This window comes from Pezoporus flaviventris, unplaced genomic scaffold, assembly GCF_033815535.1.
Source record: "Pezoporus flaviventris isolate CSIRO_AGI_PZ_B2104156 unplaced genomic scaffold, CSIRO_AGI_Pfla_v1 ptg000023l, whole genome shotgun sequence".
NCBI classification, from domain to species: Eukaryota; Metazoa; Chordata; class Aves; order Psittaciformes; family Psittacidae; genus Pezoporus; species Pezoporus flaviventris.
In genome coordinates, this window is record NW_026892571.1 from 14050393 (window position 1) to 14183126 (window position 132734).

At 46.6% G+C, this 132734-nt stretch overlaps 4 protein-coding genes across 7 annotated transcripts; 3 read left to right on the forward strand and 1 right to left on the reverse strand.

Moving 5' to 3' along the window:
• Nucleotides 1-8259: 8259 nt before the first annotated feature.
• Nucleotides 8260-45011, forward strand: GLRA1 (glycine receptor alpha 1). Of its 2 annotated transcripts, none has more exons than XM_061457240.1 (9): nt 8260-8526; nt 23833-23963; nt 27679-27746; nt 36259-36482; nt 38892-38974; nt 39609-39746; nt 40266-40480; nt 41148-41294; nt 44548-45011. In XM_061457240.1, exons 1-9 carry the CDS (start codon nt 8471-8473, stop codon nt 44860-44862), a joined length of 1377 nt encoding a protein of 458 aa, XP_061313224.1. In that variant the 5' UTR covers nt 8260-8470; the 3' UTR covers nt 44863-45011. The 2 variants fall into 2 exon arrangements, with proteins under 2 accessions (XP_061313224.1, XP_061313225.1); XM_061457241.1 differs by having other exon boundaries at nt 44572-45009.
• Nucleotides 45012-59011: 14000 nt separating this feature from the next.
• G3BP1 (G3BP stress granule assembly factor 1) lies at nt 59012-78168 on the reverse strand. Of its 2 annotated transcripts, none has more exons than XM_061456864.1 (12): nt 78015-78168; nt 66561-66674; nt 66190-66271; nt 65666-65839; nt 64937-65027; nt 64365-64458; nt 63803-64007; nt 62957-63058; nt 62287-62398; nt 61756-61881; nt 61539-61648; nt 59012-60574 (listed from the first exon to the last, which is right to left on the reverse strand). In XM_061456864.1, exons 2-12 carry the CDS (start codon nt 66653-66655, stop codon nt 60368-60370), a joined length of 1398 nt encoding a protein of 465 aa, XP_061312848.1. In that variant the 5' UTR covers nt 66656-66674; nt 78015-78168; the 3' UTR covers nt 59012-60367. The 2 variants fall into 2 exon arrangements, with proteins under 2 accessions (XP_061312848.1, XP_061312847.1); XM_061456863.1 differs by having other exon boundaries at nt 61539-61669.
• Nucleotides 78169-80746: 2578 nt separating this feature from the next.
• ATOX1 (antioxidant 1 copper chaperone) lies at nt 80747-85710 on the forward strand. Of its 2 annotated transcripts, none has more exons than XM_061456866.1 (4): nt 80747-80874; nt 82002-82077; nt 83325-83482; nt 85487-85710. In XM_061456866.1, the coding sequence occupies exons 1-3, from the start codon at nt 80869-80871 to the stop codon at nt 83453-83455; spliced, it is 213 nt and encodes a 70-aa protein (XP_061312850.1). In that variant the 5' UTR covers nt 80747-80868; the 3' UTR covers nt 83456-83482; nt 85487-85710. The 2 variants fall into 2 exon arrangements, with proteins under 2 accessions (XP_061312850.1, XP_061312849.1); XM_061456865.1 differs by lacking the exon at nt 80747-80874 and adding an exon at nt 81433-81551.
• Nucleotides 85711-101258: 15548 nt separating this feature from the next.
• Nucleotides 101259-111019, forward strand: SPARC (secreted protein acidic and cysteine rich). The gene is made up of 10 exons (XM_061456867.1): nt 101259-101403; nt 107269-107338; nt 107505-107555; nt 107715-107799; nt 108191-108312; nt 108548-108668; nt 108834-108967; nt 109118-109266; nt 109933-110081; nt 110260-111019. Exons 2-10 carry the CDS (start codon nt 107282-107284, stop codon nt 110286-110288), a joined length of 897 nt encoding a protein of 298 aa, XP_061312851.1. The 5' UTR covers nt 101259-101403; nt 107269-107281; the 3' UTR covers nt 110289-111019.
• The last annotated feature ends 21715 nt before the right edge of the window (nt 111020-132734 follow it).

The following is a 132734-nucleotide window of genomic DNA, read 5'->3' on the forward strand; positions in this document are numbered from 1 at the left end:
CAAAAGAACAAGAAGTGCTGGTCCCTGTCAAAAAATCCCATTTACCACCAAATTCTTTGGCCACCTACAAATTCGGTAACCTACAAACTCCCCACACACATCACTTGTGCTGTTCCAAAGACAGCTGGAAGACAGCAGAGATTCTCCTTCCTAAAAGCACAAGCCCCAGGGAAGATTCTGGCCAGTTGATGTCATTGAGGGCTTGAACAGAAAGTAAAACAATTTTGAACCTGTCAAGCCAAGTGAAAAGAAGCATGCACATTATCTGGTTTATTAAAACACTCCATAAGTAAGTGACTATTTATGGGGCCGTGATGGTAAATGGATAACTGAATGTAGACACACACATCACTACCAAGAAAATCTGCACAATGAAAATTCACTATGAGAGCTTAAACTAAAACCCAGTATTATGATGAGATTTTAAATTTATGAGATAAGATGCATGCTTACAGTGAACAAGCTATTGATAACCAAGATGAATTTATTTAATGTACAGCAACTCTCATATAAAATCTGAATTAAATGCAGAACTACCTGTAGACACATAGCATATATTTAAAATATAATATTGCAAAGAAGCTTTTTCAGCAAAGAGAACTGAATCAGTCCTTTGAGCTTTCCCTTCTCCTGCTAGGACAAGGAAAGCGCAGCTGTATTGATTTCTAACACTCAGCATTGCCACGTGAGCTGTTTTATTGGGCCAACAAAATGCTTAACTGACAAGGTCTCAGAAGTCTCAGGTTTTATAGAGGAGCATAGACACACCCTCTATAGAGAGCTGATGTAATGTTAACTTGAATTTACCAGGCAATACATCATATACCCAGTGCCAGGAACAGAGCCTATACTTCAGACTGCCTGAAGTCTATTGGTAACACCCTTTTTCATTGTTTATTACTTTGTCCACTTTCTTCTGCTACAGAAATTTCTATACTGGATTTCTCTTTGGATTTACACCAAAATAGTGCAGATTTTTTGAGGAAAATATGTTGTTTTACCAATGCTAAAAAGACCACTAATCTGTTCCCAAGAATTCTGAGTGAAGATTTACATTCAGTTGGGCTAGGAGATGTGCCTCTTGCACTTCCCAATGAGATCTGCCCAACTTATGGGCCAAGTTATGAGCCCTTGGGAAGTCTTAGTTCCTACAAACTCAAAGTAGTTTGCACAAATTCCTACTCAGCTGGAATTAAGCAGCTGTTAGGGCACAGTCTTAGGACGGAGTCACACTCGGATGTAGACATTCCTGCAGTTTTTTAGTTCTTACATCCAAGACATTTGAGGCTTTCTGGAATGCCGAGACTTGTGAGAGATTCTTCTAGGATTCCCTGAATTTGCCAGGAATGTCAGTAAATGAGCTCTGGCACTTTGACAGAATTCTTCCACTTCAAATAACATAAGTTGCACAAAGAGTGCAATATGAGAAATATTGCCAATGCTTTGCTCATACAGAAGTCTGGTGATTGTACCTCAGTTCTGTTTCTCCCTAATATTTACACTTCCACATGCAAGCAGAAATGTTTGCATTTCTGGTTTTCACATCTGCCACATTCAGACAATGAGCCAAAGGAGAATACAACATCACCAGCTTCTTTGGTTCCCACTGAAAAATGCTCATTGATTTGATTTACTGCCTTTTGTTTCCAGACGACAGCTTCATAGATTTGGTAATCAAGCAGCAAATGCAAAGTGAGGCCACGTCTGGTCATAGGCATGGAGATTTAATGAGAGGATTGCAATTCCCCATGTCTCAGCCAAGCTGTTTCTCACTCTCAGTGTTCCATGTCTTCCCTGAAACCTAACAAAGCCTTTTCTCTCTTCACAGCCTACATAAATCACTTTTGTCCAATTCAATTGCCTTGGTAGAGAACTATTTTCATGGGGAGGGAAAGCTATATAAAAGAAAAATGTTGGCATGGTACAACATCATGAATGGGCTGCAATTTATTTTCTGACTTGTCCAAAGGAAATGCATGATAATACTTCATTTTTTCCCATAAAGATCTGTATTGATGTTTGGGGGGAGTGATATCAGAACTAACATTTTTACCCCAAAAATCCATGTTGCATACATCCTGGGTTTTACACTTCCATTCCTTTTAATAAATACAGGTCACTGATGCTTACAGGAACTTGCAAAGGCTTTGCAACTTTCATCCTTTGCAAGCAAGCAGCAGGCAAAGGCAGCAACAGAACAACACTGCAAAACTTGCAAACACTGATATTTTAGTGCTTTTCCATTAGCTGAACTATAGAGAGACCCTTCAGATGTCTGATGTACAAATATGTCCATTGCCAAAGCTTAAAAAATAAAAAAGAGTAAGAAGTTGCACCTTGTTTCTTTGGCTCTAGAAGATAAATTGCTACTTGGTCATATGAATTAACTGGGGCATGTAAAAGGATGTTTCAGTATCTAAACACACACTGAGAAGCCACTTCAGCATCACTGGCTGTTGTCTCCTGACTTGCTTTCTGAGCCTGCTGTTTGCAATCAAAGTTTTCCTCTAAAGGGTTCCACCTCATGGTGTCTCTCACATACAACCCTATTGAATTCACAAGACAAATGAAGCAATGAAAGTATGCAATATATTTTTTTCCTCTTTTTCTTATGGTTTTTGGTTTGTTGGTTTTTTTGTGGTTTTTTTTTATTAGTCCATGACAACAGGAATGAAGAGGGTGATGTGAACAGCTCTAGGTCTGCCCTGTATGCTTCTGCTTCTCTGCAAGCATGTCACAAAACCTGGTGCTTGCTCACCTCAAAACAAATTGATGGCTTCTTTCATTTATAAGCAAGGTAGAGTAGAAAAGTTCCATTTCCCACAGCACTTGAGGGCTGCTAAGGCAGGAGCAATAGGCTTTGCAAAAAAAAAAAAAAGCTGAAATAGTATCTCAACTGCACAATGTTCAGCACCTGACAAGTTCTGGCAAGGCTGACTGTAAAAGCAACTTTATCCTATTTTATATTCACACAATAATGCAACAAAAAAAGTTTCAATGGCCAAGATCTTTGAAAGAAACAGTACTTCTGGGTTCTCTGGGATTGCCTCATAATTACTCTGTACAGGTCAGAAAATAATTAACTTATGACCTGCAAATCAAGCTTTTAATGAAAGTTTTTTTAGGGCTATAAGGTCCATGCAGCTTACTTTCTTTTATACGTAAATTATAATGAGGACAAGCCTAGGATATGTAGCAAGGCTATTCACAGCTCAAGTCAGGTGTCATTATATGACATACGTAACATGGAAATTAGTTAATGCTATGGGGAAAATGACCATTTGCTCTTCTTTATTTCCTCTTCAAGGATTACTGCCTTAACCCGATTAATGCACCTGACATGAGAGGCAAACAAACATTCAGGGTTCAGGAAGACCCTAATGCTGCACTCAGCAAGTACTTCACTTGGCCTTCTGCATACATATAGTCACAGTCTGTCATGAAGTCATCCTAGCACAGGGCTTCACACCACTCCCAAAGAGTCTACGATCATAGGTTGGGTACCACTAGACTCATGGGTACTGTATTTCCATCAACAAGAAATCAATGCATCCCCTAGTGTACTTGTCAAGAAATATATTGTCCAGGAGCATGAAAGCCAATGACAATCTAAGTAACTGTTCTTTTTGCAGAAAAAGACATAGGGCAGGAATCTTCACGTTTAACACATTCAGCTTACAGTGTATATATGCCCTTACATGAAGGAAAAGCTTATGTGCACTATTAGAAACAGGGCAGCAAATTTCTAGGCACCACATAGGCACTTCAAACGAGTACCTGTACAGAAAGAGTAGGTTGTGGAAACCTCAGCAGTCCTGTACAGGACACTTCCACTCGACTATTTCACACATTTCTGAGAACACAAATATTGTATATAGCAACAACACCTTGGGTGGATAGATGTGGGTGTGCATGGCTGAAGAAACCCTCCCTGGCTCAAAGTATACCTCAGAGTTTTGCACCTCAGCATTTCTCATCCTGGGTGCAGCTCTTCAGAAAGGGTCCTTATGAAACCTGGAGATAATCTTATAAGGATATACCATGCATGATGGAGCACTTCATAACCAAGAAGTTCCAGCATATTGGCCAAGTTTAGCTTTGGTCCTTTTTCTAAGACGAACTCCATTTCTATGGTTAGACCTAGCATTATTTAAACAACTGGGGCTAAGGACTGTCTACAGTGATATTGGTCTGAATTTCAGCCAAAAATATCCATCACCTACACCACAAATCCCTCAGCTCCTTTCCTAGCAGCCTTCTAACCTTAGTCTCCAAGTTCCGCTGCATTTCCTATGAAAAAGCTCCAGTGCTTGTTTTCCATGGATCCACTGTATATCAAAACAGAATTTAAAATTTTCAGAGTACAATTTTAAACGTATATATGGAAATATGGATACAATGAACCTTCACATTAGTTCCAGTGATTTCTCTTTCATCTCTATATATTTCCAGTAAAAAAAAAAGTCTTCACTAAACACTTCAGTTTACAAAACATTGCAGGAATATTTTATGGTGTTATTTTACCAGCAGTTATTAAATAAGAGTATCCCAGGTTATCAAGTCTCTAAGAAAATTGCATTCAGTTGAACAATCTTGTGCAAAAATTGCTTGCTACATATGGAAATTATCTAAATAGGAATTTGCTTTATAGAATCTTTCTTAAAAATTCCCTGAACTTAACTTTAAATTAAAATTTGGTTTTCATTTGTCCAGTGTCAAAAAACAAGTAGCGCTACTGGAGCAATTTAAACCTCTGTCCTGGGAAGCACAATCCACATTCTTGAGGCACTGTTTCCTCATTAGCCGTTCTCCAAAAAATGGACTGACAATAATGGATTTAGTATTCCTAAAATAAACTGAGTGCACTTTCCTGCTATGCTAGCCACTTCTTCACTGAAAATCCTGTAGTTTATCTGGGGAAGGACGGCAGTGTGTGTGTGTGGCCAGCTTGAAAAAGCCTACCCCCATGTATGAATTTATTATCAGAATTTTAATTTTAAAGAGGCAACAAAAGAAACTAAAAGTCACTTTACTTGCTATAAAATATGGAGACGAAAAACAGAACAAGAATGAAATCGACTTGCAGCTGTAAATGAGGCTTTAGGTTAATTCTCAGCATAAGGGGCATGTTCATAGATGACACAGAAGCTTCCAAGACCACTTCATCTACAGTGAGTTTTACAAGACTCATCCAGTTTGAAGCAAACTAATGAAGCAACAAGGTTTATACACAGCAGGTAATTCTAATTTTAAGAGCCTCATCTGACATAATAAGTTATCTTCAACACCGTCATTTGTACAAATGCACCAGAGAAAGATAAATCACCTTTCAAAACAATTTGTACTCAGCTTGAAAAATAAGAGACCTGCAATTGAACCCACCCCACCTCTCCACAATAAATAAATAAATAACCAAAGCTTAAAAAACAAGCAGAGAGTAAAACCCAATATATGAACAAGCCATGACAGAACCAGACAGAGGAGACCTGCTACCAATACCTGATGTCAAGAGTTACATTGTAATAACAGCAATAGAACTGACTTCCAGGCATCATTAGATCTCCAGACCTGATTTCTGGGTTATTTGCCTTTAGCTTCGTAGAGAGGAAAATAAAGCTAAAAATCAGGTAACATACAGAACCAAAACTGGTAACTTCACCACAGATATCCCTAGATAGGTTTCAGTGGGACTGGTTGGATGTTTCTTGAGTCACCTGGGTTAAATCAGAGGATGGGAACTCCAAGAATCTGGATTCACCCCAACCAAGGTCCGACACATGCAAGTAACACATACAGGGCACCGTACCAAGGCAAGCAACAACAACTTCCTTAGCTCCAGGAAGAGATATAAGTGATATTTTCTAGGGGCAAATATCTGCTTCCTCGAACTAATGGGCAGACACCCTGCTCTTCTAATCCAAGGAAGTTATGAGAACATAAATTGTGACAAAATGAAACAAGTCCAGATTCCTTTGGTATAAAGTAGATTAAACTTATAGCCAGTAGAGAAATCACACGAGACAGTCATTATCTTACACAGCCCATTTCTAAAGAAACCAGAAGGCTGACTAGCCTCCAGCTTTCACCTGCAGATGCCAAGAGATGATTTTGCCTCCTACTCTTTGTCCTACTCCCCAGTAAAATAACAGGGAAACATAATTTCTCTCCTGCTGTGCCCGTCCTGTTAACGCTCCCAGTGTGGAGCTCCTTCTCTGCTCTGTCAGCACACTGGGGGTTGGAGAAGTACAGTGACAGGCTCATCATCCATGTGGGGATAACTATCAGGAGAGAAAGTACAGTGAGGAGCCAGCAAGGAACAGGCAGGAAACACTGTGTGAAATCACATCCCCAGGAATCTCCACGAATTGAAATCAGAGCCTGTTATTAATCTGGCTAGACACTGAGACACAGTAGCTGGAGTAAATCAGATTAAACTCCTTCTGTATCAATGGCTAGAAGCCAAGCAGGTCTGTCTTCCTTTTCTTTTTTATTGAATGATAACCCAAAGGATATTTCTGTCATCTTAGCTACGTAAATATCCTGCTTTAAAACAAATAAAAACAGGCAATGAAAAACATGAGGTGAATTTTAGTATGGCAGGAAGGTCCTCTGAGATGCAACCCAAAGTGAGAAGAAAAACTTAGTTATTTCCGGGGGGGGGACTATGGTATTAGTGGAGCAAGCAGTCCATTTCACCTCCACCCACCCAACAACATGGGGTGGGACAAGTGTTTGAACAGATTAAAAACAGCTAAAAAGGTGTTAAAAGCAAATATTTCTTTGCCATGGGGAGTTTTGCAAAGCACAGGACAAGTAAACAGAACGGAACTTAAACGCAAAAACCCCATTACACCAGAACAAGAAGAAAGAAATCCTAGATTGTTTAGGAGTTTTAATTTCAGTTCTCAGAAGTTGAGGAGAAGCCGAGCAGAGTAATACGCTGATGAAGTGACTAAAGAGCCCATTCCTCCCCTCCTTCCCGCGGACCACCACACTCAGCACCCTGCGAGCACAGCTGGAGCTGAGATAAGAAACTGCTAAACGTTCCTTACCTTCCCTGACCTTGATGGCTCTGGTATTTGCCAAACTTCTGTGCAAAACCAAATGCAAAAGGGAACAAAAATAATCAAATAAAACAAAGAAAAGAAAAAAAAAACAAAAACAAAAAATCACCACACAAACACAAAACAAACAAAAAAAGCCAACAACCCAGAGATGTTCCTTAAAAGCCAACAGCAACAAATAGCAACTGCCAACCAAGCAGATCTTCCACGAGATGGAGACTTAAGGCAGGCTACGCTTGCCCTGTCAAGGGAGACAATTTCAGAGACTTCTTAAAAAGACAGCAAATCGTGTAGGAAAAAAAATGAAATAAACCAAAACGTGTCAGCGCTTTAAAGGTTAACAGCTGCTGCCGAACAGCATGCGTTTATCCAACCGCGTCCTAGAGTAGTTTTTTCAGCCCTGAGACCAATGAGCACAGCTAAGAGGAGGGCCTCGGGATGGTGGAGAGATCGAGCTCCCCCCTCCCCTCTGCCTTCCCCCTTCTCCACCTCCTCCTCCTTCCCCCCCCCAATTTTTTTTTTTTTTTTAGTTTAGTAAATTAATGCAGCAAGAAACTCCCAAGATCTGGCGAGTCCTGGCAAGGGAGAGAGGGCAGAGGGGAAATGAGATGCATTAGGAGGACACTGAGCCACTTTCTTTCTGAGCACAATGGGAGTGCTTCCCAAGAAACTTCCCCTTCGCTCCCCTCCGCTCTAGCCCTGAGCAATGGGACACCTACCCTACAGCAGCAATAACTTATCCGGGAGGAAAATAGCCCAGGAAGCAGGAATCAACAGAAGCCAAACGGCGGGCAGGAAAGCGCCACAACCGGGACTGCAGCACGGCTCCACACTGAAAAATTCCTGTGGATGTAATTAGGAAGACACCCCGGCTAGCAGCGGAGATTAAAGCCTTGGGTTGTTAAGGGTTGTCGTCCACCCACCCCTTCCCATTTTACCCCCCGCCACCCTGATGGCAAACCTACACCCCCTGCATCACTCCCTCTCGCCAGCCTGATGTCCGGAGCCAGATCCCGCTGAAGGGAGAATTCAGTGCGGGAAGCTTGGTCCTCCGGCCCCGAGCACCACTGCAGTGGCGGTGGCGGGGGCACCGCCGGAGCTGCGGGACGAGCCGAGGCAGCGCTGGAGCCGAGCAGCCGGGCTCGGAGCGCGGCGTACCGCCGCTGTCCAGGGTCCTGACCGAAGCCGCCCGGCAGACGCTGTCCAGGGTCCTGATCTCAGCTGCCCTCCCCTGATACTGCCCAAGGTGCTGAGCAGAGCCCTTGGCCTTCCCCTGCCCAGCCTGCCTCGGGAGGGGTGGCTCGCTTCCCCTACCAATTCTCCCAAGTGCCGGGTTACTTTATTGGCCAACCCCACCGGCCCACCCCTCACGGAGTACAAAACAAACCACAGCGAGAGCTGGAAAAATGTGCAACGTCAACGCGCTCGGAGTCTACGTGTGGGAGACTATCGTTTTCTTCAGGTAAGGCTCGGCTTCACGGGAGAAGTGTGAGCGCACCGGGCGCTGCCGGGCTGGACTGCCGTGTCCACCCCGAGCTCGGGGCACAGACCCTAGGTAGAGCCTCAGGCTTAGGACAGGGCTTTCTGCCTATCTTGAGGGTCCTTTTCGCCTCCCCGAGGCTGTCTATCACACAGCTCCGGGGTCGGGACTTTCCGCGGCTTTGGGGGTTACTCTGTTTAATTAGCACCGCAATCTCTCTAACCGCAGTGCTGAAAACACCGACCCCGGCTGGTTGCAAAGTGACAGCTAGTGGCGGCTGGGAATGCTGCACTTGAATTTGCCCGGGTAAATATTCCCACCTCGCCCCCTGCCCATCCTCAGGTTGCAGGTTAAGGTGAGTTCCGTGGGATTCTTTCACGGCTTAGGTATGTTCACTTGAGAAATCGTGGGACTCCTTTTCAAAGAGGGCTCACCCTATCTCTTCAGTTTGCTGTGCTGAAAGTCACATTAAGCAAGGAAATTATTTCTTCCCAACTTTTTTCCTTTCATGCTGTTTTCAACATCTTTTCCTTACAGACTCTAAATGAAAGCCAAAGGGGATGTGGGAAGCTTTTTGCAATTATATCCATCAATCAATCACCTAGCTGTACATTGATTCCGCTTTACATATGTTCAGTTTCCCATTAAGTCTAAGGTAGAAGCAGAGCAGGTTTATTCTTAAAGAATGTTTCTGGTCCATTTCTCCCTGAACTGCTATTATTAAATGGACAAAAAAAAACCAAAACCACCCACTATTGGAAGTTAGAAGCTCTTCTGTCTTTGCATGAATAATGGAGCCTGTTGTAGCAAGTGTTAGATGCCAGATACATGCAATTGGAAAAAGCCTTCTTTCATGACCTGAACTTGCTCAGTCTTTGACTTATTTCAGTGGCATGGCTCTTATTTCTGCATTTCTGTATTTATATCAAAGTCTCATATTTTAATGAAAAAGAGCAAACATTATTTACACCAGCATCACTGCTACAATGCTTACTGTTTTATGAAACATAGCAGCATACCTGCTGATACTGATCAGACTTTTCTATCTAGCAGTCTCTTTCCTTTTGAACACCAAAGTCTTTTCAGGCATAAAAATTAAGATACCCCTACTTTTTTCATAATTCTGCAGAAAAATCAAAGATAGCAAGATTGTGACATGAATTCAAAGCATTTAGATGTTTATCTGTTAGGTAAACCAGAAAGAAGTTCTAGAAATTGCTAAAGTCACCAGTATCTGAAAAACAATGCACAACACCCAATAGTTCAGAGCCATCCTTTCCCATTTTAGTCAGCCACAACTGTACAGCAGCACTGCACAATACAGTGGGGTGGACTATTAGGAAGCATACGTATGTGCATTAAACTCTCTAAAGAATGTTGAAGCAGAGAGATTAAGAAACAAGATTAAACAAACAAATGCTCTGGAATGTTGTCCATAAATAAGCTAAAAGGCAAAAGGAAAATAATGAAAATAAGGGGCATTTCCAGGCTTGAGTTTCCTATGGCCCTAGTACTAAAGCATCTGTCTGGCTTTCCTCTGAACTGCCTTAACAAGGGAAATTGATTGACACTTATCTTGCTGATCCCGTTCTATGATGCACGCTTATGCACCACAACACATGTGAGCACTTGCAGATTCTCAGCACATCAGTTTAAATCCTGGGCATTCAAAATCTTGGTAAACCAGTCACTTCAGGTTCTAATTTTGATATTTATACTGTTACAAATTGTATACCTATACATACATGGGCTATATACAATTATGTTATATTGAATATAAAAGCTATTTCTGGAAGAATAATTTTCCTCAAATTAAGAAAATTTGAAAATGCTTGAATTCAGTTGTAGGGAGAAGTTGAAACCAAATTGTTTTCTATTTTGCAATTATTTTCCAAACAAAGAAAAAAAGAAGAAAACAACCAAAAAACCCAAAGCAATAATTCCTGTTCAGAACTGACTAAGCAATGTTTTTCTTTTTACTCCCACTTTGTGTTGTGTGTTCAGTTTATAACAGGCCAAAAAAAATCTACCAGCCTTTCTGGTCCAGGAATAGCTTTGCTATTTCAGTTTCAGTAAGAAGTTTATTCATTAACAGTCATTCATAAATTTAGTGTGCCAATTCCTCCTGCACTCAATCATATAACACTTAAAAAATAAATAAATAAAAGTCACACAATCTGATAATCCAATAACCCACAATAAAAGCCTGCATTGCTTTAAATTATGGTGTGTATCACACTATTGTCAGCCTGTCAAAAATATTATGGAAAGAGAATCCATTACATTTTAGCACATACATCACAAAAATAAAGGGAAACCCAAAGTCCCAACAGAAAATTAGATACAGCTAATATAGGAAATGACTAGATCTGTTGCTTTAAAAAAAATGTCCTTCACCAGGTTTTTATAAAAAAAGACCTTATGGGAAAGAATAATGGTTGGTCAGTGAATGCAAATATTATGGCATTATCAATATATTTGTTTGTTACAGTTGGTGTGTTTTAGAAGGCATTTGCACCAAGAGGCTCATTCTGACATACCTTTACTTATGGAAGAGCATTTCCCATTTTGCTACCTGCTTTCTCAGACTGCAGTCACTTAGCTGTGATGAAGACATTTACTAAGACCCTGTATAGAGGCAGGATGGAAACTGGGTTTGGGTGGGAGATGAAGCATCTTCTGACAGGCTGCTTGACCAGCCTTTGCTGGCACATATCTATGCAAGGCAAAATGCTTTCTTCAGAATAAAAATAGCTTGTACATTGTTTACACAGGGACTTCCAGATGTCCTGCTTCTATCTGTGGAGACATACAAACATTTTCCCAAAGTCTAACTACATACACTGCATGTTCATACCCTGTTTCAGCTGAGAATTCCTTCATGCAGGAACAAAAGCTATCCCTACCCTGTGATGATCTTGCCTGGGTTTTCTGTTGTACCATCACATTTTAACAGCTGTAGTGGTCCAGAAACACCACTGCATAAGCCTGGGGGTAGGAATACACCTTGTACAAGTTAGGAGATAAAAGATAGCCAAGAACTGGAATCTCACCCAAGTAAAGCATGTCTTGTGAGGCTTTGAATTTGCTTGGGTCTGATTCTTGTCCTAATTGCACTCCTATATATCAGGAATCAGCAGCATGACCTTCACCAAATCAAGATCAGAGTTGGCCCCTCCTGAACAGCAATCTGTCAGCCAGGAGTAGTGATTCAAGGCTACTGCTCCAAGTGACTCAGAAGCTAGAAGTTGCTGCCAGCCTCAGACCTCATTGGAATGCTCAGACTGGCATTTTCATATTCCCTCCTGTCAGTAAGAGGGCTACTTAATTCCCGTTTTTAAAACGGTAAGATGCCATTGTTTATATGCCACCTTAACTTTTAGGAAAAAGTGTCTGTCTTTCCATAAAAAGATTTGACAAGCAGGTGATGGGAAAGCTGCTGATTTCAGGCCCTTGCAAATAAAGTGCATGTTATCTCTAAACTTTCTGCTACGGTCTGCAGTGTTAGACAACATTAGAGGTACCTGTGAACAAAGCACTAATAAGAGACATTCAGAGCCAAAAGCTAAGCAAAGTAGCAGATATTCTCCACAGTTAAAGAATATTTTCCTTACAGGAACTAAAAGCTACTGCAAGTTGTGCCTTTTGACCTGTTGGGCCTCTGCTGAGTCTGTCAGCTCCTCCACAAAATAGCAAAGGCTTGGACTAGCTAGCTGTAAGGACACTCTTCAGCTTCTTTGGTCTGCAACCTGTAACAGCCCTATTAGAGACCCTGGTAAAAGGGTTTCATATTCAAGGCTTGATAACATGATGAAGTAGACAATTCTAACTAAAAATCATCATTAAATCATTCCACAAAGAAAAATTAATTTTGTCACATCCCAGTAGAAGCACAAAATGTTTGGGATTCTGCCTTCTGCAGGGACTTTGGTACACACTTCCATCCTTCCATAAACAACTCATTTGCATGTAAGGCAATTAAAATAAAGCAATCTAAAATATGCAAGACATTTTCTAACACAGTCTAATCTTAACCCTCCTTTCTAAACCACTGCCTGCCTCCAGACCTGTAACTTGGATAGATCCAAACAAAAGAAAGGCTCCACAGATGTTTAGGCAAAAAGCATTTCCCCACGTTACCCTGAGTCCAAGGAGCAGGAAACCCATAGATAATCACCTTGTTTAAAAACATCACAAATAACGATGCCATTTCTCATATGCACTAACAAAATACCCTTTGTCTCCAAGGCAGTGTTGCTGTGCAGATTTTAGGTAATACAGACTGTTTTTCTACCTTGATTCCCACTGAATAGTAGCTTATACTGCAGCAAGTCCCACTGGCAGAACACATATTTACTGTTCAAATACCTGAAGGAAGCCGCTTCTGGAAAGAGAACAATACGTAGAGGGAATAGTAGGGTCCCATCCTTAGCTGTAAGCTCATATGAATTATTACGTAATCATATGAATTGTCTGCAGAGGCTTCCTTCAAGAACAAGAACTTAAGCAGGAAAACTCCCCCCCCCCCCCCCCCCCCATTCCTCTTCTCCCATGAAAGAGGTGTTGGACACCCTGATGTATGAAGCAAGTCAGTAGCAAAGGGCCCATTGACTCTGTTTTAAGTGCCTCAGATTAAATAGCGCAATCTAAAGTCTAAGAAGTTTATTCTGCTACTGACTAAGAGATTGAAGTCAAAAAGGAAAGCACTGGTAAGCAACAGTACACTGCAGTTTCCCTGGTCTTGGGCAAACACTTTCCCTCGGCGGCTTATGAAATTCATCTTACCAAATCCTCGTGAGCTGACCTGGGTAGAAAAGGATCCCAACACCTGAATTCAGATGTTAATCAATGCCCCAAATTAGATGACTTTATTATCTCAGCACCAACCAGTGATCATTCATTTGTGATAGAAAACCAGCAGAGAAGTCTGTTCTCATTTCGTCCTAGCATGCAGGTTAAAAGGGCTCTCCAAATTTCAGTGCTGAGAACAAGATGTTACATCACCTAATGATTATAATTGCTATTTAGGTACTGATGAAAGACAAGGGTTTGAAAAAAATAAATAATCATACCTAAAAAAGGACAACATCCAAATCAAACCCACAACATTTAAATATGTCAAATCACCTAAAATCTATTCACTGTTTCACTTGCTTGTTTTCTATAACCTGCCACATTTCCAGGAATCCTAAAGTGACTACAAGTATAAAGACGACAGACAGGCTGATAATGTGTTTTGACTTCTATCTGTTTTATTTGCCTGTATCAGCTCTCACTGTTGAGGCACATTAAATGAGGGTTTCACTATTTCCAGTAAATTACCCTTTCACTATCATTACCTTGCATACTTTCTATTGACCTTTATCTGTCAGCAAAAGCAGAATGATTTCTATCATTATGAAGGATGGTTACACCTGTGCACCTCACACCCTTCAGTAAAAATGGGTCATCATATTCTTTCACATGCTTCCAGTATCATTCCAGCACACCCTCGCCACTATAACTGGATTCAATTTGTTGATTGAAAGTCATTCCAAGCACTTGTGATCATTTCAGTTTGGAGAAAAATAAGAATTGGGATAAATGAAGCAAAAAGGAAGGAGAGAGAGAAGCAGGAATTGCTGCCGCTGCTTCAATGCAAGACACTGGAAAGGTTGTTAGCAGCCATGACCAGACAACTCAACACCAGACTGTCTGACTGCTGACTTCTAGACCTACTTGCACAGCCCAGAAAAGAGCAACTTTTACATTGCACTCAGCATAAAATATTGCTCTTTCAGCAGGTCAGGTCCCCTTATACAGGGAAGAAAAAAACCAAACCCAACACCTCTTCTGTTTCTCACCCTTGCCTCAAATTGTCCAAAAAAAATTTATGTTTGCATTTATAAAGTCAGACAACAGAAACCATTTCCCTCAAAGGGAGGTGGTTTGCATTGCTATTTCTTAGCAAAGATGAACAGTTTGTTCACAATTATGTTTCTCCCTTGATCTCTTGGGAAACTGCTGATACAGTCTAGCTGATCTGGTCCTGGTGGTCTGCATGCTTTGATCTCACTGGTGTTATAGATCAGATACACACCTCCAGGCTACTCCTAAATCTCTGATACTTCAAGATACTGATGCACAGAAACTCAACCAAAATATAGCTTTTGTTCCGTCAGTAAGGCCAAAGCCCAGAGAGGGCCTGCAGAGAGCAGAAATAGACGGAGACAGATGCACCCATCCTTTACACGCGCTGAGCGGTCCCCATTATAAGGACAATTATTTAATCCATATAATGCACCACAGTAAGCTGCTGGTGTGGGGGCTGCACCACATCTGCCTGGTACATAGACACAGTTGGCATCCTGTAAATACCTCTCTGCTGGATCTAAGTGTCAGCCGAGAAAAACAGGAGAAATCTTAATTTACTAAACCCCATGAAATTTGGATTTTGAGAGGGAGGAGGAAAGAAAAGAACACACTATTGCACCTGCTTTCCTTTTGATTTCTCCTTCTTCAGCTTTCCACTGTGGCTCATAGCCTGCCAAGTTAAAAAATAGAAAGCAAAAAAAGGGATAGAACACCCAAATGCCTCAGCAGACAGCCAGGGAACTCTCTTGTTTTTATCAGTGCTTCATTACAGGGTGGGTGAGGAAGGAAAACACTACCAAAAGGTTGCCAAGGCAAGGAGTGTCGCATGCATGGAATGGCAGGGCTTGCAGTGCCATCAATCATCTCACACACTGCCTTCAGCTGAAAGCTGCCGAGAGCAGCTCCCCTCACAAGCCTGCCCTGCAAGAGATGCCTGTCTCTGCAGCCACCCACCCAGCATGCGGATCCTGCCCCCCAGCCCCAGCAGGGCTGGAGCAAACATACAAGTCAATAACAAAATCAAAACCAACAGCAACAGAAGTGGGATCGACGGTGGGTAGGACCATTATCGCATGCGCCTGGTTCAGCAGCAAGATGGAGCTGAGCCAGGAATCATGCAGAAAATACAACAGAAATCGTGACTTCTCTCTTTTACTCCATTTTCTTTGTATTTTTCCCGTATTTTAGATGATGCAAGTAAGAAGATGCTTTGTACAAAGCTCCAAGCAAAAATCCCTCTTCCCCATTCTAATGGTGCAGTTACAAAGCCTGAAAAGCATGAGGGTCAGCTGTTATCAGCACCCTTTAAAAGTATCCTTAACTCCAAATGTTCTTGTTGGTGCCAAAAAAAAAACCCTATGCAAGATGGGCCAAGGCCCCCATTCCATCAGGACCTGTGCACCGCATGTATTAGCACAGCTGGGATTTAGGGATTCAATGCTCTGAATCCCCAGGTGAGGCAGCCTATTCTTGTCTTGTAAAAACCACAAAGGCTGTGGACAAAAAGTGACTTTTTCATGAGGTATCTTTACAGTATTATCCCTTTCTTCACCCTCAGTGTTTTCACCCTCAGGAAGCACTTCCTGAGCAGGGCAATAGTTCCTGGCATATCCACACATACAGAAATTTCCCCTCACCAGAGCTCCCAAGATCTGATTTACAGACCAAAATGCGTGCATCCCACCTCTAATGCCACCCCATGTACCTGAGAATGGCAAGCATTCTCCAGCTTCCAGCCCCATCCATCGCACCCTGACATGGAGCTATGGGCTTAGAAATCATCTCCCAGCAGCATGGCTGACAAAGAACAAGCTTCATCAAACAACCTTCTCTAACGCATCAACATGGGCCCTGCAGCACTGACAGGGCTGAGGAAATAGGGGTTTTGTCAGGGAGCTGAAGAAATTAAAGTCAGAGGGCAGCTGGGGTGGGACAGAGAAGTCATCCTGGCCAGGGGAGAGAGAGTTTAGCCATTTCATTGTAGTTCACAAATGAACTGATAACACCCAGAATCAGACAGCACAGAGGGAGCATACATCTCCAGCAGGGTATTTGTCTTGAAATGATAACTAATTCCATCAAAAAGTATCATTTTACACAGCACAAAATACACACAAGGAACCTCAGTTTTACTGTGGGACACACAATTTTGTAGGCAGATTGTGCGCGCATTAACTCAGGATGCCTTTCAAAGGATCTGCAGCAAAAAGTTCCATAAAATAAACCCCACAGCCACACTGCACTGCATGTTCTAGCTGTCAGAAAAGAATTCTATCCATACAACCTCTGATTTATCAAGAAAGAAAGAAGCAGTTACAATATTCATAGCCAATCTTAACAAGCAACATAAATCCTTAAACTAAAAACTAATTTTTAAAGAGCTGCTGCAGCAAGTTATTTAAGCTGATGAAAACACGACTGATAGTGCAACTGCAGAGCTATAGATAGAAGAGGATCCACGATCTCTCAGAGCTCTGACACTTGTCTGGTCTGTGATCTAAAAACCTCCTGACGTCAATTGAGGTTCCCAACGCAGCTCTCCGTCCAAGCACTAAATCAAGAACACATCAGTGAAGAGAATATTACTCCCTTGAATAAGAAACCTCATCAACAAAGAGATTTCCCCCTCCCTTTGTTTACTGCATTCAGTAAGGCTGTTTATACACAACTTTAAATATCTGATTAGACCCCTTGACTTTAAAGGGAATATTCAGCATGTGTGACACTAGACACACGCCTTTGTCTTTGTAGGGATTTTTCTCCTTTGTTTTTTCCAATGAAAAATGCATTTATAACTTTTTTCTTTTTAAACCCTTCAGTATATGCACATGTAAGAGTCAACACTGGTGTTTGCTGGGTTTATTTCAAAGTGATTAAAACCTGAACATTGACTTTTGTTTCTCTACTGTGTAAGTTGTTTTCAAACCTGTCTCAGTGGCTGAGGATCATACCTCTCCAGAAAGTCACAACTTGTGCTCCAAGAGCTGTAGATGCTTCTGGAAGAGGGATTAGTTGGGAATGATGCTAGAGAATGCCTGCAGCTCAAAAAGGGGTTTAAGACACACTCCTTTGTAAGCATGCAATAAGCAAGAGTGACCATGCACCATAAGAGAGTTTTAAACAACAGTCCTTGTAAAAGCAGAATCTTGCAAGAAACTGAGCACTATTCCCATGCAATCTGTTGGTCTCCCTGTGCTCTTCCCATCTCAGCTATCCAAAATGGGCAGATTTCTCCCCCCCATCCCCAGCTGTCTAGTCATTTATTATTTTCTTATTGCTCTGTTCAGGCAGCGTCAGCAATTGTTCCAAGTGCTGGTGTCTTTCCATAGAGTTAATCAGTGTAATTGGGATGTTTTATAGTTCTGGACAGGGTGTTTTGCCATATGGCATAGGATCCATGGGCTGCAGGAACGTGACAGTGGAACAGACACCAGAATACTGCAGTCTGAAGCAGAAGTTTTTTCCCCCTCACTCCAGTGAGGTTGCTGAAGCTTTCTCTGGATGGGAATAACCACAGAGGGTTAATTCCCCAAGGCTCATGGAAAAGCACCTCTCGGCTCCTCTCCTCTTGTACAGCCACAGGGACAAGCAGTAGCATGTTTGTGCAGGATCTCAGAGTGTTTCAGGATCCTTTGGGTTAAAACATTAACTGATTACATTCTGCCACTACTGCAATGCAGTTACTTCTGGTGCAAAAGCTAGAATTGGTTTAAGCAGCTCACAGCAACAGAGCACAACCAGCCAGGACAGAGACAGCAACGTTAACAAGCCTACTTTTCCTTTCCCATCCCTCTGCTCCCGCCATGAATAGAGATAAATCACAGCTTATTGCCCATTTCTTTATCAGAGCAAGATCGCTTTCTCGCAGGTTCTCAGAGTCCATATTTCACCAGCTTCACTGTAACTGATTATTTTCCTATCCTATCCCAACACCCAGCTCTGCTCCATGCACCTTGCTGCATAAGATCTCAGATGAATTAAGAAAACAACCAAATCCAAGTGTCCTCCCCACCTTTGAGAATCTGTTCTGCAAATCCACCCCTGTAGCACACCCCATAACCACACTGCAGGGACAGTAATTACCAGCAGTTGAGCATGACCACATGGATTGCAATCAGTTCTGTGCAACCAGCACATCTTAAACATTCAGAGCTCTTACTCTGCACCATGACAGGCCAAAAATTAAGTATCAGAGCTCTCTTCTCCCCATACACTTCCACTCTTTATGCTGTCCACCTCTACCACTGTAGGACAGGAATTCAGATGTGACAGAAAAACATACAGACAATGAGTTTCATCCTTTTTAATTGAACTGTGTATCAATATTGATTGTGCTATTAATTTTGATAGTAAATCTAATCATTTAAAAAAGGCCGCATGCAGTCTGTGCCAAGCCTTCCCAGGCTGGAGTCTGACAGCATTTCCCTCCAGATAACACGATGTGCAGTCAGAAATAACAGCCTGCACACAGAGTTTAGAGCTGCCCCTTTCCCTTGGAGCATCTCTCATCTGTCCCTCCTCCCTCTTTCTGCCTGCCGAGGACAAGATGGAGACAGGCAGTATCAGCAGCAGCTAAATCCAGAGCGGGCTCTGCTGAGCTCCATTCCCTGCTCAGGGGGTTCCATGCCCAAGAGGCACCATCTCAGCAACCAGGGAGATGATCAGGAAGAGTGGAGAGTTATCATGGTTAACACTCATCAGTCGTGGACAACACTGCCTTTCTACACCCAGCCATCAGATGTACTCTTTGTGACTACACCAAAACCTCTCGGTTTTAGTGACTCCAGCAGGCTCCAAGTTGATTAATTCTCTTGTGTCCCCAGGATCTCATGCTGCTCTAGCCTGGCTTTGAGGGTAATGAGAGAAACAGTTATGCCAGTTCCCTCAGCCTACCTCAAAGGCCTGATGGTTAACCCTCTCTCCTGGGATACCTGCTCACAGAAAACATCACACTTGAAGAATGCAACTCCCAACACATTCCTACCAAGCTTTTTGCTTGAATTGTGTTTCAAAAATAAATAAACCACTCCAGAAACCTTTGCTGAGCAGCACTGAACGAGGGTAAAGCAATCAGGTATCTATTTCCCAACATACAAAGAACCTAAGCACAGGAATAACTCAGTGCTGTTCTCAAGGCACTGATGCTGCATCAGTTTACCTTCACAGGGACCTGAGCCTTCCACACTTTGCAGAGAAACATTTCCTCTGCAAACACTTGTTTTCCAACAGTTTGTGCTTCTGCTGCCAGACATTATTTTTCACCCTCAGAATTAATGATTAACAATTTAAATTATTTGACAGGGGAATAGAGGCCCTGTGCTAATTAAATTGCTTCATCATTCCCCTTTGAAAAGGAAGAGGAATTAGTATGTCTCAGTATCAGCATTCCACCAGAACAGGGCAGTTTGTGATGTTTGGCTTAAGTAAATGGACAACCATGGGCACAGCAAAAAAAAAGGCATGAAAATGTTGCACAGGAGCCATACAAATAGGGGAAGGAGGCACAAACAGCCAACTGGAGAGCTGGGAACCAAGCAAACCGACATGTCCACACTGCAGAAGAGCTACTTTCTAAACCAAATAACTTGTAATAAGAATAACAAGTCTGTTTAGCTGAGGCAAAAATAAACAGTGCCTCTATAGGGTGGGAGAAACCAGTAATAAATGACCTGCAAAGCTTGACTTCTCCATTTTAAGGAAAGCAGTTCCGAGTACCTGGGGTGTTCATCTCCACTAGCTTTCACATTCACATGCCTGTTAGTGGGCTGGAGCTCCTAGAGGCTCAGTGGTGCCTGCCTTTGTGCCAGCATTAATACCACAGAAGATTATGATAGTTCATCGACCCTTTGAAGAGATCCTTCCCATTGTTGTTGCTGTGATGATTGCCTGATAGCACTTTCTCTGCCAGATCCACTAGGAATTACACCAGCATAAATAAGATAAGCCGCTGTATGGCTGTTATTAAAATGCACCAAGAGGCTCTTGGCTCAGACAACACTCTTGCACCAATGCAAACTACATCCTCAGTGGTTTTGTTACATGTTTTGCATCCTTTTGCTTATTCAGAGAACAAATTTTCTCTCTGAAAAGCACAACAACTCACCCTAAAGTTCCAATTCTCTCCTACTGCAAATAATTTCCCTTGTCTCTGCTGGGCCAGGAGATGAACACTTCTATGGGAAGTTCAAAGGTGCTTCTGTAAGAGCTAAGGGATGTAGAAAATCCCAGAAAGCTCCCAAGGCAGCACATTCAGGTTTGTCTTAACCTGCTGTAAGAGAGCAGTAGCTGATAGCTTTTTTGGGTGCTGCCTGACCTAAGCTGCTGTAGCAAAGCTCAGTTGTCACAGCCAGAGTGAACATTTCAGGGCTGTGCTAGATGTAATCCGTTCCCTCCAAAGCATAGTGGTGGACAGCCTCCCTGCAGCATTTCCTACTCTTACTTCTGAGCTAGAGAGTAGGTACCTCTGCCTGCTGCTGGAAAGGCTTTACTATGCCCTCATCCCCTGCTTTATTGCCTTTTCTTGTTAAATCTAGGGGGGAACTAAACTGCTAGTTTAAGGAAAACATTTACTAGCTAAATAGAAACTGGAAGAAATTCTGAACTCATCATTCCTAGGTCACAGTAAAAACACACAGCAGCCAGAGCTTCCAAAACATGCACCAGGAGAGAGGAAACCACAGTCGCAGCATATTCCTAAAGGTGCTCACAGAAACTGTTCAAGGGATGGGTGTGAATATGCAGAAAGCAGTGGGGCTGCGAGAGAGTGGTCCTCTCCCAGATGCTTATAGGATCCATTTATCCAAATATGTACTTTCACATAGGAACTGAGACCATGAAATTCATTCACTTACAGCTTCAATGCAGAAACAATCAGAAAATGGCACCCAAGAAACATCAGACTCATTGGGACTGGAGGGAGCCTATTCAGCACAGCCTTTAACACTGAATTTACAGGAAGGATGAGCACCAATTTTTACTTTTAAAATGAATGCCAGGGAAATTGCAGTTTCTAATTATCTTGTTGCACTTAATGCTCATTAGATTTGTACTGCCTCCTCCCCCCCCCCCAACTTTTCCACTTCCATATACTTCCTCCAGTCTACAGTTAATAAGAAATCAGTGTATTGCACTATCTGGCATCTTGCTGCTGAAGTGGCAGGAGTCTGGTTACCAAGTCATTTGCTGCTTAATTGAAAACTTTTCTCTCAACTCATTGCCATGCAGATACTCTATTGGAATGCAGCAGTCAAGCCTAGTATTGATTGTCCTCCCACTCCCAGCATTCTTCTTCTGAGTTTGCAAATCAATTGCACCCTGTTGTTTTCCTTCTAAGAGGAAAAGAAACCCCAAACAAATACATCACCCATTCCACAGCCCCATTTGCCCCTGAAAAACAGTGGTTTGGCTTTGCACAGTTTCTTAAAGAGGAGATGGGGACAAGAAAAGAAATGGCACACTGCTACAGTAAAAGCTACATTCACACCATGTCAGATCACCTCCAAGCACGAGTGTGCACCAGCCAGGTCCTGTGTGGGAGTGGATTGTGAACATATAAAAGGTGAATGAAACCTTAGTTTTGTGCTGTCACTGGAAGTGATCTGGAATTTGTCTCCCTATCGCAGAAATTAAACCATTTTAAACAGTTAAGAGTCTAGTAATCAAAGAACCTCAATTCAGTTGCAGCTTGCAAAAGAAGCCAGACTGCAGTTGTGAGTCTGCAGGATTGAAAACCAAGGCTTGGCAAGCCATCGTTGCTAATGCTAGAGAAGAGAGTCAATGCAATACAGGTTACTACAGACTCATGATTTTCAAATTACGGTTCCCAAGTGCATTTGAATCCCGCCCGTTTCTAAAGTCCTGAGGAACTTGGTGCATTAAAATGCTCTTGTCAAGGCCTTGTATAGACAATATTTGTCTCAGCTCAAGCTTGCACTGTATGAACAGGTTTTTGAGGGCAAGGCCACATCAAGGCCAGGCACAGTAAGCACCCCCAAATTCTTCCTGTAGACCTTGTGTCAGTACTTAGCACTAATCTTCTGAAAGACAGCAGGTTTGACTACTGCAGTCTCTTAAGATAAGAGATGCAGACGTTCAAGATGACATCCTCGTGCTGCGAGAGGACTCTGTGGTGTCATCATTTGTGAGAACATGCATAGCTAAATATCTTGTGCCTGTTGCAAACATGCTTAGGCCCCTCAGCTGCACTGCCACAGTGGTTTCTCACGATTTCCACACAGCCTTTGTACTTTAAAAGGATTCAGTGGGTTTGCAGAAGTGTGAATCAATGAGCATCACTTCCTCCTGAGCAGCTTTCTCTGGCTAACGCATTTGCATTGCAACAAGGCTTGTAGACTTTAACCATGAGCAGGCACCTGAACCCACAAGTAGAGACAGCTCTTGCCCTAAGCACATTGCATGTCACTTATAGGTATATTAATTTTGCTAATCTAGGCAATTTTACACTATACTTTCAGCCTGGGAGCTGATCTGTGTTTGAGTAGCAGCCATATAACCATAACGAAAGAGCTGAATAGTGTCTATTCCCGTCTTGAAAATCAAATCTTTCTGCAAAGTTGAGAATGAGCACCTAGCACCGGAGGCCACTTATTCCTGCATGGATGGCAACAACAGAGACTTCCTAAGCCCAAATCATCACCCTGTAGATCTTGTGGAATCCCACAGAGTCCAAAGGCACATTGCCAGCCTCAGATTTTCATCTTCTGCAGATAAATTGGTAATTTCACTCTTTCTGCCACAGAGGCCATACAGGTCCCCAGAACATTTTATTTCCTTTCATCCTCAACCCAACATGAATTACGTTTCAGGGTCACACTCCAGACACCTCCTAGTCCATAGACCATGTTGCTGTATTAAGCTCAGACCCCTGCATTGCAGGTACTAACAGCAAACGCTGGAATGGCCAGCAAGAGGGAAGCAAAAACACATCTATCCCCTACAGACCCACAGGCTCTGCAGGAGCTATACAGACACATGACACTCATTTAAGCCTTGAATTCCAGATTGCTCCAATCCAACCTGCCTTTGGGAAAATTGGGCTGTCAGGATACCAGATATGCTCCTTGCTATTTGCCACGTAATTAAGCAGAACTTGCTGCCCAAGGCTAATCTCAGAGTGTATTTTACCTGTGGAGCTCAGATTTGTAATTTAGTGATGTGCCAAGGAGCTATACCTGAACTTGCAAAAGGATTTTCTCCACTCATCCTCTCTCTGCTACTCGGGTGGCAGCTGGGATTCTGCATTCAGAGGTGTTTGGTCTGGTCAAACAAATTAGCAGAGACCAGCTTCATTAGGAGTTCACATGGGTGCCCATCTTGCCTCACAGCAGGAATGAGATGAAGGGTTCTGTTTCTGGACCCCAAACCCTCCCCAGTATGGGATGTACACTAAAAATCTCTTTCTTTCTACTCACACAGCCTGGCAGCCTCTAAAGAAGCTGAAGCAGCAGCACGATCTGCCCCCAAACCCATGTCTCCTTCCGATTTCTTGGATAAGTTGATGGGGCGAACTTCAGGATATGATGCCAGGATCAGGCCAAATTTTAAAGGTATGCATAAAAACCTGCTTTGTGGCTTTGTTTCAACTTAGGACTGAAAACAGCATGCAATCTTCATGAATGCCTCCTTAGCTGTATATGGAATATGAACAATCTTAATTCATGTGAAATATATATGTTAATGAGGGATTTGGCACATGGATATCCTAGATGTCTGGTAAGGCACTTGACTTCTACTCAGAATGGAAACAACCTTGTAACAGCTTTACATGCAGGAAAATCTCCAATACAGAGATCAGGGATCCTGCCAAACCAAGCAGTGACTGGCAGGGAGCTGAACACCTCAGGTAAGAGGGAAGTTGAAGCTTTTCTCCTACAGTCACTGCTCACAGCACCTTCTAATAGTGGGCAATGCTCCCCACTTAGACTCACTGAAGCCAAAGGGAGTCCCTCAAGATGCCAGGGCAGCTCTGACCCACCACGATCCCCATAGTAAAAGGGCTATAAGTTAGCACCCACAGCTCCATTTCACACCTGAATTGCCCAGTTCACCCTACACTCACTGGCAGCCAAGCAGCATAGGAACAGACCCTAGGAGAGGCAACAGAGCCTCTTTTTACTCCCCAAAACACCTCTTCTAACAGGGTTGGGTTTAGGGACTTTTTTTGGTGGGTTTTTCCACCTGGTCTAGAGGAAGGTGTCCCTGCCCATAGGAGGGGGCTTGGAACGGCATGATCTTCAGGGTCTCTTTACAACCCACACCATTCCCTGGGGTTTTGTTGTTTTCTTTATCTGAGCTCATTTTTCCAGAACTATTCCCTTGAATCACACCCAGGTATAAAGTGGGACCTGCCCCCTCTCAGCCACTGTCCAGCCCTCTCCAATGCTCATTTCATTCACTTCTTTCCTACTACCAATTCCTTCTCCCCTGAGAGTCACAGGCAGTGCTAACACAGGACTCTTAGGACCTATTAATCCCAATAACACCTGCTACACAGCTGCAAACAACAAGCTCTATACTGGGATTTTAAACCCAAATACAGGTCTTATGTCTTAGAAATCGGCAAGGCAACAGAACACTGTTGGTTTTAACCAAAACCACAAAGAGTTAAAAAAACCTACCCTGTAAACCTGCCTACCACTAAATTATGCACACACAGAAGAAACCAAACTTTAATATTTAATGCAATGTATACATTATCTTCCTGCTGAAGCAGCTGTATTGCTTTATTTGAGATAATTTAATTTCAGTTTTATTTCAATGAACCACACCTTCCCCACAGGGCAGTTTTGCTGGCTTAGCTTCCCACACATAAATCAGGCTCCAGTTTATATAGGAGGCATAGGAGGTGTTTTACAGAGCTTGGGGTTGTAGCTTTCAAAGCGCATCATTTCAATTAACTGCAGTAACTCATAAGGGCATTTTAATGGCTTAGTTCTAAATGAAAATACCAAAAATCCACATCAGATTGATTTCTGGGGAGGAGAAGTTTAACATAAAGAGTGCAGTTTTTCCTTAAATGCTGCAAGGTCTGGCCTAGCTGTGGCTTCACATTCTGAGAACAAGGAAGAAGCATTTGGGGTTTGCTTTAGGTTGGAGGAGGAAGCCAGCAACTCTGACAGGGAGAGGGCTGAATCCAGTAGGGGTGGACAGTGGACCTCGTACCCAGGCTGTACTCAACCCCACTGCTGGTAAACTACATTGCTTCACAGCTGCACCCCACTGCAGAGCTGGCATGCTTCAGTGGTAAGCAGGGAAGTTTGTAGAACTTCACACAACAACCAAACCCTGCAGAATCCTCATTGTGTCCCCTTGGACACAGTGGGAAGGGTGCAGGGTCTCAACAAGAGGTGGCCCAAAGAGAGCCTTCTTCAGGGTGCACTGGGCCAGCCCTATCCCACGCTCAGCTTCACATCAGCACAAGATCGGGGCAAGACAGTCAAAATCCTCCATGCATGTCTGCCATGAGCACATGCAGTCATCCAGGAGCTCAGCTCAGTATTCTGGATAAACCTTTCAGAGAAGACAAGTTGGTGAAGGGAGTGATAGAAAAGGCATCATTTTATATCTGATATTTTAGCCCATACCTACATTTAAGTCTGAAGGAAGAGCTGCACAGATTGAACAGAGCTGCTGCTGAGCTGGCAAATGGCTAGCTGGGAGCTGGTTAGACAGAAGCCTGCTTGGGTTGCCTGGGACTCACACCAAGAAAATCCCAGCCATAGAGAGTATCACTGTTACATGGCTGCAATCCTACTCCTGCAGAGGACAGGCACAAAGTTTCAGAAGAGGCTAAAACAGGAGAAAAGGAAAGGGAAATGAAGAGGAACAAGCAAAGCTCCAAACGTTACTTAGTAATCAGGAAATTCCATTAATTTCCACACAGGAGGAAGTTTGCATTGATTAGAGGCACAAGCCTCTCGTTAAAGCCATTCCTACCCCTCAGTATTTTATGTTGCAGCAACCGCCAGACTGCAGATGTGGCCTTACACCTGTCAAGCATCACTCTCCCAGCCAGGCTGAGCCATCAGGCTGTTTGAAATGCCGACACCATCCCTGTTTCCAGAAAGGATGGGGGAATAATCTAAATATCCACACTTGCTGCTTCCATAGATGTTATCTTCCCAGAAGCATCTGTCACAGAGATGATATAACTCCCCCAGCATTAAAGGGGGACCTTGATTCCTGGGGGAGTCTCCTCTGCTCTCTGCTGGGCTGCCTTCCCCCACCACACACTGCACAGCACAGAGACCCCTTTTGCTTCTCCCCTCTAAGGCTCTAGAAATCTTCTCATTATATGTGGGCAAGACACTGGTTTACCAGGCACCTGACACAGCTCTGCTTCCAGAATGTTCTCCAGCTTCCTGTGCTGAGCTGCAGCTCTTGGCATCATCCTCAGTGCAAATGCAACATTTTCAGCTCAGATTCACCAGGCAATGTTGCGATCCACTTCCAGTCATAACAGTACCTGTGGCCACCAGTATCACATGAGCAGACCAACCCCCATGCCCTCAACCACAGTCTTTTAATTCCTTAATCTCCACTCCCCTCCTTTGGTAGCCCCTTAACTTTCCCCAGTACAAGGAGGCTAAGCAAAGCTTCTGTCTGAAAGAAAATAAAGCCCAGGAGAAGCATGGCCTAAAGCCTGGGAGTTCCTTCTCCCAAAACAAGACAGCCAAAGAACTTCCATTGGCAGAGCCCTGAAGCCTCCTATCCAGATGTGAGACTTAGCAGACAGCACTATTACTATATGGGGTACTTATGCCTTTACCCAGCCTGACCCCTACAACACAGGCTTCTGTACTGACTCTGAAGGGAGCTTATAGCCCTAGTTCAGGATCATTTAGATGATTTATATGAGTATTTTAAAAGTATAGAACTCTAAACAAGAGGGTCTGACGATAGCCTCTCATCTCCTTTCTGGGTTACATTGCTATCGTGTTCAAGGTGAGCTTGCCACGCATACAGCAATGCCAAGATAGCTAGAAAGCTGTCTTGGCTGGCTGTGATCTATTCCTTTTCATCAAAACAAGTCACAGAACAGATATATAAACACAGTCCCAAACAAGGGAACAGAGGTGAAACAAAAGAATTGTTTGATGTCAAATTGGCATCAGAACCAAGTAAGCTGGGTCATCCAGATCCCATTCTTGTATCTCACCCCTCAGTCACCCTGTTCCCACAATAGGTTTTAACACTACAGAGTGGAAATATTTTGTCTTCTAAGCACACAGTAAACTGTTCCAATCTGTATTTGTCATGCAGGCCCACCAGTGAATGTCAGCTGCAACATTTTCATCAACAGCTTTGGTTCAATTGCAGAAACAACTATGGTAAGTACAAATCACAGCACAGCTGCTCAGCTACTGGCTCAGCCTCATTGCACTCCCAGCTAATGCAGCATCACCCTCTTCTTTAGTGTGACCAGAGGAAAACATTGTCTCAGGGTTTCCAAGTTTATCTAAGCTTAGAATAAATTAATGGTCAACACAAAAGACTCTCATTGCATGTAGCTGAGGATCACAGTCTGTACCTGCATCCCTACAAAAACACCATATAGGCAAAGTAAAAGGGTCAGAAAAGGAAACAAAGAGTCTTTTCTGAAGGTCTGCTTAAGGCTCCAAGCTCAGACATTTGCAGACACTTTTTGTTGAAATACCCATAAATCCACAAGTATGAATCAACCCTGCGTGAAGGGAAATCAGCTGAGCTCACATTCAGTCTGCACCAGATTCCCAGAGACCACAAGAATTACTGGGTTACTTTCTTGAAGAAAGTCTTCTGTAGACAGTGATTTTTTTAAATAAAATATAAAGCCCCCCAATATTTGCAAGTTAAGGCTCACTTCAGACAAAAATCAGCGAACACGGCTAAAGGCTGTGTCTAATTGGCAAGACCTTAGGAGCAGAGGACCACTAGAACAGGAGATAATTACTCCATCTGTAAACTATTAAAGATTGGTTGTGACATAACCGGTGAATAGCAAAGGAAAATCTCTGGAGGTACAGCGCCTTACCTCTGTGCTAATGAAAGTTAATCCAGAAAGATGGTGTTCAATTACTCTTTGGCAATTCTTTTTCTAGAAAGATGTTGAATTAAGAAGGCAAGACTCCAGGTGTTTTGTGCTTTCAGGCAGGATGTTATAGGCTTTACATATAGATCACACCCCTAGGCCTGAACAAGTTATTCGTCATGCATGCCACTGTCAGAGGAGTAAACAGATACATAGCTGGGGTTGTAAGTCTTTTATGACACAAAATCCTTTGTCTGGAAATTGTTTGGGGTTGGGGATAGCTCTGTTAGAATAGTAGAAAAAAATCTGTTACTCTGTTCAAGCACAAAGAAACACATTTTCACAGTTGGATTGCAGCGCTCATAGAGGAGAAGTATATTCATTTGTATATAAAGCAAAAAAGAACAAACTAGAAACAAAATACACATCCATTCCTAATGTACTGTTTTATTGGATGTTACGTTTGGCATTACGGACAGTAAATACTCTGTTCCTGTACAAAGATGATTCAGAGTGCAGGGGAGAGAGGCAGGCCACGAGGGATCCCTGGGTAACATAGAGAGCACACTACATGTTTTTTAATATATCTGTTCTACATTGCAAGAAAGATGCATTGGAGCACTCATACAAAGGCACCATAGGAACCCTGTAAACAAGATGCTTCTTAAAATCAGCATAGAGTAGCACGAGAAAGATATGCAGTTCACCTCTAAGACATGCTGCAGGGACTTGCTATCCTCACCAGATGCCACTCATTTCATAGTCTATCTTCCATAGAAAGAATTCCCATGGGAACCCAAAAAACACCCTGTGGGCACATTGCTTTGTCTAGAAATACCCAAGCCAGCTCTGACAAGCTAGTCCAGATGTCAGGCTGACGCAGCATTGCACACAACCTAATATAATGCGCTTCTTTGGGGACAGCAATTCTGCTTGTAAACACCGACAAAAGCACGAGCAACACAAGTATTGAAACATCTAAAAACGAGATCTCAGCAAGTTAAAGCAGTCTCTGGGATTTGCTAACCTGGGATTTGCTCTGTGGAAAAGCCAGTCCCTCCCCAGTGTTTGAGGATGCATCAGGTCAAACAGGCAGCATCAGCTCCCACCAGATTCTGGGAAGGGCAGAAGGTCCTGCCATGAAGGGAGACAGACCTGACTGCTTTGAATTCAAACAAGTGATCAACTATCTGGGGGGAGTGAAGGAAGGGGGGCAGCTGGGGAGGGGGGAGGAAGCAATTCAACATTTTACCATTAAGAAAGCAGTACTCTGTGATTGACCCCTGAGACTGCTTGTAACATTCCACAGCTGCTTCACTGGCCAGAAGAGCAAGAACAACATTATGGTTTAAGCCTCAACCATTAGGCATCCTAAGCTTGGTCAGGTTCAGGTTCTGAGTACTACATCATCTTATACTTGGTTATTATTGCACTGATCCCTGCGAGAGAAGAATCTTAGGGTTTTAAGGACATCACACACACAATTAGAGAAGGCTTTAATATGTCTCTCTAGTGAGGCTGTTAGTTCCACAGAAAATACCACTTACCATTTATGTTCACACTGCCTGAATCTCACAAATCAGTGTAAATCATGCAGAGGGTTAGAGAAACTGGAGGTGAATGCTCACTTACAGCTTGAAGCATCACGAAAGGTAGAGGAAGAGACTACAGGAAAATAGAGCAAAGAGGCATTTAATGGAGCCACTTGGGCCTACAAATCTCAGAAGGGAGAATAATGAGGGCTGAGAGGAGGCATAGACATCCCAGAGTGGGGAGAAAGCTGACGTGTGCTTCATAAATGTTCAAAATGGACAAGGCAAAAAAATTGAGATCTAGAACTGCTGCAAGGATAAACAAAGTCATCCACCAAACTGAATTCCCCCAAGCAGAGCTGACTTAAAGCAAGGGAAATAAACTCCTTTAAGCATCCTGCAGAACCGGAGACCCAACATAAAAGCCTCTAGTAGTGCACATAATTGATTGGACATTTATGTTAGATTGCAGCTCATAGCTTTATCCATCAGCCTCACTTGCAATCAGCTCTAAGGACAAGAGAAGCTACAAATGGGAACACATCCTCATGAACCCAGTGTATCCTTCAAGGGGAAGGATACTACCAAACAAGTGCAGACAGCCTCCTTCCATCCTAAAGTATTACTGCAATAGTGCAAACAACAGCAAGAAATTCCAGAGGACAAACACAAGATGCATCCATCCTACCTGCTTATTTTTAGGAACACCAAGCAACCCCCAGTCATAAGTTGTTAAATTCCTTTTTGCTCTTCAAAAGCATAAACACCTTCCCCACCAAGTCTATCAGAGTATGAAACCTACAGCAAAACCACAAACGCTATTCAACATGAAACAGAAGTCATGCTCCTAGGGAAGAGGGTTTTGGTTTAAACTAAAACTGCACCAGCTTTGGTTTGTCTTCGTATCATGACACAACTAATAGCATTACTTGAGCATTTTATCTAACAGATTTCCTCCTATAACAGCAAGTTTGAAATTAATCAATGTCCTCAAACTCTCTTCTAATGGAAGCTCCAGTTTCATGGCACACTCACTAGCTTAGGCAGTTATATGGAAGCATTTGTATAGAGAAGGCGTATAGAGGAGTTTTTTTATACCATCACCTAGACTTGCTAAGAGCTGAATTCAGTGATCAACATGGCTCCTCCTATAATCTCATGTTTTAAAAAGGACCTACACACAGCAAATGAGAGTGTAAAAGGAAGAACACCACAAAACAGTCAGCACAGGCTCCCCTAGACACAGTGCACACGTGCAAATTTATTTTTGCTGCTTTCATGCCATAGTTACCCCATCCGAAAGGAGCAAACCAAATGTGACCTTCCAGCCAGCCGCAGCACAGCTACAATTGGTCTCGCAGCGTCTCCTAAGGACAGGAGGAGCTGGAGGCTACAACTGTCCAAATGTTAAATATTTTTTTCAGAGACATCTGCATGTGATATTTACAATGAGATAAACCACCCTGCAAAACAGACTGAGCAGCTCGCTCCAGCCTCACAAGCCACAGTGCAGCAAATAGCAAGTATGACCGATTGAGCATATGGGTCACACATTTAACACTGGACCCACACACCCCAAGACACGAAGATGCACAATCAGTGCAGAAAGCCTGCTACAAAGGCTAGGATTTGAGCTCAGTTTTCTGCAGTCAGTCATTCTTAAAACCAACCATCAGTCTCACAGAGATGATGAGCACATAACAATTCATGCAACACAAAACGAAAAGGTTTTTCACAACATCGCACATTCTGCTACAATTTCAATATTAGACTTGCAGTCTTTTTACTACCTATGCTCTTGTAGCTTAGTTTTGCAGTGAATGGAGAAGGAAAAAAACACAACAATAAAACCATAATTCAAATACACACAAAAAGCTGAAGACCAAGACCTCAATAGTGGATTCCTGAACTTCAAATTCAGGATGCTGGCTACAACCCATCTCCCAGCAGCCCCATCCTTGGCCCAAAGACATATACTTTCACCCTCCTTTTATAGGGAAACCTGAAAACATCCCCCTTTTGGGTTCCCAGCACAAAACTCCACATCTACTAAACATCAGGATACTACTCCCACCCCTCAACACATACATGCCTACATGCCTGCATACCTGCCTGCCTTCCTCAAGCACCAGTCTTCTTCTTCCTCCTCACCAGCAACACCTTCAACACAACTGCTATTCATGACACCTTCTCCCCTACCCAGCTGTAGCTTTAACATCAGGCTGCAAATTGGTTTCTTGGCTACAGCTGTGACAGGGTAACAAGGTCCCTTATTAACCCTTCCAAGTTAATATGCTCCTGGTGTGTGGGGGCTTTGTTTGTGGGGTTTTTGCAGCGGAAAGGGTTGGTGGGTGCTTGCTGTTTCTTTCCCCAGTCATTCTCTTGCAGCGCTCTTTTGCAAGGCAAGTAGCCTTAACAGTTTTGCTGTTCCCTTTCTAGAGAATTAACTCAATGCTAATAAAGCCCCTTGTGCTCTGCTGTCCAGGTGGGTAACAGAATCCCCACCTGAAGGAGCTCAGTCTTTACCCTGGTATTTTCCATCAGCAAGATGTAGATGAATCAAAGTGCAGCCTCTCACCAAAACTGTTCAGAGCAGAATGTGATCTGACAGAACCCCTGAGTCAGGAGCTGGGACCTATTCCTGACAGCCTCCATCCCTTCCTCACAGCGCTACCCCCAGCCTACTGCTGCTCTCACCAGCTCACACCTCATCAGCTGCCAAGACTGTGGTGTCTTGGGAAGGGAAGGTCTCAAATGATCTTCCATTTCCTCAGCTCCTTTGCGAGGTCACTAAGCAGAATTACATCTCGGCATTATCAAACTGAACTACTTTGATCACCTCAGTCACTTTCTTCCTACCCTCTGTCATTTCACCCTGGGGAGTGAAATGCCTTTGTGCCAAATTGCAAAGCTCCTGAATGCCTTCACAACACAGAGCTGCTGTTCTTCATTCCCAAGCCAGCCAGAGGAACAGGCTGCACAAGATAATCAATGCCTGGATGTGATAGGCACACAAATGAGGAACGCAAGTAATAAGGATATAGAGAAAGAGATTTTTTTTTTGCTGAGTTTGCAGCCCCAGTAAAGCCTTTTTTTTTTTATCTAGAAAGTTCACATCAGAAATTGGTCCATTTTATCCATCATTTAGGAATAACTGTTGATTTCTTGGTGAGGCCAATTAAGATCTCATACAATAGCATCCAGAAGAAATGCCATATATCTCCAGGTAGCCAACAAATGAGTGTTTGTTTGGCTCATCACTTTTCAGCTTGACTGCAATGCCTAGGCACACAGCTTTCAACACTCAGGATCCTTTAGCTGGTAACAAAATACTGTGACCCTTATCTTAGGCAATGGCACAGCCACAGACATACCCCCATGCCTTCTGCTGGCTCCTCGGGCAGTGCCATATCCACTTTGCTGTCACGTGCTTGTATTTACAATTATGTTCAAATAAGCCTGGACACAAAAAACCTGAAAGGCTGTTCAGCAACTTCAATCTTGCAGTGCAATGCAGCTGTTTGTCATAAAGGAAAAGGCATCTGGGAGAAAACAACCATTGTCAGTGACCAGGCTAGGACTGTGGAATAAACTCACTGAGAAGGAAGCTCTTCATAAGCACACATTCACATAGGTGAAATATTAATGTTGTAAAATGGCAAACCAGAGTATTGCATTCAGTCCATGTATTCTCTTTCTTTGTCCTTGCCTTTTTGTATATCACAACATAAATGCTCAGTTGTCTGTATTCCAAAGCAAAACATACCCACTGCAAACACTTGTCTGTAAAGGAAGAGCACAAAGAGTAGCATGCACCAGTTACTCACCACACTGCTGAGCATCTCCTGGTCCAGGGTAGTGCAATGTCTCACACCGTACATTCATGACATGCCCCTGGACATGAGTACAGGACGCTTGGTCTCTGGAGATGAGTTAGGAGGAGCCTTCTCACACCCATCTCCTGTGAGAAGTTAATTTTCATTTGTCCCACAAGCATGTGATTAAGATCCCTCATCATGGTGACAAAGACTATGGCAGTCGTTCTGTCTGTGGCCTCTTATGCCTGCTGTGGTAGCAACGTAAACCACACTACACCTCCCTTCTACCCTTTCCTTTCAGCAAGGTTTGGAGCTGAAGCAGTGTATTTACTCCAGCAACAAAGCTTATCTGCATCAACACAAGCTATTGCAGAGAGACTGGCTCCTTTTTCCCCTGCTTCCAACACTCAGGCTGAGAACACTTTTGGGCAGCTACCACTGAAGTTTCTTCCAAACATGAGTTTAATTTGTGTTGTACATGACATAAGTCCCCATCTGGAGCTGACCTGCTAGCATCTAGCTGAATAAACATAACAACCTTTTGCTTTCTACCTGTTAGGTCAGTAACACTGATTTCCCTTGACTGCAGTGGTGACAGGTCTTAACACAGAGAAAAGGGAGACTTGAAAGTGTACAGGTTGTTCATGGAGCTGCTGTGTGCCATGGGAGCTGGAAATTCAGGGTTGCTTTCCTTTTTCAGATGTGTGGGACTTGCCAGTCCTGCGCTAAGGCACTGGTTCCTGTCCACAGCTATTCACATTTTCTCAAGACACATTATGCAGGGTCAGCAGAGATGAATAAGTCAGAGAAATGCACTTATGAAGATGACATTTAGAATATAAGCAGAAGGAGAGAGTGTTGCAACTCTTTTTCATTTTCAGAGGTTTGCTCCTTTTAGCATCAAGTTGTTGGTCCATTTGTTGTTGTCACAGTCATTAATGTCATTAGCAGCTTCTGTGCTCCAAGGGTGCAGATGGCACTAAGTGGCCTGAAACACATTCTAGACCATGGGCTTGGCTATGGACTGCCCCATCCAAAACACGTGTCAAGACACAATCCTCTCCCAGCCTTCCAGTGGACTCCACAAGAGTCAGATCCTCTTGGATAAAAGGCTGCAGGTTCATAGTCAAAAGAGTGCCTGAGGCAGCAACATCAGAAAGACTCTCCTCTACATGCACCTTTTCAAGCCCAGAGCTTTGTGTTCTCCAGATGGAAAGAACAGACCTGATGGCAGAATCAGGCATATCCTCTGAGAAGTGCCAAATAATCTCACTGAAAGAAAGTTCCTGGTGCCTACAGCAAGTATTAGATACCAGCAGGCATGTGAAACACCCTCCATTAACTGTCTCTTAATAAAAGTCTTCAAAGTACATTACTATTAGAAAGACATCAAAGAAATTCTTCATCATGATAGCAACTATTAGTTTGGGCCAGGGCAGTGAAATTGGTTTATTATATGCTGCTCTTCAGACACAGTCTGCCTCTATACTTGGTAAATGTCAATTAATTTATTGACACGGAGCCTTTATCCCTCTCCTGATAGCTGGCACGTCCTCTTCCCATTTAATTCTGTTGGTTCACTTTCTTATGTGGAAGTCAGCAGAAAAGGGGCATGCAGCTCACCCTGGGAAGCTATTGGTCAGACAGGGAGAAAAGAATCTACCTTTAATTATCCAGGAGAGTGTCTGAGCTGGACCTCAGCAGCCAGCCTTGGCTTGGGGAGCTCTGAGGAGCTGTAAGACACATGGTTATGAGGCAGATATCATTTTGCAAAGTGCTAGGGGACCAGCTTCAATTAAAGATGGCCATCCTATAAAATCTGTAGCATTTATGGCAGCCTGACATTAGAGAGGGAATCCAGAACACTCGCTTAGGATTAGGAGAGCAGACTTCATGCACATCCCTCTCAAGTTCACGTACGCTCACCAAGGCTAGCTGCTCCCATCAGTTTGTATGAGTTACCCTTATATTAGTGGTCGCACAGGGAATATCCCTTCCATGGACTGCCTGTCTCACTGTGCCTTTTCTTTTCACAAGTCTAGAGGAAACACAGATAGACACAATAGACTCAATATGGGATGGTTCAACACTGAAAGGAAGTTGCCTTTGGTCTCCTTTTCCCCTTAATCCTCTGCAACAGTTTTCTTGCTGACACCAACAACCTCTGCAACTGAGCATCACTTCTTCAGCCCCAGGGTTCAGACTAGAGGTCTTGACACTTCACACACAGCTGACAATTACTGTGACAGGGGGATGCAAGGGTAGGCAGCTGCTCCTGCTATGAGATAGCTGTAAGCTACAAAGCTAAAAACAGCAGCTCCTTGAGAAATGGTGCCCAAAATGCTTGCCACAGCTTGAGAACATAGGCCTAAACACGGTTTGGTTTTGACAATGATTTTAGTACATGCTCCTCAGCTCTTAGCACTTCCAGCTTCCTCTGAGCACTAATAGCGTTTCTCTGCTCCCTGCTTACACTGCACAGGATTACAGGGTGAACATCTTCCTGCGACAGCAATGGAATGACCCACGGCTGGCTTACAATGAATACCCTGATGACTCCCTGGACCTGGACCCCTCTATGCTGGACTCCATCTGGAAACCCGACTTGTTCTTTGCCAATGAGAAAGGGGCCCATTTCCATGAGATTACCACAGACAACAAGCTTCTGAGGATTTCCAGAAATGGCAACGTCCTCTACAGCATCAGGTGAGGTGACTCCATGAGAAGAGCTCCACCAAGGTAGGGGAGGACAGAGCTAAACTCTCACTGTTCAAGCCTGAAATGAGAACATGGACCTTGAGCATGGCACTGGGTAAAAAAAAAATGAGGTCTTTTAAAAATAGGAAATCATACAATTAGCAGTACCATAGCAACACGGTGGGAAGGGGCCCTCTGGAGGTCTCCCATCTAACCTCATGCTGATGATTGACAACAGACCAGGTAAGCTGCAGCTTTCCCTGGCCAAATTGGAAGTACTTCACTTCCAACCCCATCCACTCTTTATTTTAAACCAGTGAAATGAAGTTCAACCTTCATGAGCCTAAAGATGGAAAGTTTAAGTCTATGTCGAAGATTCTCTTCACCTCATGTATAACATAAATTTGAGGTACACACACCCCCTCTCACACTGCAGCTCCCAGCAGCATCCATGGGGAATCGAAAACAGCATGGAGCTGTAAAAATGGAAAATAGACAGCTTAATGCTGCAATGCAGACAGCCTCCATCAAACATCAAGGTGGTTCCAGCACAAAGACCACCTCCCTGATGGCCAAAGCAGTAAGACATTGCCAGGCACATTGGCTGAATGTGGAAACCTCACATTTCTTCATTTCTAACATCAGGCAGGCAGTAAAACTGCCACCACCAGCTTGGCAATGAGCATGGCACAGGGTCCTGTTACAGGTGGGTTTGCAGGAGCACAGAGGGAGAATACTGGGTCACCCCAATGCTGGGAATCCTCTGCAAAACAGGGCAATAACTCAGCAGGGCACATGGAGCAATGTGACTGATCCTCCTTTTCAAGGCAAAAACTCGAAAACCCTTTGGTTCTTGTTTTAAAAAAAAAGAGCTTTCCCATCTCCCTCATCTCCAGATGAATATATAGGCTTCTTTTTAAGGACGTTTCCCTGTGAAAACCAAAAAGAAAGAGGGCATTCTTGGTGGAAGAGCACAATGTAAATGCAAAGTTTCTAAAAGGAAAAGCAGTCTTTCCCTTTTAAAAAATGTTTCCATCTCCAGTGCTCTGCAATTTTCTAACTCGCTTTTTGCTACTACTATTTGCAAGGCTCAGCATGTTCAGAACTGGGTTCACCCAAAATCATCCTTGAGGGTTTCACTCTTTGACCCCTTCTCAGCACACACTTGTCCAACATGTGCTCAGCACCTGAAGACCTTGTCATAGCCACAGTCACCCATTTCACATTTACAGTAAATTCTTCTCAAGGGGCTTGTCTGAAGATGTAATGGAAGGCTTCTCTCACTGATTGATCAGAGGTGGAGTCCCCTGCCAGAGATGTGATGAGACAAACAAAGTGGGCAAAGGCTGGTGGTGACTCTTCTACGCTAAGGTGTTTGTTTAAATACAGTGCAGTTGCTTAATGCAGTTGCTTAAAGAGGAAACTGGTTGGAGCAGATTGATTCTTTCTGCTGTCACATCTTCTGTCCCAACACGCCTCTAAACTCAAGCAGAGAATTGCTTCCAACATTAGGATTCAAGTTAAAGTACCTTTCCCTCCTGCTAAGTTTCTTGTAAGCCTGATGATAGAAAAATCGAGTTCCTGTTCCCCCCAGCTGATTCCCCTATTTCCACATCAAGGCAAAGAGCTGAAAAATCTCAACACTTCAAAGAACAGCATTTTCAGTATTATAAAACCAAATAGTCTAGCTATCAGAATCGAATCATTTAATATCAGGTTGTTGAACCAAACAAACACTTTGAGTACAGATTATGATACAGGGCAGCACAGCAATATACCACAGAAAATGCAGCCTGCACCTAGTGAAAATGGAGCTTGAGAGAAAAAAATTGGGGTTGCAAGACGCACAGCAGGAATTCAGGAAGATACAGAGGTTATTCAGGAAGACACAGAGGTTCTTTTGACTTACCACAGGGCATTTTCCCTGCAGAAAAGCCTTTCCCACTGAAGTCTCCCTTTTCCCCCAGAACAATGTGTGATTTTGAGCAAAATTCTCTGTCTTTTCTGACAGAGAAATGTTCTGTTCAAAGATTTTGAAACAGTCCCAGTCCCCAGAAACACACCTGGAGTGTCCAGGGAATGGGTTTAGGCTTGATGCTAATCCAGACAGTTGTGAACCTAAGGCAAGGAATGAAGACCAAAGCAGCAAACTGGTGTGGGAACTCTTTGTTCTGCACAACATTACAATGAAATGCCATCTGCAGCAGGCAACTGCTGGCACTTATATCACAGAGCCAAATGCTCAGCATTTCTGATGCTTTCCAACAGCACATGTGAAAACACAGGCAGGGAAGAGGTGAATGATCAGTCATTCCTGAAGCACACCAGTGTGTCTTGGGCAAAGTACCTGTTTGTAGCACTGGGTGTTTGAGAAGGTTCACCCCCTCATCAGTACCACAAACTGTCTTCTCTCCTCAGGATCACGTTGACTCTGGCCTGCCCCATGGACCTGAAGAACTTCCCCATGGACGTACAGACGTGCATCATGCAGTTAGAAAGCTGTGAGTGCTGAGCACATCTCCATCCCTGCCCTCTCCCTCCCCAGCTGCAACCCATTCCCAGTTCAGCCTTCACTGGAGGTTTGCTCAAGAACCACTTGCTCAGGATTTTCCATTCATTCAGCACATGTGACATTTCCTAAGGAAGCCAAACCTTAAAAGATCCCACATGAGGCACCCTGGCTTGCTGGTATTTACATTAGCCTTTCACTTTGGAGGAAAAAGGGGAAAGTGCTTTCAGCTGCAAATAGGTTTTTTTCTCTCTGGGTGAACATTTGCCCCTTGTACCTGTTGCTTATCCCAAAGGAGGGAAAGATGATGAGCAATTTCTTTCAGAGAATGAGGTCAAGTTGGAAAAAACAGCAAACAGTTCAAAAAGCCAAATCCAAGAAAAAATGTGATTTATTGCAGATGTTTCATTGCACACCATCTCAGCTCCAGTGCAAGTCATTACCCTGGCTTTTATCACATTCACAAGCAGTTTTCCCTCAACCCAAATGCTATTCATTACAGCATTGCCAAAGAAGGCCAGGGTAGGTCCCTGCCTCCAAGCATAGATCTCCTGTACAAGTCTGACCCTTTCCAGATCAGTGTTTAGTATGTGTTTCACATGGTATTTGTCTCCTCCTCTCAATAGTTGGCTACACAATGAATGATCTCATATTTGAGTGGCAAGAAAAAGGAGCCGTGCAAGTTGCTGATGGGCTGACATTGCCTCAGTTTATCCTCAAAGAAGAAAAAGACTTGAGATACTGCACAAAACACTACAACACAGGTCAGTGGTGGTTACCTTTAGCTGCTGGGCTCATCAGAATGGAACTTGGGGCTGAGTTTACCAGAGTCTCTTGCTATGTGTGATGGCACTCTTGTGATACAAGCCTTGTCCTACACAGCTACATGCATATAAATACACATAGATACATTGCCAGTGTGTATATATATATGTATATAGCAAATAAGATAACAGACACAAGTGTGTGGAACTCTCTTGTCCTCAGGAACATCTGCATCAGTTCAAGGGTGTTTGGCCTGGACCTTCTCTCCCAGCACCTTCTTTTGTCTTTGACGTAAGGGAGCAAATGAAACTGAAGTGACAAAGGACATACTGCCAAGAACTATTTGCTATGATGATGTTGTACATTGACAGTCCAGAACTGGGCAACAGCTCTTAATTTCCTCCTTTAACAAGATTCCAGTTCTAGGCAATGCAAGGAAAGTCCCCAGACAATAGTGGAAAACAGGAGGCTCACTGTGCTTTATCAGTAATATTCCATGTATCTCCCATCCTTCCCAGGCAAGTTCACCTGTATAGAAGCTCGTTTCCACCTGGAGCGGCAGATGGGCTATTACTTGATCCAGATGTACATTCCCAGCCTCCTTATTGTCATTCTGTCCTGGATTTCCTTCTGGATCAATATGGATGCTGCACCTGCTCGTGTTGGCCTGGGGATCACCACAGTGCTCACTATGACCACGCAGAGCTCTGGTTCTCGAGCATCACTGCCCAAGGTAGGGAACACATTTATCTTTGCAGAAGGGTAAAATGTCCATTACATGGGGACAGCACACAAATAAGCACACAGATCCTCCTGCTCAACCCAGGAGACATTTAGCTGCCATTGGACTATTCCAGTTTAAGGGCAAGCAGAACAAATTCCAGTCTCCTCCTGCAATTTTAGCAATGTTTCTCTGTCTAGCAATGAAACAGCCCTTAAGATCCAGCATTCACCCCAAGATCCATCACAGCTCTCAGTAGCCAAGAGATCTGTACCTTGCAAACCCCTGCAACAGCCACACATGGATATGCACTCTGCATTCTTGCTTTTTACTCACTTGACCATCACACTTTTAAAACAGAATTGAATTTCCCTGTTATGAAGCACTTCTAGTATGATCAGATTGGATTACTATTTTCCTTACAAATAAAACATCACCATGAAGACCAGGATAAATTAAAAACTAAGGAATTACTTAAGATCCCAGGAACAGTTTCAACGGCTTGACAATACGTTCATGGTAAATGAGCTAAAATTTGGTATAGAAGAGCAGCTGCCAGCCATATCATGTCTTGATCAACTCCCTCCAAAGCCCTTGGGAGTAACAAGTAAGATGGCAAGCAAAAAAGTCATTTTGGTGAAGAAGCCACCCCACCTCAGTCTCTCTCTCTGGCTCCTAGGTATCCTATGTGAAGGCCATAGACATCTGGATGGCTGTGTGCTTGCTGTTTGTGTTCTCTGCACTGCTAGAGTATGCTGCCGTCAACTTCGTGTCTCGGCAGCACAAAGAGCTGCTCAGGTTCAGAAGGAAGAGGAGGCATCATAAGGTAATACATAAAGCATGAAGGACACTGCTGAAATCTGTCCCAGCAGAACATCACTACATGGTCAATTGAACCCAGCCTCTAGCTCCCAGGAGAGTCCTTAGTATATGCTCAGGTGCTAAAGAGGGTCACACATCAGAAAGCAAGGCTACCTCAACGAATTGTGTCTCTTCTAACAGTCTGCTGACCCCAGCAGCTGGTTTTTGTTAGCCAGCCAGGTGGCCTAAGCCAAAAGGGTTGTTCTCAACTGAACACTTTTCACACAGCAATGTACTGGTCTGAGCTCCCTTTAAAAGACTCAGGGAGGGCTGGGGGGAGGTGGGCAGGGAGGTGTGAAGTATGCTTATCAGAGAGAGAGAGAGAACAGCATTCCCCAACAAGAGCCTGCATTAGCCTGGAGGTAAGTGACACCTCTTTTGTTTCTGTCATCTCTGTGTTCAAAATCATCTGCTTCTCAGACTGACTGCAAATTCCTTTCAGAAGGAAAAAGCATTAATCTCAGGCTTAGCCTTGCTCCATTCTTACTCTCCATGACTGATGCCAATCCAAGCATGCATGCCTCACATAGACGCACATCTCCTGCAGCCTGGACTCTACTAGCTTTAGGCTGGGGTACCACAGCAAAGATTTCACCTCACAGGATGCACTAGAAAGGAACATAAAGGTGACTGTGATGACAAGACCAAAGACACTTAAAAATTGTCCTTAATTAACTACTAGAATCAGGTAGGTGGTATCACATTTTCTGCACCACGCTGATGGGCTGCCCTCAAGCTGGCATGAAAAAAAACAGTAAAATTGATAAGGGAAAAAATGATGGAAATTTTTGCTGATGAGAATCTCAAGAGAGCCCCTGGGAGACTGCCAGGGTCTGCCTCAAATTTTCCTCATGGGTATTTGTCTACCCTCTATTGCAAAGAGTCCTCTATGATCCATCCCATTCCAAGACCTCCCCATTCCATGGCTTCACAGTCCCAGCCATTAAAAGTCTTTCCCAGGCTCTAACTTGTTCCACAGCAGTTCACGGTGTGTGTTTGGAAAGCAAGTCAAGGAGCAGGAGTCCCCGTTTCTTTATAGACTTGCCTCTCTCTGCTTCAGTTATCCGATCTGCAAAGCAGGAGATAACTGTTCACTTGCATCCAACCCAGTCAGGACCAGGGATGAAAAGTGTTAGACAAACGCAAGGGAAAAGAAGCAACACATGAGACCATCAGCATCCTGCCATCTCAAAACCAGCTGAGGCAGTTTTGGTTCTGAAGATGCAGCCTGCTTATTAGAGAGAAAGTAAAACCACCCGACAGAGGTGCCTCGAAGTGCTTTTATCTCTTAATCTAGACTCAGACATCCTGTCTCTGGAGCTATGCTGTTGTCTGCAGATCAGTCTGTTGATACAACAGTAAGAAGAGAAAAAACACTAATACACAGATGAGTTTAAAAGGTCTTTGCCAGAGATGCTCTGTCAAACCCAAGGCTGCTATTACAATCCCCACTCAATCTCACAGCAATATAATTGAAACGAAGCATAAACAAAAGCACTTGCAAGAGCAAAAGAAACAAGATTTGCAGACTTATCAGAAAACTGGGAGCTGGCTGCAAATATGCAAATGGATTAGTGCAGCTGCCAAAGAACCTAATTGCTCTGTCCCGATGTCCTCACTTGTCTGGGTATCTGCCTAGTTTAGGCATGATGTGCCAGGCTGAAAACAAGTGAGAAGTTGCAGTGCTCTGTGCTGATGGAGGCAGCTGGGGAGAGGACCAGCTCATGCCCACATTTATTAGGTCTGTCCAAATCAAATCCTACTAGCCATTCTTCACAGCTCAGTGTGCTCGACAATGCGCCATGGTCTGGCATTAATACAAGTGAAACCAGACAAATGTGTTTCTTAGTTTCCTCAGACTCAGATGTAAGCTGCTAGCTTATTGTCATCATTAAGAGTCTTTTTTCCTCTCTAAAAACTAAAAATCAAATCAATGAATGTTTGTTGTCAGGTTTCAATTGACCCTTTCCATTTCTGAGCCACCTCTTGCCTCCTTCCATCTGGAAGGACACAACCAGAGCAGGGAAGAATTATCCAAATGCCTGCAAAATCGTCTCAGCCAGGACTCAGAAACATGTAAGCCAGTTGGCAGATCACACAACTCACCACATTGCCACCCTCTCCCAAAAACTACAGGAAAAAGAAGGCTTGATTTTATTTGGGCTGTTTTGCTTTGCTCAGATATGCCAGCGTGCTCTCCCTTCTGCTCCTGCCCCCAGCACAGTGCCTCCATTCCATGCAGCTACCTGCTTGATATAGGGGCCATCCAGAAAAGACCCTGCAAAGGAGGGCAAAAGGGGCAGCAGGCACGTTGGGCAGGCAGGTTACGAGGAAAGGGGCCAGTAGGTCAGTGTTGACTGCCTTCTCGGCAGTTCATTAGTGCCACTGGTCTAACAATTAGCCTTGGTGATGTGTAGCCAGGAGCTTTGGGTTGCTGACCCTGCCTATGCAACTCATTGGTTGTGTTACTTTGGCCAGACTCTGTTTTCCCTGTGATTACATCCCCGTGTTCAATAAAACAGGGCTAAAATCATTCTGAGAAGCTCACAAGGCCTCCACCAAAACAGCAATATCATTTGCCATCAGACTGGAAACTAAATTAATTTTTCGCTAAAACTGGAATTAGCATAAGCAGCCACATCTTACCGTTGACTTGCTGAAGGGCACTTTGGGTCCTTACCTAAAAGATGGCTTGTGGGGAGGTATCGTGGTGCTTGAGGTGTCCCATGGCTGCAAGCAGAGGGCTGGTGGCACACTGCCTGCAGAGGTCTTTTCCTGGACAGGTCTCGGCGCCTGCACAATCCATGTAACTCTGTAGGAAGCCTCATGCTGCAGCTTCAACTATGTGAGTTACATGGAGCCCACTCCTTCTGGGCAAGCTGGTACAGCACAGGCAAAGCAAAGAAGGTGTTGACAGGAGCAGGGGTGGGGGGGAAAGGCAGAAGCAAAACAGGGGATGCAACTGGAAAAATAAAAGCAGTACCATAAACCCTTCAAGTATGTCAAAGACTGGGGTGGAAGTCAGTCCTGTTCTTCATGGGGTGCCTGAATCCCCTGATTTGCATCTGTGCATAACACAGCTGGCGCCCCTCTATAAGGCTGATCTCCCAAGAGCTGAGGTCGGGGCATGAGGGAGGCATCTTTCCCTTGCAGAGCAGGAAGTTGTCAGTGGAGAGCCTTATAGCGAGGGTGCACTGTCTATATCTCATTTTAAGTAGAGTCCCATGCTGAATCTGTTTCAGGAGGACGAAGCTGGCGAAGGCAGGTTCAACTTCACTGCCTACGGCATGGGACCAGCTTGCCTACAAGCCAAGGATGGCATCTCCGTCAAGGGTGCCAACAACAACAACACAGCCAACCCCGTTCCCCCGCCGTCCCGCTCCCCCGAGGAGATGCGGAAGCTCTTCATTCAGCGAGCCAAGAAGATTGACAAGATCTCCCGCATCGCCTTCCCCATGGCATTCCTCATCTTCAACATTTTCTACTGGATCATCTACAAGATCGTCCGCAGAGAGGATGTGCACAACCAGTGAGGGAAGGGGAGCAGCTGGGAGGGAGCGAGCAATCCTCTATATATGTGCAATAGCAATGCAGCAATGCATGAATTTAAGAATGCGGCAATATCTACTAAAACAAAAGGGGGGAGGGAGGCTGGGAGGGACTTTTAATCATGTGAACTGAGGATAACAGGCACAGGGAGGAGAAAAAAAACCAGCTCTTGGGAGTGCAGGGTGGGGGTTACTTTTGCAGCATAGGAAGGTTTGGATTGCTCCCGCTGCAATCCAAGCAGTGTAATATATTAATATATATTCATGCTTAATTATAATGCAAAGAAAAAACAATCCAAAAAAAGAGAAACAAAAAAAAAAATCCTTTTTTTAGCCTATTAACAGCTTAGATCCTCAAGTCACTGGAATGATTCATGATTCCATGTGCAGAAATGACTGCAACTATGCTTTATCTGACTTTTGCTATAGAAAGGCCATACCAGTCAAGCACGTGGGGAAAGAAAGCCCTAATGAAAGGAAAAAAAAACAGGAAAATCATTCTGTGCTTCTCTAGGTTTTGCACTTTGAAAACTGGAAACTTAAGAAAGAGGCTGTGGGTTGTTGTTTATTTTATATATTTACTTTTTTAGTCACGGGTTTGCCGATCAAACACTTTGTGACTTTTGGATAGAGGAAAGCAAATACATCACCTCTCTCATCCCCATAAGAGACCATCCAATGGGAAACCCGAGAAGGACATCAGGGCCTTCATCAGAAATTGCAGGTAGCTTCTGTCCTTTTAAATGACCTGGCAGGATTTGAGTCCCAGGAAGCAGAAATGCTATTCAGAACATAAGAAATGATGACTAGAAATGATGAAGGATTTTGAAAACAGCTCTTTCTTTCTTTATGTTTTTCCACCCCCCTTTCTGCCATGTTTGCTTACAACTGGGGGTGGAAATGATTGTATTTAAAATGTAAAGAAAACAGGCATATTCATGCCTTGTTGCAACAGGGCCGGGCAAGTGGCAATAGTGTCAGTAAAGGGGGGGGGGGAAGGTGTGTATAGAGAGAGCAGTTCTTATTTTCAGACATTTCATAGCAGTAATATTAATAGCAAAGCTGGGCCAATGGACCCAAAACTCTATTTTTGTATCTATTTTGGTGCTGCATTTAGCTTTAACACAGATAGGAAGATAGAGCAGCTGCTTTGCCCTCTCTGCTACCCAGCAGAGCCCTGGGGGGTGGCTGGCACAGTTTGGTGGGGATAGGGAATTAGGGGAGGGAGATGGGAATGGGTGAGCAAAGGGGTTGGTTACCCTTTGACCAAGTGATAGCACAGGTTGGTGTCAGATTTTGGGGTGGGGAGACACCCCAAATGCCTCCAGGGTATTATTTGGAAGCCTGGCTTGGGGCTGGCATGGGTGAGTCAAGGGCTCAATGTCCCACTTGCCTCTCCAGCACCCAGGGCGGTTCAGTCGTGTTTGCACTTTAGCAAGGGAGGTAAAAGACAGCATGAAGGAAGAGACAATCAGTCTGCACTGAAGCACTTGGGGTCAGGTCTGGATTAGGCACTAGAAGGCGGAGAGACAAGTGGTACCCAAGGGGTGCTTCCACTTTCCCATCTCCTGCTCAGCACCAGGCCACAGCTGACCTAGGCTGTAGCTTTGATGCTTGCATTGGGAACAGACAGGCTCCTGCATCCTCCACGACAGCTGGAACAGCTCAAAGTACAGGTCCAGTCTGGGCCAGGCCAGCAGGGTCCAAGCCTGGGACAGGAGGTGGGAGTTTGTGCTCAGCTACAGGTGTCCCAAGCAGCGCAGCAAAAGGCAGCTATGGGAGAGGGTAGGAGAGCACAGGGACCTGTGAGGTCTCTTAGCACAGGGTTAGTGCCAAGAGGAAAAAGCCCAGGGCTTTCCTGGGCTGGGTAGAGGGACACCCATCTCCACAGCTGCCAATTCAGCACCTTTCACCAGCACTAAATACACTTTATTTAAAGAAAAATATAATGTAAAGAAAGTAACCAAGGATAAGAAAAAAAGTTAAAAAAAAAAGGAATGAAACAGAAAAAAGTGGTGGGCATGGTGTGGACTAGGGCAAATGGCAGTATTTCCTAATGCTTTGGCAAAGGCCACCTAGTTTTGAGTCCCATTGCGCTGCTGAGACAGGGGAAGGTCATGCGATACCAGCGTGAACCAGTACATCAGCCCCTTCCCTCTCCTCAAGCAGCAGAAAACCTGAGGGCTGCTTCTTCCCCTGGCGGACAGCGCTTCCCCAAGCAGGGAGACCTCAAGCTGAGGAGCAGAGGTGTCATCTGCTGCTAGGACAACTTCCTGAGCCTTGGCTGTGGCCCAGGGCTGCTGCTGGCTCTGGTTTTGCTTGCTGAATTATTGAACTCTCCCTGTGCGCGGCAGCCGGTCGTGCCAACCGCGCGTTGTGCAACTGCTCTCAACGGCGCGTCCTTGTCTGAGATGAAATTCCCCTCCCTGCCCAGCAGCAGGGATGGGCTTGGCAGCCCATGCTCACGCAAGGCTGGCATTTGGGAGAAAGGTCCGGCTTCAATGCCCAGACATTGGAGTCAGGCGATGTGGTTGTGGTCCACACGACTTTTCGGTCTCCCAGGCCACTTGGGATAGCTCATGGGGCACAGCCAGCTGCAGGGCTGTGGGTTTGCTTCCTAACGGGAGCTGCTTTAAGGATTTGACTGTGAGTCCTTAATCCCATGCAGCATCCTCCCCCCAAGTACTTTTTGACCCTACATCCCAAGGGCAAGACCAGAGCAAGGAGAATACATTCCCAGTTCACTTAATTCTGCTCCACCTTAGAGAAGGGCGTTGAAACTAAAGAAGAAGCCTATGTTCATCCTAGATCTACTGCTTGGAGATGTAGATAAACTCATAGTTACTGCTTTACTAGAGCTCCAGCGTCACTTCTTGGCAGGGAGTAAGGCCAGAGGAAGTCAAATTTGGGACTAGAAAACATCAGAAAGATGCTTGTGGTTCTACTAGTGGAGCCCATGGGAGGTTAGGGACTGAAGTAAGAATCCTTACCACTTACCATCCTTCCTTTGCATCCACTCCAACCCTGCCCACGTTTGATGCTCACCATAGGCTGTGTTACTTTCTCTTCATTAAGCAGCCAGTTTCCATTCTGGCCGTTTTCCAGCCCCAGGGCTGCCCGCATGGTGACAGCGAGCAGCACACACATCCCAACATGAAACGTGCTGGGGTCTTGGCAAGGGTCTGGTGGTGCTGAGACTGCTGTCCCACAGATGTCCTGCCAGACAGTTCCACCACATAGGCAAGAGCTTAGACTCTCCTAGGAGCCCCTGGCAAGTCTGTGCTGTTTTCAAACATTTTTCTCCATCTGTACTAGGCTGTGTTTAGTCTCTGTATTGCAACAGAGCTTGCTTTGATAACCTATCTCATCTTCAAAGCAGGCTGCTTTAACAGTGCCAGCAATTATATTTATTAGTAAGAACATAAGGGATTTAATATTGCAGGATAGCTTCCAGGCATATTGTGATGGAATTTAATGCGGTAATTGTTAGCTTTTGTTAAGAGCAAGACTCAGAAGCAAAACTTCTGATCAAGAGACAGCAGTTGGTCTGGCAGCAAGGAGAGAAAATAGGGTCCTAATTCACTTAGATTATTTGGAAAAACAGAGCTTTATCACACATAGCATTATTTCCACGTGTTGCTGGAAATGTATCACTTCATGAGCAGGAATTATTTTTCCTTATATATAAATGAAAAAAAAAAGTAGGATAAACTTACTATTTTTGGGGTAGATGAATGTTTCCCACTAATTCTTGATTAAAGTGGCTTTCCATCTGGGATCCCAGTAGCATGGAAATCCAAGAGAGATCCTGAGGAGGGTCCAGGAGAGACCAGGATGCGCATGGTCTGCTACAGACTGCAAGGCTGAGCCTTGACCCTGGCCGAGCACCAGCTTACCTTTAAATACACTAAAGACAGGGTCATTGGCTTCACAGGCCTGGTAGGGCTCTTGTTCCTGTCCTAGAGGATGGGGACTGGGGAGCTCTGTTTCTTAAAGCATTAAACAATTCCAGACACTGAATATTCTCTTGTCCTGCAAACAGGTTTGGTCGTTGTTTTCCCCAGATTTTTCTAGAAGGTTTTTTTTCTTCTGTCTCTTCTGAAGATCTTAATTTTTAAGGCAAATTCAAGACAATTTAAATCACACTATTGGTTGTCCTTTATCTCGACTGTAATTTGATGACCTTGTTTGGTTTCCTAATACTGGTGGAAAAAAGGTTAGAAGTACTTAAAATATATATTTTTAAAAAAGAAAGGAACATATGAAAGGAGCAAAGACTTATAAATGGTGCCATATTTTTCCACAGATTTTATACAATCGTATTTTTGTACTGTACTGCCATTCCTTAATAGAACATAGTTCTTATCCCTGTGCCAAAGACTTTCAATACTCCGTTCCTTACTACAAAACCTTGCTACAGGCAGCAATGAATAAAGTAATATGGATCTCTTCTCCTTCAAAACCCAACCCTACCAGTGCAGCTGGAGGTCTGCCTGTCCACGGACACCACGCATCTCCTGTCTGGGTACCTGTGAGCAGCACGTCCTGCCCTGCTGGAGCATCCCACAGGTTCAGCTCAGCAAAAGAAGTATCTGACCCCTTCCCTGTTAGGAAGCACCTGATGCTCTCCTGTCTTGTTCCCACTAAGGGGTATCTTGTGCTGCTCCTGCTTCAATAGATTTCCATCAGAAAATCGAAATACTTGATCATTCTTCAGGGTGCTAGGATGAGCACCAAAGCAGAAGCTAATATTCATTAATTTTAGCATCTTCAAAATTACTCAAGGTCCTTTTAGGTCTTCTCATCCATTTATCTGTTCCTTAATTATTTCTTAATGGCAGTTGTTTATCTCTTACTCAAATGAATTTGCACAAGTCTCTTCCCTCATTCAAGTACACTGCATTTTTCTGCATTTGTCTCCTTTCACCATCTGAACTTTCATTTCTATGGGGCTAACGGCCTCTGCTCTGCCATCTTTGAAGGGGCTGGTAGAGACAAGCGTCTTGGGAAACACAGGGCAAAATACATAAAGGGCAGAGTAACAGAGCTCCCAGGGAAGCACTTTCATGGCAAAGCATGCATGAAGAAAACTGGGGAATGCAAGGGTGGACACGAGTTTTGTTGCCTGTGTGCAAAAGCAAGGCAGCATAAGTCAGAAAGAAGGCAGATGTTTTGGCTGTTGTCCTTATAGGGCTCCACATTTTCCAGTAATCCAGGTATATAACAGTTGGTTATTGGAAATCAGGTTCTTATATTCCCAATCTCCTTCTAGCATGGTGTGCAGTAGAGGGCCCCAGAAGAAATAATCTGTTGTGAAGTAGGAAACATGTAAGGGGTTGTTGTTGCATGTTTTGCACAGGGCATGTGCTCAGAGTTACTCCACCTACAGCTGATGGGGAGGTCTTGCACTAGGTGAGTCATTCTCCTCCGAGAACTACTGCATGAGCAGCCGTGGGGTGATGTCCTCAGGCGATCCCACACTGTGGGAGCATGGAAGCGTACGGCCCAGACTAGTAACACTGGAGTTAGCTTGGGAATAGGAAGCACAGGCTGAGCTGAGGAACCACTGAACGCCCATGCACAGGAGGAGCAAACCAAACAAACCTTCTCATTGGAGCTTTCCAGGTTCATCCCTAGCTTCACTCACCCTATTGTGTTGTCCCAGCATCATGCTTCTAGCAAAGGACCAAAGCTCCTGGTACTGTAACATAGTAAAAGATACAAACGCCATGGCAATATATAAAGAGAGGGATGACTTCAGCACCTAGCAGAGGAAGTCAGAGGTTAAATTACCAAATGAGGATCCTGGCAGAGAAGGAAAAGCAATAGGAAAGGTTTGCTAGCATGCCACATCACTGTCTTCCCCTGGCATCCAGGGCAGACTGTGCTAACAGGTATGGTGCAAGAGTCAAGGCTGGCAGCAGGAATTAAGAGATTTTATCAAGTAATTGTGACCATTAAGTCTGGCAAACTTAAGTTACAGTCCCCATGCACTTTACTGTCAAGCTTCTGAGTGGAAATGGTAAGGGAATCAGGTTTGTGACATTCCTGCTCCTAGGTCTATCACAGACAGCATGCTAAAGGCCATCCTGGGATAAGGCAGGCTCGCAGCAGTGCTGGAGATGGGTTAGCCAGGGGCTGATCCAGGCCACGTACAGGGATAGTATATGGACTGGGAAAAGATTCAGCGGAAGGGGATGTTGCCACTTAAGGGGAAGGCAGGGACAGCTTCATGTCGGCTTAATCCTATCTGCACCGAAAGCATCACTGCTGGGGCATGCAGGCTGTGCTTGGTGATGCCACTGCTCCTAACAACAGTAAGAAGCCAACAACAAAAAGCACAAGGGAGAGGGACCTCAGCAGCTCCCCAACACTAGTTCTCAGCAAGAAGAGAGAATACAAAACCCTAGTACTTGCTCCCAGCCTGAGGTTCAAGTGTGCTGGCACTTCCAGTACAGTCATCCATCTTTGCCTGAGCATAGGGTAATACCACCATAAATAAGCCATCAGCCTGGCTTGAAATTAGCTTTTATTTATAGGTTTGCCACTTGAATTGATAAGTAGCTTAAGCCAAACAAGGACACCCTATGTCACCTACCCAGGGAATACATGGCTGAGCCTGGCAGGGGTACAAGGTATCATCATTAACTATGTGCACTGACTTAGAGCTACAAGTGTGTCATTGCTATGCAGGTGAGTCAAGCTTGGCACAAGCAGGGACAGGTAGAGCTGGTCTGGAGCTGTCAGGTCTGAGGAGCACAGAGCTCTCAAGTAGCTTTCAGTGCATGAATCAAGCTTCAGGCTGCAGCCAGCTGGCACACCACAGAATTTGGGCACTAAATTACAGTGCCAAGTTCAAGCCTGAATCAACCTTATAGGGAAGACACACTCAGTCACAATCATAGTGGAGGCTTGATAGTGGTGTTGCTTAAATCAGCATTGTCATAGCCCTGTGCAGATCAACAGGTCCTTACTTCCAACTGTAGCAGGATTGGGGCTTAGGCTTCAGTGTTTCTTGCTTGCCACCTAATCCCCAAACACTGACATTTATTGAACTAAAACTATGCAATATTGAAGAGATTGTGCCAGGGAGGGGACTCAGTCACCTCCCCTGGATGTCCACTTGCACATTTCTAAAGGTGTCCCTCGTCACAGTTCTTGTGATGGGGTAAAGAACCAACACACAAGCCCCTGAGGAGCAGAGTGGACCAAGACTAATGTAAGGTACAAGACAGTGTAGTACTTACTTCTCACTGTAGCAAGTGCAGTGACACTTTAATGTGTTCAATGTGCACACAAGCAGCACTAAAACTGCAATCCCAGCCCATGTGGTCCTCCTTGGAGTTAAGGTTTTAAACACTGCTGCTTGTTCTTTGAGGGAGAGAAGTCACAAAGCTTGACTTGCCCCATGGAGGAAAAGATACAGTACAGCATGGGCAGTGTCACCTCTAACAAAGCTCAAGAAACCAGAAAATAAAGGAAGCGGAGAAGCAGCAGCACTGCAACATCAGAATAGTGCTGGAACGCATCTCACTGATCAGCTGCATCCGCTAAGTTGAGGGACACCCGTACATCCTTCAGAGGCATAAATATAATGAACAGCCTTTACTTGCCATAATTCCCACTTTATAATCAGGATAACAACACCACCAAAAGAAAACCCAACCAGAAAACTAACCACTATTAGTTATTCTGTTGTTATATCCTCTCATAATTGCATTAAGTAACCATGGCCAGTGCTAGGGGTCACAGCGGCAGAGCTCAGCTCTACAAGAAACACTCAGCTAGAGGCTGACACAATAAACTCTTAGCAGAAGGGAGCACAGGTTCCTTTACCTTATGCTTGCCTAGGCTGGGAAAATGCTTAACAAGGGTTTGAAACACTCTGCCCTGACCTTACCTACCACAGAACTTGTACTGTTTCCTTTCTGTCTCTCTCTTCCCAGACGTATTTATGTTTCTGTCCAAAACACTTGTATTCTTTCACTTAGATCAAAAACAAGAAGGGAGAATCAGCATGGGCCAAGCTGACAAATGCCTAAGTTAACCTGCTCAAAGGGAAGAACTGTAAAAGCAGCACCTCGTGCAAAGGTTCAGTGCTCGAGCACTGAGCAGGGTTACTAAAGTGGACAGGGCAGCTGAAAGACACATGCATCTCAAAGGTATGGTTGATACATCCCTCCTTAAATCAGGTCAAGACAGCAGGTTAATCTGGGGGATCTGTCAGCTGCAGGAGTATCCAAAATGGAGTATTTGTGAAATAAACACTAAGGTCCAAACAGTGATGTTATGCGAGAATGAGAGACAGGTTTGTGATCCAGCTTCTACTTGCTGGGAAGAGTGACTTCTTGTGCTTGAACTCTGCCTTTGAGCTCCATCTTGCTGCTCACTGCAACATCAGAGCATCTCACCATACAATCAGCACTGAACTCCCTGCAATGACTGATGCAGCAGGCCAGCAGACAAGCAGACTCCAGAGGCATGGGAGATGACAGACAGACGTTAAGGCACAAAGGCCAAGTGACTCACCACATTCATGTGGAACTGAGTATCTTGAAAACAAAAAATTGCATCACCTGGAGCATCTCAAGCCTCCTGCGAAATGGAATTCATACACAAAAAGATAAGTTTTGTGTGGTTCCAGACCCTGGCCATGCCATACTGACATCACAGATCATGGCCAGAGCTCACCTCTTCTTTCAGACTTAACCAAGCTGCAGTAAAGAGATGACTGTTTCAGAAGAGCTGAAATAGATGGCAACTGTGCTAAAAGCCATTCATGCACGCATAGAGCAGAACTTCAGTGAATTAAGAGATCTAGAGAGATGTAAAGATGAAGCAACACATTAAAGACTTCACCTGAAAATGGCCTGACAGGCAAAGGTCACCACATTTCATTGCAGTTTCCCATCCCTGCAGCATTGGTGAACACCACTCTGGAAGCAGCCTTTGAATCCTGAAGAGGCAGAAGCCTGTCCGAGCAGCTGTTTGTAACCACCAAACAACAAGATCAAACAACAGCCATAAGCAGGCTAACATCATTGTGGACTGCGACATTGTATGGACTGCATTGTCTGCTCACATGCTACCATGGTGTACAGCTTATCATGCTTATTAAAACTGAGATGAGGAGTAATGAAAAACTTCCATTTAAATGGCATAAAAAAAGGAGGGGAGGATCCAGGAATTTCTCCCTTCCAATAAACGCACACCCATTTACATTGTTTTGTAAATGAATTTATCTTTAGAAGAAAAATAAAGATACTTAAGCTATTTCTCCTCAGGACAGCCACTGCATATTTGGTTTTACTTTGGAGGGGAGATAAAACACATACACACACACACACACACACCAGGAGTATTTACTAGTTGAAAACATACAAAACAAATAGAAGTGGGAATAGTTCAGCACCTAGAGAGTGTTTTCCTTATGTCCTTGATAAGCATTGTCTCCGTTTCCCTCACTGGTCAAACTCCCCAAAATCTGGTCTCTAGGAAGAATACCTCCCCAAAAACTTTGAAAAAAGCCTATTAAGTAGTGTCTTTGTTTTATCCTATTTTCTGTCTCTCCCATCTGTAAGCCACTTGTATGAAGAAAATCTTTGTCTTCAAAGCTCTACTTAAAGCTCATTTGTTCCAAAATACAACAGCGCCTTGATGCTGTTTGTGTCAGGGACAGCCAAGGATTCTCACAAACGAGCTGGGCTGGGGTTAGCAGACACAGTATGAGATGTTACAGGCTGCCCCATCCCTCTATCAGCAGTCACTGTTTCCCCAGAGAGGGCAATACCTGGCACCCTACACTCTATAGGGTAGCTCAGGGTAAAAACACAGTGTTTGCCAACAGATAGATCCTCCTGCAGAGGATTATACCCTCTTGACATACCCATCCGGAGCCCATTATCATTATTCTTCTGTAAATACTAAATCCAGATTTAAATTGCTTTTGCATATTGTGTGCTCGTTAAAAACGTGTCAGGATACAGATACCTCTCAAGCTTGTTCATGATCAGGACAGGATAGGCAACAAAGAGCATTTTCCTTCTTCAATCTTATTGACACCTCAGAAGGAAGCAGCAGCATTCAAACTGCCCCAGGCTGAACAACTCTCTTGAGCATAGGAAAAAGCTGCTGTTAAGGGGACAAAACTCACCTCCCTTTAGCTTCAAATTAGCTTCTTTAAAATAGGCACTGAAGTAGTTTGTATTCAGCTGGTTTAGTTTTCTGCCTTACAGACGGGTGCCAAAATATCAGCATCTCACAGAACATAATTGGAAAAGTATTCACAGAACAAGAATTAATCACTGGACTTAAGAATGGAGTGGGCATCTCAAGTGCTCTCAGAGTACCTCTACTGGTTCATTAACACAGGTCTGAAAAAATAACAGGAAAAGTCAATGTTTATTAATTTTCATACTTCTTTCCTCTAAAGAACAGAAGAGAGACTAGAGAAAGGACATGAAGTGTACCCATGCTTAAACCTTCACATGTAAAACCCTTCAAAGAGAATAAACTAGCTTAATCAGGAAGTGTTCATGTATATTCTCACTACTCCCCTTCAGAAGGGATCTCCCTGTCTTTTCTATATGGATTTGTAATATATACATATACAAAGTCGGTATGGCCTTACACTCCATTGAAGGATATTTTGCTACATTGGTTAGAGTGCAAAGCAACTGCTTCCTTAAAAGCAGTGTTTTTACATCAGGATGAAACAAACCTGTAACTTACACATTTTGCATGACCACAAAACCAGTGGCAGATTATTTTTGTCTTGTAAACAATTTTAAAGGAAAAGTTTATTTCAGCAGTTTGAAGATGGAATGTAAATTTTCTGCTGTTATATGTATATAAAATCTATTTACTGAATCATACATTCATGCTGATTCCAATAAAATAAACGATTTTTCTGAAGTTCTCTTCATGGGTTTTCAGTGCCAGAGGTTCCACACTCAGCCCACACTGCTCGGGCATTTGTGCTAACATAGCGTTTCCAGGAAATAAGGCAAAGGATCACTTTTCCTGTTAAGCCTTTTATTCTGAAGAATAATCCCTCCCATCTGTGACCTCCTGAGTTCCACCCCACATAGCAATTCCTACAGCAGCAGCAAATGTATCAAGACTCCTGACCCGCTCCCTAGTGTTTCAGACTCCTGCAAGGTTAACACATTTAGCTAACACACTGTTAGCCATCCTCCCCAGGATTCAAGATCAAGTCCAGGCAGCAGAATCAAGTTCCTCCCCACCCTAGAAGGACACATCACATCTCCAGTCTCTATGAAACACGTCTTAAGTTGCTCTGGCCTTTCACACAGCAATGACAGGTACTTGAACAGAAAGCTCTGTTTGTGTTGTCTTTCCAATACCCTGGATTTTAAAGTCAGACACACATGAACAGCAACACTTTCAAAAGAGCCAAAATATGCCTTAAATTCTCATGCAAACTGGAAGAGGTTGCAGCAAGGAGCTTAGCTGCTTGGGTGTAGGGTACAAAAGGTATTTCATGTACCATTTTTCAAGCTATGACATGGCCTTATTTATACATAGCCTTAAAATTCTTTGGTAGATGAACTGACCTTCAGACACCCACAATGACATTTCAGAATGTTAAAGGACAGCCACTCATGCTGAATCTCAAAGATGGACACAATAAAGTGGTTTTGCTTCCACAGTCAGGTGCTTTGTCAAGTTTAAAATATCATCAGTGGAACAGCAGATCCCACTTGGCTTGGGAAGTGGCATTTTGTAACAGAAAACAGAAGGGCAACATGCCTCCCTCCACATCTATTCCGAGAACACACCCATTACTCTAAAATCTGCTGTCCTTGAGGAACGGAGTTTGAAAACATTCTACTCAATTGTGATAAGCTATTAACAGCCCCCATTGTCCCACCTTCTATACAACATGCAAGAGATTATCAAGATCTTAGAGTTTTTCAAGTTACCAGCTGCTGTAAGAATGGTACTGGTGGGAGATGAAATAACCACCAAGATAAAGACTTCCTGCTAAAGCACACACAGCAGCTGCAGAGATCACCTCAGGTCTTCATACCTGCACCCAGAACCATCCTTTCCACCAAAGCAAACAGACTCACACATCTAAAGGGCATCGTTTCCATGTGGCACTGCTGAAGAATGTTTCTCATTCAGATTCAAGTCAGAGTTCACTGTTACAACAGAGGCTGTTTCCTACTCCAGGATTAAATCCTCTCTGCAAAGCGATTTCCAATAGCATGGCCACCAGCAGCATACTGTATATGGCTGGTGGGCAGCCAGGAACACCTAGAGCTTCAGCTCTGAGCAAATTAAGAAAGGAGAACCTGTAAAGAGCACTCTGAAGAGCAAGAACGTGATCCCTTGCCTGAATCCTCAGCTGCACAACAAATACCTGCAGTCCTGATCACACAATCATCTCAGTTCAGCTTTAAACAGGAGCACCCTGCAAGTCTGCTGGTACCAAAGAGCACTCCAGGAGTTTCCCCCTGCACAATAAACTAAGCCTAGTTAATTGTGCAGTGCCTTTAACCACAGAAAAGGCAGCCTGGCTTCTAGTTCTGGTTCAGTTGGTATGAAATACTGTTGAAAGTGAAATAGTGCAAGAGAAGTAGGACTATTAAGATCAGCCAGATCACTCACCATATATTAACCCTCCCTGTGCTCCCAAAAGGGCAGATTATTAAGGCATAAGGGTCACTAAGGTTGTTCCCTACATTGCCCAGGTGGATTTTGTGGGTTTTGATGATGGGTCTGACCAACCTTTCTCCACTTCCTACTACCTGCAGAGCACTGGGACATCAAAAGCACTTCAGCAAACACCAACTCAGTCTTGACTGAAGTGGAGGTGCTAGCAGGGAGACCACACTAAGTCTCAGTCATTTGAAACTTTCCTGTAGTAATTCTTTCTAGAAAGTGTTATGACTACCTTGGTTATCAGAGGTTGGGCATCCTGTAATTATTTAACTCATTGCAGCCAGCTGAGACAAATCAAATCATGACTTCCTTACAGTCATCTTTCACCATTAATGCATGCAAAGCATTGAAGACCTCAGACAAGAGATACTGAGGTTTTAGCACAGCAATGAGGAAAACAAAGGGCTCAAGGCTGAAACAAAAAAGGCAACGTGACATTTTACAGTCTACTTGGTTATTAACTAGTCACAGAACAACCAAAATGCAAATACTGAGTCACTCTACATTTTGTTCAAGATGCTTCCAATGGAACTTGCTTTTGAAAAGTATTTCTTTACAAGACATTCCAAGAAAACGTTCTGTAAATATTTTATTTTGCCTGTCATCTTGGACAACAACATCACTTTCTGGGTCAACACATTGAGAGTATGATTCATATGAAAACAAGCATAAACTTCACCTCACAGGCTTTTCAATTCTTCAATGACATTCCTCAGCTCCTTCTTAAACCAGACAACGAGCCAGAACTGCCCAACCCCCACTACAGAAATGGTGTTTCAGGCTTACGGGTGCTTTTGCAGATTTGTTAAGAGCTATAAAAGCTTCCATTAATAGCACTTTGGTAAGTCTGAAGTGCAACCTGTTACTGCAGTCTTGGATTTAACATCAGGAAGACCAGAGAGCCAACATATGAGAAGGAAATAACATCACAAACAAGGACAGAGATTCAGTGAAAGACTTCCATTGCATAGATTCACCTCACAGTCATTCCTGATATGACAAATGCAGAGCTTCTTAATTAATACCAGTTACTACCACAAGAGGAAGCAGTATGTATTTCCAGTATGCTGGCTGTGAGAGCATACCACAGCTACTGCTGTCACACTTTTCCAATTCACTAAAGGCAAAAAAATTTACTGTTCTGAAACAGGTAATACCTACCTGCCATTTTTGGGCTAGGGCAGCTTTGCTCAAGCTTTGAAGCAGGCAAAGGTCAAGAGAGATATTGCTGTGCATATGCAGTTATATTAATAAATCAAAAAAACACTGAGACAATAAGCCCTGACACTTAAGCAAACACACTAAGCAGCTCTCTTGTATCACCAAGAGCTCTGAAAGTCTGGTGTAGACTCAAAATTGTCATTTCCATCCAGCTGTTTACCACCACACATTACAGAAATAGTACTGCTTTGTACAGTACAATTTAAAAGACCTTTAGTTGAAATTACCCAGTTTTGTATTTTATTTTCAGTTTCTTTCAGACACAGTGGAAAGCGTTTAACATCTTTAACACCAGGACAGAGAAGCACCTTCTGTATTTCTGACAAAAATGCCATCCATTCACTTCAAATCTGGTAGAAGCAAGGGATGAAATTCATGCCTGAACTGCAAGAACAACTATTACATACAGCAGCTTGAACTGTAAAGGATGTGACAGAGGTATTTCTACTTCAGTTGTACTTCCGTAACATTTGTAATGGGGCCTGCCCAGCCTCAAGTCAAAGTCATTAAATTCAGCATCCAAAAAGTACTTTTTTTCAGTTATTTAAATGCAGCCAAACTGATGAGCAGAAGGTATTAAAAAACCATCAGCTATAACCAGCTTTACCTAGTAAACCTAGTGACTTAAGGAAGAACCTTGGAAAACCCTTGGAAAAACTCCAACATACTCTTGACTTGATAAAGCAAATCTAGACCTTTTTTATTTTTTTTGTTTGGGTTTTTTTTCATTTTTTTTCATTTTTTTTTTAACAATTTGCCAAGACTGGAATGAGAGATAAATAGAAGGCACAACAATTTTGCTTTTTTTTATACAAATACAAACTAAACATGAAAAAAACTCCCTATCTCAATAAAAAATTTCACAAGTTCAGGAAAAGTGTTTTAAGAGTCAAGTTCTAGACATTTAAAACCTATCCCACAATCCAAAATTTTTAAAGTGGTAAAGCAGTAGTTCCAATTCCTTTCCGTGATCATGTATCAAAAGAAATAAAAGATTCTATGGATACCCATTATTCCACTTTTACAGCGCCACAAAGAGAAAGGTGAATGTCAATTTTTCAAGTGGCAGTATCCCCGGACCAGAGGATGTTCACATGACCCTCAAAGAATAAATCAATAGTTTTGTTTCTCTGCCCTCGAAATACTTGCCAAGTACTAAGTTTTCCTACAGGCTCTTGAACGCATGCACGTGAAATAATAGTCCACTGACTGAAATGCACCCAAATTCAGTAGAAAGGGGGGAGGAAAAAAAAAAGAGAAAAAAATAGACATTCCTTTAGGAAAAACCACTGGTACCAAAAAAATCCAGTCCGTACGTTTGAGGTGAACAAGAAAATTCAGTTCTTTTCTTTTTAAAATCCACTTTTCCTAAAGCGTTGTTCCACAAAGCTGGAATCTGGGACAAGGACTAGAAAAAAAATAAATCACAAAACCATAACACAAACAAAAAGGGGCCAAAATAGTATCAAACGTAGCAGTCTATAACAGGCTAGGGCCACATTCCAAGATACCCAAGGCTGAAATTCACAAATCTGCAGGAAAAAGGGTTTTCGCCACCACGTCAACATCTGCGATGCATTCACTGGCGTTGCCCGATCCCCCTTCCAGCTCCAAATCCTGGCTTCTGGGACATTCCTCCACGTGGAGGCCCTCGAATCCCACCTCCCAGCCCCCCACGAGTGCCTCCAGGTCCACGTGGTCTGTTATCTCTGCGGTCACCCTCCCTGGCAGCTCTTGTTTTCTTCTCCTCCACGTTCAGGCGCACCTCTCCCCTGAACATGATGGGCTGCAACAAAAGCAGAAAAGGTACTTTCAGTAATGACTCGCCAGTACCTGCTCAATGCCAAGCAGGTTTCTGCAACCTTGCCTTACATCCTCCTCTCCATGAGAGAGAACTGAAGTACTTTATGATTGGTTACTAGAAAGTGGCAACAGTCAAACAGTCATCCAGACTTTACTGGAGAAGGTGTAAAAACAGATTCGAAAGTGATACTTGAAAAGCAATCTCAGTTCACACTGAGTATTCTGACACACTTTAGAAATGAAATGCGACTATTACTTGGGCTATTGTATTAGCCCAAACTCAGACCAAATCTCAAAGCTTAAAAATCTGCACCCAAGTTACCTTTTAGCTGAAGAACAGATATATGCTGCCAAATCTGCTGTACAGTAAGAAATTAAAGATGTTCCTGTCTGGTAAAAAGCTAGGCTGTAACCAAGGACAGCACACAGGTGTTGTAGTGCATCCAGATTTGTTGCCTACCACACTCTACAGTCATGCAGTGCACATTTTGCATTAGCAGTCTCTGGTAACAACCTAAGCAAGTACCTCTTGCCTTTTCTAGCAGAAATTCTTGTCAACCTGCACACTAGTATAGCTCTTCCCTTTCAACTTTTTCTCAACCTCTCTGACAAACAAGATTCTACTTGTCTATAGGGTCAGGTTCTCTACCTTGTTTCCTGAAAGCTACTTACCTGCTTCCCACATACAGTTCAGCTGTTTCACATTGCAGAAAGGCTCTATAATGAATAAATTCACGTTCACCTAAGCTGTTATAAGCTACATCAGTGACAAAAGACTCAACCTGTTCAAACACTGCACAAGTCTTGGAATAGGAAGGAAAGACACCACACCTACTTTAATATGGTCCCTTTGGCCTTTCTTGAACAACTAGAATCTTTTATTGTTAATCTGAAGAACAGTACCTGTTACTAACAGATCAAAACTCACTGACTGGAATTTTATTTACCCTGCTGCTAAGGATCTTCTGAACTGGTTCAGGATCATCAAACACCACAAACCCAAAATTGGGGAGCTTTCCACCACTGTTGATGCGGAGTTCAACAACATTGCCATAGCCTGCAAGAGAAAAGCCAAGTTCTTGGGTCATACATTAGAATGCTCTGTTGACCACACTGATGGCTACAACCCCCATACCCTGAGACACAGCAAAGAAACTAACTTACTTTGGAAAAAGTCTTTAAGTTCAGATTTATCCACATCATGGGGAAGGTTCCCAACAAAGAGCTGATGACTGTCTGGGTATCTCACAATCCGTCTAGTTTCCACATCGCCTTGTTCACCCTCACGAACTTGAACAGAAAAGTAAAACTTGTTTAAGAAAAGCCATTCCCCACCACAAACAAAAAAAAAGCCATGGTCAGAATTAGTACCTTACAAAAATCAGAATTCACATTGTATTTATCCATTCCTATATCAAAATTAAGCATTTTATACTAGCAAGTTTGTAATTGTTCACTTTTTCTCACCTGAAGCCAAACACTTGAGTAAAAACCTAGATACTTTGAACGCCAGTGAAATTCAGCTTTAAGGCTTGCCAGACATTCAGACCAAGCTAAAATAATCATATTCACAAAAGTAGTAGAAATCATTCACTTATTCACAAAATTAATGAGATTTTAAAAGCTTTAATCATTATATTGCTTCCCAAAAATCATTAAATAGCAAAAAAGATTACTCGTTGTAGTGTCTCTTACTTGGTCTAGGACCCCTCTGTGGTGGGATGCTTGTTCGCTGCTCCCTCACTCGCTGATCCCTCTGAGGTCTCTGAGGTGGGGTCTGAGATTCGGGCTTTGCCTCAGGGCGGGGCTGTATCAGACAACAGCAGAGTTCAACTTTTAACAAACCACTATCAAGTTGTTAAAGTAAACTGAAAATACAGAAAAAAACATAGTTCTTTCCTCCTGTGACTAAAATGCATGTTAATGTGTGTTGGCTTACACACTAACAGCAAACATCCCACTTGAATTAAACAGTTTCAAAGTCACCCCATTCAGAGTTAGGTACAATAAACAGTGTCTGCCCAGAGCGCAGAGGCAGGTACACAGACTGTGTTACACAAACTGAAAACCTCATTCACAAATAGACAGTAACAGGCATGAAAAGAAAAAGTTGCCTCTTTTGTTAAAAGGCTGCAATCATTTTAGATGGCAGGTACTCAGCACTCACATGGATATTCCCTGCCTCCATGAGAAACAATTCCTCCCCAACACAAAAGCCAAGAAATAATACTTGTATGAAGTCTATCAGGAAACACTGAGTTTTAAGTTTAAATCATAAGCAAGCAGATTTCACTATGTTTTTCCCCACCTCAGTTTACTGTCAGCCAGCTTAGCACTTCTACTTTCCCAAGTGCTGGATTCCTACCTGCGAGACTGGTACTTTCACAACATGAGGTGGTATTCCGGATACTGGAACAGCTCCACTGGGAGGGAGGTTCTTACTCGTTACTAATGCCCAGGAGAAAGTCTTAAAAAGAAGGTAAGATTGTAACTCAACTCCAGATGTTTTTATCCTTCTGAAATATATTCCTGATAGCTAACAGACAAAATGACAGTAACAAATTTTAACCTGTCCTTGAAATTTGGGTTCCAGCCACTAGCAGTTTCCCCACAACTTAAGTCATCTAAATTCAAAAGACGTAGTTCCACCCTGTTTCTAAATTCTACATGGAGTTGAAATAGGACTGTAAGAACAAGTATCACATCAATATAAACCAAAGTATTGGTTTCTTGGACACTAATTTGTCCACTTTTGCCTCTTTTAACACTGAATAGTGACAAAAATCCCCAGGTAGAAATAAAGTTGCATTTCATCCCTTTTCCCAATTCAGTATGTTGGCTGCAGTCTGATGAGGATTTCAGAAGCTCTGTTTATAAACAACAAATCTGAGCCTCTCACTGCTGCCACAGTTCCCATACACACCAAAGACACATAGCCTTACGTTAGCTCCTGGTATTCTAATCAACTAGTTACTAGCTAGAATTTAAACTACCTGTTACTGTATAGTAACTAAGGGACAGGAGGCAAGTGGTCATGAGAGGATTCATTCAGGCTTGTGGGGAGGGGGCAAACACAGAGCATTTAAATACTTCTGATTCGAGCTGTCTTCCCTCTTGCCGGAAAGCAGATCATGCTCTGCAAAATGACAGGAACATCAAACATACTGATGATGCTACCACATCATAGTAAAGAACCACCCACTGTCATTACCCTGGAGTCCTCTTGCACTGCAGGAGCTGGATCAGCAGGAGCTGGAGAAGGACTTTTTTCCACAGTCTCTTCTTGAGCCGTCTCCTCTAATACCGGCTCAGATTTTTCTTCCTGCACCTCTGGTTCAGCTTCCTGTTCAGGTTCTGGCTCTGGCTCAGGCTCTGCCTCTGCAGCAGTCTCTTCCAGGTGCTCCTCAATGTCATTGCTATTATGCAGCACCGCAAAAAGAAAAAAAAGAGGTGCTACTCGCTACATGCTATTTGCCTAGTACAGAAGTTAAGCACATTGCATTCAAGAGGAAGAATAAAGATAATCTGTCTAAATAAGGCCACACTGCACAGAGATGCAAGTTCCTAATTTTTATGAGAGCAGCAAAAACATTATGTCTACTGGAAATCTCAAATCTCCGTGATCAGCCTAACAGCACTTTAGTTTCAGCTGCCCAGTAAGCACAAATCACTGGACTGTCAAAAAGGAAAACTGAAAGTAGCAATAAATTCCTTTGACCTGTTCTACAAGCACTCTGTCTTGCACAACACCTGATTTCATAACAAGATATTACCTGACAGCCTGCTCATAATAAGCACCAGTATCATTAGGAACAGCCTCGGGTGTCTGCTGTCTTTCCTCAGGTTCCTCCCCTTCTTCCTCCGATTCTAAATAAAGTTAGAAAAGGAAAAAACAAAAGCCACACACGAATCTTTAGTACTTGGTTCAAATGCAAGGCATTTTCCACAACATGAAGGTGAAAGACAAAGACGCCACTGGAAGCGCTATTAGATGTGACATGGAACAAACATTTTCTCATACTTCTGCTGTCATTTCAGTTACTCAGTTTTGACCATGGTCAAACACCATGTTCCAAACACTTCAGAGAAGCAGATTTACAGCCTACAGATCTGACTGCAACTGCTAAAGTAAGTCTTATGGTTCCTTTAATAGAAACAAAATATGCCAGAAAAATAATCATCAGCATGCCACAACTCCTTGTAGAGTAAGGAAAAGGCTCAGAAGAACATGAAGCTTAATGCTGATCTGCCTTCTCCAGCAGAAAGATTTCCACTGTTCTGGGAATGTTGGTAGAGACCCAGAAACAAGTATCAGTAGAACCAGCCAACAATTCCTCCTACTTACCCTCTGGAGGTTCAGTGTCAGAGTCACCAAAGACCTCATCTTGGTAGCGGAAGATATCATTGTGGACATAGAACTTGTTTGCAACAGAACCCTAGAAGCAAATCAAAGGAGGAAGCAGTTCAATTACATCAACTGCATTAATGTATTAGTGCTTTTAATTCTGATAGCTCACAACACCAAAAAGGCAGGAGCAAGAACTTTCTGGGGTCAAAAGAATCAATTCTTAGCTCCAAGTGAAACTGAAAAATAAGTGACCTTGCAATACTCCTTTTTTCTATAATTTTCAAATATGTTATCTGTTTTGTTCAAAAGTTGTCTAAAGAGCCAACTCAAATGCTGTCATCACTTTACACAACAATAAATTCTGAAAATCATCTCTTCAAACCACAGGAAGCATCTTCCTCTTTGTACTAGGTTCTTTTCAAAAAGAGACCCAGTTGCTAGGAGGGCAAATCAAAGATAAAGCAACTTTAAAAATGCTTTAAAAAAATGCATTGCACATACCTAGTAGCCACAAGTAAGGATATTTGCAACTGTAATTATGATATCCAAGGTATGACCATACAGCAGCACTGTATTTCCTAAGAAGTCTGCAGAACTTTACTGCTGAATTTTGTAATAAATTACCTTCCAAGTCTAACCCTGAATTCTAACACAGAATCAGAATTGTCTCAATCTTGACATGGTATTAGAAGCACTGTAATAGCACTAGCATCCACTACAGCATACCTCAGGGGCAAGTACAAATGTCTGCATGAATCTGCGCACAGGCTGCATGTTGTTGGAGAGCTCTCCCATCACCTGGACTACAACACCATCATTAAGAGTAGCATGGGCATCCACATGACGAATCTTCGTGTGGCAATCCTTGAAGTTTAATGACAGCACCTTCTTGTGGATATCCTGTGAAAGAATGGCATACAGGTTGAACTGCAGAAGCCATTTCTGCTAAATTAGCAGCTTTCAAAGAAAGCAAAAATATTAAGTATTGTTTCAGAATATTCTAACTCTAGAGAAAAAGGTTTGCAGCATGCTCTTTAAGTCTACTTTGCAAGCAATTTTACATTATTAATTTCAATAAAGGAAGTATATCTTGCCTAACTAATGCTGTTTAGAGTTGGCAGTTCTCTCCCTATTTTTGATAGAAAGTACTTGGACAAAGGGGTAGGAATCACAGGCAGATGTGTCTCTTCTTAGCTACAAAGGTGACAAAAAAAAAGGAAAGAACAGCAAGGTTTTCTAAAAGTACTTACAGATTGCCCATAGACTGCATCAGCTGGTTTTCCATTGGAATCCAAGCCGCCATGGACATAGGAAGAGTTCTTTCCATAAAACCTGTTAGAAAGAAATACTTTAACACCAATCTTTATTATGTAAGAACACTGAGCCTCTACGTAAGAGTGCACTATGAATAATACTCTCAAACATAATTTCAATCTGAATTATTGAAATACAGCCATACAATTAGAAGTAGCAAACAATACACTTTTGATTTAATTCCACCAACAACCAGAACACAGATACACAGCAAGCCAAAACATAGTAATAAGCTTATTCACCAATTTTAACATACAAACTAAAGCATTCACACAGAAAGCTAGCTCAAAGTGAAGCAGAGCTTTACCTGTGCAAATAGTCAGGTGCTTGGTTCAGCAGAGTATAGTACTGCCTCACGAACTCCCGCCCGACCAGCAGGGGACTTGGCTTCTCCATCACCATTTCTTTGGTCAACTGAAAACTGTGGAAGAATCAAACACTCCATAAAACACAAGCATTTCAGATTGTTGATCACATAGTGACAGCATAAGCCACATAATCATAGTGGAAAGCACACACCAAAACTCATCAGCTGTTTTACCACAGTAAGCAATTTAACCAGTATGTTTTCAGAGTCATCAGTCTTCAGTGCTGAGAAGACTGCTGGGTACCAAACCAGCGGTGGGAGGCTGCATGGGTGAGGAACGTTACCCCAGCATGACAGCATTTACCCATCCTACACACCCTCAGTAAAGCAGGTGGCAAGCAAGTATGGTTCTTCAAGAGGATTTGCTAAGCAGCTAAGTCATTTACAGTAGATCCAAGTTCTACTTACCTCACTTGACTTCACAATCAGAATTAAAAGTCAGATGTTCTAAGGCAAAGCCTGTGCTGGTGTATTAGGGGCATTTTTAAAAGGTCAGAATGAGTCCAATCTATTTTTATCAGGAGTGCAGTACTCCTTGCTTGACAGTGACAAACACTGTTGAGAACTATCAGATTATATTAAAATTACTATGCTACAAATACATGCTGCTCTTCTCTTTCTTCCAAACTCAGCAAGTCACCTCTTATTTAAATCCAGACAACCAGTCAAATGAACAGCACCATCCATACCTAGGCCCAGAGACAAAGCTATCTAGCTATCTTCTACCTAATTTCCACAGATCTAAGTCACAAAAGGAAAGTCTTTGCAGGTGGATTACACAATGTGTGAATCTTCAGTCCAGGACAGTCAAAACTAAAGCACATTCCCGTGTTTCCTTACTTTCAAATGATCAGACACACTGTTTAAGCTCATACAAAATAGGTTCAAACTGGCAGGGAAACACACGGGCATACTGTTGCTACCTAACTGAGAAGCAAAAGTAGATTTTCTGCTTCATACTCAATTATACCAAGATGTAGCAGAACAGGTGCTTAGTTTTGCTGTTGACGTATCACAGATAATACACAAGAGCTAACTTTCTTGCAACTATTCAGGCCCTGCAGCACTGACACTAAAGAGCTAGGGAAGTGCTATCTGCACTAAGTCAAGCAGACCTTAACCAAAAGGGTATTAAAAGGCCACATGTAGCAGCTGGAAGAACTTTCTCCCTGTTACTGAACTCCAATCCCTTCTTCCCAAACACATGGCATTCAAAGTCAGTATGCACATACTTCAGGCGTGTTATGCAAATCTAAACTAATACACTACTAACTCCACAAAACAATTCAGGAGTCATCATTTACTGATCTCCTTTCATATCTAAGGCTGTACAACTATAAACAGCTCCAAGAAGTGGCAGCATCAACTGAAAAAAAAAAGTCCAACTAAAGTGGATTCATGCCTAGGCAGTTACACTGGGACAAGCTTTCTCACAGCTATACATAACAGCATCCTGTATCCAGGTAAACAGAGTTGCCCACAGCTACCATCTAAACAATGTAAGGGGGAAAGAAAAACAGTCTGCCTCTCCTTTGAGCTAAACCTCACCCCAGTTCATCCAAGGCTCTTGCTTGACACTTTCATCACATTTGCTGAATTTCAGAGTAGTCCTTTAAATGCTAAGAACTGGTAACAGGCTATAGCTTCAAAAGACAGAGGTGAACTACTGGGTTCGTGTTATTTCAGTGACAGTTTCAAATGCACACCATATATAGGCCTGCAAAGAAAGCTACAACCATGCTGCTGGATGTACAAGGAATGCAAAGCAGAAGCTTCAAACCCCAAACAGAACATCCTACAAAGCCAAGTCCAAATACACCTGGCAAATTCCTTACATCTCAAACTGTGGTTTAGCACCCAACATACTGCAATGACAAGACAATGTTTAACCATACTGGCAAAACACATTTGAGGATGTGATCACACCCGGACTCCCAGCAACGGTCAGCATGCACTGCATCCAGCTTAGCTGAAGATACAGGACACAGATTTCTACCCTGGGAGGTATGCAGCTGAAGGTTCAAAAAAGAAGCCTCTGGAAGTGTAAGCATAATGTATTACAGATACATGTGTCCAAGAACAAACACAGTCTGAAGTAACAAAAACCTCAAGGATATGAACTTGTTTGCTTTCTAGTGCATGCTAAATTAGATCCCCACAAAATATTATCAGATGGTAAGAAAATACACCACAGGCAAAGTAAGGGTAAGTTGTGGGTACCACTGCCAACTTCCTCATTTAACTTTGCTTCCTGTCAAGCATTTGTGAAGCTCAATCATTACAATGGGCAGGATGACCCTAAGCAGCAGGAGTAGAAGTGGCAGACAGGCAAGACCTGTATGTTTAGATCCAGTCAGCTTAACTGACACAGTAAAACTTAATTGCTCCACAACAGCTAGACCTGCCTCTGTGTTTTGAGTTTACAGTTAGGAAGCCAAACCTACCATATCCCCCAAGACCATCATTCAGAGTACAACAAGAGCACTACACAGAAGAGCATACATACTTGCTTGTTTACTTTTCTGCCTGTCTGGGGCTTGGAGTTTGTTTGGGGTTTTTTTTGAGGGATGGGAAGGGGGGAGCAAGGAAGGTGCAGGGGTACTTTTAATTTCTTTCCAAAGACTAGTTTCCCCTGCAAATTAAGGCTTATTCCTATAGATGTCTATAGTCAGGTCTTCCACTCAATTCTGTTCAGTGCTGCATCAAGCTCTTTTGAGAATTATTTTCAATTACTTTTAGAATACAATGTACAAAGCCTGACATCCTCACATAATGGTAAACTGTTACCTGCAGCACTTAAAAGCTCAGCAGCTCATTCACAAAAGCTCTTCCAGATTTCCCTTCAGTGAAAAGATTCCTCACCTCTATTATTCCACTAGCACATCATCTTCAGTGCTGTTCTGAGGTTTCCCAATGCTGTACTGAAGATTAAAAGTGAAGCACGTGGTGCTGCTTATGTCTGTCATATTTACTTGCTAATAAAATAATCAGAGGACTTCACTATTGATAAGGGTGACAAATTTATCAGAACTCACTCTTAAGATGAAAAGAGGAAAGTGTCTAGATTTCATTAAGCAGATCTGAAAAGAAATGGGGAAAAACCTTTATACGACCTAATTGGAGGACAACAATCTGGTTTTACTCCTGCTACACCTGCTGCTACATTGCCAGTTGCCATCTGTTCCTGTTCTCCAGCCAGGACAACCTGAATGATAGAAGCCAAGCATCTCCAGAGAGAATATTTGCTCCCTGCCACTCAAAGCGATTTATTACTCCACAATTCCTTGACCTAAGAATAACTGCGAATATTTTATACTGCATTTCTACTGCATAGAGCATAATAGGAACAAATGCTTGAACTGTCACTGCATTACTCCTGACAGAAGCTTATCCACACATTTTCATGTCATTTGAGGTAATGATGAAAGGGTGAAAATTGACAGGAAATGCTAAAAATTAGATTATTTAAGATTCATTTATAAATGTATTTATATTACTCCATATATGTAAAACAAATTGGATAAATCAAATTATAACAAATACACTAGAGTAATTCTGTAACATCCCTTTAAGCCAAGAGACTTAAGGGAAGACAAATACCTCTTTTACAGTGGTTATCACCTGGCTGGTGGAAAATTCCACCATCTGTTACAATGCTCCTACTTGGCAGAAAATCAGTGCTGGGCACTGAATTTCTAAAGTCTGGTTATGTAAATTAGAGCCATTTATGTAAATTCCACATTAGCAAATCCAGATTTAGGGCCATAAAAACCTATTAGCATATTAGTATTCAGAAAAGGAATACTCACAGAACACCTAACAGCCAGCATTGGTTAGCATTTTATCACCAAACTGCTACACAGTAGGGTTTTATTGCCAAACTGCTACACAGTAAAGTGAACTAACCATTGAACATCTCACATCACTTTTAAAACAGACAAGGCATTTAGTCTGAATCTTGTTTTTACCAGACTTCCTACACAACAAAAAGCTCGCTACATTACATCGAGGCACCCAGAACTAGTGGCTGCAGAACCCCCACAGCCTGATTTAACAAGCCAGAGGACCAGATCCCATTGAAACAAAACAGGACAGAAAATCCCAGAATTCACTTCCTAAAGTGTGTGGCAATCGTAAACAACTTCTGTCACGACAATTCTTAGTACTAACAGAAAGACAAAATTGGTATTTACATTGAAGCATATTTTAAACAGGCCCTGGTTTGTTTCCAACATTATCCTTATGTCTTTGCTCTCTGCCATCTTAATTTCTACAAACTACAATTCAGATCTTTCATTTCTCACTGTAGTAAAGCAACTCTGAAAGCACCACTGATGTGCTACCTGGAAGAACATTTTTTTCCACCTAAACCAGGGTGTAAAAATTCTCACGCAACACTACTCCCTCGTTCTGGTATCAATGAATTCCTTGACACAACAAGGCTTTTTGAAAACCTTGTGAGAAGGTCACATGGAAGAAAGGTGTCTGTATCTAAGGCACATCACATTACAAAGCTGGCAAACGGCAATTTTGGTAGACATTAAAGGTCTGGTCAATAGTTAGGAGGATTGTTTAATTAAATGTCATTTGGGATTTCTCCACACTGCTTAGCAACAGGTGAGCATGTTCAAAGCCACAAACCATGTAGCTATACAGAGCAACCAGCACTTGCAGCAGTTAACTACTGCTGCTTTGGACAAGAGAAAAATAGCCAGAACAAATAGTCCTGAAGAAAACTCCTAATATGGCTCCAGCAGCACGATATAGAGTAGAAGTGAAGCAACAAAAGCAATTCCACTTAACTCAAACTCTCCATGCATTTTACACAACGAGCATCTGCTAGTGCTGCTGACTAAGCAAAATAAAGGGAAACCATCATAAGAGGACCTGGTACCTGCATGTGAACTACGATACAAAACATTAGAGGGTGAACAATGAAGCACAAACAAGCTAAACTTGCATCTCTAGGCAAATTCCCATGCCCATTACGACTGGGGATTTGTATCATTACACCAGCTTACTCTCCAGTAAGAAGAGTACTGTAACAGTAATGTTTTAAATATGTATTTCCTTGAAAAGGAACACTACAAGGTAGCAGACAAGGTGAGATAGGAAATACCCTTCTCATTTTAATACAGCCTTAATTATATAAGGGGAACAGAAAAAAAGAAAAATAGAAAAAGAAAAAAACCTTTCAGTTGTTGACCCCAAACCTGAATTATGAAGACCTGAAAAAGCACCTCAAGTAAGTGGGCAACCCAAGCCTCAACCACTAATCTCCCTCAAAGAAATGGGTCTCATTGCCTCCCTACAGATGCAGAAATAGACAATAGCAATACAGCTGTGTTTTACTTTGACAGATTCAGGGGAAAGTATTCTGTCTGAAATAAGTTACCTTAAAGGTAGCGGTCTTTCACAGAAGGCAAAATATTTGGAAGCCACAGCCTGAAAACTAAGTGATGGGATAAGTTACCCAATGAATAATGAAATATTTGAAGATCAGATGGGAACAAGTTGCAAGGTTACCATCATTCTCTTACTAGTATCTCCTGGAACACAGCCATTTCTCCATTCACTGCAGCAACTAGTATATACTGTATGACAGCACAACCAACAAAGACAAGCAGTGTCTTAGTGAGGTTTTACAAAGAGCTGGATCCTAAACAAATTACACAGCAATCAGAATGTGCATCCTTGGCCAAACAGCTTTCTTTGTACTTAGTTATCCCAATGCTGCTGAAATGTATCTGCAGAAAAGCATACCTGAAGCCCTTTGAGACAAACTGATGAGGAACAAGAAGAGCCAGAAATTACACCAACATATCGGTAAGAAAAATCTAATTAGAAGCTTAATTTTGTCATCAAAGTATCCAAGAAAACAATTCAAATTTAAGTGCAAAAAAAACATTTTCATTACAAGACTAAAAAATAATTCAGAATTGCACATTTAATACTGCTCATGCTAGTACTGAAAACCCCTCTGCTTGCCAGAGGCAGATGGGAAGCCTTACTCAGCAACAACGCACACCATAAGAGTACAAATAAACAAACCAGGAATTCCTGCAGAAGAGCTGTCACTGTAGAACTCAGCCTGTGTTTTTGCTAACAAACCTAAGTGTGATCCACAAGTTGATGCATGCAATGGAGCCTGCCAGTTTGTAGACAAAATTCAGTGCTTGCATTGTTCAGCTGTGCCAAGAGACAAACTTAATATTTCTACTGCTACTATTCAGAATTTAGAAGAACACTTCTGAGAAATACGATTTCTAGAGTATTACACAAAAAAGGCCCAGGAGAAACAAAATACAAAGATGACCACATAAAGTCTAAGTTAAGGTAGTTAAGAAGGCCCATACCTGTACATTAAGGAATGTTCACCGGGGAAGGAAGAAGATACTAGATATTATTCCTATGCTTAAGAGCATAAAGGTCCAAAGACAAACAGCATATTAGGTCCTGTCTAAAATGGGAGAAAAAAAAAAGAATCTAGCCTAGAGTAATCTTAAGAATTTGGCATTAAGAGTAAGTGGTATCACAAGACTCTCACCAAGTTGTTTTTCTTGAATTTCCCCTGAAAACACTGGCTTCTGAGTGCTGGGCCTATTCTGTTGCAGACTTGGGTTTCTTTTTCCCTATCTTTGATTTTTCTACTTCATGTCACACAACCATCACATCCACTAAGCAATACAAACAGGAGGACAACATTTCTGCAGAAGCAGCATAAGCATTTGAGTCCTTGCTTAGAATCAGCAACAAGAAACAGATTTTCTTGTGTATTAATGTTTGTAACAGCTGCCCAATGCCCATGACCCTGCAAGTAGCCAAATATCTGGAGTTTCCCTTCAGAGAATAGCTAAGGTATTTAGCACTGCTTTCTGGAAAGTTCTGCTGTACTGTGTCACAGGAAAAAAAAATACTCAAAGATAGAGATCTAAGTTTTCTTATGTTACAGATTAACATACCGTGTTTCACATGCAGTTTATTACTTTTTCTTTCAATACACTGTACATCTATGATAGGGGAAGTGAAATATTTTCATCTGTTCTCAGATGTCTCAATACAGCTTTGCATCTCTCAACAAGTCACCAGACTTTCCTACTCATTACACAAAAGCAATACAGAGTAAGCAAGGTGGAATCTTTAGAACTTAACACACAAATTTAAGTTCCTATTACTTTAGATTTATTGCCCAACAAAAAGCCCACCAAAGCACCAAACTGGACATCTTCATCTCTGGCTTTTCAACATCAAGAAGTACCAGAAGAGTGCCCCTAACAACTCCTTTGCTAAATTCCTCCTGCAGCAGGATTCATGACATAAAATAGACTTGTGCACAGCTTCAGAAGTACAACCTGAAGCTCAAATACTATTTGGGGATTTATCATGAGACAACTTCACCTCCAATAGATGTTACCATACAGGTCACTTGAGCTGCTCATGTCCTGCCTCAGTTCGGTAGAGAAAAGCAGGAAATAGTCATGCCACTGCAAAAACGCAACGCAAGGCTGCTGTAGAGGGACCTGCTGGAACACTGAGCCAAGATGATCTGCCCTGAGCCTAATAACACTTGGTATCATCACAAAAGTATGCCTCAAGAATCCACAGAAACATTACCGCGCTTTTAAAAATAATCCTATATCAGATTCTCCTAACCAGGTTTTCCCCTACCCCTGGGTGAAGGACTTGCTCATTTCTAACTAGAGCTATTCCAACCTCATTTACCTTCCAAGGAGAAGCAGTGGGTTTTTTTTCTGTAAAGTTACATTTTATCCATGCAAATCTCATCCTAAAGGGTGGCAGGATTAGTGCTAGTCTCGATGGTTTGCTTATTCAATTTCTTAATGAAAACTAAGTCAGTTTTATGCCTATACTACTCTCCAGACTGCTTCATGATAAAGTAGCTACTTAGACCCTATGATTTTGCCATTAGAACAGGTTTTGTTTTGACATCCAAGAGCTGCTCCAACAACTCGATGAAGTTGGCAGCAGGTCTAGGCTTCTTCCCTCTTAGGTCTGCAATTTTTCCACTTGGCTCCACTGTAGCTTCTTAAAGTAAAAAGCAAAAGTTACTCATAGGCAGTCAGAAGAGGCAGATAACAATACCTAGCTACACAAGCATTAACAGTGAAATTCAAGCTCTCTCCCGCTTGGATTAAAATCACCAGGATTCAGATTTAACAAAATATTTTCTGCATGCCAAGCAACATGGACCTGCAACAGATACCTGTAGAGTGAGACAACTCTTTCACCTCTACCCATTCTAGCCACAGAAGACTCTCAACCTTCACGTACTGACTGGATCTGAGCACTTAATAGTGATCCACCCTGGCATCATTACATTGTGAGACACTTCAAAACAAAACAGAAAGTAAACCTAATAGCAGTCATAAGTGAAACAGAAAACAGTACAGGGCAATGCAGAAGAAATGGAAGATGGCCACCAGCATTTTAGAATGCAGCATTTCACATTTGCCTCAGCAAGGTATCAGACTCATAGCAGATTATTTGTGCTTAAGTAGCAGCTCACAATCTCCTAGCTCTGAAATCAGTACTCCATCAGCTATGTCTTTCTGGAAGAGATCCAGACTTAACACAGCAAAACTTGGACCTCATACCAGTATAATATTCACTGCCTGCAAAGTTTTAGGGATTCTTTTCAGTTACAATAAAATCAAGACTTTTTTTATTACTTGATGAGGTAGCTGAAGATTATCAAGTCTACAAGGAACTTCATGAAGAAATTAATAATGACTTAAACTCAGAAGATTTTAGAAAGGCACATGTAAAGAAATTACCAAGTCTTCTAGACAAAACTATCACTTTTACCTTTTGTTTGTTTCAAGCACAGCAGACTAAGGCCAGCAGGACAACCAGCACCACCCTGCTAGAGGCTTGCTCCACTTTGATTCTTCATTCATCACATTAGTCAGACAAAAAGGCCCAGGTTCTAATATTAAAACCTGGAATAATCAATTCAAATGTTTTTCTAACTCAAAGGCTATTTATACCAACCTTATGAGTGCTCTCTCAACAGCTACTACTGTTATAAACAGAAATATTAATATGTATTTAGAGTAACATCATTGTTGCGTTATTTTCATTAAAAAGTGTTCCTCTGAATATGTTCACCTTCCAATTTTCAAGGCAAAAAAAAAAAAAAGTATCTTCCTGAGCCAATAAAGAGCTTGCCACTTCATCAGGTGCAGAAAGATTTCATGTTTAAAATTAAGATGTTCAAACTTCTATCATTAGTTGTGTTGAACTCTACTGATGCTGTTGTGCAAGCAGCATTAACAAACAGTAGAGCAGTGGTCTTATAATCACACTACAAGCAAGTCTTACTATGCTTTTGCTGTTTCTTAGACTACAAATGCAAAGCATCCCTACAGAAGATCCTGATGTTTACACTTGACCCACACAAAAGAAATCTTGTCCACCAGGTCTTCTACCTTAACTTTAATTAAGGTTTTCTAGCCTTCAACTTAAGGAGTTCACACTTAAAGAACACAACCCAGCAAAAAAGGTAGTTACTTAATTCACACAAGTCAAGAACTGGACACTACTATGTAGCACCTGATGTATAAAAGACTCTTTTCAAAATAAGATTTTTAAAGAAGTTTTACATTTTAAAATAAATTAGAAAATCTTCCAATGTCGATGATTTCTTCTAATAGATTTTGTATTACATTTTACAGTAGTTTTAACACTGCCTTTTGTGCAAACCAGCCCCTGGAACATGTGATGCTATCTAAAAAGTTGAGATCTTCAGCCTAAAGATGCTCTATGACTATTACAATGCAAGAACTTAACCATGTAAATACCTACAGCTACCCTTCAGTTCAGCTATAAGTTCCATCCACAGCTTTACAACATGAAGCATACTGACTAGAACACCCCAGGAAAAGGAAAGTCCAGTTCGCAGGATGTGCACATGCTACCACATGTATACTGCACCACAGGTATACTGCAGAACTATCTATTTATCAAAGTCATTAGGCTTACTCTTTACAGAGTGGAGTAACAGTGAAAACTTGGTCAAAGGGAAGATTTCAGAGAAGGTCTGAAATGCAGTTTTTTTCTGTTAACTTTTGCACTCCCTTCCCATTACAAAACCAATCTAGAAAGTCTTGGTAGCTAAAATCAATCCAACACACAGCACACTCGATTTACAGCACGTGGAAGCATGAGCTTTCAGAGCTCAACAGCAGTGTCCACATTTCCTAACGCTGTCACTCCTGGCTGAGAGAGCACAGGCTGGACAAAAATAGCACACACTGGAAACATGGCGGCTTGCTGCAAATGCTGATTCCAACCAGTGGTGGGGGGGAAATAAGTATCATTTTCTTTGTAAAGAATACTTACTGTCTACATGCAGTCCTTAGTATAAAAGGACACTAGGTAAGCCCACTGTGAATTAATAACACATTATACCATCCTGATCAAGACTAAAATTTATCTGTATGCTAGCCTTTTTCTCTGTTCTTCCTCTAGTAAGCATATCTAGGGCCTTACAGGAGGCTGGGAAGTCTTCACAGCAGCCCTAGCTCGCATTTATATCTTGGCTTAAACTCGAATCCAGCCAAGGTCATGCGGTAAGTCAGAGCAAGACGCATGCTGCTCTTCTGCTTGAATTACAGCTCTCCATCTATAAAGTTACAGCAAGGGAGACACCTAAGATCCGATACACCGGTACGGGCGACCTCACTATACAAGCACGCAGGATCAGTCCCTCAAACAGCTATTGAAAGGGGCTGTCTCAGCTGCATGCCAGGTACTGGGTCACCGCATACCTAATCCCCATCCCTCTCAAGAAACCAGCCCCCAAAAAAGAAACAAAAACAGCGAAACAAGAACCACCACCATGCAAAGCCGAGAACAAAGATCGCAGCTCCACATCTCGGCTCTCACAATGAAGGAATGGCCGATATCTCCCCCCCATCCCCCGCAAATAACGCTCCCTTTTAAGTAACTGCTCGCCAAGCAATGCATTATCGAGCCCAGCTCCCCCCACGGAAGCCCCCGAAGGCGCTGTGGGCCCGGGAGGTTCCTCGCGTCCGAGGGCCTCGTTCCGGAGCCCCACGGGGGGGGTACGAAAGCCCGGCCACGGGGCCGCTTGGGAGGGCGCTCGCCACAAAGCACCGCCAGGACCGGGCGGGCCTCACTCGCGGGACCGGGAGGGCGGGAGCCGCCTCAGCGGCGGAGATGCACCGGGTGCCCCCACCATCAGCCGACCGCGGCCTACCAAGGTGGTGGGAAAAGAAGGGGGGGGGGGTAAACGGGAAGCCTCAGGCCAGGCCCGGTGCGTGCCGCCCGCAGCCGTCCTCAGGAGGACATGACCCGGCCGGTGGGTCCCGCCCGGTCCCTCCGCGGCCGCAGGGACCCCCATTCCCTCACCTGCGGGCTGAGAGGGACGGGAGCGGGAGGCGCCGCTTCACCACAGGCCTGCCCGGCGGACGAAAAGCACCTCACGCAACGGCGTGCTCTGCCGCCGGCTAGATATATCCGGCGCGCAGCCTACCCCAACGGGAGGCAGCTCAGCCAATCAGAGAACGGCGGTAGCCTCCGCTCGGATGCTAATTGGTCCATAGGGGAAAAGAGGCGGGCGTAAAGGCGAGAGGCAACTCAGTCTACCAACCACGCGGCGTTGCTCCGCGGGGACTGTAAGAGTGACGGGCACAAAGCTCGACCAATGGGCGGCGGCGCTCCCGCTGCCGGGGCGGTCGATAGGCCGATAGACCTCCCTTGTAGCCAATAGGACGACGCTACCCGCGCAGCACGGCAGCGCCCTTGAGAAGGTGCTGGTAAACCCCGTTATGGATCGGGGCGGAGCCCGCAGAGCGACACCGAGCGAGGAAGCCAATGGGAGAGCGCGGCGGGCTCTGACGGACAGGAGCTCTTAAAGGGACAAGGACCCCCCGCCACAGCACCGCCCCCTGCTGGAGAGGGGGGGACAGGGGATGGCGCCCAATATGGCGGAGCAGCACGTGCCGGTGCCTCACCCGGCTTAGGAGCACCCGGTGCTTGGCCCGGGGGTCTGCCATGGCCCTGTAACAGGGAACAGGCTGTGGCCATACCCCTTAATGGCTGCACTGAGGGTGCTCACCCAGTCGGAGGTCAGGGCACCACTGACGCACTCACCCGAGAGAAAACACTGGTGTGGGTCGGTAAAAGGAGCCTTTCACACTCAGGGACTCCTGCCCAGGCTCAGGCCACCTCCAGCAGAAAGAGGCCCAGCGCTCAGGTGAAGAGAAGGTGGTGGGCACCATCTCCCATCATGGGTTGGCATCCCCTGCCTGTCACTAGGGACCACAGGCAGGGCTGGGAGACTCATCCTGCTGCTTTTCCTTTGCACAGGAAGGAGCAAAGCAGGCAGGAAGTTCATCTGCCCCAGAAGAAAGGTGATCCAAGCAATGATGTTTTCTAAACCACCTGGCAAAGCCCAGGTGGTTCTACAAAGGAGACAGGCCTAAATATTCACATTGAGATGCTGGTCCAGGGAGCCCGAGGAGAGCAAGGAGAGGAAGCAGACTGCCTGAGCCAGCCTGCTCCCAGAAGGCCATAGCTTTCCATTTGTGTCACATCCTATCCCAAATGTATCCCTGACATGAAGCACTCAAGAGATAGATTTCACCCTATAAAAGTGACTTCCTCCCCACCACTGTATCCCTAAAGGCTGCCCAAACCCCTTCCTGCTATGCCTTGCAGCTAGAGATACAGTCAGTGGACTGGCATGGGGCCATGCTCAGCATTAATATCGTTCCCCCCCTGCACACCCAGCTATTTATAGCCTAAGCCACATTGCAATCTGCCAGCTCATAAATCAGCAGCACAGACTTTTCTGAAATTTAATGTGAGCCCAGTGACCCAGCACAACAGCCACCAAAATAAACACTGCTGGGGGGATCCTTGACATCTCTTCCCCAGCGCAGCAGGGGGACAGGTAATTCCTCTCTTATGAAAAGGTCATTACAACAACAGGGTGCTATGTGTGTCAAAATGAACACCCTCACTCCTCTCATGCAACACAAGTTAACTAGGGAAGGCATTCACATCATCTTCATCCTGGCGAGGGCTCAGCCTGTTCAGTATCAATGCAGGGCAAGGGGAAGGGGTCAGCAAGGCGGCCACATCCCAGGGTACCGCTCCATTTGGCGTGGTAGCAAGTAACCAGAACACGCTGGTTATTTTTTCTGCTACAGATTTGCCTTCTTAACAGGAAGATACTGAAGCCCAGCACGTGGTCAGGAAGTATCATCCCACACACACCTCTGGTAGCACTTCTCAGCCCTGATGTGCAGCCCCGTCTCCTTTCCTGGCCGCACACAGCCTCCCAAAGCTGCTCCTGGTCCCCATTGCAGTCATCTCCACCTCCAGTTTTTAAGAAGCCCATTCTCCTTCCAAGGATCAAACAGCCAGGGAAGGCCAGGTTGGACAGGTCACTGAGCACCCTGCTCTAGTGAAGTCCCTCTGCCCATGGGGGGGGGTTGGAATTGAATGAGCTTTAAGGTCCTTCCCAACCATTGTATGATTCTATGCTTAAAACTCCAACAGACCAGCCCAAAGCAGACACACAATCTTCGGTGACCAGCATCCTTTCTCTCAATTTACCCCCAAACCTCCCTCATTCAATAATCCAGGTTATCCTAACCCAGTAAATCTCAAAGCCTCACAAGACAGGAACAAGCCTTTTGAAGCTGCGCTGTCAACCCTCACACCTCATGCTCCATGGCTCTTCCCAGCTCCGCAGCCCCTTCCCTGTGCTGATCCAGGGTGCTGAAAGCCGGTAGGGAGCCACACCAATAAAAACTTTCTCCACTGCTTTCTCCTTACCCCTTTTTGGCATCTCATGCCTTCCGATGGCTTCAGACTTACTCCTACCTCGGGCTTCATCCTACTGGAGATGGCATCACTGCAGCCACATCCTGGGAGCAGCGGCATTTTAGCATCAGAAAACTGGGAAGATGAACATAAGCGCAAGAAGCGGGGATGTGCTTCAGCAACATTCACTCCTAACAATTAAACCAGCGTCCCCGAAAGGCTCCTAAAAGCAGCTCGGTCAGTGCCGAGAACAGGCCAGGGGCGATTTGAGGGGTTCCCCGGGGAACGGGGCGGGCTGCGCGGGGCCGGGGGCGCTGTGCGGGGCCGGCGCTCAGAGCCCGGCATCGGCCTGGAGCAGCCGGGCGCGGCCCGCCCCTTCCTCTGCGCCGCGCCGGGAGCCGGGAGCCGGGATCCGCCGCTGCGCTCCGCCATGCCGGTGGGTGCCGGGCCTAGGGGCGCGGGGCGGCTGATGGCGGCCCGCTCCGCACAGCGCCGGCGCCTGGCGCATCGGGGCAGGCCGGGGCCGTGTAGGGCCTGTATGGGCCCGCGGGACGTGGCGGGGCCGGCCCCAGCGCCAGCGGAGCCGACGGGGCAGGGAGGGAGCTGGCCGGTACCGGGAGGAGCCACCGGGCCGGGGGGGGGGACGGGACTCCCCGCTGGGACCCTCCTGCTGCTCCGATCCGATCCCGTGCTCCCCGGAGCACGCTGGGCGTTTGTAGCGTAAAAAGCAGGAAAACGCTGGTTACACAGCAAAATTCCAATGGGAACCGCCATTCCCGAGCTGCTGTTCCGGGCGGAGCGTGCCACTGAGGGTTTTTTAGCCTCTCGATGGGAGGGAGCAGAGGGTAGTTTGGAATAGAAAGAAATATGGGTAGCAGGTAGCAAAGAAGAAGAAGACGACCTTATTTTTATAAGGAAAGTAAAAAGCATGTGCAAGAGAATGGGATTGGGATCTGTCTGGTGCCAAAGGTTGAAAGCAATGGTTAGTGTTACAGGCAAGCACGTTTCTGTTGACCCAGTAGTGACCCAGTGTTGACCAGTAGTGAAGATAACACGGGGGGCCCGCTGGAGTGAAGGGGTGATAAAACAGCACTAATGGTCCTTAAATTTCAGGTTAGTTGATATTTCTATGAGTTTATTATGTTGGGGACAAGAGGCCTTGAAGGCACAAGAAGAACAGGATGGGCAAGCACTGAAAACCTTGCAGACCAGATCAGGACAGTGGGTCGCTGGAGGCAGGACACTTGGTTCTCTGGAGCTTCCCAAAGAAGCTTTCAGAGACCCACAGAGGTGGGAACCTGTGCTGACCCTGAAGGTGGCCCTGCTCTGTGTGAGGGCCAGTCAGTCTCCAAAGGGTCCTCATAATTATCCCTTGATGAAAAGCACAAGGATTCTATAGGGAGGAGTACCAAGAACTCTCGATACCCCTTAGTGGCATGTGTGGACCTTTTGGCTGGGGAGGATTTATGCCCATCTCCCCCAGGAAAAAGGCTGCTGTGGAGGATGAGTGCTTGTGGTGTGTTGCCAGCTTCACCCTCCCTGACCCCTCGCCTGTCTTTTCAGAAACACGAGTTCTTTGTGGACATGACCTGTGAAGGCTGCTCCAATGCAGTCACCCGTGTCCTGCAGAGGCTGGGAGGTGAGTCCGTGCTGGGTGTGTGACAGCACCAGCTTTGGGGCAGGATATCAGTGCCTGGGGATCCTCCATCTCGCAAGGGTAAAAAGCTGAAAGTGGCAGGTTGGAAACCTCTGCTCCCGCTCTGCGCTGAGCCTGCTGCTTACTCAGTAATGAGTCACTGATTGTTGGCAGGACTTGTGTGACCATTGGAGAACTGTCAAGGGGAGGAGAAGCTGCCGTGGCTGCAGGGGGCTCTGAAGCACCAGGGCCTAATCCTGAACCCTCTGGGAATGATACTGCTAGACCCCTACTCAGGCTGTCAGAAGAAAGTGACCTCCCTGGATGTCCTACCAGGTGGTGTTTCCAAGGAAGCCTGGGGTGTCTGTGGTGCTTCCCTAGATGTGTCATCAGCAGTCCTAGTGAAGAGCTGCTGAGCAGAGTGTTTGGTGGTTGCCTGCATAGCCTGTTTTTAATACCACCTGGAAAATTATAGCTTATACCTCCTTTATGCTGACATTACCAAGAGAGAGGGATGTAGCCTTTACTCACCTGTTGTAAGGACTGGTCATCCTGCACCCCTCTCCTTATTGTGTAGAAACAGCTTTCAGTCACAAGGTGAAGGCCTTGCAACTTCTTTCAGACCTCATTACCAGGCTGTAGCGATCCCACTTCCTCTGTGTGTGGTTGCCAGAAGCTCCATCACTCTTCAAACAAGGCCAATACCAGCCTTGTGATAGAGACTTCATGTCCTTTCACTGTGCTGAGTGGCTCACCCTTATTAGCCACTGGGAAATCCACATGTGAAAATGTCTTTTCCCTCCTCCTACTTACAGCTGTTAGCTGGTGCCACCACTGAGGAAACCTGTCCTGACCCTGTCCTAACCCTGCACTATTAGTTAGTGCCTATCCATGCTAAACCACAGCACAGGTTGAGCTGGTTGGAGATTATAATGGTTGGTTTACACTTAGCTCATTCTGGTTATTGTGTGAGTGATTGTGTTGATCCAAGGTGGAGTGAGCAGATAAAAGCAGTTGAGAAACTGCAGTGCCCAGTGCACATCTGCAGGAGATCTGGCTTCCTTCATACCACTGCTGGCAGAACACCAGTTTGGTTTTGCTGGCTGGTGGTGGTATGAGGGTTTGCTGGCAGGAAACGTGTACATTTGACTGATTGCCTTGGGAGCACAAACGTGTGAAGGTGAGTTTTCCCTGTGCTCACACCATTTGGCTGCTTCTAGCTGTGCAGGATTGTTTTCCTTTGTTTGTAGGTGTCCAGTTTGATATTGACCTGCCCAACAAGAAGGTGTGCATCGACTCAGAGCATAACGTTGACACCCTACTGGAAACCCTAAAGAAGACTGGAAAGAACACTTCCTATATTGGGGAGAAGTCCGCGTAGTAGCCTTGCCTGGTGTGAGGAGGCTAGGTATATAGCAGGTGTATGAAATGCTGGAGAAAGATCTGACTTCTTTCCAGTTCTCCCAGTAAAACAGGCTGCTTCCTGGGAAGCACAAAGTAGTAAAGACCTGCAGGTCCAGCTTCAGCAAACACCTCTTTATCAGAGATGCAGTTGGACCATATACAGCCAGCATCCCTTCTGTGTGGGACCACTTAGCTACTCTGCAAAGAACACGTGATCCCAACCATGGCTGTAGTGGAAAGGTAGAACACAGCCTTTGTGCCATGCCCAGTTGAACCTAGAGTTTGACAGAGCATATTATGCATGAAAACAAATCCTAAAGACATTCACCAGCTTACCAGAGAGAGTGGTGGCCCCCAACAATACCAGGGAGGGTGATGGGACACAAAGACCCCTGTGGGTACATGATGCAGAGGTTTGGTTGATAGCACATGGACCTCCAACGTTGGATTCTGTTGGTACGGCTACTAAACTCAAGAATAAAAAAAGATCAGCACCCTGCTACCTCAGGGATGTGAAATGTTGGGTGTCAGAATAGCTCCCAATGTACACAGCCCCTGGATATCTGTCACAAAGACAACCTGTGCCCATTTTCCACAGTCTCAGCACTACATCTGGAGAGGGACTTTTTATGAGGGCATGTAGTGACAGGACAAGGGGGAATGGCTTTAAACTGAAAGAGATTAGTCATTAGGAAAAAATTCTTCACTATGCGGGTGGTGCAGAGAGGTTGCCCAGAGAAGCTATGGCTGCCCCATCCCTTGCAGTGTTCAAGGCCAGGTTGGATGGGGTTTGGAGCAACCTTGATAATGGAAGACTAAACTGGGTTGCTGCCCATGGCAGGGGCTTGGAAACAGATGATCTTTAAGGTCTCTTCCAACCCAAACCGTTCTGTGATTCTGTATACAAAACTTTCGTGACCATGAAAATGTTTTTGCAGACAGGGTTCAATTTCAGTGGAAAAGACTGAAGTAGGAAGAGAGGGCTGCCCACTCACTGTATGTACTGTTCTTTAATGTCCAAGGTTATTATACTGCATCTCTTAAGAGCTTGTTTCTGCCACTGGAGCTTTCTAATCCAACAACATTGTTTTAAAATAGCCTACTTTGATCATCACAAATACCCAGCATGGATGCACTGAAACCAGTTCATGCTGATTTAATTCCCAGTCAGTAAATTAAATCAGGGATTTACACTAGCAGGAATTAAACTGATACAAAAAAGAGTTGAGCTGGGACTGATATGCCTGTGCAATAGAGCTGCATTTTTTTTCATAGACTAATTTAGCAGATTTAAAGTCTGTAATTTGTATCATTAGAGCAAGCTCTCAATACTTAGAAATAGTTTAAAATCTTAGCTATAATCAGATAACATTGCTATTTGAAACAGAGGGAGAAGCATGCTCTGAATTGATTGGTGCCTCAAATAGTTTTGAGCTCATAGTACTGACTGCAGGAGCTGTTTTCAACTTGCAGAGACTTGTGGACTATGTCTGAAATGCCTGCAAAAGTTAACCCATCAAAGCCAGACTCAAATCATGTGGATGTGGCCCTTTTTTTCCCCAGCCCTTGTATACTTCCCTTGTGTTCCATCAAGGCAGCTATGGAGTCAGTTCAGCTGGCCGATCTGGCAGAACATTTCTGTCAGTGCTTTTGGTTTCCCATTGGATTTGAACTGAAGCGAGTTGACTTACCTAAGGACTGTGAGATCCAAACCAAAGTTGAGGGGTGGCTGAGCTGCCCTTGCTAGTAGTCTGCTGCCGGATCACTTCAACTGTCGTGGGGAAAAATACCAAGCTTAAGTTTTACAGCACATTTCCCTCCATAGGGAATATTTTTAGGGCTTCCTCTATAAAAGGAGGGGGGGAAGTTGCAAATCATTGTCATAGAGTCCAGGTGGATGACTTTCCTTTGGCTGATGACCGGCAGAGGGCATCTTTGTATAACGTTGTCTCCCCTGTGCCTTGGTATTTGTTCCATTTATTTACTTACGTACTTAATTATCTTGCAGGAACTCAAACATGACTTCAGCAAAAAGATGGCTTAACCTTTTGCATATCTCCCAACTTGCTCTGATGTTTGACCTTTACTACCCTGCCAGATGCTGGAAGGCAGAAGGCTGGCAGGAGAAGACAGCTGCATCTTGGACTTTATACCTGGAGAACTCCAGGGGAGGTTATATGCTGCTTCTAGTCCCACAGTAAATTGAGGTGCTTCTTCTGTTTTTTCAGTGCATGTCTATGTGTCTCGTGTGTCTTTGTACTGCTTTAAGTGGTTTTCTGTGAAAGAGATAGCTCTTAGGGATGGGAAACTACCCATTACATGCAAGGCAGGTCTTCCTGGAAACTGCATTTATTTTAGGAGTTGAATGCAACCTCTGTCTAAGGGACATGTCGCAGGAGAACTGAGACTGAATGTCACTTAAATTTGGGGAATCTCTGTCTTGGTAGATTTCTTCCCATTACAGAACAAACTCCATTTGGGATGCAAGTGCTGGGAAGAAGGGACTCTTGGAGCCCCTCTAAGTCAAGGATAACCAAATGTCCTTTTGAGCTAGTTGGGGCCACAAGGCAGAGGTGTGCAGAAGACAATGCCTGTGCTGATGAGAAATGCAGAAGATGGAGGAAGGAGAAGGGTGTGGGAATCAATCCAAGATCTCTGATTTCTCAGCCCAGTGACCAGTGTTACGGGCTGTACTGTTGCCTTGCCCTATGCCCATTTATTTAATTCAGGTTTCAAGCCAGTGAAGCAATTGCACGTGTCTGTCCCAGTCTGCTGTCTGTCATTTCACCTGGAGGATGTCTCCCATGCCTACATGTGACTTGTTCTACAGAAAGAAGAAACAACTAAAATTTGAAGGAAAAGATTATGTTTAAGAGATTTTTCACACTTGTACAATGAGACTACTTTTGACATAGTTGCAATTTATTCTTTCCTAGAGTGGTTTAGTACTTCAGAGTCCCTTACCATTACAGTAATGGTATTACCATCTGTACCACATTTAACTGCTGTAGATGCACTTGCAGGGGCTGGAGACACTTCAAGGAATCTGTGGCAGACACTTTTTATTACTTCTAACTTAAGGGAAGCTAAAGGATAAACATGTAACATCACTGCATTATTTTCTTGCATTAAAATGTCCCAGTGGAAGGAAGTTTCCTGATCCAAGGCCCAGTACCACAACCTATTTCTGCTTTGTGCCTGTGCACTCAGATGCACAACATGACACCTCCAGGGTCCCGGGTGAGTGAGTGAATCCATTTCCCTAGCTTTCCCTTGCTGGTCTGAGCTGGTGTTTGCCAATGTTAGTTATTATTTACTGCTTTCAGCTTCCTCCCAGGCATGGCCAGTGCATCCACTAGCAGCTGGCCGCCCAGTGGCCCAGCTCTGGTGGCACTGGGCTGGGAGAGGATGTGTGCTGTTAGTTTGGCATGGAGCTGGATGGCTCACAGAGGCACGGCTGGCCTTGGAGCCAGCAGTCCTTGTGGCACTTGCTGTCTGCCAAACAGGACTGGCAGTGCTGTGCCCATAGAGGATAACTCCCAGTCTGTTTTGCTGTGAACCAGGCTGCTCGTCCTTGATGTGTGGGCTGCAGCTTACGCTATCCACACTCCCGTGGCTGCTGTGCTCCCTCCTCCCTGCTCTGCTGAACTGTCTGTTTTGGTTAAAGCCTGCTTATCTCTGAGCCAGACAAGGAAAGGCTTCTACCCACAGTCAGCCAGGAGGTTCATGCAGATACCTGAAGTTTTAGTACCCATCTGCAGGGCTGCAGCCTCCTAAGCCTCCCCTCTGCCATTCATTGGTGGAGGGGATGGACACTGCTTTAAGCTCTTGCCTGCTGCAGAAATGACATTACAGTTTTCCACTGCAATTTCCATTTTGCAATGGAATTTTGCAATTTCCATTGCAGTGGAAATTTGCTATAGTGATGAGATGGGATCACCCCAAGCTGGCTGCAGAGTTTGGTGGGGATACTCACTGCCCAGAGGAGAGGAGCAGCCCTTCACAAAGTGCCAGGAGCTGGTCTCCATCCACCAAAGCAGTGATGTCCAGACAGGACATCTATTCCCCTCCTGGTCCCCGCCCTGCGCTTTAAGAAATGCCTCTAACTCCCTTGCAGCAAGCCATCATGAAACTAGGCAGCTGTGCTCTACCTGGCCATTAGTGTCATTTACAGTCCCTATAATTTCCCTGTGTGCACAGGGGCTGCCCACAGCCACTTCCCTGAGGTGTCGCTGCCACTTGCTTTCTGATGGAGACCATGTGTGTACAGGGTTTGTGGGCTTTTATACCTCATGGCTCATAGCATTTGATGTCCTGCTCCTCACTTGCTGTTCCAGAGCAGAGGGAACAGAAGGGTGACAAGTCTGCATAGGCCACCTCTCTGGTGCCATACCCTGAGGATGCTGATGGGAGTGAGCAGTTGGGAAAGTACCAAAGGCTTCCATGAGCCCTTCCTTAGGTGGCCCCAGTGCTGAGACCCTCCCATCACATTCCTCTTCCTTTCCCCACATCCACTGGAGAAGAGATGGGAGCTGCCAATGTTTCTTCACCAGCCAAGAGGAGGGAAGTGCTGTGATAGTTCCTAACCCCAGCAGTCCAGGCACATATAGTGGAAATACCAAAGAACCAGGACAACTCCTATTAAGGAGGGCAAGAGGATGATACCCAAGCTGCTGCTTGTTTTCTCCACCAAAAGCCCAGCAGGGCAGCACTGTGTGTGCTCTCCCATCAACCATGCAGGCTCATCAGTGAAAGAGGGCATTTCAACCAGACCAGGCAATCTGCAGAACGTTTTCTGCCTGCTTTCCTTTCCTGTGGACAGATAAGGTGTTTGGGTAAGATGACCTGGTGGTCCTGCCTCCTCAGCACTCCTGAATCAGTGGCTCTGCAGGAGCTCAGAGTGCCTCCCAGAAGGCCACCTCTCTGTGAACATGCAGCCAGAGCTAGGTAATGACACCCTGAGACTGTCCTTGCTTTGGTATGTGGGCTGCCTTTGGGCCGGTTACAGCTGGCCTAGGGAAGTTAGGAAGGATGGTTGAGTCTGAACTGAGCAGCAGACCTGCAGGGTGGCTGTCTGAGAGGCTGATGGAAAAACACTGGGAGAAAAAACCAACTCCTTCATAGAGTCTGAAAGGGTAAGACAAGACCTAAGCAGTTTCTTTGCTCCACAACTGCTCAGCTTCAAGTCCTTCAAAATCTTTGTCAGGTTGCATGTCATCAAGAGGGACCCCAAAGAGCCTGAACAGATTATGTGGTCACAATAATTTCCACAGGAAACAATATACCAGACACTGAGGCTGCGTGGCTGTTTTCAGACATGGAAATGCTCAGTTTGCAATGCAAACAGGAAAGGGTGGCACTTGGAAAGGGAGCTTTCCTGTACCACAGACACCCTGGCTCTGCAGGACATCTCGGTGACCTGCTGGAAGAGGGACGTGTCAGGACAAGCAGCTGGTGAGGTGCAGTTTGGTGCTTTGCCATCCATGAAGATGATCCCCAGCAGCAGAGTCTCACTTCTGGTTTCTTCACAATGTTCTCAGCCCAGCTCCAGCTGAACTGTGAGAGTCTGTGAACTGCCTCAAGCTGCAGCCCCAGTAAGAGCAGGGCAAACACAGAGGGATGGGCTTTAAAAGTTCCTTTGTTTCCCCTCCCCATGGTGTTTCCACAGGGTATTTGCTTTTGTCATCCACCTCATTGCATTGCACCATTGCCCTTCTCATAGTGATGCTCTGCTTCTAGGTGTCATTTTTATCCAGTGCCACTTTCACCCACTTTTTAGCCCCAATTCTGATTTCACTGCAAAATGCACAGCCTCCAAAGCTCAGTACTTCATCTACAAAAGAAAGAGCTGCCTTAAGCACCACTGGCTTTGGACACTTTCTCATTACCAGATGACAGGCAAGGGATGATTTTAGCCAAAGGAGCAGTTGTACTCTGTTGAACCACCCAGTAAATGAGAGAATTTCCAAAATAGCACCGCAGGCTGCAGAAAGCAGACAAAGGATGGGAGATCCCCCTCTGTGCCTGCAGATGGTGATGCCTGGTGGCTTGGAGAGGTAAATTGCTGTGAAATTTGAGGGTGGGAAAGAAGGGTTCAGTTTGCAACAATCCCAGGAATTTCACAGGCGTGTCGTGTCTGGATGTTAAGATTGTTACATGGGGGATTCATTACCAAAAGATGGGGATTTTCTAGTCTTACTCTGCTTCTAAATGCTTGCTGTAAGAAACGACCTGCCTCAGGCTTCCTCCTTGACTCACCTGCCTGCTCCCAGCCCAGGGATGGCAGTAGCTGGGAGCTGGAGGAGCACCATGACTGATGTTTGACTTGCAGGGAGGATCATACCCCTGTGCTTTCAAGGGTTAACATCCACAGTGTTGCCCTAACTTTGAGCTAGAGGCGTGCAGCTGGACCTGGAGGTCCCCACTGCACTGAGCTGAGTGTCTGTAGTCACAATCATCACCTTCCGTGTTCATGCATGTCTGCCGATGGAGAGCAAGCAGATAACATGGTCCCTTGGAGGGACTCAAGCTCCCAGACTGGCTGGAGAAGGCTTGATGGTGCCTGAACTAAATGCACTGGTCTTGCATCTTTTCAGTAAGGTCTACATAGACCCAATCTTCCTTGTCATGAGGCCACAGCCAAGCTGAGGCCACTACCACAGGTGATGCACTGAGCTGTCCTGATGCTTGCTGCACTGACATACAGAGCAACACCAAAGGCCCTTGCTGGCTCCCGTTCTCCTGTTGATACACTCAGGTTCCCTGTGTGACCATCGCAGCTTTCCACATTGCAGCTTCCAAACCAGCAAAACACACGGGGCCCTGACAGACTCCCCCTCCAAGACTGTGGCAGTGTAAATAGAAAGAAAACCCAAACAAACAAAAGAACACCAAACAAAACCCAGACTTAATGAAGGACTTCAAGGGCAGGAAGTGTGCACGTGTGTGCTAGCCAGAGCACAAGCGTTTTCTTTCGGAGCTGCTTTCTCCAAGGGTTCAGCAAGGTGATGGAGGCTGGGTTACAGAGCGAGGGTAGCAAACAGTTCCCAGCCCCTCCGGAAGGCAGCAGCCACAGGGCACTGCTGTTCTGCATCCTTCCCTGGTGCTCCAGCCTTTGGCTTCAGCCTCCCGCAGTATATACTGAAGCTATTCAACCCTTTGGCTAAAAGGAGATGGGGAGGGAGAGAAAACAAAGTCAAATGAGAGAGAGAAAGGCAGCTTTTGTGCTGCCTCTGTTTGCAATAGACAGCCCAAGCCCCTTTTGGACTAAGGTTTAATTTATTGGGCTCTGAAGAGCTGAGGTTCACAGCCCCACAGCTGCTGCAGGCAGTGGTATTTTGGGGCAGCGATAGGGAGCGGGGATAAGCTCTCATGAGTAAGGAGCTCCCTTAGAGGGGCTGTGGGGTACCCAGGACACAAGGCAAGGTCCCTGGCTGCTCTGGTAGAGCAGATCTGCTCTGTGACTGTTCTGATACATGGACCTGTCCCAAGACACCTGGAAGGGACAAGGGAAACTGGTCTGTGTAGGCAGGAGCCTTCAGCCTGGCCCTTCCTGCTATTGTCCCTCTGCTCATCATGCCTGTTCCTGAGCACCTCCTGAAAGACTGCTGGGTGCTGGGTTTGGTTTTCCTCTGCACCAGGCCAGCTGGTTGCTGTGCTGTCGCTGGGGCAGAGCACAGCCAGAGGAGAGATGCTGCAGCATTTCAGACTTCCCCACAGCTCCCAACTGTCATAAAAATCCCAGGGCAGGACCATCTCTGTCAGCCCATTCGAGAGCTGCTCACCCATTCTCAATAGATGGATCAGAAAAGGGTAAAACAAGCACAGCTCATTCCCTTGTAAATGAGATGCTTGAATGGAGCAGGAATCCTCTGTGCCCAAGTACCATCCTACCCATTGCACATGAACCAAATTCCCCCCCTCCAAAGCTCCTGCTTGTCGTGAGCAGAGCTTGGACCCACAGAAGCCGATGTCAGCACGGTGCACAATGCCCAGCAATCACAACAGGGGCCGCTGGCTTAGTCTGTTGTGCACAGCCTTAAAAATAAAACAACCCACATAGCTATTGTCAGGGTGATCCCACCAATTGCATCAGGAGTCTGCATGGGACACGAGGCTGTCTGGAGGGCAGGCAGGGCTCAGTAGGGGGGAGCTGATGGGGGTTACTTCTTTGTGTCATCTCCACAAAGGCACAGGGTAAAGAGCTTAGGGTGTACCTTTGATGAAGAAAACCCCTATATGAGTATTTGGCTCTCTATTTTCCTTTATTTTTCCCTTTCCCACTTCCCGTGCCTCTGACCAGTGCTAAATGCTTGTGCTCTCCCAGGAGCAGCCACCAAAGCAGGCGGCTCAGTGGGAACCATCCAATTTCCAGGGCAACTGGGATGGGATTGAGTCCAGAGCGTCCTCGACTCACAGTGCTGCTCTTATTTCCCTACGGTTTCCTCTCCATTTGCTTTCTTAATTCAGGCTGCCCTTTGCCAGAGGAGAAGCCAAAAAAGCAGCAATGTGGCACATCCAGCGTCCTCCCTGCTGGATTTACAACTGCTCGGGGATTTTTAGCTTCCCAGTTTCAGGAGCAGCCCTCCAAGCGTGATCTGCCCTGAGGTCAAAATATGTCAAAGCATGGTCAAAGGAAGCCAAGAAGCCCTGACTCTAAAGGCTCTGGGCTGAGCTGTTGGCTTCTCACCAAGGGTCCATGTGCTGAACACAGGGACATGTATCCCCAGGTAAGGGTCACCGTCCTTTACCACAGTCACTGGCCGCACAGGGCCACCTTCACCATGAGCCCATTGGGCACAGCTGGAACTGCAATTTCTGATGTTTTCCAGAGGAAAACCAGATGGAATGGGCCCCACCAATCATCTTGGCTAAGTGTGTCCAATCCCCCCCTACCATCCGCTTGCTTCCCTTCTCCCTGGCAGAGCCAGTCTGTCCTCAGCTCCTCTAAAGAGGGTCTCAGTATGCCAGTGAGGGGGGTGCTCAGCTGCATGCCAGGCAGCTCAGCAGAGAGGCTGCATTAGCAAGAAGCCAGCAAACCCTCCCTGAGAGCCCAGAGCATTAACAAACAGCAGAAGCCACACTTGGGATAAGAGCCACTTTGAGGCAAAGGGAGCTGGGTGCCAACCACACTCTGCCATGGAAAACAATAGCCCCAACCCAATGCAACCCAGCGCAGGAGGGGTTCAGAATTCATCCCTAGAGGAGGATCACGCAGGAAACCTCCAGATGTTATTTCCATACTTACAAACCCAGCAGAGGAGCTGCTGGTTCCTAACAGAGATGCAAACTTGTTTGTGTGTGTCTGCATAGAAATGAAAGCCAGGCGTTGCTCCCCATGCCTGCCATTGTCTTTCTGCCCCCTGGCTGGGCAGTGGCTTAGCCCCACAGCAGGGGGGAGAGTGGGGTGGAAAGTGTCCCTGACCCACACTGAAATGGACCCTCCCAGGGGGGGAGCAGAGCTTGCTTCTGGGCTGGGGGTGAGTGGCTGGAGCCCACTCCCAACACATCAGCCCAGGACCATGCTCAAGGTGAAGAAGAAGCAGCCAGGAGAGGAAATCTCACTCACTGTTAGTGTCTCCCTTCCTTTCTTCCACAGAGCTCCAGAAAAATCCAAGGGAGGGATGCATTGATTCTACTGGAAAAGCTTGAACATGGAGGGATTTGGAGAGGATAAAGAGATGTCTTTTCTTATCCTGCCTTTTCATCCATACTTCCCATCCAGAAGCAGCACAGATTCCCTCAGTGCCACTCACTATTTCTAATTCCTTGGAGGAAAACCAGCATGGATCCCCCAGCCATGAGCAAGATGCCAACAGTGTCAGTCCAGGCACACCCCGGGCAGTGAGGACCTTCACTGCTGGGGATTGGATTGGGTGACCTTTAAAGGTCCCTTCCAACCCAGACTATTCTATGATTCCTCATAGTTACCCAAGGGAAGCAGAGCAGGAAAGGAGCCTTTGGGCACACACAGCAGCCAAGCTCCATCACTCACTGCAGGGATGCTCATGCTGTCCCCAGCTGTATCAGCCCCTGTGTGCATTAGAGAAGGAAATAGCTGAACATCTCCATGGCAAGGATGGTGTGAGATGCCAGAATCCAGCTGGGTGACTTTCTATAATCCCAAAGCACAGCATGGGTGTCTCCCTGCATCATCCCACTCATCGAGAAAACTGGTGTTTCCCTAATTTCCCACCTTTTCCCCCCAAAGTGAACAATAGAATTCATGACGGTAAGAATCCATGCCGTTAATCCTGGTAATAAATCCTGGGCGAGCTCTCTCCCTGGAGTGACACGGGCCAGCACAGGAGAAAGGGTGCTGTGGGCACCTTTAGGCAAGTCTGAAATTAAGGGGCTGGGGGAAGACATTGCCAATGCTCATGTCTCATCGCTGTAATTTTCTGGGTACTCTTTACAGATACCTGATTTGATTAATGCTCATTAGCAGTCTCAGCATCACACAGGAAAGAGTCCAAGGCCTCTCCCCAGGGCTCCCATATCAGGAAAGGATTTTTTCCATCAGCTTTTCCCATAAAAGAGAAGCTTAAAAGGGAGTTCTCCAAATCTGATGTTTTTCTAAAGCGTGGTTCTGGCCCCTCCATCTCCTTACGCAGCTGCTGATAACAGACGCAGGGCTTTCGGCACAGGGAAATCTGCTAATTTTAGTAGAAGATCCCAAGGGAATGACCCAGCTCTGGGCCAGGCACAGGATGGAAAGTCCCAGTGCTCGCCCAGGGCCCCGCACGACCTCGCTATTTTGGGGCTGACCACGTCCCACCTTGCCCCAAGCCCACAATGACGGTGCAGCATCAGCCCCAGGCCTTCCCACAGCCCAGCTATTGCTGCCCGCAGCGCCGCTCCTGCCAAACCCTGGGCAAACTGGATGGTTTTTGAAGGGAAGTAAACATGTTTCAGGGCTAAATTGAGATCCCCAGAACTCCTCACATTGAAGCAATGACACATGAGGTATTTTCTGCATATGCCCTCATATGGAAGCTGTATTTTCATCCAGCTAAGGGGGCTGTGCCCTCTGGGGTTTCTATCACCCTCTGATCAGTGAAATCCCATCAAACTCCAAACATGAAGTGGAGATTCCTCCACTGACAGTCCCTTCAGAGGAGCAAAATATTTATGCATGGCCATAAGGATCTAAATTGATTTAAAAGATTTTTAAGGGACCTGAACTCCCCCAGGTAAAATCCAGGCTGGGCAGGGGAGATTATAAAGGCTTAGTATTGCATTTGGAGATGATTTGGAGGAGGACAGGAAGCAAACATGGTAAGGAGGTCAGTGCTTCTGCTGTTGGTGCTGGCCCAAATCATCTGTGTTTGTACATCAGAGTCATCAGATGCTAAAATGCTTGAGCAGTTGTCAGCAGTGCCCCTACCAGCCCGACCTACCCTGTCCCAACCATCCTTTACATGGCTCCTTCATAGCAGCAATGACACAGTCTCCCAACACATCCTGCCCCAAAGCTTTGCTGTCAAAAAGCATTTCCTACTGTCTCCCCTATATCAACTTTGCCAGCTTCTAAGCTTACCTGTGTACAGGATCCTCCCCAATGCACATTGCCAAAATCAACCCCACTTCGTCTCGTTTGAGGGACACCCTCTTAATGGGGCCTCCTGCATCCAGCAGCCTGGCTCGTTCATCTCGTACATCTCAAGCCAGGGCTTGTTCTAAATTGAGTTCAAGCAGAAAGCGTCAGAGCAATAGATTAAAATATGTGGATTTTCAGGCTGGATACATGCAGGCTCAGCTGGGGTGGCCTCAGCACCCCCACACTGCACTGTGCCTCCTGCACTGGGATGCAGCCACAGATCCAGCATGGCCTGATTCCCATCCAGGGATGCTGATCTCATCTGTGAGCAGTGCTAGAGGGAACGTGGCCTCTTGGGATCCCTCTGCACGGCGTGAAGCTGCATTTCCTGGCTTATGCAACAGCACGACAGTGGAGATGTACAGCTGGCAGGGGATGGGGATGGTGCTGGGAGCACTGAGCCATACACAGGCTGAGTTACTGCAGGGCAGCGCTGGCTGGGAGGGGGGATATTTTGATAGGGTTTTGCCAGCAATGAGGGTTAATAGGAGGACAGTAAAGTCCTGTGCTTCAGCCTCCACAGGGAACTGCTGAACTTTACAGGCTTTAATTCAACAAGCAGCCCAGCTCCTGGTCACTACGTGCCTTGCCCTCCCCAAGACCATCTTTCCCTTCTCTTTGCAGTGCAGAAGCCTAGAGGAAAAGCAGCCATCACTTAAAGCCCATGCTCTCAGCTGCCAGGCTCTTGGGAATAGAGAATTATGCTGAGGAGAACACCAAACCCTGCTGCCTGCTTTGCCTCAGCCGTGATCCCAACAAATGGCAGCTCTGCCCCTTCACTGCTCAGCCTCACTGAACACTCGTGGTTCTGCCCCCTGCATCGTGTCCCCAGCAGAGGTGTCTAAATGGGCTCCCATCAAATCACTAAGGGGCTCCCAGCAAAGACATGGCCCAGGACAAATGCTGCTTTCATTCCCAAGATGTAAAGCTGTTGGGCTGAATAAACTGAATTAAAAGGGGTCTGATTATCAGTGGTTGTGGAGTAAGCAGCCAACTCATCCGAGAATCAAGCTTTTCTTAGAGGAGCTCATCACACTCATGACCCCCAAAACAAAGGCAGCTGGCCCCAGAGAGCTTTGTGAACCCTCACATTTGCCTTTCTGGTCTTTTCCTCACCCGTGGTTATTGCCACTGCTTCCCAGATTGCATTTGGATGTTTTGGAGCTGGCACAGCTTCACGTGGGTACTTCCATAAAGGCTGCCTTTTAGGAGAGACTTTTAGGCTGTTTATCCATTCAAAAAATGCTACCATTGCAGCCCAGGAGCTTCCCTCTCCCCGCATGTCCCAGCGGCCTGAAGGTGAAGGTGAATTCCTGTTTATTTCCTTAAGCAGCTCTATTCATAGCCTTCAAAAGCTGCCAAGCCGCATCTGTCAGGCCCAAGAGGACTCGAAAGTGCATCTTAGGTAAACACCAGGAGCAAGGTGGGACTGCCCAGAGTTAGCGGTTCTCCCTTGAAATCCTTATTCCATCCTCTGAAAGCCATAGGCACATCTCCAGTGCAAGGTCTCAAGCAAAAATGAAGTCAGGCTCAGACACCAGACTGTAGTTCAGGCACGCAACGTCCCCATGTCCAGGATTAATAGACAACAGCCCACTGCAACAAGGGAAAGAGGCAGGGAGGTTCTTTGGATATTAGAGATACTGGAGGTGCCCAGATTGCGCATGGGAGCTTCAAAGTGGATGAAGAACTGTCCCACCTGCTGGTGCCTGGTGTGACAGCTCCAGGGGACTCTGCCATAGGACATGGTGGGGATCTACAGCCAGAGTGGTTTCTATCTACCACTCCCTCTGGGTGTAGCTGGGGACAGGCACAGATGAGATGTTCAGACCTGATGCCCACATGAGGCACCGAGGGCAGTGTGGCAGTAGCTGCAGCATACATTGCTCTCTACTTGCACCACGGCTGAGGAAGCTGATGGATTATTTTGTCCCTGCTTCTCTGGGCTCAGTTTGGTTTCAGAGACAACTGATAGGCTTCTCCCAAGCCTGCAGCCCCACGTGCTCCCAAGTGAGTGAGGTGATCATTGCAGGGGTAGTCTGAAAGAGATGGGGGAGAGATCTCCCCTACGGGCACAGGAAATACCTTGGACCAGAGACACCAGGACAGTGTGAGAGCCCACGCACGGCATGAAAAGAACAAGCCATCCTACAGCAAGTGTGTTTTGTGTCCTGGCTCCGCAGCTTGACTCACCACAGAGCCACGCACAGCTGGATTTCACCCCCAGCCCCGCAGATCTGTGGTGCACACTGAAAATCCACAGTGATATCCACTGCTCCTTGTCCATCTGCTTCTGACAGAGCCAGCCCCCCATCTGCCTTCATTGCCCACTGAGCCAGCTCACCCCCAGTCCATCTCAGAGTGCATCCCAGCACTGGAAGGGACCTTGGCTGGGTTTCAGTCTGTTCCATCTGAACAAGGCATAAGTCCTGCTGCTGAGCCCAAGGAGAGAGTCCCATCCCACTGTGAAGAAATCCTTGGCCCACGCAGGACAAACACAGCCACTCCTGGACAAGTTCCCAGGACAGTTTGGGTTGATCCTTCCCTGAGCAGCTGGTGCTTTCAGTGTCCATGCATGTGAGTCTAGAGAGCACAGGCTTTCTGCCTCTGATCTGCTGCTGAAATGGAAAAAGCCAGAAACCCTCCTGCAGGACCTGCTGACACACTCCCAGATAGCAGGAGAGCTGCGACATTCCTCAGATAAGCAGATTCCAATCTGCTCTGCACTTCATCATCTCACTTGCCTTCTCCTCAGCTGGGTGCTGGGCTCCCACTCCAGCAGCCATTGCCTTTCCCCACACTGCCCTGAGCTCAGCCTCACACCCAGCGATGAAGACAGTAAATGATATCCCCACAGCGGTTCCAGGGCATCCTGTTTATTTATATGCACTTTGGGTTCATTGTTTTGCAGCAGCATCCACCAGCAATTAATGCAGAAACATCCTCTACAGAAAAACTCATTAGAGAATCCCTCCCAGAGTTGAGAGCAGGAAAGACTTCTCACACCGACAGATTGGTGACTGGGAGACAGCAGGGTTGTTGGTCCGCACTTGTATCCCTTCACCAAGATGCTTGCTCACATTTCTCTCCTTCTCTTGCAGAACTGTTGCCCTTTTGCAACTGGGGTTTTCTCAACTGCTCCAGCCTAGATCTGCCCAACCTGGCTTAAATTGGGGTTGAAGAAACTTGGATTTTGAGCTGGGGGTAGCTGCAGTTCAATCCTCAGCCCTGCAAACCCCTTGACTCTGCTGTGAACTAAACTGCAGGCTCAAGGGGTCTTGTCTTGTTTGCCGTTTCCATCAGACTTTGTGTGGTTGCTTGACCTGGAAGTGAGTCCTGGGAGCCCTCGGGTGCATCAGTTGTGCGCAAACCACCCTCTGGCATGTGGTCGGAGCTGGACCTGTGAGGCCAGCAGCAATGGGAAGGCTCCCGGGGCTGATGGGGTCCTTGGGCGATCTCCTGCCCAGTGTTCCAGAAAGCATAGGACAACCTTGTAAGCATGTGTGAGGTCCGCTTTTCCTCCTGGCAGCCTCACACCAAAATCTCCTCTTTGACAACCCCACTAAGCCTTGTAAATGTGGAGAGGACTTCTCAGGACTTCCTCTGCAAGCTCTGGAGCTTCTTAAAGCTGCTGAGATTAAAGAGCCAGCCACTTGCTCTGGGCTCTCTCTGTGCAATCCCCCTGCATCCTACTGCTGACAAGGCACACCTAGTGCTGGCACTGTGCCCCTCACAACGCACAGGACCCGGCTGTCCCCACCATGTACATGGAGGACCCTGAGGACCCTCACTCCCACCCACCCTGGGCTCACCACCAGGAGCTCGAGGGCCGTATCCAGATGTGGCTGCATCACTGCAGAGGCTGCTTTTTGCTTTCACCCCAAACAAGGGTGGAAGCCACCACATATATAAAGAAATCCCCGTTATAATTATCTTCCTGGCGCTGTCATTTGTCTAAGCCCTTAGAAGAGGGCTTAGCTCCGGGCTATGGTGAAGAGCACTAAGCAATTGCCACGTTGTCAGTTAGAAAAGACGTGGTTTCTTTTCTTTTCTAACCCCCCCCCCCCCCCCTAAAATTTTTTCCAGATGTCTTTTTGGCTTCTTTCCCTTCGGAGCAGTACCAGCAGCTGGCGATTTCAATGTGAGCCGTGACTAATCCAGCACAGAGAGCATTCAACGGGAGCACTCAGCTCCTCGGGGTGTGAATCAAGCAAATGAAACTTTGGCTTTAGGGATATGTGACCTCTGGAGCCAAACTGGGCCTGCGAGTGGCACTGAGCTGCACGTGGGAGCTATGGACACCGGTCGTGGGAGATGATGCTCCAGATTTCACAAGTAGTTTGCTGTGCTAGAAGGACCCATGAGGTCTTAGACACAAAACCAGGCTCCACATGGACCAGGGAGGGTCGTGTTGGGTTTATGGATGTCTTTGTGAGTGATATCAATAACCACGTACCAGCACTCAGGGGTAGCTTTTGAGTGGTGTGTAGCCAAGTAAAGTAATGGGTGAAGAAGACTTTCTTTTCTTTACCAACAGAAGCTGCCTGGTCACAGAGATCGACCATCTCACTGGGGAGTGATGATGGTTCTCACAGCCACCTCCACTATCTTTCCCCTCCCGTTTCCCTTTCTGTTTTGTTTGGGTTGTGTTTCTCGCTGGCCATGTGGATATTTATTTTAGAAAGAAACATCTGCTCCTTTCACATGCAGCAGAAGTGCTGCAAGGCCGGAAGAGGGGTGACCTGATAAAATAATCACAGTTCACAAAGTAACAAGAATCCTATAGAGCAAGGAGCCAGCACAGCCCAGCAGCTCGTCACAGGCCAGTTCCTATGTCGACATCTACAGCCTCAGCAACATCAGTGGGAAGAGACGCTCGGATCAGTGTCTCAGCCCCTCTCAAAGAGAGTGCAATCATGAGGAATAAACCCAAACCCTAGGCAGCCAAGATAAAACATGATGTTGCATTTTGTTATGGTCTTGGGTTATCCTTCACCCAGCATCCACAATCACACTGCTGGTGCCCAGATGACTTACCCTCAGTCCTGCAGGCTACACAAGCCACCATCTTTCCATCAGCCCCTGCAGGGGAACCTTGGTCCCCTGGATATGTGAGAGTTAGTGCCATAGGTGGATAACAAGCTGCAAAGAGCTGGACTATGTGTAGTGACTATGGACAGCTCTGTATGTCATAGAGACACTATTCAGGTATGCCCAAATTCCAGCAAAGTGACAGCATCTCTTTTTGGCCACTGGTTTTACTTTGCAAGCAGCGCCACGGCCATGCTGGTGCATAAAGGCGTGCTGTCTGGTTCTGCCAGGGGAGCAGGTGAGCTTTAAATCCTCTTGGTCATGGTGAGATGCAAGAAGAGAGGAGCTGGGTTTTTCACTCTGAGCATAGAGAGGAACAGATGGGAAAAGTCAACTCCAAACCTCTTTGCTGTCTGGCTGCTGCCTCTGGCTGGGTAACTCCAGCTGAGTTACAATCTGTAAGGTCAAAATAGTTTGTGATGTCCAAAGACACCATCAGATTCAAGTGACCAGCAATTCTGGCTGTGAGTTTTGCTCGGTCAGTCCAGATCTGCTGGGCAGTAGCCACAGCAGAGAGTCCAATCTGCTGAGGGTCACATCTGCCAGCCCAGCATTTCTCTGCTTAGTTGGAGCACATTTCAGACATGTCATAACTCTCCACACTCTCTGGATCATTCTTTCCCCTCCCTTCCCGCAAGGCAGTCCCATATAGCCGCAGTGTTAAGAGAGAGGATGGAGGAACAAGAAATCTCTTGCCTTTCTCTGCACCCCCCTGAGGATGGGAAACACCAGCTCCGGGACTGCACTACACTGTTGTGAAATGACAGCAGTTAACATGTTAATTGCAGTAGGCTAAGGTGCCAGGAGGTGCACAAACCAAGCAGAGATGGTATTTCTCCCTTCTCCCACCATGCTCTTAATCCAAGAGAGCCAGAGAACTGACGAACTCATTGCAGCAGTGCAAGGAGCTGCTGTGACAATGACTCTATACAGAAGGTTGTGCTGGGGGGCTGCAAGAGACCCCCTTGATCTCCATCCCTGCTTGATTTCTCTGGTCTACCCCTTGGACCCAAGCTGTGCCTCAGCCCTCCGTGGGACTGCCCACTGGGGAGAGAGGGAGAGGAAGAGCCCCATTTGAAAAGATAGCGAGGAGGAGGAGGAGGTGGAGGAGGAGGAGAGGCAGCAGGAAACCCAGCCCACCCTTTGGCTTCCTCCTGCCTCCTTCTAAAACCTGCAGACTCCTCCAGCCCATCCAAGCGCCTGAAGTTCCCTCAGCCCCGCTGCTGGACTGCGAGGTATGGCCCGAGAGCTCCGTGTTGGCCTTTGCTGTGCTCTTTCTCCCAGCATAGGGGTCCTGATAGCCCCTCTAATGGGGGTCCCTGCTCCAGGAGCTGCTGTCCCAGCCCGTGGGGTGCACCCGGTGCTCGGCAGCGCATTGCTTGGGATGGGGATGTGGACGCTCCCCACCCCAAGTGTTGCATTCAGAGATCCCTCCTGCCCTTTTCTCTTTCTCCTCTTTGCAGCATCTCCACTCCTAAACTGAGGCTGTTGCTGTATTTCGCTGCCAGGTTACTAGCTTTAGCACTTGGATGGCATCTGTAAAGGTTTAACCTCCCGCTAAAGGTTTTTCTCTCTCCTCCTTTTTTCCTCTCTGGGTTCTCAGCTGTGGGGTATTCCCTTAGCAAGGTGTGCAAGACCAATATCTGTGCACATCAAACTGACCTGCAGAGCAAATCAGATCTAGTTACAGACCAGTGCCGAGGTGCGTTGGCAGGTGAAGTTTTACTCACCAGTTATCGAGGGGTAGAACAAAAGAGCTTTCGACTTCATCTCAGCATTTTTATTCTTTTCAGTGCAGCCGCTCTTGTTTCTCCTAAAAAAAATACCCAAAAAAGACACTCAGCTTTTTGTTCCAAGCAGACTTTGAAACCATTTCAAGTCCTGCTGCCCTGGTTTGTTTAACTCCAGCTGATCGCCTCTTAGAGAGATGGAGGCTGCAGGAGAGGAGGAACAAAGCTCTCTTGGGGTTTCTTTTTAGATTTTAAGAACTTGGGCTCAGTCAGGGACGATTTTAGGTCCATGCAGAAGGAGTTAAGAGCTTGTTGCCTTTAAAGGCAGCTGCTGCCCTTGCTGTCCAGTGACATGCGTGGCAGGCTAACTGCTCTTTGTGTCCCTCCTCTGCTGCATCCAGCCCAGAGAAGGAAACTTCACAGGATGGGGGCTAAATTCCCACCCAACCCCAAAGGCAACTGTCTGGGGGCACCGGGAGGGTTGCCAGGGATCTGAGCCCTCACTCACCACCAATTTGAAACAGCCCCAAACCTCTGCAACACGGCAGAAGTAAACCACAGCCGTTTGTTAGGCTTGAACGGGCGAGTCTGAAGTGGACATAAAAGGCTGTTGCGTCCTGCACAGCAGCTAAAGCCAAGCCATTGTCTGCCACATAGGCAGGAGCAGGGATGCGGGCGGTGTCGGGAGGGGGAAGAGCAGAAATAAACTTTTCAAGCATTTTTTTTCTCAAGCCCCTCCTTCCACAACTCTGCTCTTCCATGACTCAGCCCCAGAGGAATGTCGGCTCCCATGGAAACCCTTTCTGGGTCCTCTGGTCGGAGGGATGTCGGGGCTGCTATCGCTGGAAGAGCGCAGGGAATGCTTTGAAGAGGGTTTGTGTTTTGGAGATATTCAGTGAACAGTTTCTTCTCTCCCTGCTTTGTGGAGCTGTGTGAGAGCAGCTTGCTGTGTCCCCCGGGAGCCAGGGGGACCGCTTGCACTGGCACAGAAGTATCCCGGCTGCTTTTGACACTGTCCCGCATCCAAACCAAGCAAGAGCTCAGTCAGGACAGGAAAGTGCTCTGTCGCCTGGTTTGCCCACTGAGGTGTGCAAAGGGCTCACTGGTGCACATCTGCTTGCAGCCCAGGTCTCATCCAGGCTCTTTTCTTGGTATTGTAATAGTTTTCCATTATGGATGCAATTTGCCAGCAGGAAAACTGTGACAGCATCAAGCCAGCACACAACCCCAGTGGTGTCTGAGCTCTTGCCCTTATGACAATAGCCCTGCAAGTTCTAGAGCATTTATAAGCACAGAGCTGCTCAACCATTTGCAAGGGGAATGGGTTAATAGCATTGTGGCGTAGATGTGTCTTTAGTGACTCTGCATGGACAGATGTGGTACCTTGATTTTTTTCCCCTGTGTTTTACTCAGTGTGTAAGTGTGTGCATGAGTTAAAGGGAGCTTCACTCCCATCTAAACTTAGCCTGGCTTTCTGAGCCTGCATGCTGCGTGCCAGGGCACTGCTCAGGAGCCAGGATGGTTTCTGTCCTCTGCTCCTGCCCTGCTCTTCTGGGTCTCAGTGGGTGAGCCGGCACCCCCAGCAGCACACCCTGACACACAGGGCCCTGTTCAACAGGGAGCTTTATGGGGGACTCACACAAACAACTCTGACTTCAAATTGAATTTCAGCCCTTGCCTTGTCTCTTGGTCACCCATCTGCACCTTGAAAGCTATGGTCCATTGTGGGGTTTGTAGCAGAAGCCTTCTTATGGGCTGGTGCTGCCTTTACATTCAGCTGGAGGTGCTGGGGCATGGCAGACCCTGCAGAGCCTTGGAAGAGCAATGAGCAGATGGAGGGTGGGTGCAGGGGACCCTGATGCTCAGCCTGGCTGCCTCCTGCATGGCCAGGCTGGGTGCTGGTGGGGAGGTAAGACATAAGGAGGGGTTTTGCCCAACAATTACGCACTTCTGCTCCTCACTGCTGGTGATGGGAGGTGGTAGCAGGGCCCCTCTCCTGGAACGTGGAGGCATCTGAGGTTATCCCAGTGGCCTCAGGGAGGAGCTGTCAAAGTGGCCAGGCAGAGACTCCTCCCCACGCTAACGTGGCATCCCAAAGGGCTTATGCAACTGTGGCCGTGGCCAGTGCCACATGGGCCATGCTCCACCATCCACAGAGCCTCCTCCAGAGGCTGCAGCCCTGGTCCTTGTTCTCCTCCAGACCACAAAGAGCCCCAGGATAGGTGGGAGGAGAAAAGAGGGACCCATAGAACCCAGCGCACAAACTCCTCCATGCATCACTCTGGGGTGTTTTCTCCAACAGGAGAAACCTATGATGATGCTACAGGATTGGGGTGAGGGTGGTAAAGAGCTTGCCAGGTTAGCCTGCTTTGAACTTATGGAGGTGTTGAGGATCAGCCTCAGACCTCCCTGTCCCCTGTGGCTCTCTTGTTAGGGACGTGTCTGCAAAGTGCAATGAGCAGCCGGCACTGAGATAGGCTGGACCCTGCTAGAAAGGTGAACTTTCTAACTAGAGAGGGGTGTATGGGAGCCGCAGGACCCCATTTACACAGTGACTATGAGTTGAAGTCCCCACTTAGGATGCAAGTGGGATCAAGCATTAGAAAGGCTGCAGGCCATGGGTGCCAGGCTCTCTTCTCCCTCATCAGCAGTCAGGAGGGTAGGCCTGAGGAGGGGATGGTGACCATGGAGGCTTCTCTTTTTTATATTCAACATCCCTCTCTGTGCCTACATCATCCTGGTTTCCAGCATCTTACAAAGTGCTGGATTCTGTTGATCCCTTTAGGATACTGAAGGGTATAAGTCCCAGCTTGCTCAAATCTCACAGGAATACCCCTCAAGCTGCTCTGGCTGGGGGATGGATGCTGAGCTCATGGTATATGGCCCAGCTGCCAGCTCCAGAGAGCATCCTCTTAGACAGCAGGACCACAGTAGGTCTATACACAGACTGGCACCGTGGGCTAGGTTATTCTGTGACACAGCTCTGTGCACAGGGCTCCTGAGCTGTTATTTCAGGACTTAGGCCACCAGACACTGAGGAATGCCCATGCCTTTGCAGAGGAGCCAGGGGCTCACAGACGCTGCAATGTGCTCTGTGCACAGGCTCTGCCTCCAGAAGGATGTTGTTTTTCAAACAAACTTGTTTTCCCATCTCTGGTGCGAGACAGCTCTGCAGAGGGTGTTTGCTCAGACTCTTTCGCGCTCCTTCTTCCTCCAAACACAACACCAGCAGCTCCGACTGTCTGCTGGCTCCTAGCAAGTATGTAATTCCCTGACCCCGGCCTATTGCATGCCCAGACTTCAAAATTCAAAGGTTTTGGGGGGCCTGAGGAAATGATCTGGAATGGCCTTGGTCTGCATTTGGGTCCTTCTTAAAGCCATCTTCCACATGTACATCTCCTCAAGGCTGGGCACTGCCATGTTTCTGCCCAAAAAGCATCACTGAACCTCAGAGCACCTTCCAAAGCAAACAAGCCCCTTGGGAGAAGCCCAAGAGGAGCCTTTACAAGCCAGGAGATGGCAGCAAAGGAGGAGATGGCCGGATTCACTGGTACTTTTCCACCTCCCCACCACAAACCACCCCTCCAGAAGTGAAGAACCAGTGATCTCTCCTGGCAAATGCTGGAAGAGCTCTCAGCAGCCTCCAGAGTAAATAAAGGCAATGGGAAGGGACAGCATGTACCAAGTGGGAGAGGAGGGAGCTGCTCAGCTGCAGCCCCTCTCCCCACAGGTCCTCCATCCCACTGCAGCAGCCATTCCCACCAGTTCCAGCCTTCCAGCATCCCTTGGGAAAGTGCCCTCCATGCCCTGATACCTGCTTTGCATGGGCAGCCTGCCGGGGCAGGGTGAGGCACTGAGATTGGAAGGAGATTTCAGCCTCTGTGTGGCCAAACCCTGCTAAATTAGGAAGCAGAGCTCAGGCTGGCTGGTGCCCTGGCAGCACAGCACTGGCATGGCTTTATACCCAGAGAGCTGCTGTGCATGGGGAGGATGGGAAAGGATGCACTGACAAATCAGATATCCATCCACGCTCAGAAGATGACACCATAGAATGGTTTGGTTTGGAAGGGACCTTCAAAGCTCATCCAGTCCAACCCCCTGCAATGAGGCAGGGACACCTTCAACTAGACCAGGTTGCCCAGAGCCACATCCAACCATGCAGGTGGAGAGGAGGAGGGCGGGCGGAAGGGAGGCAGCGGAAGCCTTGGCATGGGGACAAGTCCCCTCGCTGTCAGGAGACAAACCAGGGGTGTTTGGCTCTCTCGTCGGGCGGAAGGGAGAGGGCAGCCCTAGCTATTAGGAGCGGGATGCTGCTGGCATATTAAGCTGCCATCTGAGCTCCTCTCTGCGCTCACACAGAGGGGCTCAATCCTGCCAAACAGGAACTGGGAGGGGGACAAGGACAGGGTAATTTCACCAGCTGCATTCTCCTTTTGGCTTGTATTGCAGCCAATGTTAGCTGGGCTGTCTGGATCTTTCATCCTACACAGTCCCTGCAACAGCCCAGATTAGGAGGGTGCAAAGGAATCACTCTCCTCGAGGTCAAATCACAGCATCCCAGACTGGTTTGTGTTGGAAAGGACCTTAAAGCTCCTCCAGTTCCAACCCCTGCCATGGGCAGGGACACCTTCCACTAGAGCAGCTTGCTCCAAGACCCTGTGTCCAAGCTGGCCTTGAACACTGCCAGGGATGGGGTATTTCCCAGCAGGACACAACCCCAAAGCATCCTGGATCCCTCAAACCCAGCTGGGGGACCCTCAGGTCTGAGTAGGAAAAGAAAAACTATAGTAAAGACCCCAACATTTGGGGGTGCTGGGGAAGGGAGACTGGTCCCTGATACCCCTACAAATGTCTGTGTCCATGTGGGAAGGGGTTTTCTAAGGGAATTAATTCTCAAGTGCCCCATCTCACTGACTCTTTGCTATCTCTTTCCTTCCTCCACTTTCATGTTCCATCTGGTTGACAAACCAAATGGTGGAGTTTCATTGCTTGTACCTGGGGCTCATATCGGGGCCTTTTAACATTATAAAATTGAGGGTTGGGTCCAAAATCTTGGCTCCTTTCCTGTGAGGAAAAGGGGAACTGCCATTTTGACTGCAATTTCTCTAAAGGCATCCAGGAAAGCAACAGAAATCTAAACCCCTGCAGTCCCATTTTGCAAAATCAAAAGAATTTGTGTTGGAAACATGATTTAGCTTAAGGTTTTGGCTACAAAAGCCAGCATGTGGGTCTGTAATATTGAACAGACGAGGCAGAAACAAGAGAACACCCTTTTCTAAGTGCCTGACTGCCAGCCGTGAGCTCGGCCTGGAGCCCAGCGGCACATAGTGGCCTCCTTCCTCATCCCTCCTTTTCCTCTCCTTTATTCAGGGTCTGCTGAAAGATGAGGGCCTGGATCTTTTTCCTTCTCTGCCTGGCAGGCAAAGCCCTGGCAGCTCCGGTAAGTAGAATGGACAATGGAGCTTCTTGCTGTCACGGTTGCCCATCTGATGTATTTGATGGGGATTTTCTTCTATAAGGAATAAACCCCTGAGGGATGGGGGGAGAGGAAACCCAGTGGGTCATCCCCCCCACAGACTCCATCTCATGGTCCCTTTCCCCTACAGCAAGAGGCTCTGCCCGATGAGACAGAGGTCATTGAAGATCCCACCACAGAGGTAGGTGACTGCTCCTCCTCATCCCATCCCACCCACGGCTCTGGGAAGAGCACCTCCAAAGCATGAGGGAGCAGGGGCAATGGGGAGGATGCTCTGCCCGTAGGATCTGGTACTGAGCTTTTTGTGCACCCCCAGCAGAAACAATGACCTCTTTTGCAGGAGCCTGTGGGGGCCAACCCCGTCCAGGTGGAGGTGGGAGAGTTTGAGGAACCCACAGAGGATGTAGAGGAGATTGTCGCAGAGAGTAAGTTGCTCTTCCCCCTGCCCTCCAGCAGGCAAAGACATTGTCCCTTCCCTGGGGAAGAGTGGGGGAGCTTCAGCCACCCCTAACAGCAAGGAACTTCTTTGGGAAGGGTAAAAAGCACAAGGACAATGCCAACCTAGATTCACGTTTAAAGCAAGAGGAGTATTCTCTGCAGCATTGCCATTGCATTGTGTGACTACAGAAGGGAGCTCAGGGATAGCCCAAGGGCTAACGCGGACTTCTGGGAACCCTCACATCTTCCCAGTGCAAGAAGAGGTGCTCAGGGCTCTCCCTGGTGAAGTTTCTGTCTTCCCTGTGTGCTGAGACCCTGGGGAGCTCATGGCAGGTGAGGATGGGGCAGGCTCTGACTTTGCTCCCTGCCCTCTCGCAGATCCCTGCCAGAACCACCACTGCAAGCATGGCAAGGTGTGCGAGGTGGATGACAACAACTCGCCCATGTGTGTGTGCCAGGACCCCTCCAGCTGCCCAGCCACTGCTGGTGTCTTCGAGAAGGTGAGGACAGAAACTGCTTAATGGACCAGAGCAGGAAAAGACCCCACATGGGACATCCCAGAGATGGGGGAGACAAGTCCTGCTTGTCTCCCTGTCTGGCCTGTCAGTGGTGACCAAGAGTCATTGTTCACCCCAGGAAATAAGTTAAACATCTCATTTGGAGGCTGTCCCTGCTGACTCCCCAGCAAGGCTGGGCTTCGCTGCCTCTCACACAGCATCTCCCCATCCTGTGCAGGTCTGTGGCACTGACAACAAGACCTATGACTCCTCCTGCCATTTCTTTGCCACCAAGTGCACCTTGGAGGGAACCAAGAAGGGACACAAACTGCACCTGGACTACATCGGGCCTTGCAAATGTAAGTGGAGCCGTTCCCTTAGACAAGGGGACCCCTAATCTGAGTACAGCCCTCTTGCCCGTGGGCTGAGGGAGAGCAAAGGTCCAGGCAGGCTCAGGGATGAGGTGGGAGGGCTCTGGGGCTGCATGTCCAGACACTGCCCTGAGCATCCCATATGGTTTCCAGTCATCCCTGCCTGCCTGGACACAGAGCTGACTGAGTTCCCCCTGCGCATGCGGGACTGGCTCAAGAACGTGCTGATCACCCTGTACGAGCGCGATGAGGACAACAACCTGCTGACCGAGAAGCAGAAGCTCAAGGTGAGGGACTGGGGAGGGAACCTGGGAGCTCACCCTACCAGTGGAGCCCAGCACACATGGGAACCCATCAGAATGAGCTGTGGGCACCTCCTAAGGTTCTTGCACCCCATTCACCTTCTGACAAGGTCTCCATGGCCTCTCCTATGATAGGTGAAGAAGATCCATGAGAATGAGAAGCGCCTGGAGGCTGGAGACCACACCGTGGAGCTGCTGGCCCGTGACTTCGAGAAGAACTACAACATGTACATCTTCCCCGTGCACTGGCAGTTTGGGCAGCTGGACCAGCACCCCATTGATGGGTGAGTGTCAGCAGAGCAGGATGGGGACCATTTCCTGCCCAAGGACCAGGGTGATTTGGTGACAGAAGGTGTCGAGGCAAGGTGGAGATGTAACACAACCTGGATGGTTGCAGAGGCACAGGCAAAGGGACAATGCATGGAGCAGGGACTGGGACAAACCAGGCTGGAGTAGAGGCAGTTTTACCTTCATTTCTGCAGAAAGAGAGGCCTCCCCCTGCCCCAGCTGCTCCCATCCCCTTTGGGTGTGGAGTTTCTGCCTTCTCAGATTTACTGTCCTATAATAGTTCCCTAAAATATCTTAGTCCAAAGGCCCTGGGATAACTTCAGCAGCTGAAAGAGCAGCTGTTGGCATAGCTGGAAGCTGGAGATGGGCATGAGAGTGATCACACACCCAGACCCAAGGGGTAGAGGTGAGGGGGGCCCATCAGCTGCTGGCTCTTTTGTGACTAGCACAGTGGGTTGCAAAAGCAAACACCAGTCCTTGACCTTCATGACACCCAGTGGCTGATACTGGGAGGGCACTGGGACAGTGGTCAAACCAGACAGAGAGCTGGGACGAGCATCTTGCCCTGTGCTGGCCCCTGCACATGCCAAAGCATCTCCCTTCCTATTGGGAGGGCAGTTAGTGCTGGCAGGCGATGCATTGACCATGAGGGCACCTTGCAGGTACCTGTCCCACACTGAGCTGGCCCCTCTCCGTGCTCCCCTCATCCCCATGGAGCACTGCACCACTCGCTTCTTCGAGGCTTGCGACCTGGACAACGACAAGTACATTGCCCTGGAGGAGTGGGCCAGCTGCTTCGGCATTAAGGAGCGTAAGTACTGAGATGGGAAGGAATGGGGATGGAAAGGACATGGAAAAGCACCCACAAAAGCCCACACAGCCGGTCCTGGGGAGGGAAACGCAGTGGAGAGGAGGGAGGGGGGATCACAGCAATGGGACTTTTGTCAGTATCCACCTCCTAACCTTGTCTCTCTCTTTTCCTTCCACAGAGGACATTGACAAGGATCTTGTGATCTAAACCCCCAGCTTCCTTCTCTGCTGCCAACTTTGTCTATTTTAACCTTCCCACTTCCTTTGGTTTTTAAACAGCTTTTGTTTTGTTTTTCCCTGGGAACAAGGTGCTAATATAGACCTAAACATATGTAGGAATGGTGCTAAGAGAAATAACAGCCCTCATTCATAGCCTAATCTATTACCACTAGATTACTCACTCGGCTGTTTCCACAAGCTTCCACCAGCTCTTTCTCTCTCTGACATGTCTTTACCATTGACTGACCCTGTTCCTGTCCTAAATATCCTCTCTGTCTCAGTATCCGCTCTCAGATCGACTTCTCTTAACAACTTACTAACAGCACGTTCTTGGACACCTCCGCATTAGACACAAAGACCTCTCAGCTGATTCACAGCCCAATATTGACCACCAGCAAGGGAAAGCAGAGCAAGGGAAGGCAGAGGATGTAGGAGGATTGGGCATTTCGAGCAGAGCAGCTGTGGGTGACACTGTGGTCACCCAGCTCGTGGTAGGGGATGGAGAGGGATGAGAAAGATACAGAGCGGTAGGATTTTGTTGCCCCCCTGCCCCATTCCCAGGGCTTGAATTGAACAATCATTGGGCACAAAAAGAAGGGCTAATCAACCAAATGGGTAGGAAAGCGCACAAAATTTAGAACCAATAAGATGAAATGCATCCCACCCTGTAAAATCCTCTCCACCAATAAAGGTTTGAAAGTGCCATGTGCTTTACCATTACTCCATGACCGTACTGCTGTTGTGTTTCCTGTGCTGCAAAGGGCGAGCGGGTGCAGCCGCCTGTTCCCCTGGTGTGTGGGGCTGACCTTGCTGTTGCTGAGACAAAGCTCTTGGCTCTCCCCAAATCACGGTGCCTCTGAGCACTTCCCACCTCTGCCTTGGTTGTGCTCGAATTCCAGCCCAGCTGTCCCAGGGAAGCTGTGTCAGTCTTGGAAGGGACATTTCTGCATAGAGAGAGTTGTGCTTGTCACGTGCTCGAGGGAAAGGCTGTGGTTTATTTTTCCTGTTGTGGATTTGGGGGTTTAAGGGATGGGTGGGAGGAAAGGGAGAAGATATTAAGGTATTTGGATTTTGCTTTATAAAGAGTGTCCTGACAGGAGCGAAGGGATGGTTACGTCTCGCAGGCTGAGAACTCCTTTTTTTACCTCTGAATGTTCCCTGTGCCTTATATTATTAAATTCCTGCCACAGTGTGAGCAACTTGATGAGCCTCTGTAATAAAAAATACTGATTTGAAACACTGACAATAAATGAGCTTGCAATGTTCCTCTGTTTTGTCTCATCCCAACAAGGGGGATTGCACATGCATCACCAACCTTGTGCACGTGTTCAAGTTTAATAGAAGTATCCTACGCACAGGGAAGAGTCTGGTCAGGGTGAGATGAGGTGCTCCTGCCAGTCACAGCCCATCCCCTCACTGTAAATGGGCTCCTTGGGGTATATCAGATGGGTAATACCTAGGCAGAGGGAGGCAGACAGGGTCACTGCAGCAGCCAGCACAGACACGCACATGGATCTAAGGCCCTTGCTTTAATGAGCAACAAAATCCCTGGGAAAGGTGAAGAGGCACAACAGTAGGAAAATAAACACCACCATTTGCATGGGCTAAAAATACCCACATTGCAAGAGCTCTGGTTAAGCTGTGAGGTCCCCTGCCAACAGCCCCTGGCTGGATGTGCTGTGCTCCAGGCAGAGCTGTAGGTTGGATCCTGCTCATGGTCTCTCCTGGCTGCAGAGCCCTGAGAGGGTCCCACTGGGGATGGTCACTGTGCCACTGCCGTGCCAAGCTGTTTGAACTCAGTGGGAAAGCTGATGGCCAGAAGGGCCAAACAAAGGTTTTCCCCCCTGCCTTGAACCCCAGGAGTCATTCCATGCAGCCACACTGCTTCCCAGAGGAGCCATTAACCAGAGAGGGGTTTCTCACCGGAGATGCAGCAGATGCCACCTTGGAAGGTGGAGAGGGGGGATTTGGGCATGAAAAGCATGGGAAGGCAGGCAGGACTGAAGGAGATCAGCTGCCCTGTGTGAACCTGCTTTCCAGTTGCTCCCTCTCAGCCAGAAACTCCCACTCATGCTCCTCCGCCAAGACACAGATACATTCCTGCCAGCTCCAGCCCTCCCCGCCAGCACTGCCGGACAGCAAGGGAAGGCTCTGCAGCCCTCCTCCCCTCTTGGGCAGGAATCAGCTCTAAACCCGAGCAGGCTCCACCAGGAGAGCCAGTTATCATGGCTCAGGAAGGCAATGGGATCCATCTCTATGTCCATGTCCCATCCCAGGGGATGATACTCATGTCCAACAGCCTGGCAGAGCCCAAAGGACCCCCAACTCAGTGCTACCTACAAGTGCAGCTATCCTGGCTTTAACTCATCATGCTCATCCTGAGCATCGAAGTGAGCTCAGGAGGTTGCTGCTGGGCCTTCCTTAACCCTTCAAAGGTCACAGCCTGAAGTCTCAAGTTGCTGGAATTTCACTGCCTTGGGGCTAATGCCATACATGGGGTTACATCAGGACTTGAGGAATAAGCTGGCCTTTTTAAGCTTTCAGACCCAGACGGTCAGCAAGGGTGGAACAGAACAGCCCTTCCCCTGTTACAGCTGAAATCGAGCTTTCCAGTGCCTGCACAGAGCTTGTACTTTCCAAGTGGAAATTCTCCTTGTGGTTAGTGCTGACTGAGGACATAGTTTGCAAACTTGAAAAACAGAGAAAAAAATAACAGAGATTGGGGTCCAAAACCAGCCCGACACAAGCACAACCTGACCCCAGTGCTACAGTACCTCTGTAGGCAGACGTGGTTAATTTTGCTGTAGTTACTCAGGACAGCACAAGGCAGGAGCTCACTGAGCATTGCCCTGCATCCGAGAGAGAAGATGCAAACGACAAAGATTTGTGTAGGGATTAGTGTTTTCCTGACCCTTACTTTTACAAAAGAAACAAACTATGGCATAAATGCTGCATTAAGGTTTCTGGCTTAAATATTTATGCGGGGGATGCAAAAAGGTGACACTCTAGGAACACTGATCACTCCAGTCACATGCCTAGGGACAGCCTGGACTCCAAGGCTCACTGTTTGCAAGGTGTAGTTGCACCCAGAGATGTTTCTGCTCTAGCAAACGGTGCCGTGGGAAACCCACAGTGTTAAACCGATGTGGAGGCTGGTATTTCGCATAGTCCTGAGCCTGGTTCTGCAAAGAAGATTGGGCCATGTAACTGAAGGCTTTGACCCACATTCAGCTGGCCCACAGTGGTGGGGTTGATAGAGTTTCTTTTGCTAGTGCTCATGTATCTCACAGCAGCTGAAGCACAGCCGGACTTGTTGATGGGGGAGCTCATCACGATCTGTTCCAGCGTGGGTCCATCCCTTGGCAGCGCCACCACCTCCGCCCGTCTGCCCTGCTCCAGGTCGTGGAGCAGCTCCTGAACTGCCCATATCCACTGCAGAGCCTTCTTTTGGCTCAAACCACCCTAAGTAACGCAAGCTCAATCAAAACAAACCCAGCCTCCAGTGGAGAGAACTCCAGGGGAAAACAATTCGGGGGATGCAGCTTCCTGCCTGGAGGAGGAGCAGGAGGGAGGTAGAAACCCTTCGCACGCATCCTCCTCCTGCATCCCGGCGCGGCAGCAGCGGCGCGGCGCGGCCGGCGCGGGGAGCGGCCAGGGCAAGGGACGGAGCGGGGTGGGATTGGACGGGGAGTACCGGGGTAGGAGCTGGGGTCTGTGTCCGCCGCGCTGGGCCAGGGACCGGAGGAGGGACCCGCTCCCATAGGCGCATTGCCCAGCCCACGGCTCTCCCACTCGCAGCCGGGCATCTCGGCAGCAGCGAGATAAATGCAGCCCTGCTCCCTTTAGCGGCTACATCCCCACCCCGCTCAGCCATCCCAGCCAAAGATGCCCAGACCACCTCCAAGCCTTCCCAAAGCACACCACTTTTTAGTCTAAAAAACACACGGCTTCTGTGACGCGTTGTCTTTTGTTGAGCTGCCTGCCTGCCTCAGTACCATTCCATTATTTTAGCCTACTGGCTCGTCTTAACTTGATTCAATGGGGCATAAAACTGCAAAGACATCACATTCCTTCAGGTAGGCTTAAGACAGAGCGAGGACACACACATACAGACAAGCACTGCTGCACAATGATGCTGAAGTCAAATAAGGTTCAGCCTGCCTCCCAGATGCTCTCATGCCAAGGTAATTGCACAGTAGATAATTATTTGTGCTGGGGACTATCCGAGTTTCTGCACTGGCCACGGGGAGGTTACGTTGCTTTCTATTTCATGGCCTACCACACAAACCATGGCCATTTCCCAATTAAGCCCACTTTTTGTCAGCCTCAGTATTGCGCTCCTAAGAATCACAGAATCAGTTTCTGTGATTCTTGGGAAATATCTCGCCCCAGGATACATTTTTATGTGCGTTCCCTACATTTTTCTTAATTTCATAATCCTTTTGATCACTGCCTCAGTTGGACCCAAAGGACTATACAAGTCTCTTGTTATTTCTTGTCTAAACACCTCACTGATCACCTTTACCGCCTCAGTTTGAGACTTCGCTGCTGTCAGCTACAGGGCTGAAATTCCCCATGCACAAAGCCAGGCCTGACCACAGCACAATGGCAGCTGTCTGCGGCCTGCCCAGGGCAGTCACAGCACCATAGCCATGCCCGATGGGACAATCCCCAGTGGCTGGGGCTCATAGGGCATTCCATAGCCAGGAGGAGTGTAAAAGCAACGCAGGACTGCTCAAATGAGCATCCAGTGCTGACAAGCCATGTGGTGCATTTCCATCCCATGAAATGAGGGGTCTATTGGAATCCAAATGCTCTTTCTCCACCAATGCCAACATGCCCAGAAAAATTGCTTTGTCTCAGAAGTGCCCATGCTCGACACTGTCTGGAATCTGTGTTAATATCTGGGGCAAATATCACCATGTGTTTCCGATACTCCCTCTCCCTGAAGCATCTGCTGTTGAGTGCAGAAATGAGTCAAGGCACACCTTTGGTTTGACCCATGTCCTCCTACTCTTCAGCACTAACCACATCTGCAATCATGCCCTGTCTGCTTGGGCTTGAGCAGCAGGATGCATCCTGCAGAATTCCTGTTGTTTCCTCCTGGTTACGGTGTCCCTAATGAAATCCTTATCTACCATCAGATGATTCCTCCATCACTTAGGAGCAAGCTCCAGGTTTTAGCTCTGGTGCAGATTTTCATGCCCTTCAAAGAGCCATTCCCTATTCTGAGTACTGCCCACATGCAGTCTGTTTGGTGAGCCTTTATCCTGCTCCACAGGAATAATTTCATTTTCCTTTACAGCTTGCTCATCCAGGTTGGATGCTGGAGTATTTTACTTAACATGTCTTGTTTGCATCCTTCTCCTTAGCCTGGCACCTGATGAACTACCTGTGGCAGGAAGAAACACGCTGTAATAATCAGAGAGGAAATCTGGAGGGCTCTGGTTCACTCCTCAGAGGCAGATGCCCATATTCCTCACACATTAACCATAACACAAGGCCTGTGCATACAGATGCTCTCAAGTCAGTGCTGGCAGACTTCAACCCCCAGCCATGGAAGCTCACTTCCCCTGGAGATCTTGGCATGCTGGACAGACTGGCAGGAAAATGAAGATAATATTCCCTCTCTATATCAAAGAGCAAAAGGGAAGGGGATGAGAAGACCGTGCTCCTCTCCTTGGCTGCCTCTGCCTAAGAAATGGCAAGGGTGAAAATGCTCCGCATCCAGCTCACACCTGTAGCCCCCTGCCCATGCTGCTGCCCACATGGGCAAGCCCTCAAAGGAGGAACATGCCAATGAGTGCCAAGCAGCCTCGGCAGCCCCTAAACACAGCCATGCTCAGCTCCCACTCCACTGCATCCATCCCTTCTCCAGCTGCTTCCAGACCCCCATCACCGCCATGCAGCTGCCACGATAATGAAAAGCCCTCCTCATCCGGATGGTTCATTTCCCAGGGAAGCTCAATCCTGGCTTGAAAAGCTGAAAGTTAGATGAGGAGATGATGGGAAACCAGGGTATGCATTACTGCCCCAGCAGCCGGTCCCCTTTTCACAGCCATCACAGTGTGCAAGCACCAATCTCTGGGCTCTGCTGATATCTCCTCTTTTCCTCCATGCTGGAACTGTGGCTGGCTTTCCCTGCTCTTCGCCTCCAGCCGTACCTTTAACATGTGTGGGCAAACCTAGGCTCTTGAACGCAATTCGGTCCAAGGCAAAGGTGTCGGGGCATGTTCTGCTCCGGAGAGGAGGAATGGCTGAATTGCTGGGGAAAGGCCAGCCTTGGGCTGCCAAAGCTGGGAGACGCCTGGCTTCCTGATCCATTCCTGTCTGGGGAGGCTTGTGAGTGGATCCAGGGAGGAGGAAGAGAAGGATCAGTTCTGTCTGGCAGGCCCATGGGCAGAGGGAATGAGGTGGGGATGAGGCAAGACCCCTACTGTAGAAGGTTCCTTCTACATGGGTGCCAAAGAATCTACAAAGAGTGAATGAACCTGTCTTGGCATCCCTGCAGTTGCTTCTTTGTAAATATCTGCTCTGCCAGGTGGGAGAGCAAAGATTCTCCCTTTCTGTGCCATGCTTAACATACACACAAACAGGGTTTATTGAGTTATCTGACAAGCTTCCTCTCCTTCCTTGTTCTGTTTTCTCTCTGGTTCTCCCTGGGCTCAGCTCATCCCCTTCATGGTTACACCAGAGCAAAGCTGAGCCCAGGCAGCTGTGACTCTTTCCAGCTCCACATCAGCCCCACAGGGCACAGGATCTGGGCTTGTTAACCCAACCAACCACCCTGTGAGTGCCTCTGTGTGGGAGTCGTCTCTTCAAACCCTGCTGCCAACAAAACCCATGCCCATTTCCACACACCCTCTCCTGCCTCCATTCCATCACACAGGCAACTGCATGAGGCTCAGGGAGGCTGCTGCCCCACACGACCCTCTGTATAGGGCTGGAGAGCTCCAGTGCCCCAGGCTCTGTGAGGCTGGACACCCACTCTCCTGCCTGTTTCCCAGCCATTTCCCACAAAGCTTCCCAGGAAATGCTGGGAGGGATTTTCTGCCTCTCTGTGCTGGGGTTTCCAGGAGCCAGCTCAACCTCCTCTATCTCCAGATCTAAATCACCAGAGACATGCCACAGCCAGCAGCCACCCCGGCTCTACTCCATCCCTCTGGAGTGAAGTCAACCTTCCCCCTGAGCTAAACAGGAGGCTCTGCTTCCCACCTCCTTGGCAAGCCCATTGCTCACCCACAGGCTAATATAAGCCTGCATTCTCCTGGCCCCATCAGTCTCTCCTTCCCCATTCAGACAAAGGTGCTGGGAAGGAGCAGGCACTGATCTCTTGAGGCTTTCTCCTACCCGGAACCTGTCTGTGACCTCTCCCTGGAGACCTGCAGAGGAGCAAGGGTGAACACCAGCACAAATCAAAGGGTCCCAGCTGCCCACCCCAATCGATTTATATTCCCAGGAATGGGATTAGCTACCGGGTTTTAGATAAGTGCTTTTAGTTCGATCCTGAGCTGCCTCAGAAGAGATGGGTGGATTTCTTGTAGATTATCTAGGGGATTGGAAGTAGCCTGGCAACACAATTGTTTCTTCCTTGCAGAACCCAATGTGCTGCTTTGGAAGTGGTGAAGTGATGATCACACAGGTGACCGTTTGCAAATAAAGCAACTCAAAACCTCCCACTGGCTTTTACTCATTTCCACTCTTGCTCATGCTGCTCATTTCCAGTGCCTCCCATTTCTCCTGGTGAAGACAAGAGCGATTCCAGCACAGGGAGGCATTGGCTGACCAAGTTCTTCATCCTTTTATTTACTCTCCCATCCACCCACAAGTGGCCTGGCTCTGATTCTCTGTAGAATCAGCCCGTCGGCATTCTTGGAGGCTCATCTCCAGTAATAATCAGCACAGATGCCCTCAGCAGGGTTGAGCCGTTTGCAGGAGGGCGTGCTGATTTCTTGGTGGGGATCCAACGAATGATCTCATGCTAGAAAGGAAGCCAGAAATCACCATCTCCACCGGGCCAATCATGGTGTTCACTGCTGACTGCACAGACAACCCCATGCTCTCTGCAGATGGTCTCTGGTGCCTCTCCACCGCTCAGTCCCACCATCACCTCCACCTCCTTCAGCTTTGATTGCTTGGCAGGAGTGGCCAGGACTGTTCCCACTGTGACTACTATTAGAGCCACTGTACCACCAAACACCAACTGGACATCAAGCAACCTGGCCAGACAGTAGAATAAAACCAGTTCAGTGTTGCAATAGCAAAACAAGCCCCAAAGGCAACAGCATAGGCAAGCAGTCTGACTGACAAGGGCCAGATTAGCATATGTGATGTGGCAGATACTGCTGGGCTAGAGGCAGATCATATATCTCTGCAACATCCCTGCACTGACCCTTCTCCATTTCCCTGCCCTCATGGTGGCAGGGCAGATCATCCACAGAGCTGGGTGTTGTTCTGCACCCCAAGTGTTGTCCCAGTCACTGTGGGACTATCAGTAAGACTTTCCTGATGCCTGCTCAGGCAGTACCACATCAATGGAACCATGTTGGGGTACCATGCCTCTTGTGAAGCCAACTGTCTTCAAGATGACCCTTCTCAGCTCTTTGGGAGGATGCCAGCAATGCAATGACTGATCTTCCCAGCCCCCCATGCTTTAATTTCTCATCCAGGTCCCATCCTGTCCCCAGCCCATGCCTGTCTGCGTCCCAGCTGTGCTTTCCAAACAGGAGCTTTAATCCTGTCTTTGAAATTTAGGAGCCATCCAGGCCTTACAATGGCCACTCTGCTTCTGTCACACTACAGCCACAGCTCACAATCCTTGTGACCTCTTTTTCCTGCTCTGTGTCTCCATCCGGTCCTCTGGCTCATTGTTCCAGACACAGTCACTGTTTAGTTCTCCATTCCAGTGCCTCTTGCCACAGACACCCATTTCACACCTCGTCTAATTATTTTTGCTCACTTCCATCACTCACAGGTATATCCCTCACCAGCTCCATTCCCTTTCCAAGTCCATCCCCAAAACCACCTCCACCACCCTTCTGTCTGCTCTCAGCTGCACCCTCTGTCCAACTCCACCCACGTCTTCCAAAACCACTGTTGGCTTTCCCAGCCCACATTCATCCCTCCCATCCTCAAGCTCTCCAGGAAGGCATGAAGCCACTGGAAAGGGCCTGCCCAAGATCCCCTTCCATGAGGGTAAGGGCCTCATGTGCTAAGGCACCTAAGAGGTGCAAGGTACTTGAGATGGGTGCCCCTTTTCAATGGGAGGAATTGGGGTCCACAGGCAATGTCTTTTTGTTTCCTAGGCTAGAAATCCCTGCTACTACTACCTCCTACTCTCCTTGCCTATCAGCCACTCTTCCCAGAGAGCCCAGGGCACCCTCTGCCAAGCTCAGTGCAGCAGCTCCTTCTCTTTGTTTCTATTCCAAACCTTTGCAATACCTTTGTTCACCATAGATTTCAAATTGCTGAAAGATTTATAAGACCACAGTAAATCGCAAGGTGTAACACCCAAACGGGGCTTTAATTATCATCGCAAAGGCATTAAACGTACATCCAAAAAGAGAGGGGGACTGCTCACCTCTCTGCGGGTATAATTCCCTGTTGATGTGTTTGGGTACACCTCTTCACCCCCACCTGCATATTTGTATACCGGTGCACGAATTCATCTTTGAAGGCTTTACAAGAATGTGTAATCTCCCTCTTTAATGTGCTTCCATATCTTTGCTCATCTTGATTAGCAGGATTACTCCCCCTTAGTCATGTTCATACCATGCTTGAAAGGCATCTGTGCACATACATGGAGGAGAGAGTAAACTGATGTTTACTATCTCAAGATGTATTTCCACATAAATACATTCTGCATAAACTTCTGCTTTAGCAGCTTACAAAGATGTTTTGGCATGTGTGTGCTCGTGTATTTATTCTGTGCACCTAAACCCACTTATTTCTGTACATGCACAACTTTGGCATTGTTTTCTCCATCACTGGTGTCATACACACATCACAGTATCACACAGTATCACAGTATGTTAGAGATTGGAAGGGACCTCGAAAGATCATCTAGTCCAATCCCCCTGCCGGAGCAGGAACACCTAGATAATGTTACACAGGAATACGTCCAGGCGGGTTTTGAATGTCTCCAGGGAAGGAGACTCCACAACCTCCCTGGGCAGCCTGTTCCAGTGTTCCGTCACCCTCACTGAGAAGAAGTTTCTTCTCAAGTTTAAGTGGAACCTCTTGTGTTCCAGTTTGTACCCATTACCCCTTGTCCTATCATTGTTTGCCACTGAAACATCAGGACTGTTCCCCTGCCAACCAAAAATGGATGCTTGAGCCTCTGCATGCCAGTTGCCTAGCAGAAGAGAAAGCAGAGATGTGAAGACCTGCTGTATTTTCCAGGTCACTTGTTTTATTTACACCACCTACCCTGGGTAAGCCTGAGATGCCCAACTAGCTTTGAAGGCAATGCCTTGATCCTGAAATCACCCAAACATCTGTATTCTTTCCCTTGAAATTAACTCTGCCTTCAGAATTGGCTCTCATCAAAGGCCCTGGCAGAGAACACACTTTACCCCACCTTCAGTTTACTGTCTCTCGAGCCTCACACAGGACAGCACACCTCCCTGAGAATAAAAGCACATTCAGGTCGACTCTTCTGTGTAACACCAGCACCTGCTGCCACTTCACCTTTATGCTCTGTTTACACAGTCCATACATGCATAAATCCACAGCAGAAAAACACTTTCCTTTAACATGGTACATCCCTCCTAAGAGTTTATAGGGTATTTGTCTATCTGGTGCCCACTGAAAACCGATGCTCTAATTGCCTTGTGAATGCTGGTCCATTCCTGTGTAAGCAAGAGCAAGCTGTGTTCATGCTGTTCTTCCCATGTCCCCTACAGCCATTCTGTTCTCTAGTGATTTTGGACAGAAACGCTTTGGAAATGATAAGCCACAAGGTAACACAGAGGGCTCTTTCAGTGCTGCTGGCAGTCAGATAAGAGGCTTTCTTTTCCCTGCCCTTAACTATCTCGGGCATTTAGATGAAGGAGATAAACCAGAGATATCGGAGCTCTTGAGGATCCACACATTCTCCTGTTCTGCCAGAAAACAAAGAGCAGAAGGATTTGAAATCCTGCAGCCAGGAAGCAAATGTTCCCACTGTGCGCTGTGGTGCTCATGCCCATGTACACACCCTATGCTGGATATGCTGGACCACATTTGGCCAGGTCTTCAGCACTGAGCATTGCCAGCTGCCACAGAAAGCATCCTCCAGGCCTGCCCTGCTCTCCAGCAGCGCTGCAAGCTCTGGCTCAGTGCACGTGGTTTTGGGAATGGGGGCTTGTCCCTCTCTTTACAAGAGCCTTGGGTCAAGACACTTATGCTCATGGATGTTCTACTTCCCAGGTTTCACAACCAGCGCATGCCCAGCCCAGTCACCGAGCACCTGGCTTACCCCTGAAACCACATCTACACACCCAGAGGGAAGCATGAGCCAGCAGGTAGTTCCTGTCCACCTTAAGCCCCTTGGATTTAGTGGCTTAAAATGACTCCAAATCAGGGCCCTTCAGGGGTTCAGTCACAGCCTGTGATGCCTCAGCTTTCCTCAGCCCCAAAAGATGCAAAGGCTTATCTGCCCTGGGACAGGCTCCTGAGGGCACAGAGAACCCTCTGTGCATGACGAGGATGCTCAGCTCTCCCCCTTCCAGCTCTGGGTACCCCAGGCTTGCCTTTACCTTGGCCCAGAGAGCTTGCACAGTTGCCCACAGCCACTCCACTGCATTTTCATGTCCTGCTCTGCTGCCCTTTCTGCTGCAGAGGTGCATTCACTCCTAATCCTTTGTAATTTCTCCCATTAACACAGTATTCTGCTTTTGCATGGGGAAATCCTTTACAAGTGCCTAATGAAGCTATTCCCCATCATTTTCTATTCATTTTGGAATCCTGCGTGTTGCTGAAGCTATGATGAGCTGTGCTAAGGGCTGGCAGGGAACACACAGTAGTGTCTAAAGTAGAACATCCACTACAACCAGCTTAGGGAGTATCAAGAGGACAATAATAGCAATCCAGGCCTATTTAAGGATTGGCCAATGCAGATCCACATCTGAACACCTCACACTACCTGACTACCCAGCAGCAGCAGAGCCAAAGTGCGTCTACTCAATGGGATGTATTCAGAGCTGCAGCCAGTCTGGGCTCCTTGCACCCTGGGGCTGTGAGTTCTCCAGGCTTAAAACTGAATGAAAACCTTGGCCCCAAGCTTATCTGAGAGCAGTCTTAAATCTGCTAATGGCATCTCTGTGCAACAACCATAGCTCCTGTGCCTTTGCCAAATGAAGGGACAAGGGCTGGCTGATGGACAGAAGGACAGGTTCCTCCACCAGCAACATGTCCCTTAGAGACAACACTGCAACAGAGTCAGGGTGCAGGATCTGTCCTCTGCACCCAGAACAAGACATGACATTGAGGAGCCCTGTGTGCCCTGTGTTTGCTCCCACAGCATTGCTCAAGTGAGGTTCAGCCTAGCAGAGCCACTGCCGAGGCACTGGGACACCTGAAGAATTACCCCTCCCTGGTTGTGCAACATCTGTGCGATTTGTATAACAGCAAACTATTGCCCAACAGTCGTATTGAGGCTGCTCACAGTCATCCTGTGCAGGCATACACAGAACCATGTCAGTATTGGCCAATATTAGAAGATCTCAACCACCCATCTGCCTACATAGCTGCAAAGCCTGTGCTGAAGCTAACCATGAGGTAACCACAAGGCTGGGTTTCTCCCATGATTGGTCCAAAAACTGGTTATTTCTCAATTCCTGCTGTCTTGATGCTTGGAATTCCTCATTTCGATGGCTTTACCCCTCCGATTTGATAGCCAGGATGTTCAAGCTGTTCACATGCAACACAGGTACACGTCCAATAGAGATGGCCTTTACCTCCTTACCAAAGACAAGTTCAGACACTGGTGGTAAGAAATAACCCCATGCTCTGAGGACACATGTGATCTTAGCAGGTACCTGATTTATCCTGAGAACAAACCCCAGATTTTGCCCTCTCCTTTCCAGGTCGGGATGTCTGCAGAATTACTCATTTTGCATTAAGGAAATCCAACAGCAGCAAAATGCAATTGAAATGAGGTGCTCTCCACGTGCCAGGGAAAGCCCTCAGAAGGCAGAATGACCCCAATGGTCCACTCAGCCACCTCAAGCACAGATGCCCCTTCCAGAGCTCCAGTGCTTAAGTCCTTACCTTAATTCCCTGTTAAAAGCCACCTAACACCAGATGACCTCTCCTAAATCTCAGTGGCAAATCTCCACCCTCAGCCTAGCCAGGGCAGTGAAGGCACATGAAGTTCACTATTTAGTGCAGCACTGGGCCCCACAGAGTTACACTTCCTGTACAATTGTGCACAGAAAAGGCCCATCAGAATCTGGCAGAGGTGGGGATGCTGAATGAGAAGACAGTTCAAGCCAATATACCAGCCTAGGTTTTAAGCCACAGCCCAGGGTGCTCTGGAGCAGCCCCTTTGCTGCTTCAGTGCCCTCTGCAGAGCCTGTTTGCTAGCAGCCATCCTTGGGGAAGTGAGGCAGGTACACAAGCTCTTACTAATGCACAGAGTGGGGTGATGCAGGCTTTACAGAAGAGCTTTCTTCAGGCAAGTTCTTAGATGTTGGGTAAATAGAACCCAGCAAGAGCTTTGCTCTGGGTGTTACCCACAGGATGCAGTTGCTGCAGGATATTTGCCTGGGGCTAAGGAGAAGTTCCTCCAGAGCAAAGCTGCTCCCCGGGTACCCCTACTCCTTTACATCCACATCTTCCCCTTCCAAACTGCACTGGGGGAAATTTGGACTCATTGTGCAAGCATTGCGAGAGTGCCCAGCAACACAAGAGCATGGGCATGGTCAGGTGAGGTGGGTTAAGCTGCCGTGCTAGCATGGGGAGCCCACCACCCAAAGGAGCACTCTCCTATACAACCCCGCTTCCCTTGCCCGGTGACTCCTGCTTTTCCCGCTTCCCCCAGACGAGTCCTGGTTTGTCCTGAGGTTTGCTTGCTCGCCTTGTTTATATGAAGGATAATTTTGGATGTGGTAACGACAGAACTGTAGCAACATGCCTCCCTCCACCCCCCATCCTGTTAGCAGCACAGGGCAAAGCTGCACACTGCCATAGCCCGGACATTTCAGGTCTTGGGAAGGACCACACTCCTCACAACTCATCTCCCAGCCCCTTGTTCACATACTCTCTTAATCCCAGGTCACACCAGCAGACCTCATCCTGGCCAGCTCTGTGGCGTGTGCATGAAAAGCCTACCCGCACGCTGCCATGCTTCCATCACCCTTGCTGCAGTAGCAGGGTTTGAACCAGCTCAAGGGCAATTCAGTGGTCCACCTGATTAATTCCATGTGCCTTCTACAGACCTATCCCACACAGGTCCAATAAATCACAAACAAGATCCTCTCAGAGTAATATTAATGGCCATGTTTATAGTCAGCAGTTTGCAGGAAATTCCCTACCCACAACTACCAGTGTCAGATTTATCATTTAGCTTTCAGAGGCTGTGATTTTACTGGGACACTCGACTCCTGTGCCAGAAATCCATCAGCTGCAGGTCTCTTGCCTAGCCCCAGAGATGTGCATCTGAGATTCATCCCCTGTGGTTATTGATCATGTGAATTACCATAGCACCTCACAGCCCTTGTCCTGAGATGTCTCAGCAGCAGCTGCATGCACGTGCATGCATAAGAAGGTGTCTGGAGGATGATGACACCACCAAGGGGGAGGTTGGGTGCCTTTTCCCAAACCCAGGAGGCAACAGCCCATTGCTTGGTATCAAATAAGGGATGCTTGGCTGGAAGGGATAAGCATCTTGAAAATGAAGGCAACAAGCTGAGCCTGGTGGGACACAGGATGGGGATAGAGACAGGAGCATCAACACTGTCCTTTAGGGACCTGTTTCCACATTGGACACAACTTTGCTATTGTCTAGATCACTTCTCAAACAGACTGAATGAGCCTGATAGTGCAAAACTGGGTTTGCACCAAGTGAGTAACACTACAGACTGCGCCAAACCAGGCAGGCCAAAGAGGAGGACTCAGCAAGTGGCTTTCTTTTAAAACTGATGTCATTGCCACAACTTATATTTATTGCAGTCATTCTCAAAACAGGTGCCCTTAACTGCACAGCAAACACAGACCACAGCCAATGAAATAGTACAGCAGAAAGAACACGATGAAAGCTCACTCCCTCCACTCAAAATGCCTGGTGGAGATGATGGCTGAGCCGGCAGGATGGCCCCATATCAGCTCTCCCGCTTGGAAATTCCCCAGCCTCCGGTTCCAGAGAGCAGCTGTGGGAATCGGCTGAGAGATCAGCCCAGCGCCAGCTCAACCATGACAATGTGGACATCCTCTCCACGGTGGCCATGCCCCAGCTTGCCTGAAGCATCAGCAGAGAACAAGCCACCAGGCTGCACTGCAGCAGGGCAGGCACTGGCAACTCTCTACTGCAGGAGGACACACTGTGCTGCCTGCAAGCCAGTACAACAGCAACCAAATGCTCCCAACTCTTCTTCCTTTGCAACCCAAAAACCATGTGTTGCATTGCAAAGTGGTCCTGGTCCCAAGTGCAGGAGGAAGGTTTCCATGCAGTGAATCCCAGCTGCCTTCCCCTTCTCCTCTCCTCCCGCTTCCCTTCCTGCTTGCGGCAGGCAGGGCTGGGTAAGCCACTCCTGGGTGATTCACTCCCTACCAGGCAGAAATGCTGCCTTGGATACACACAGCTGGGCAGAGGGAAGAGGAGCAGGTCCTCTGATCCAAGCTGAATCACTGCACCTCGAATGAGCTCCTGCATGCAGCGACATGGCTCCCTGAGAGGTCGCAGCAAGGTGAGTATTGCAACAGAGCAACCTGTGACTCATCGGCAGAGAAAAATGCCATTTGGGGTAGGAATCAAGGAGGCGAGGAGGAGAGAAACCTGCAGGGGCTCAAACCAGGGGTGCAAGTGATGGGAACACCCAGGTTTGTCTTAGGGTGAAGAGGAGAGAAACTTGTGGAGAGCAGTGAGAAAGTAGAGGAATGGCATCAGATGCAACTGGGAGTGATGGACACCTCGGTGCATTGACAAGGCTCCTGCATCCCAAGCCCATCTGAGCTCAGGTGGAAAAGGTCCTCATCCAGGCACAGTGATGGGAGCTTTTTCTTCTCTTTTGGGAGAGGTTCACAGAATCAACACTGTTGGAAAACACCTTTAAGATCATCAAGTCCAACCATTACCCCAGGACTGCCAAGACCACCACTAAAGTGTATCACTGATGGCCTCATCTACCCATGGAAGTACCCACATGAACAGGACAGTTATCAAAGATTCAGGCTGGATGACTGAGTTATTGCTGAACTCTGCCATGGAGCCAGGCTCTGCAGAGATGCCCCCATGCCAGACAGCAGCACTGATCAGGCTCTGGGTAAACCAATCCATGGTATGTGCTTCCTCCTCCTCCTCTCCCCTGGGGCAGCAAGGGCAACACCTGCACCCATGTCCCAGCAGTGAGCCAACATCCCCAGCACCAGGATGCCTCCATGGGCACTGCTTTGGGTAATTCCAGTTGCATGCCCTGCACTTGCCCTACAGGATAACAGACTTTTTCCCACACCCATGTTTTCTTGCTTGTCCCTGAAGGCAAGGCAGCCTTGATCAGCATTTCCATTTTGTGTTGCAACAAGACACAAGCTGCCGGTCAACTGCCCCAACAGCTTTGCCAGGGGCAGCAAGAAAAATTGACTGAAGTTCAAAGTAAGGTGACCAGGGCTTCCTAATCCCTGTCCCTAGTCTGGGGCACAGCCTGGTCCCTACTTACAGCTGGCTGCAGCCAAGGGGAAGGTGTAAGCTGGGAGCATCAATGCCGAGATGATGACAGTCATGATGGAAAGTTGGCAGAGCATGCTCCTGCACCCCTCTAAGCCAGCTGGAATCGTTCCCGGGGACCGCAGAGGAAGGGAAACAGGGTGCCCATGAATCATTCACACCCAGGCTATCGGCTCCCCTGTCTCCCTCTAGCGACTGCATCCTTGGAAGATACCAGGTTAATTAGGTTGGATCGTTAGCACAAGCTCCATCCTCTGGTTCAAGGGGCCCTTAGGACTTGACTCTCCCAAAGGGCAGAGCCCACGGCATTCATGGAGCAGTGGAACAGGAATGTCCCCAGACCTCTGGGAGTGCTTACGTGTACTCTGACAACAGCATGTCAGAGCAGGGGTACGGAGCCAGAGCCCTATTGTGCAAGATGCGGTACAGAATGGAGAACAACAACAACAAAATATCTCTGTATAAATAAACCAGGCCCATCTCCACTGGGAATTTCTAAAAAATCATCACCCTTTGGGATGCAAAGCAGCCAGGCCTGGAGAGCAGCATCATTATTAAATAAATTAATTAGCTCAGCAGAGCCCGCCAGGTACTGAACACTTTCCACTTCCAAGCAGGTAAATGAGTCCGTGGGAACAGAGGCTGCTCCGTGCTTGCCAGGCAGCACAAGCTGCATTTTAATGGCAATGCAACTTCTGCAGCTCTGCCCGTGGAAGCAGCATACCCGGGTGTTGTGTGTCCCCAGGAGGGAGGGAAGAGCCTCCTGATGCTAGGGGCTAAAGACACCAAGAGGGCCCTGATGCAGGAGATGGGGCTGGTGGTAAAGGGATGTCTGTCCTCAGCCTTAGCCCAGAGCTTTCCCCCTTGGGGAGCAGTAGGCCTGGAGCCAGCACTGTGGTCAGGGGGAGCTGTGAGCAGGGCTGGAAGGGTGAGGTGTGCCTGGTGCACAGTGCTGAGCATCACCTCCGAGAGCACAGCCCGCACTTTGCATTGCCAGCTGCTTCTGTAGGCAGGCAGGATGCCTTTGATCCCCTCCCCAGCCCTATCTCGCTGCCTATAAAACACAACTTTGGGGTCTGGCAGGAGCAGGGTAAGTAAATTCTCCTCTCCCATCCCAATTGCAGACATTGAGTGTCACTGTCAGGCACAAGCTGGGCAGTCAGTGTGCAGGCAGGCAACAGGGCAGTGCTGCCCTGACTGCCAGTGCCATAGGTGTGAGCTTGGCTTTGATCCCCAGTTATGACAAGGAGACCCAGGGCCAGGCTGTGGGTCAGAGCTCAACAAGAGAAGGCAAAGGAAGTGGAAAACAGAAGCTGGGGAAGGAAGGCAAAAGGTGGAGGAGGCAAGAGGTACTCCCCTCCATCGTCCCTGCAGGACAGGTCCAGTTGTGGTGGCCCTTCCTGCAACTCCCTCTCCAGATGTTGCCCAGCAAAAGGTCCAAGTCCCTTCCTTCCTTTGCTAGGACTATGAATTTTAAGAGGAGTATAGAAAACCCATTGAAAAACAGCAGCACTGCACCAGCTTCCATTCCCAAGTGAGCGCTCACCAGGGAAGCGGGGAGGTATATCTCTTTGTAAGAGGAAGTTCACAATTGCAGCACAAGTCGTTACTGGCAAGTAAAATTCCCTGGCATGTTGTAAATAAAACCTGAATTCCCCAGTCTGGGGTACAAGACAGCCCACAGCCTTCATTCCAGGACCCATTCGAAAGAGAAAATGAGAAGATATTTTTGATGGCGGAGACAGATAAATGTTGGTAGGGGGAAAACTCCAGGAGGGCATTTCAAACAATGAATATTACATCCAAAACAGCGAAGATTCACTAGCAAAAAGAAGTCCCCAGTGAATACACATTGCTGACAACTCCCGAAATTAAATCTCTGCACACACACTCACCTGTAATCCGAGCAGCGTTATTGCACACAGCTCCAGAGAGCACAATCATGCTGCCTCTTCCTCCACTTGGAGGAAACAGCATTATCCAGACCCTGACAACCTTTGAACAGCCCTTATTTTTCACTCCTGGGTGAGGGCACCAGCTCTGCCGACAACAGCCATGCCCATGGCATGGGGCTGCTTGCAACCAGCCACTGCAGCACACCAGGGTCAGGATCTCTGCCCTGATTCCAGCTCCAGGATACCAAGACTGACCCACAAACAAGCAGTCAGCCCCCTTCCCACCCAGCAGTAGATGACCACTGAGATGACCCATTCCTCATTTTACACCGATTCCCACCCTAGATCAACACTGAGCATTCCTCACAGAGGCAGCCTTAAGAGCAGGGCACAACCCACCCCTTGAAGTGCTCCTGCTTGCCCATACAGATGTGCCTACCCATGCAAATCACCTGCCCTTTCCTCCCTGCCTCCTTTAGAGCCACGAGGCAGAGGAACTCCCAACAGGCTGAGGAAGCATCTCCTGTCACCCCACAGGAGCTACCCACAGATTTGCCCTGACTTGGGCAGGATTAGGCAGAGCTGCTGCCCAGGGAGAATTGATTACTCCTGCCAGGAGCCCCGTCTTTGAAAAGGGACATTGTTTCAAGGGTGATTCGCTGTTCCCTCCTCACACACACAAGTCTAGCTCCAGCCCGACTTTTTTTGCAAGGCACCTGCTTACACCAATGGTCAGTGATAAGATAAATGAGGGACAATCAAGGGAAGAAGGGAGCAAAAGCTGGGCTGCTCAGCTGAACCAGGATGCTCTGCAAGAGGTGCTGAGCCCTGCCCGAGTGCTCACCCTTGCCTGAACCCAGGTAACACAGATTGATTTGGCACCCCAAAGCAGTAGATGCTCTACTCTCCTTTCACCTTGGCTTCTGAATAGCCCCTGCTATGGCTCAGGAGCCATGTGGACACAGTGATTGCTGGAGGGAACAGGTTGCAATACCTCATTCCCCTTCCCCAGTCCATCTTGGCTCCAGGCAGGCTGGCAGCTGGGAACAGGTAGTGCTGAAATGGTGACCTCAGGCCCTGCAGGAGCTGGATTTAGGAAGGCAGCCTCCACCTCTTCTCAGCAAGTAAACTGCTCAGTGGGGTGTGATCTAATGTCTGGGGCCCTACAACAGCATCCCAAACGCCTCCCACCCAAATACAGTCCCTGAGGGCTGTTTAAGCACCAGCCTTGCCCAGAACAAGACAACAGCTGAAAGCTGGTTTCACACAGGCTCCATTCCCATTTCTCTTTGCCCTGTGATATTCCCCACATCCCTTGCTCACAGCAGCACTCTCCACTCCTCAGGACAACCAGTTTCATCAATGCAGACTTACCCTTATCCTGCTGCTCCAAAGCCACCACTCCAACCTGACTTGGGTGCCACCAAAGCACCCTCAGAGAAGCAATGGGCAACCTCCTCTCTTGCTCTTAACCTCCTGCCGGCAGCTCCCCTCCCTTTTATCACCAGCAAACTCCCCACCTGCACCAGCACCATTTACCCTTAACCCTTTCTCTGTCAGCATGGTCCCTGCCCCAGGGCGATGCAGGCTGACCCACATCAGCACGGCTTACATCAACCTGACCTCTAAACTCCAGGAACCCAAATAAAAATGTGTCTCAGAGATAAACCAGCCTCCCAGGTTTACTTTTAAAGCTCAATGCAAATGAATGCAGAGGACACTTTGCAAAAGTCAAATATTGCCTCCTGCTGCAGCATTTCAGCTCTGGTATTAAAAAAAAACACTACAAAATAAAGAGAACCCCCCCAAACCCCAGAAAACACCCTGGTTTATGGGGCTGCTTGATACTGGGTGCTATCAATGGATCAGAAACTTCTGTTAAAGTACCAAAAGACGTCTTAAAACCAAGTAAAGAGGTTGGAAAGTGTCTTGAGGTCAAAAGCAAAGGACTCAAAAGCTCTGGGGAGGATTTGCACTGCTGAGCAAGGAAGAGTGCCTGGGGCTGACACCCATCAGTCCCAATGGTCCAGGTTGCTCAAGCTCCTGGGCACCAGGGTTCACCCAGAGCTGGGAATGGAGCAGTGCTGGTTGGAGGAGTCACATTCGTGCTCTGTGCCCCATCTAAAGCACTCACGGATGGTTTGGAGCACGATGCCAGAGCCACCCATCATACTTCGCTTTTTTTTCTCTTACTCTTTGCAATAATCCTTTAATGAATTAAGGCGAGCAATTAAGCAGGATTTTTTATTCTTTTTTAAAGCGAACATGCGTGAAAATGGAGATGGGTGTTTTTGCTGTTCAAACACTTAATATGATAATGAATGCAAAGCCCCTCAGCTTTAGGGATTCTCCACACCTCTCACCCAGCCTTTTTTCTGTTTATCTTTCTGGCACAGTGCCTCTCATATTTACTCTAATGGAGGTCGACCCTTCCTCTTGCTCACGCTATGCTTGAACTGCACGAAGCAGGGGTGGAGACTCAAATCTGCTTCAGAGCAAAAGCCCCAACCCAACGTCAATGGTGGAGAGCTCTGTCATAGAACAAAAATGGAGAAACCTCCTTTCTGGGTAAACACAAAGGGCACCACAACCCTGGGGCAGGGACACCATCATGAGCAAAGCCCCTCAGGGCCATGTTCCCTGGTGCTACAGGCAAAGAGGCACCTGCTACCTTCATCCAATTCTTATGGCCTCGCTGCACACAACTTTCACAGATTCAATGCAGACCAGCAAAGCTGTGTTTAGAGGCACTGTATTTGCTACCCAGTAATGTACCCAGCCTTCATCTCAGGTGGCTGAGTTAATTCCTCATGCCCAGCTCACTGGGGAAGGATCTGCAGAACAGGGTGACAAGCATCTTTACCAGCCCTGACAGAGCAGGGGGTTTGGCTCTGCCGAGGAGACTGGGCAGGTTTGCCTTCACAAGGCAGTGCTTTGGTCCCTGTATCTTCTGGCCCCTCCAAATGTCCAAGTTCTCAGACTCCTTTTTCGTTCCACTGGTTTCACCTCACCCACCTATTCCCTGTTTGGCTTAAAATAGGTATTTTAAATAGGTATTAATAAAATAGGTATTAAAATACGTAAGTATAATAGATCATCTCCGTGCCTCAGTTTCCCCACCAGTGAAAAGGAGGTTAACGGATGCCCCTGCCTCCCTTGGAGGATGAAGACACTGGGAGAGGACAAACACCTGGAAGATGCCATGGGCCCAGACCACGCCTGGAAGTGCCCTGCTCCTGCTACTCTCATCACAAGTGTTTTACCAAGCCCCACAGATGTCATTGTTGCCCTGCCCCAGCAATGATGGGAACCAGCAGTACAGTTCCAAGGGGAAACGTCTTGGTCATTTCTCTGAGTGCTTGGATAAAGTGTTTCAAAGATGGGCAAAGTCTTACCTGTAACTCCATGGGCAGTTGGCAAACGTGGCTTGCTGGAAGGAAGCAGTAGGTCACCAGTGAATACCAAACAGACTGTTCTGAATGGGCTGGCTGGTATCCCCAGCACTAAGATTTGCAGTTTGAGTTGGGGAATTCCTCTGCAACCTGCATTTGTCTCACTTTTCATTCTTTTTTTATTCATTTAAACTCTTTTAACTTCTTCCTGTTTTCATCAAAATGCATTTCCTGACACAAAAAGGTCTTGGTAAGCGTTCTCTGACTCATCCAACTGGCCAGGC

Excerpts from the sequence above, each read along its gene's own strand:
- GLRA1 (XM_061457240.1), top strand. The coding sequence starts at position 8,471 with ATGTGCAACGTCAACGCGCTCGGAGTCTACGTGTGGGAGACTATCGTT. Across the intron at positions 36,483-38,891 it reads AACGTCCTCTACAGCATCAG|GATCACGTTGACTCTGGCCT; the intron begins GTGAGGTGACTC and ends TTCTCTCCTCAG. Across the intron at positions 40,481-41,147 it reads CTCGAGCATCACTGCCCAAG|GTATCCTATGTGAAGGCCAT; the intron begins GTAGGGAACACA and ends TCTGGCTCCTAG.
- G3BP1 (XM_061456863.1), bottom strand. The coding sequence starts at position 66,655 with ATGGTGATGGAGAAGCCAAGTCCCCTGCTGGTCGGGCGGGAGTTCGTG. Across the intron at positions 65,028-65,665 it reads CATTTGTACTTGCCCCTGAG|GGTTCTGTTGCAAACAAGTT; the intron begins GTATGCTGTAGT and ends ATTTGCTTCTAG. Across the intron at positions 61,882-62,286 it reads ACAGAGGGGTCCTAGACCAA|TTCGTGAGGGTGAACAAGGC; the intron begins GTAAGAGACACT and ends TTTCTGTTCAAG.
- ATOX1 (XM_061456865.1), top strand. Across the intron at positions 82,078-83,324 it reads TGTCCTGCAGAGGCTGGGAG|GTGTCCAGTTTGATATTGAC; the intron begins GTGAGTCCGTGC and ends CTTTGTTTGTAG.
- SPARC (XM_061456867.1), top strand. The coding sequence starts at position 107,282 with ATGAGGGCCTGGATCTTTTTCCTTCTCTGCCTGGCAGGCAAAGCCCTG. Across the intron at positions 108,968-109,117 it reads CCGAGAAGCAGAAGCTCAAG|GTGAAGAAGATCCATGAGAA; the intron begins GTGAGGGACTGG and ends CTCCTATGATAG. Across the intron at positions 110,082-110,259 it reads CTGCTTCGGCATTAAGGAGC|AGGACATTGACAAGGATCTT; the intron begins GTAAGTACTGAG and ends TTCCTTCCACAG.